Genomic DNA, 120,486 nt, shown 5'->3' with positions numbered 1-120,486 from the left:
CTCCTCCGTTGAATGAGCGCAGACTACAGTGGTTTACTGTGGTCCCATAGGGCATCAAGTCGAGTAACACGTTGTCCATTTATTGCCCGCTTGCAGTCATTGACGGAATATTCCACGCTCTGTCAGTGCAGGTGCGCCCCACTGGGAGGTCCGTGGAGCGGAATACCCAGAAGCAGCAGGTGCCGCGCAAAGACAAACACGGCGATGGAGACCAGAACCCTGAGCAACATTTGTTTTCTTACTTTGAAGAGCAAAGTCTACTCTTGCAGTCCCGGATGTCACACTTGAACGCGCGAGACGTGACTGCTTGGGGAGCCCTTCATGGCTGCTGCTGATGATTTCATTGACTTCACCCGCACCGCATGAGGCTATGGAACGCATGCGTGTTTAGTTTACGTTAAAGGTGCCGCGCTGCAATTGCAATAGCTTTCTCATGCCACTGCTGGCGCTCTGGAAGGTTCTACCCGAGATGTATTTAGGCCTACTCTTCCACCCCGGCTAGGCAACTGTGTTGGAAGTATAATTCTATAACGTAAAGCAGAGCTTCATTTGAGCCGGACTGAGCTCGGAAACATATTTACCACCCCCTTCCCACCCTCTCCCTCGCTGTCGGGGGTTGGGTCTGGCGGAATCGGCTTAGGTGGGTGGGGGCCTTAGAAATGATTCCTGGAGCGAATGGAAGCTCCGATGTTAAGTCACTGGCATTCTTGTTACAGGTCTGCAGATGGCGTTGGGCGTCGTCGGATCGTTTATAACCCGTGACGCCGATGTGAATTAACGTCGTCGTCTCTGGCATGCGAGCGGAAGTTTCCAAATCGGTGTCTTTCGCGGGAGCGCCGAGATTGGCTCTCGTTTGCCAATTGCAGGATTGCGATGTGGGGTTGGGGAGGCCCTCATCCAGCAGTGGGTTGATCACGGCTGAGTAATACATACGTACACTACACGAAGCGAGGCAATTTAGAGGACATCGTTATTGACTGTCAAGAGCAGGACGCGTCGTGGCTAGAAAACGATGCCAGTGAATCGAGACGAACGGATTGGCGGCCAAAGGTCTGCAAGGGCGTCCGCCACGGAGAGGGAGCGTACAAATGAGCTCGCACGGTGTGCGGGTGCTGGATGTTGTCGCTGCATCCAATACATGACCGTGAGAGATGATGGCGCCGACTTTGGCTGGGGAAGGAGGGGGCCCTTCAGCAGTGCGTGTGGACAGACCGTGGCTGATTGTGTATAAAAAACACGTGCACTTGCAGCACGTGGCCAGCACGTGGCGCAGCAGGCAGAGCGATTACGTCATTTGTTTGTGTGTGAGGGGAGGTGCCCCCCCCCGGCGCCACCCCGCCCCTCGTGCACCACGTGATTCATCGCCAACCCCCCCCCCCTAAATACCCCCACCACCTTCGATTTTCACTCCGCCCTCCTGTTTGAAATCTCTACCACGGATAGGCGTCGACACCTCACGGTGGACGCGCGCGATTGGCTGGACGCGCGGACGCCGACCAATGGGAGCGCGCCGCCGCTTAAGCGCTCTGGGGATTTCGATCACGGGGGGGGGTGAGAAAAAAACTGGAGCAGGGAGGAGATCGTTTCTTGGGATTCAAGCGACGAGTCCAGCAGCTCGCTCCGTCGCTCCAGGTCTGTCGACTCGTGTTGTCGAGAATGTTCCTGCTGTTGCTGCTGTTGTTGCTGCTGTTCTAATTGATTGACTATTAACCAGTCGCACGGCACGCAATTGATGTCTTCGTGCTTTGCACTCGCGATTTGAGACGCTGGCGGATTTCCTGCCCGCGTGAGTTCACGGCCGCGTTCTCCTATTCACCATCCTCCCCCGGGTCGCGAATTCTAGAAATGGTGGGGGCGCGGTGTCTGCCGCTCCCGTGGCCTCACTCGCACCGAGCGGCGGTGCCCAAGATCGTGAGGGTCTCTCATTCTTAAAGGCCTCCCCCCCGTCACTTGAGATCGTCTGGGATGTGAACGCGAGGGGGGGGCTTCTCACCTCCGCTGCCCGCGCGTGTGGCAGAGCACAGTTCACGACGTGATTATTTCTGCTGCGATGCTGGCCGATGCATCTGTCAGTCACGCGGTGCCTCAATGTCGTTACGATGATCACTCGGCGTGATCGCACCCATCATCATCAACAGCAGCAGCAGCGCCGGGCTGAATTCAAAATCAGACGCTGCTGCATCGATCACGGCTGCCTGTGATGCAGTGTTTGGCATCATCATGTGATGCTAATGGTATCATTGTCACGATCATAATAACCTCAGTATGGCATCCAGGTTCGCAGCAGTAGCAGCAGCTTCGTGGGCGCAGGGTTCAACTCTCGAGGCTGCTGCAGCTGTCGCGGTGTTCGGTTATGCAATTGTCGGGTTCTTTGCCAACGATAATTCACTATAACATCTTCATCAGCACTTTGTTGAAATCAAAACCTGCTACTGCTGCTACGATTTCCCGTGATGCAGTGTTGTCATGATCAACTTCATCCGTGTGACATGCGATCATGACTGACATGATTATCATAACTTTAGCATGATCAGTAGTGCTGGGTTGAATTTAAAATGCGTATTTCCTGCATCTCATTGATTCGCGAGATGCAAAGTTGAGAATCCTCATAACATCGTAATCATATAATGGCGTCATCATGCCATAATATACCAATCCTAAGCATACAACAATCATATAATCATGCGATCGTGACAATCATATCATGACAACAACACCTGTATTATGACACTCATAACGTCGCTGGATTGAAGCCAACATGTGCTTCTGCTGTCATTGTTGATGATGATTATCATGTAATCTTCATGGCCATGATCAATAATGGCTATATAGGCAGACTGGGCAGTATTGTTAATCGCTGTCATAGTCACGGTTTAATAAGGCATTGGAAACTCAAAGGGATTGATTCGAAACAAACGCCTGCAAACTTGTCACTCGCGACCGGCATGCATAACAGCGCCACGCATACGCGTGCTTTATTTCAAAATGAATTAATTAATGAGAATTGGCTTTATTTTTACAAGTGGTGTCAATTATTTCGAATCATTCCTCATCAGTGCATGAGCGTGCTCGCCTGTGCGTTGTCAGGGGTGAGCGGTGGTGAGCACATCTAATGTATGTTGTTTCGCACAGTTAATTGTAATTAGAGTCTATCCATTATTATTAGCTGTCGAATACATACTTACGGTCCTGTAAAATAGCACTGTCCTATCATAATAGTAGAGTATTGATATTCATATACACGGTGATATATGTTTAATGTGTTACTTTTAGCGTAATTTGTATTCTTAATTTGGTATGTATTCTTAAATATTGGAATAATATTGTATATACTGTTCAATGCCAGTTTAACCTAATGTTAAAACTGGCTGTTATGTAATAATTATCAGTGTATGCCCAGAAATGTGACACGCCTTGTCGACAACGACATTATGGTAACCACATTACTTTTAATTGTGCTGTGGCTGTTGTTGTAGCCTGCTCCTAATAGCTAATATTGGAATCTATTAAACACTCACAATAAACAGCGCTGTCTTTCACACCGTCTCTCCCACGCCCCTCGGCACAAACAAAGCTCGCGTTGTCAAAGTCAGCGCCAAAACTCAAGACCCAACATCGGCACTGCGGTGTTTGTTGATGTAGCCTCTTTGCTGACAGGCAAATTACCTTATTGATAAAAAGAACGCAGGCTTTAAATACATTAAACACTGTTCAATCCGATGTTGCGAAAGACTGCGTGGCTATTATGCACAACATGAAAGTTGCTTTTTTTTAATTCACCTCCAGATTTATGCTTCTGTTACGGGATGCGTGTTGCATCATCACCCGACCTGTCGTGTCTCTCCAGTGTTGCCGCTTGTTCCAAGTGGAGAGACCAAGTACTATGAAAGCACTTGCAAATGGCAACATCACCCCTCGCACTTTCCTGTCTTTTCGCCAGCCAGCCCAGGCCTCCCTCTCGGCATACTGGAGCTGGCTTCTCATTATTGCTGGAGACGTCGAATTGAATCCAGGCCCCGTTTTTCCCTTGTGGCGGCTGCGGCAAGAACGTCAATGCAAATTCTATCCAGTGCAACGGTGGTAAAGCTTGGTACCACAAACGCTGCTGCACTACTTTAGCCCGCATCCCCAGTTCAAATTCCGGCTGGTTCTGCAAATATTGTCCATCATCCACTCCAACAACTCCACCTTGCACTACCACACTAGCACCACTACCTCATCCATCGCAACCATCGTTTCAAGCACAACAAAACGTCCACAACAAAAACGACCTAAAAAATATTCAACTATAAACATCAACGGCATCAACAACACATCTCTTGAACTCAACACCTTCCTACAACAAAACTCAATTAATATAGCCGCCATCCAAAAAACTAAATTACAATCCACTTCTCGCACATGCAACTTTCTGTAAAGAGTTCATCCTTTTAGTTCCAGGTATCGCACTTGAACTTGAGGGATATCGACTGCTTGGGGATGCCTTCATCCAGTAGTGGATTGCTCATGCCTGATGATGATGATGACATCATTAACTTCACCCTCCGTACGAGGCTACGTCACACATGCATCTTTAGTGTACAGTAAAATACGACAAAGGTGCAGCCCTGCAATTGCTTGCTCACTCCGCTGCTGAGTGCAGGGCCTCCACTAGAGGGAGCGCTAGAGAGTATTTGGTCTACTCTTCCGCATTGATTGGACATGTTGGAAGAGGTTTATAGTCGTTATTTTTTTATAAGACAATTGTCAGGTCACACACGCTCACTCCACAATGCACTTGATGCCGCCGCCGCTATGCTCGCTATACGGCCGTGTTTATCAGTCTCTTGCCCTTCGGTGACATATCCACCATGGCCATATCCTTGAAGAGCGTCCTCGGAGATAGCAGTGTAGCCCAGTGGTTTCATTTGTTGGTGCGCGGGCGCTGCTGCTGCTGCTGGACTGAGCGAGGCACCCCACGTTTATTTACTGAGAAGCTGCCTCGATTGTGGCGACGGTCCCAGAGCCCCGTGGCCACGTGGAAATGTCGCTCACCGGCCGCTCGTTCAGCTTTAATGGAGCCACCTTCAGCAGTGCGTGTCTGTGTTTGTGGGTGCCACGGTGGCTAGGAGATGTTAACTACCTTGCCTTGTATACAGGAGGTCGGGGGGTTCCATCCCGACCCTGACACCTGTATATTTAGAGCTGTTCTCCCTGTGGTCGCATTAATTTTTCTCCGAGTCCTCCAATTTTTCCCGCCACATTTCGAAACATGCGTTTAGAGTATTTGGCTGCTATAAATTTCCACATGTTAAGCCAACTTCTGAAAAATCGCTTCACGGCTCAGTGGACCTAGTAAAATAAAAAAAATTGTAGTTTGGGGGAGCAGTGGCGCAGTGGTTAGCACACTGCGCTATTAACCCAGCAACCGAAGTTTGATTTGCCGCTCACAGCCAACATCGGTGACGAATAATCTGAACAGGTCCTGGGCCTCCCCTATGTCGACTTGGACATCAATTGATATTTGGTGTCATGCATCGATATCAGCGCTAGGGAGACAAAGGTGGCCGGGTTTGATGCTGGCCACTCTTGTGTGCCGTCCTAATCTTCATAGGTTCTCGCTAACAACGCTTGCCCCAACAGTCTGTCAAGGCTACATGGGGGAGCTTTGTCTGAGGGTGGTGGAGCCTTGTGTGAGCCATGTGTCAACACGCCCAGCCTCTCTACACCAGTTAGGGGGGCAAGTGCAGAATCGGTCCTGGCCGTCTCCCCATGTGTGCCACCCTGGCCAAAATAGATGCTTACTAACATGGCAGCATAGTAGCGAGCCTAACAAGGGCATCACCGTCTCAGGGTCATGTGTGTTTATGCGTAACCAGGCTGCGTGGTTATTGTTAAATCCTGCTATGGGTATAGCACGTGCAGGGTGATTACAATCCAAATGTACTGTAATCATGTCAAGTTGCTTCTTCATAAGGGTCCTCCATAGTTGGAATGTTTTGTTTTTTCCCATGTTAGTGAACGCTTTGCAACGTGGGCAATCCACTGCCCGATGAAGGCCTCCTCACTCCGTGTGGGTCACAGGGGCTGTTTGACCATTCTAGTCGTATGAGACTTCAGAACCCAGAATCATTTGAGATACGAGGGGGGTGGCAATGCTCCTTACAGCGGGGTTCTCACAACCGTGCGGGACTCGTGGGTTTGTGAGTTTAACAAATGTGCCTGATCCACTCACATTTCACTCTCGAGGGCTCGACTGCAGGCATGTACCACCATGCCCAGCCAGCTTGTGTAACATTCACTTGACTTGTATTTCAATAGATTTCTAAAAATGTCACCTAATTGGATGCATTGTACATGTGACATACGGTCACTCCTTGCTTAGTGGTGTTCACACAACGTATTTTTGCTATAATGTGGTTCTTCTATTAGGGAACCCGTCGCACAATGCGGAACATGCACCGTTACAGCGGTGTTTCTGAGCGGTCAACGTTTAACTACAGTACTTGTGAATATGGATCGGAAACATAGGAAGAAAAATGGAACACAAGCTCTAAAGTATACAACGAGGCATGTAGAGGCACGTGCTTGGATTTACATTTAGAGACAGAAGGAGGAACTCGTGGATTAGAGAACAAATTAGAGACATCATATAGACCTTTAAGAGATGTGAGTGGGCTTGGGCAGGACACGTCATGGCTAGAATGGACGATGGCCAGTGGTCGAGACTTAAGACAGAGGCAGCCAAGAGCAGGTGTAACACACCCAAGAGGACATCAGCTACGGAGATGGAGTAATTCAATTATCTCACGTGTAGGTGCTGGGTGGATTGTTATTGTGGTACTATGAGAGCTGGCAGTGGCTTAGTGAGGCCTTCATCCGGCAGTGGATAGATCATCACGAATGGTGCAGATAATGATGATGTGGTCGCCCAATTACTCTGACTTAAAATAGCTTGATGCTTCCTGTGTGATCACCAGTTCGGTCAAGAAACGGAGGGGAATGCCCGAGCGTGTGAGCGGCCTGTCCTGCTCCGCTAACGCACGGGGTCGGCCGTGTACCGTGTAGTTGTGCGAGCGGCCCATTGTGTGCCTCCGCACGTTTCCTGAGCTCCATCCAAATTCCCCACAGATGGCTTAGGTGCCGCGCATTGCGAGAGTGGTTGGAGCGGCGTTTGGCTGGAGCGTTTTAATAAAATTCACGAGGAGCACATCTCCGCATTGCAATCGTACCGCAGGGAGAGGTGGGATCCGGGAAGGCTGCGCAGCTGATTGGGATGTGGCACGTCAGGTGAGCGGAACGTACCCTTCCCCATGCGAAGGTCAAGGAGGTCATCGGGAGAGAGAGCCCCGTCGCTCGAATACCGGGCTGCCAGGCTGCTCCCCAGGGCATTGGGGGTGGGGGGCTGGGAGTTAAAACATTCCATTCTCTACATTCCCTGGCCGAGGAGGTAAGTGCTTTAACTTTCAAGTTACTTCATTAGCCTGATACTTTCAATCTATTTTGAAATAAACCAAAATTTGTACATTTCACTTGGCTCACTTTTGTTGGATGGTTGTTTAATTAGTCATTGACTATGATCAAGGCGCTTCGTGGCTTTCACCGCAAGTGGGAGGGCTCACTGTCGCGAGCGCCTGCTGTGGCCGTACTCCACGCGTAGTTTTAACGTTTTCACTGCGAACTTGAACCCCTCATCGCTTGATTTGAATAACTTCATCACAGTCAACTGCCACCCACGAGTGAGTGAACCATCGCAACCCTGAGTACGGGGCATGGCTTGACAGCCGGACCTCCAGTCTGCCTGTGCACCGCCGCCGCTGCCAATTTGGCATGAGGCACAGATTTTGGCAGGAACGTGGCAGTCCATCGAATGCAGTGGCTCTCTACCGTCTCCGAATGGCGGCACCTCATTCAAGATCTGCAAGACTCCCCCCCCACTAACTTCACGTTGTGCTTTCATGTGCTCTGTCGCCGCGACGTGGCGCTGACGCACCCCGCGCGCATTCGTTAATTTTTCCTGCACGGTGCAGGTCAGGAGCTGCCAATGTAACGCATTGTGCCCTCACTTCCCCCCCCCTGCCCTGTGTGCTGCTTGTCCCACAGAGCCGTGTTGAGTCGTGTGGAGGGCCAGCTAGCCGACCCCCCAGCAAGCGCCGTGCCGCCGTCAATGAGGAATTACAGACTCATCTTCTGCCACAACCTAAAGCAGCCGTAGCGAGGCCCCCGGGGAGGCGTCGCGCAACGCCACTCGTTACACGATGGGGGACAGCGGGCTCGGCCTCGAGCCCTGCCACGCGGTAACGCACGCACACACGCAGGCACGTGTGTATGTATGTACACACACATGCACATACACATGCACATACACACATGCACGTGTACAAGTGCACACGCGCAGACACGCGTGTATGTACACACACATGCACGTGTACACACGCTGACATGCGCGAATGTACACACGTGCATGTACATGCGCACACATGCGCAGACGTGCATATCTACACACATGCACATTTACATATACGTGCATGTACATACACGTGCACACACGCAGACGCGCGCTTATATACACACATGCATGCATATAAACACGCACAAAAAAAATCTCCCTATAGCCGTAACAAACTGTTGGGGCAAGTACTATTAGCGAGCACCTATGAAAGTCTGCATGGCACACGGGCGGCAATGTGGCTAGCCCCATGTCCGGCCGCCTTTGTCTCCGCAGTGGCGATTTTTACACATCGTTCCAGGTACTCATTTGATGCGGAGTCCACCTAGGGAAGGCCCAATACCGGTTCAAATAAGCGTCAATAGTGTTGGCCGTGAGTGACAATCAAACTCGGGTCGCCGGGTTTGTAGCGCAGCACACTAACCGCTACATTACCGCTACACGACACGCATACACGCACGCATATGTACATACTTCAAGGTCACTTCCAGCCACTGCCAGGCGCAATCACTGCCAAAGATTTTGCCGAGTATCTCCAGCGATTAACTCGCTCAAGGGACCCGCATGCGGCTCTCCGAGTTCCACGATCGTGCGTTTTCCTCTGCCCCTCTGTTCGTTGCTGAGCGACAATCGCAAGCGCACCAGGCGCCGCGTTCCATTGCGCGGGACATGGCCAAGGGCCTGACGGGCCGCAGGGCTGGTGTTTGCGTCGCGCCGGCTGCTGCTGCTCCTGTCACCGCTGCTGCCGCTGTGTTACGCGGAGGTACTCGGTTTAAAGGTCGTGGGTGAGCAGTTTAGCCCTTAACGCTGCAATAAATTGGCACGTTTTATTGCATGCTTATCCGCCCGAGCGTTGCGCAAGCACGTTTTGTCACCCTGTTTTTCTTCTCATACCCCCCAGTCGCTCATCAACACAGAAGAATAAAAAAATATTGTTTTATTCACCACGCTGCAACGGAGGTGGTTATTCTGGTGGGACTCTTGATTAAAGTCGGAAGAGCAGTGTCATGAAAACTAGATTCGAAGCTTTCGTGACTGCAGGAATTACTCTTTGGTTCTTTCGGTAAAGTCACGTAGAAAATCAAATCAAATAATAATTGAATACGACGTTTCGGTTGCAACACAAGCAGCCATTATCAGGTAAGAATGAATGATAAAACACAGACGCGGAAACAACATAGGCAGACACACATACAGAGACACACTGAGCGAGACACGCACCAAGACAAACAGAAAGACAACGAATCTGTGCTGAGGCCTTAAATAGAGAGAGGGGGGAGGGACCGGGGCAGAGAGAGGACTGGGGAGGCAGACAAACGAGGAGGACAAGGAGGGAGCAGTTAATCAACCAGGCTATGTGTTAACTGTGTGTTCACCGACCCTCTGTGTTGCATTGCATTACACTTCTTCATTTTCCTAAATTTGCTTTCTCAAACTTTCGATTTACTTGCTCTAAACCATTGTCTCTCCTCCGGCCACTGTGGTCCGGAATACCACACTGCTCCCTCCTTGTCCCCTTGTTTGCCTGCTGGTCCCCTCTCGTGTGTCCGCCTCCCCAGTCCTCTCTCTGCCCCGGCCCCTCCCCCCTCTCTCTATTTAAGGCCTCGGCACAGATTCGTTGTCATGAACTTTAGCCTTGGTAGTATGTGGCAATAATGGCATGAACTTTAACTGTAGAAATACCAATATTGATCGTTTTGTAATGGTAACGAGTTAATAAGTTTCAGTGTCCTCGTATATTATCATGCTCACAATATTGCATGCAATGATTTGTGTTCATCGACTGAATTTTCGTCTTTTTGAGGAAGCCGGTTATCGGGGCAATGGGGAAAGTGGCAGTCAGGCTGCAGTCAATGACTGTTCTATGATTGCTCTGTGTTATCTCACCCGACCTGAACCCACAGCCCATAACAGCGGCATTATTACAGACACACAAAGAAACACCCTTTGTAAATACCAGCAGCAAGAACTTCATGAGCAATTTAAATTAATCTGCTTTTCTGTGAATATGTGAAGGGCTCTTGCTCAGTGAATCAGATGAATGAGGCTTTAGTCACCGATCAGAGCCGCAGCACCCTGAATAGCTCTCCGCAACAGCACATTATTTAAATAGGGGTCATTAAACGTGACATATCCACGCCCCCCGGAGCGAGCAAAACGATATTCACGGCCACACAGGAGTGCAGGCAGAGGCTGCGAGATGAGGTGACCTTCACCCGGCCGCGGCATATAAAATGGCCTCGGACGATGAAGGCAGAAGGTCATTGGTATTCTGGGTGACACTGTAGGCTCTTGGGGGCCTAAGTGCGGCAAGTAGGCAGGCAGCGCGCTCCGGGTTTTTGCCGAGAGCCAGATGAGCTTTGGCACCGTCGGTGCAATTAGCCGTGGCGCTGATGAAATTCCTGCGCCGGGCCGCATGCGTACATGTGTGCGCGCCGCTGCTGCCGCTGGCACTGCCGCGCTAGCCGTGGTCTCCTTCGAGGCATCTGACCTACTTAGGGAGCAGGATCGCGTGCATCCCACGTTCGTCACAGTGGCACGTACGCAAGTGTGAGGGCTCTATGCCGGGTAGGAGATGTGCATTTTTTTTTACAAAAACTTTGAGGTGGCCGGATGGTTCGGAGGTCAGAGCGCTGAGCCGGCACCGCGGGGATCGTGGCTTTGAATCCAGGTTTCAGCCACTGCTTGTAATTAAACTGGTTCTTGAATTTATTTTCCTAAATGCCTGAGAGATTTGGGAAAAATTAAAATATAGTTTTGACTGTCATGCGATGAACATGGTGGCAGGGCAAGTGGGAAAGTGTTGCCCCCTACTGTGTGGATTAGAGGTCACTGAACTGATCTCAAAGGTAACTCTGTGATATCCGCTTCCATTGGCCGTTGTCTAATATGATGAATTGCACTGCTCTGCGAGAAATCGGAACAGATTTTTTTCATGACATGACGCCAATACAAGAATCGGGCGGGTAAAATATTTGTTTTATATAAATGAAGAATAAAACTCTGACTTGAGTGTGTGAAGATGGGGTACGTTGAACTTATTTTGCACCGTACATAGCCAACCGTGCTAATTGGAGGTGCGAAACGATGGGTAGTGCAGAGCAGGGTGGGGGGGTGTACCCACTGCCATGTGACCGCTTGGCTCGAGGACGTCAGGTGATGAGATGCGCGAGCGCTCATCGGAATGGGCGGACCAGGATGGGAAATAGAAACAGGATCCCCAGCCACCCGAGCCCAAGGGCCTCGCGTCCTCCCGAGTCAGAGGGGGTGACGGCTGTGAGGGGGGCCGGATTGGGTAAGGGGAAGTTTGGTGTTCAAATGTGAGTCGCAGAGAACTAGTGCTCCAAAGGATAATTCTGACTTCACCAATGCACTTAAAGGAGGGAGCGGTAGTGCAGCGGTAGTGCAGCCGTAGTGCACTGTGCTACGAACCCGACGACACGAGTTTCATTTCTGCTCACGGCCAACGCCAGTGACGATTATCTGAACTGGTCCTGGGTCTCCCCTAGGTCGACTCAGCCTCAAATAAGCACTTGGCGCACTGTGTAAACATCGCCACTGCGGAGATAACAGCGGTTAGGCGTGGTGCTGGCCACCCACCCCGCTCATAGGTGCTCGCTAACAGCACTTGCCACTAAAGTCTGGTAAGGCAATACGAGGGATCTTTGTGTGCGCCATTTCACGGAAGAGGGTTTATTGTTCCCCATCTATATGAATTAGAACTGCTGATACCATGTATACGTGGTATTACAACGATGATTTTATTTTTTTATTGACTGCAGTAATTAAGAAATGGAATATAGTTTAACCTTAGTACTCGCCTAATTAAAATCTGCTACTGCACAGTTTTCATTTATTTGTATCCGTGAAAGGAGAGCGAGAGAAACCTGGTTTAGTTAATGTGTGTGTTTCTGTGTAGGTGTCTGTTCTCTGCTATGCTCATGGGAGCGGTTGTGCGGTGGTTAGCGCACTGCGCTTCAAACCCGGTGAACCTAGTTTGATTCCCACTCACGTCCGATAACTTTTGGCAAAAATTTGAACTACCATTGGGCCTCCCCTAGGTCGACTCGGCCTTAAACGAGTGCCTATCCAGACTTCCAATGAGCACAGTTTGTTATGTATGATGCTAAAGAAGTCCAAAAACGTACATATGTATTATTGCCGTGTGTATACAATGGTTCCACAGTTAACGATATTAATTGGTTCCACGAAAACCATCGTTAATTGAAATTATTGTTAATCGAATATAGGAAATACTTTTTAAAGGCTTAATTTGTTCCAAGACGATCGTAAGTTGACCTTTTTCACCCTAAAAACATAGCATAAAAAGGGGCATAGATTGAGCATAACATAAAAATTCTTACCTTAGGCTAAGAAAATGTATGGCTTTTTTCACATTCATTTTAGGGGCCATTGTTATTGATCTTATTTGACTTTTAAGTAAAAATAACACTTAAATATTCAAGAGAGCTGTTTCCATAAGCACCGAACATGAAACATTCAAAAGCTAACAGCAAGTTACTCTCAAAACGCTCATAAAAGAGCGACACTGATTGGCTGAGGTCTGCTGAGTCCACTTAGGAGCGCTCCGATTGGCCAAAACCGGCGGCCGCGTGATATCGTAAACGTATTGTTAATCGAAAATGCATCGTTAGTAGAAACAATGGGGACCTTATGGGAGGCGGATCGTTAATTGAAATATCATTAAACGATGGTGTTTGCCACTCACAGTCTCTTAAGACTATACGGGGGATCTTTGTCTTTGTGCTCTGCTCAGAATTGCGTTCCCCCCTTGCTCGTTTTCCATTCGTCGTTGCCCATGGGGAACCACTTCACGCCGTTGCCCGCGTCATCACGAACCTCGGTGGAGCGTGCCTGCCGTGCGGCATTGTGCAGGCAGGGTTGGTGGCTCGCTCACAGATTGTGCCGCGATTGAGACTCACCTGCAGGGCTACGAGGACGTGCGGATGATGCAGTGCAACCAAGTGGGCTCCTGGCCCGTTGGCAGCAGTCGTTTTGTGTTAAATCTCCCCTCCTTGTGCATGGGATGCTCACTCATTTTATACCACATGAGCATGTGCATAATACATGTTTATATTTTTTAAGGGTTTGTCTATTGCTCATTATTGACTAATGGGTAGCTGTTCATGTGCCAATACCAGACTCTTCATTTGGAAAACAATTCGCTTCGTACCAGAGCCCCGTGGTGTATCGTACAGTCTCCAACTCATTCACTACATCTCTTTGGCCTCTCTATCCGTGTGCTAAGCAGAAGGGCCATTCCCTGAAAACTTGATCCCTTACGTAATGTTTGTTTATTTTCAAGCAGTGCTATTGACGAATGTGTTGAGTGTTTTGTAGTTCGTTCTTATGCGCCACTGCCAAAGAGGTATTGCAGGAAAAAGATATGTTAACAGAAGGAGTGGAGGACCCATGGCACTGCAGCGCAAAATCAGAGATAGCTAAACTAAAACTATTTTTTGTTATTTTGCCAGGTAAGGCCCACTGACCTGGCCATAAATGATAGTTCAACGTAGCGGCTTATCATGTGGAAATGTATGGCAGCCAAATACTCTAAACACATGTGGATTTAAAATGTGGAAGGAAAACCGGAGGACCCGGAAAAAAATCCTCGCGACCACAGGGAGAGAGACACACAAACTCCAAATAGACAGCAGGCGTCAGGGTCGGGATCGAATCCTTGACATCTTCTACTCCAGGCGATTGAATTAACATCTTGTACCGTAGCTGTCTATGTTCACTCTCCTCTCACGATCCTCCTGCAGTCGCAGAACTAAGAGTAATCTGCGTTTTATGTAAAAATAAAATGGCAAGGTATTTAAAAAAATATTTTCTCGGATTTAAAGAATATTGCGAGAGAATTACATTCATAGCAGTATAGCCACAACTTGGTTTTACATTTTTTTACTGTCTAGAATTGTAAAAAAATTGTTATAATGGGTTAATGGTGCTTTGTGTGGCAGATTTGCACCAAAAAGGCACCACATGTAAACAAAAAAATGTATTGACTTGGATTGAAAGTTGGAGCAATTTTAAATGAACCCTGTCTGTCTTCTGTATGCATTATTCCCACCTATTCTGTTTCGCTATCTGTTAAATGTATTCCAAACTTCTTCCGCCATATCAATTAAATGTTTATTTGATGAAAAAAAATGAATACCCTTTCCGGCAAGAATACAGAAGGTGTTAATATTTTCACCTATCACAAGGCATGAAGTCTGCATTGAAAACGCATGCTCGTAGTAAAACATGCAACCAAACATGCCTTGATAATATATGCATTTTCCTTGAAACTGATTGGCCTACACCAGCCTCCTTCATGGCCTTGTCTCAAAGAATTCCAAAAGGCAAACAGCACGACGACATTGCAAAGAGGTGTCCAGGTAGCTCAGCGGTAGAGCGAGCAGCTCGCAATTGCAAGGTCCGAGTTTGATTCAGCCAATCATCTCTCCAGGGTCGATAAAAATGAGTACCACTGTGGAAAAGTCAACAGTGGTTGTCTTATGGCTAGACGTGCCCCAGTCATAGGAATGTGGAATATCCATAACATCTCAGGGGTTGTAAATATGAGATGAGCATCGCCTCAGTGCTTATTTCAGCAAGGAAGTCACTTGATTACTACAGTTGTAGTATTGTTATGAAAGAGCATAACTGCCCCGAGGTCAAATGTTTGTCATTTGTAACCACGACAGGACATCAAGGTGGGGCTGTCTCGGTAGAATAGGTCAATTGTTTAGAAATCAAAACTTGTCTCAGATGACCCAATCCCAGGGCTAATTCCTTTCACTGTTTTGTTTTTAACGTTCCTGTGTGGCACAGTGCTTGTTTTCCTTTCCATACAATGCATCACTTACCCCTTTACATGTGTAGTGACTGTGAATGTCACTGTGTGGTGCCGGGCTTGCGAAGCCACGGCGGATAATATGTTGTCATTATGTGCGGCCCGGTTACTAGGCGTAGTACCAGCCCTAGCGGGGCTTGGGTGAGCGCTGGTTAGCATGGAAGCACCACATACAGTGTGCAGTGCGGGCTCCCGGTGAGGGAGCGAGAGAGAGTATCAGCCAGCCAGGGTTACGTTGGGGCATAATACGCTGGTTGACCTGCCGACACGTGACCGGATTATATTGGAGGGGGGCCGCTGGGCGGTCACGTGGTCTAAAGGAGCTCTCGGGAGCCTTCGGGAAAGAGCTCGAGAGATCTAGAAGGTGGGCGGGGCGAGGGGCGGATTTTATTGGAGGGGGGCCGCTGGGCGGTCACGTGGTCTAAAGGAGCTCTCGGGAGCCTTCGGGAAAGAGCTCGAGAGATCTAGAAGGTGGGCGGGGCGAGGGGCGGAGCCAGCCCAGGCCAATATCACGGGGGCCTCGTGAGGGGCTTGGGGTTCTTCGGGTTGTTGGTGAAGAAGATCCACGTCGGGTTGAAGAAGCCTCTAGCCACGCGGTCAGGACCGGGATAGCGGGACTGTGTCTAGTTCTGCCGTAGCGTGGTTAGATGGGCGTTCAACACCCAAGTGTAGGTTACGTTATGTTGTGTTGAGTTGATGTAATAAATAGTGTCGCTCCCAAGACAACGTCTGCGACTCAGTTGGACTCACTACACGTGTGCATGCACACACGCACGCATGCACGCGTACGTGTGCATATGCGCACCGCAGACACGATGGGTAAATTTTCCTCCTACGCTGATGCTGCTGAGAAACATGGTGTGATCAATGCATGTGAATTCTGTGAGGGTTTAGAGAAATGATTAAGGGTTTAGGATTGGGGTTCAAGGATAGGTTTATGGTTAAACGTTAGGGAGTTAGGATTCGGCAGTTAGGGTTAGGGAGGTAGAGTTACAGAGTGAGGGTTTAGCGTTAGGCCGGTATGGTTTAGGAAGTTAGGGTTTCGGGTTAGGAAGTTCAGGTAATATGGAGATAGAGTTAGCGTTTACTGTTGGGGTTTAGGGTGAGGGAGTAAGGGTTTAGTGTTAGGGTGTTGGGGTTTAAGGAGTTTAGGTTAAGGATCTAGGGTTTAGGGTTAGTGAGTTGGGGTTATGGAAGTTGTGTTTAGGATTTTGGGGTTGGGGTTATCGGTGGCAGTATCTGAGTCTGCTTCTCTTCTGCTGTATCTATGAGCACGGTAGTACCAGTCACAGTGAGTACGTGATATTGGTGTGGTGTGGTGGTTTTTGGCACCGAAAGCCCTGCGGCACTCACTGGCCGTGTTTAATGAGGGATAACCGCTCTTACTGGCGACGTTGGGGGGAGGGGGGACGTGGGTGGTGGTGGTGGTACCGGCCGTGAGTCCACTGGGGGCGTGTGTGCCCTCTCTGATGCCGCTAAAAAACAGTTTTTCAAGGCTGCACTTTGCCGCGACTTTGATAACGAAGCAAGCAGAGACCGCTTCCGCTTGGGGAGAAACGAGCTCCGTTGTCGTTTGTGGAAGGAGCTGCATCGTGGGGGTTGGTCAGCCTTTTGACGCATGGCCCGCAGCCTGTACATGACCTAGTTTCGTGATATCTCCTCTCCGAACATGTTCCCGTTCGTTTTGATTTCTCCACGATTGTGTGGCACATGCACGTTTTATCTCGTGAAAAAACATACCCCTGATTCGTATATATCTAAAATGTAAACAAGATACAAACTGTACAGCGAATGAGATGCACAATGTCATCATTGTACTTGCGATGAAGCATCTGAAATCAAACTAACGTAATTCATTTAACTTGAACTAAACTAGTACAGTCGGCACATGCCATGCCGCATCCTCTGACAGTGTGCCTTGCCGCGTGCCCTGCCGTGTACTCTGACTGTGTGCCCTGCCGTGTGCTCTGACCGTTTCTTAGACTGTTTGTGTTGTTTATATAAAAAAAAGTCGGTGGTTTCCCGCTCAAGTGAGCACTGAGGCCGTGGTGAAAATTTCACATTCCTATGGCAGGGCCGAGTCGTCCATTGGGCAACAACCGATGACCTACCAATACACAACACAGTGGTACTAATTTTATCGACCACAGAAGGATGATGGGTGTTTTTAGGTTTCCCTTGCTTTAGACAATACGTGCCATTTCACAAATTTGATGTTATATTCTCCGGGGACGTCACCTCGCGTGGCCGCTCCCATTCATGCATTTGTCGTTATCCCCCTGTCTGCGTGTGTGTGTATGTAAAATGGGGAGCGGTAGTGTAATCGTTAGCACGCTGCGCTACTAACCCGGCGACCTGAGTTCGATTCCCGCTCATGCCCAACACCAGTAACGATTATTTGCATCGGTCCTGGGCCTGCCCCAGGTAGACTCAGCCCCAAATGAGTACCTGGTGTGGTGTGTAAACATCGCCACTGGGGAGACAAAGGCATCTGGGCGTGGTGCTGGCCACCCACCCCCTCATATGCCATGCCAGCCTTCAAAGGTGCTTGTGAACAGCACTTGCCCCAAAAGTCAGTTAAGGCTATATGGGGGATCTTTGTCTTTGTGTAAAAAATCAGCCGAAAATTGTTTCAAGGTGCGTTAAAAAATGTACTGTACTTGAAAAATGTAAATATCTTTCGCGTTTCGGTTTGTCTTGCTGCAAGGGGCTATATGCAATGCTCTGCAGAAGGAGTAGCACCATGTGCAAAGGAAGTTCAACATACATGAGATGCAGACTCCTCGATCGCCGCTACCACGACCGTTCCCGTGAATTCAACTCCGTGGTCTCTTCACCCGTGTCGAGGGCTCTGCCTATTCGATTCGCTATTTCACCCACACTGGGCTCAACGACCAAATGGGGAATGAGAGAGTGACGTTCATGGCGTAACCGACCGCTGCCCAGCACACGCTTACACAGGCGGCTCGGACGCTGCACATTGAGCAGTTCCGATGCCGTTGCATGCATTATCAGACTCGGTACAATATGTATTCAAATGTTTCATACGAAAGAAAGACCACAGGTCACGAGACTTCACTTCTTCTTCCCTTGCTCTCTCCCTCTTTGACATAACCTCCCAAGCTCGTACAATAATAACCTTGCTCATTTCATGGAATGTGTTACTCATGTTAGCCGCTGAATGTTTCGAACCTTTGAGCCTGTGCTCAACCACTGTTAAAAAAGGACACTTATTTGGATGTCCAGGATATCCAGAAATCTTTAACCCTCACTATCTGCATCGAGCCAGTCCCCATAAAGAATTAGTTTTTACGCCTTAAGTAAATACTTGACGCAAGCGCTGCACAGCAGAGGGGCGCATAGCACGTGTTGTCCTCTGATATGCACGTTCCCATTGAAGCGCAGTAGGCATTGAAGACGGAGACAGAGGCGCCACTGGAACAGACAGCTGAGGCAGGGCTTTGCTCGGAGAGGGAGAAGTCGTGGGGTCGACCTGCTCATTGTCCTACGCGCTCCCTCTTCGTTTTTCTCTTGGCCTCATTCATTTCCTCTTTCTTTCACCCATTCCACCTATCCAGCCAAGAACGCTGAAATATGGGTGGCTGGATCTCCACAGGGGCCTGCGTTTTGTGGAATCAGTTCCAAAATATTAAATGAATTCTCACGTCCTTTGAAGTCGAGTGCATTTATAGTCACACACCACAAACAACTGGTGTCTTGCCGCATGGGTTTCTATTTGCGATGCAGTGAAGGCAGCACTGAGCTACTTAAGATCTGTAGAGCTGCTATAAAACCCCAAAGGGAAGTTTGTTACTTAACATAAGGAGACAGCAACACGGCTTATTAAAACGCATGTATAACAGTGTTCCCAAGTGTGCACAGTATTTCAACATTCCAGACACGTGGGCGAAGATGCATACCTTGTTTAGTACAGTGTGTGTGCATTATGAAGATTTTGTCTGGAGCATTGGTGGACGAGATTGTGGATGGAGGTTGTGTGGACTGGATGGTGCCGATGTAAGAGATCAACGCTGCTGTTGCTGCTGGAAATGCTTGGCTGCCATACATGCTTGGCTGGCCCTGTTATTGATTAACGCTGCACATATTGCAGTCGGTATTTGTATTCATCCCATTACTGCCAGCAATGAGTAGAAGAGTCGAGCAGAACATTGCTGTGACTGGTCCGCAGTCGAGGTGAGGCATGGAGCATGAGCCTGAGGGCGGGGGGACAGGAGGTGGGGAATTACTTCAGCAAACGCACCGTCAAAGGCACATGACCCAGTCATCCCTGTGCACTGGTCACGTGACTTCCCTCCCTCCTCTGCGACTTTCCCACCCCCTGTCCCTCCCCCATCCGCTGCTCCCCAGCCATCGCTCGGAGAGGGTGTCCCCTTTTCACCGTGGTGACGAGAATGCCAAACATTCGCGGCGGCAGTAGCAGCTTCCGCCTTCCGCTTCGCGCGTGCGTCCCACCACGCCGCTTGCCCTGTGCTGCTGCCAGCTGTCGTGTCGGCCAACCGCTTGAGCTCTCTCACTCTGCGCCCTCTCGCTGTGCGCTCGCTTGCTCACCCGCCTCTCTGCGGTGCACGCAGTGGTTTCGAGAAAGCGGCATCGAGTGTTCTTGCTGCGGCCGAGCATAGCCCGTGCGGCGCGAGGGGAGGCAGATGTGCGGCAGCTAGAGTGGCACGAGCCGTGATGTAGCTCCTCCGCTCCATGCGTACGGCAGCTTTGGGGCCCTCAGCTCCGCCATGGGTGTAGGAGCAGCCATGCGCCTTTGTGTGAGTAGAAGCGCATTCCTCATACCTCTTCACGTTCGCGTTGTGTGCTTAAAGTTTATTTTATTTGCCCAGCGCGGTCCTGCGGTGAACCATTCACTGCTCTGCCCTTGAGGCGCAGCGGTGCAGACGTTAGCGGCAGAGTTCCTCTGGTGGGCATTTTCGTCTTGGCACGACTACGGGCGAGCGGGCTGGAATGCCAGCGCCACACCCAGCCACTCTTTCCACTTTCGTTCGTTTCATCCCAACAGCGAGCGCCATGTGTTGCTTCTCTTAACGGCCAGGCCGCGGCTGAGATTCAGCCGGCACATGCTGTGTTGGCTCGCTCGCCCTAGGGTTTGTCCGGGCAAGAAGAGGTCCCTCCCCAGAGCTGAGACTGGAATTTGGGGTCACTGTCCTGGTGGCACGGGTGGCACTGGGCTGGCAGCACATTCCAAACAGCACAACACTTAGGGGAACGTGTTGGCAGGGCTGTGTAAACGCAGGCGCTGGAAACGCCGCCGCCACCCACGGCATCAACCAACGCTGATTTGTGGAAAAAAACAGAAGTCCAAGTGAATAATGTCCCTGTCAGCGGACGGGAAGAGGGAGAGAACTTTTTATGACGCGGTTCTTTACAACTACCCAAAATACATTTTCAGGAACTTTGTGAAACTGCAATGGTTTGTAAATGTAACGTATACCTCCACAGGTGTGATTTACTTTGAAGTCTTTTCTGTGCTCACGGGCACACATTTATCAACCCTTCTGAAGGAAAACAAAGGCCCGAGTGGATGAATAGGGAATTGAAAAATTTACTCAATTCACCGAATATAGCTTTTCTCGGGGGAATATAAATTTTTTTCTGCACGACATTTTCACATGAGCAAAAGAGGCGTAACATAAACAAGTTGAAATAAGCATCTGTCGTTTGTAAAAGTGCCTCCGCTTTTATTCCCTTTTAAGCGTGCGCTCGCTCCGTCTGCGGCTTGAGTAATGGAGAGGTGACTCGATGTTCACGCTTGCGTGAGGTTCTCTGACAAACCAGAAGGCCGCTCCTGGCAACGGAAGGTGCCATCCCGGCATACCTGTGTTCAGGCGGCACATGGGGTCTAAACTGAACGACGACACGCGGCCATCTGCCAGCTTTAGAGACTTGAGAAAAGGATTTGTACAACAGATCCGATGAAATCCCCTCTGCTTACATCAGTGTTAAAATCCTGATGTCTAATTACCATCTTAGCCCTAGGCCTGCTGTGTCTGCCTGTGTGTACACCACCCTGAGATGCGGTTGTACTGTACAAATGTGTGTTTGTAAGTCCATTTGATTTGGAAGTCATTCGCATTATAAATAGGTATGTGTTGTGCTCTGGGCAGAGTGGTGGTATAGTGGTGGTATAGTGGTTAGCGCACTCGCCGACATGAGTTTGATTCCTCGCCCACGCCTCACATCGGTGGGGAGTGGTATCTGAACCGCTCCTGGGCTCCCCTTCTCGAACCCTCACTAACCAGTGCGGTGAAGTATGGTTAAAAAAAACCCTCGTGACTGATATGGTGGAGCGAGGCCTTCATCCAGCAGTGGATTGCAAAGGGGAAGTCGTGCGGAGATTCACCTGCTTGGCGGTTTGATGAATTGTCATTTGTAATGAATTGGGGGGTCACGGTTTAAACAAGAATTAAATTATCGATTCTTGTTATTTTTTCCTCGGTCATTCTCTTTGCCCAGAGGCATATCCGCAAAGCATGTGGGTGTCATCGTCATAAACCGTGCGTCGATTCGATGCTTGTATCGCAGGCGTTCACCTCTATCACAATTGATGAATATCTTGCCTGCCCAATGTTTAACATTGTTAGCTCCAAGAATTAAAAGTACGTGAGGGGGTAGTAGGTTGGCAAAGTTTGGAAACTCCTGCTGCCTCTGTCTGGACAAAGCCGTATCCTGGAAACGTGTTGTACAAAAAAAAATGTAGCACTCTGCCCATTCAAGAAATAGAGGTCAGACAGTGTAAACCAAGTTGTGAATGAAGGAACAATAGAAATCTGCTGCTTTTACTTAAAACTGGATACTGTGGCAAAGCAGAGGGCCTTGTGATGTCTTCGGAGTTGAATATCGATGAATTTATATCCTTCCAAAGTCTAACGTCAAGCAGTTGATGTTATTGCTCGGTGACCTGACGGCGCTGTTGCATTCAATGAGGTCACGTTTATCAATATTTTTTTGCAGGTGCGGGAGCTAGTGCTCGCACACAGCGACGCTCCCAGGGCGATGAAAGTCTCTCGCTGCTATTAATGTCCCCTTGTTTTGGAGACGAATGCAATGCATCCGTGTGTTGCATCAATGCTAGGTTGATTGGTGTCGCCCTACACCGTGCACCCGGAGACCAGAGTTTGATTCCTGGCAAAGTGAATCCGGTCCTAGGCATCCGTCATGACCAACCCGCAATGACCAGCGTGGTGAAGTCTGGTGCAATCAACGCCCCCCCCCACCCCAACTAGAATGGGGAAGCCTTTATCCAGCAGTGGATTGACAAAGGCCTGTAGATTATCAAGTTATTCATGGAAATGTCAATAGATATTTCTGTAATTGTATATTTTAGTCATTTGCTTTGTTTGTTCAGGTGGCAGTGCTGGGCAGAATTCATTTCAAGGTGATGACGGTGCAGTAAAAGGCTCTGTGTGTGTTAGTGGAGCTTAAACCAGTAACTTTAAACTGACTCTGTCACCAGCCCTCTTAAAACACAGTGAGCCGGTGTCTACAGTTTGCTGAGCTTCCCAAGTCCAAGGGGCGCTGCGGCTGTGAGATGTTAACTGCCTTGCCTGGTATGTAGGAGGTCGTGGGTTCAATTCAAACTCTGATGCCTGTATATTTGGAGTTTGCATGTTCTCGCCATGGTCACGTGGATTTTTCTCTGGGTCCTCCGTTTGTCCCCTCCACATGTAGAATCAACATGCAGTTACAGTATTTGACTGCTCTAAATTTCCACGTGATAAGCCACCTCGTTGAGCTATCATTTGTGATAGCTTGGTCGCTTCTGAAAAAAAGCTATGCAGCTCATTGGGCCTTACCTGGTAAAATAAAAAATACAAATTTCGCTTTTATAGTTTCAGTAAAGAGGCCGGTGGTGCTCTTGGCATCAGTGTCGCGGAACATTTGGTGGCGTGTTCAAGACCGACTCGGAAAGTGTTGACGAAACGAAGGACGCGACGTTGGAAGTGTAGAGGTAGGAGGAAGCCGAGTTGTAGAACAGCACTGAGTTACCACCCTACGCTTGAAGACAGATTTCAAATGCGTCACATTGTTTGTCGTGAGTACCCATTACTTAAAAAAATCAGAGTAGGGACGTTGCAATCACCCTGCACATGGCGATGTTAATCTTAATGTGGTTGCCTTCATTCGAATTCATCTCTGTGATGAGACTAATCGTCTACCGAGAGTTCTCGCGCTCCTGCTCACTACTGTACGGTCCGATTTCTTTGTTCGAGTTCCTGTTTGTTGACAAAAGCTTTCTCGTTTGTTTTTCAGCCGAGAGAATATATCGCTTACGGTGTCAGTCTGGGGTTAATGTCGTTGGCTGCGATTCGAGCCGCGTTGCCCACCCGTTGAACTCTGTCAAACGTTCACACGGTTGTGATGCGCCGTGCCGTACCAACACAACAATTTTTCATCATCCCCTCCACAATTGCTACTCATACTCTTGATTACTTAATGATACCGTATCTGAACTGTGAACTCACGAGTTCATCAAATCCACGCCACGGATTGCCGCGTTCGCGCTTTTTACCCTTGACCACAGCTGCTTACAGGATTACAGATAAATTTGAATTGAATGCAATTACATTTTGAAAAATTTCGCTCGTGCCACTGACCGTAATCAAAACCTGTCGGGGGTTTGCAACAATAAACACTGCAGACATTGATGGGCTGCCGAGTGCTAATGCGCACGTGTGTCCGCTCAGAGACTGGTGCTCGTGTGACACTGTGCCCAAATATTAGCGCCAAAACAAAACGTGGTCGCGTGCTAAAAATAGAACAGTTCTACCCATTTCTGTTATCTCAGCACGGTTATCGTATTCCAAGGGGTCGGCAGCCAAAATAACAAGAATATCCATTTTTTGGGGATTCGGAAAAATAATATCAATGTTTCAGGAGCCGTAATGCACGTGAATACGAGACGGGGTGGCCTCAATAAATAACTGTCACAAAGCGGTGCTTACAGAGCCGCATGCGGATCCGGAATCGCAGGTTGCTGATCCCTGTCCTATTCCTACAATACTCCTACTGTGGCCAGGTGGCGAGATGTTAACTACCTCGTCTGGTTTACAGGATGTTACGTGTTCGATCCCGACCCTGTGACACCTGTATATTTGAGTTTGCATGTCTCTCTCTCCGTGCTCGTGTAGATTTTTCTCCGGGTCCCCTGTTTTTCCCTCCACATTTAGAATCGACATGGGTTTAAAGTATTTGGCTGCTATGAATTCCCACGTGATAAATCACTTTGTTGACCTATCATTTATGGCCAGGTTGCTTCTGAATAGGAGCTATATAGCTCAGTGGGCCTTGCCTGGTAAAATAAAAAAAATAAAAAAAATTTGTGTTAGGTGTTAGCAGTATCATGCGTTTGCTGGACTATATTTTGTTTCGTACGTTTGGAATTCCCATAATGTTCATTGTCTTCCTCATGGAAATTGTTGATTCAATGCAGTTTATGCCCAAAGGCCATGTCTCACAGCTATAAAAAAAAAACTCTCTCGTGACCTCGTCAAACATCTGTACACTTGTTAATTAATTCCGTTAATCGTTGCAGGCATTTCTTTAACTTCCGAACTATGCACTACAGTCACTGGCTCTTTACATCCACTCGAATAAGTAGCCGCTCATTCCTGCGTGAGAACAGTGATAGTGACCCTGGGGGCGCGTCATTAGAACACTCCACTTGTATTCTAGCGGACAACCTTTTGCCCTCAAAAGCAAAAACTTTCTGACCCTTGGGCTGAAACGTCAGCTGCTTGTTTACACGTGTGAGAGATTTATAAATACGCCCTTATCCAAAATGGAAGAACAGATAAATCTGTCGTCCACCAAAAAAAATTCCGCACTGTCCACAAAAAGAATTGGCTCGAGGTAAGCAACCGAATAAGCACAGAGGCGCGATGCTCGTAGTGTGATGCTACTGGGCTCGGAGAGCGTCACGGCTCGTGACGTCGCGTTGCTAGGTGTGGGCACACCGATCCCGCGTGCGCCTCCTCCAAGTTCCCGGTGCCATTCGCCGTGCGTGACTCTTACGGCTTCTGGATGGGAGACGGCATTATCCATGATACAACGCGAGCAGCTGTAGCGTACACCGTGTATAGTACACCTGTTTAGTACACCGTGGGCCGCACACAACGGGGCGGTTAGTTGAGGGCCTGCTGATAAATTAATTAAAATTAGAAATCTCACTCACGGGGGCTCTAAATGTAATGGCGTGCGTGGCGAGGCCGTGTTGTCATCAGTTGCGTCTCCACGCTGCGTAGAAACGTCGCACGCGCCCGGAGGTCCCACTTTAGCACCGCACAGTCCAATCGCGACTGCAACATTGCGTTGTGCATTATACGATTGGCATGGCATATTGCTTGATTTCAGTGGTGTTCTTTTTACAAGTTTGATCTTGTTTTATAATTTAAATAATTATAATATCAATTTTTTTATAATATTAAAACAATATAAATAACAAATTGCAACCTCCAAATGGGCTGATTTTGATCTTCATGGAAACAATGGCGTTTTCTTAAGAAAACACCGCTGCTCATTACGCCGTTTTTGGTGCTGTTTCTCTACTCCGGTCCTAACGACGTCCCTGCTCCCGTTAATGTGGCTCACGTACGTTTCAAAACACCGCCGCTCAGTACCCCTCCCTGAGTGGATTTTCATTTTTTTACATTAATCAGGCGTAGACAACAGCAGATGTCACGACCCCGTTACGCGCAGCTTTGCGAAATCGAACCCGTTGGTTGAGGGCGCCATGGGGTGGTGTGTGCGGAAGTGGAGAGGTGGAGTTCAGTTCAAGATCAGCCAAGAGTGCGAAAGCCCTGAAGACTATAGCACACACGGTAGAACGGAGCAGAATGGGGTTGTGCGTAGCCAACCGTGTTCATCGGAGGTGTGCAGGAAGGACAACAAACGAAACGCTAAATTCTGTTCTAAAGAAATCAGTTTTCAAGCTAGATTTAAAATGCATAGCTCCAGTGGCTTCCTAATATCGGGAGGAAGAGAATTCCAGACGCCACAGAAGCGCATCTGCAAGCATGCGATGCAGTGACTGTCTTTGTTCGATGGCTGGCCAAAAGCCTCTTCGAGGATGATCGGAGTTCGCGAGATGGTGTACGCTCCTTGACGAGATCGGCAAGGTATTGTGGTTCATTTGGTGACCTTGTCTCAAGACGCAGTGCAGAAACAATGGGCATATATATTTTTTAGAGGGAGGCGGTCGGTTATGAGGCAGAGGGAACACGGAAGTTTATGACTTGAACAGGCGCAGGGTGTCGACAGCATCTATGACTGGGGGAAGGGTGTTCACACCAGACTATGGGGGCAGCAGAGGAGAAAAGGGTGACTTCCCACTGAGCGAAGGTTGACTGGGTGCTTTAGTAGAGAAAGCCTCGGTTTCTGGAGTGGAGTGTGCATGGAGGGACTAGTGATGTGAGAAGAGGTAGGAAAGTGTATGTATGTTGAACTTCTTTCGCACCGTATGTAGCCAACCGTGCTAATCAGATATATCGATGGAAATAGAATGAGATAGGAGGGGAGGGGTAGAGTGTGTTGGTGGGCATAGTGAGATGAGAAGGGGGGAGTGGAGTGAGATGAGACTGGAGTGAGATAGTGGGGAGTGGTAGTGTGATGGTTAGCGACCAGAGTTTGATTTCCGCTCATGGCCAACACCAGTGACGATTATCTGAATCGGTCCTGGGCCTCCCCTAGGTCGACTCGGCCTGGTGCAATGTGTAAACATCACCACAAGGGATACAAAGACGGCCGGTGTGGTACTGGCCATCGCATTGTGTGCTGTGCCGGCCTACATAGATACTTACCCCAGCAGTATGTTAAGGCTATATGGGGAATGTTTGTTATTTTGCCGTTGAGATGAAAGGGGAGAGGTTTTTACAGGTTTTTACAGTTCAAGTTCATTAATGTTGACAATGTGAATCACTTTGAGACCTGTTAATTACTAATGCCAGCCTTGCATTCTTGAATTTATCATCTTGCCTGCAGCTGGTTACCCAGGAGAGCTGTAAGCTGAACCTTGAACCCCAAGGCAAGCACCCCCCCACCGACTTGACCACTCAGCCATCTCTGCTCTGAGTAAACAGATTCTGCAATCTATGACTCACTGCTGCACTTGTGTGGTGCTGTCTGCCTTGTCCTGCTTGTTCAAACAGACCTCCTGGTGGGTGACGGAGCACCGTCTGCCTCCAGCATCTGTACCTGCAAATATTGCGTTTAGCCACAATTAGTAACTAATTATTTATGACGCATACTAAACCAGGAAAACCCGACTGAGGCTCTATACTTTTCTTTTTGCACGCGGCTGTTTCCCAATTTGCGAGTTATTCTTTCAAACGTTACCTAATTTGGACAGCAACGCTGACACGCAATGGCCTACTCTCCTTCAAATTACGAGAAGGCATCTTTAACGTAAATCATGAGTGAAGCAGATGGCGCGTAGTCGTATTTTACTATTAATATCCTCGCAGTATTAACCAGGGCGCTCTGCTGCATTCCAACCACAAGCTTCTGCAATATTGGGCCAACGCACTACTGCTGGGCCACGTCAATGCAATGTATGCGAGGAGATTTGACGCCACACCAAGAGCCACTTCTCCCGTATATATTTGCGTGCATCATCACTCAACTCAAAACCAGAACGTAATTACACAGCAATGATCACAATTTCGTAGATACCAAACATGGCACCAACAATTCAGCTCACAAGCCTTCTAAACAACATCACCACACAGCAAGGCATCAATACAGCAACTTATTAAAAAACTTAAATTTGTTGGCCCTAAGCCCCGTCTCAGTTTGTAAGACTCAGGATATGTGAAGGATTAGTAGGGCTGGATATAGGCCCGACTCAGTTTGGGAGACACATGAACTGTGAATGGGTGAGTAGACAGGATAGGCACCATCGCAGTGTGTGAGATGCAGGGGCTGTGAAGGATGAGTAGACAGGATGGGGATGTTTCTTGATGCATCCCAAAAACGAACAGGAGGTCCAGTGGCCTTCCCAATGGTAATGTAGAGCTATAGATAGGTAAATAACCTTGACTTTCAAGTGGGTGATAGGCAATTGAGAACAGGGGTCCCTCACAAACAGGAGGGCTGGCCTATCAAGTGTATTCCTGTCGCATTCATGCTGCGGCCACACATGCATGGCTACGGCCACAACACCATCCCTTCACTGTTGTGCCATTCCAGCCTTCCTTCATAGGTGCTCGCGAACAGCGAACAGCACTTGTGACAATAGGACATGGGTTATTAATGGATGCTACCTTTCCTGTGCGTGGATGCGTCTTTATCTGTGTATTTGTGGGCATGTGGGGAATGCTAGTGTAGCGGTTAGCGCGCTGTGCTATAACCCGGCAGCCCGAGTTCAATTTCCGCTCACGGCCCGAGGTTGACTCAGCCTAAAATGAGTACCTGGTGCAGTGTGTAAACATCACTAGACAAAGGCGGCTGGGTGTGGTTCTGGCCACCCACCCCCTTGTGTGCCTTTGTCGGCCTTCAGAGGTACTCGCTAAGAGCACTTGACCCAACAGTTTGTTCAGGCTATACGGGGGATCTTTGTATTTACATGTAGGGAACGGTAGCGAAGGGGTTTGCGAGCTGCGCTACGAACCTTGCGACCTCACTTTGTTTTTCGGCCACAGTTAACATCAATCACGAATCATATGCTGGCCACAGCACCCTCTCGTAAGCCTTTATGATTTTTATTGGTACTCTCTAACAACACTTGCCTCCACAGTCTGTTAAAGGCTACATGGGGAAATATTTGTTTCTGTGGGTGTGTGGGGAGCAGTGTCACCATTGTTAGCACACTGTACTGTGTAAGGCTACATGGGGGATGTGTGCTTTTCTGTGAACTAAAATGCAGAAAATTGGCACTGGGGAGCACAGGTGGTGCGTCTACCAGTCATCCGAAGTCAACCCATAGCACCTGGGTCTGTCCCGTGACTTCCTACCAGCGAGCCTTCGATATGTCACATGGCCTCAAAGTGCACCTAGCTTGGCACCAACTTCGTGATGACATTCACCACCAATTAGTGGCGAATGGCTACGAGGGGAACCGTTGTCTTTCCATGAGTGTTTGGGGATCAGCGGCGCAGTGGTTAGCGCACACCTCTGTAAGGCCTACACCGGGGGGATCTGCGTGCGTCCGTGTCCGTGTGTTTCAGCAGGGCAAGTCCGGGGGACGGGTCCATGAGGAAGTGAAGCACATGTTCTCTCCACCGTCGCTGCCGCCGCCGGCATTTGGGTATGGCCACGGCGGCCTCCTGGAGCCCGGCGCCACGGCCCCGGAGCCCGGTGCGGCTGCGGGGGGGCGCACGTTCGGCGTGGAGCTGGCGACGCTGCTGGTTGGCGTGCCACCCGGCCGCACCGTGCCACTCGTGGTGGAGACCATGGTGCAGTTCCTGGAGGAGCACGGTAATTGGACCGCTCGCCCGGTCACTGGTCCTGCACCCCACTCGCTCGATGACCAGTGCTGCCTACCACTTGCCACCCACAGTGGTTCTGAGTTGTCTCCTTGTCGTCCCATGGGCTGTGAAATGATATAGAGGGACCACAGTTGGCAAGAAGCAGTAGTAAACTGGCACGTTTGTTCAAATGACAACTTTATTGATCAGCTGTGTCGGCTGGAGGAGGGTGCAATTACATACATTTTACTTACGTGATCCGACCCAAAAATGTATTATGGATCATCGTTGAGTTTCCTTGTTTTGTGTCCCATGTGCTGCTCTTTGGGTTTAATGAGAGGCCCGATGTGAATAAATGAAGGGACCTGCTGTGCGTGCCGAGGTGGAACCCTTCTGCACGGCGGGCACCCCGGGCCTCTTCCTGTGCGGCTCCTAGGCCGTGGATTTCACTTCCACGAGATATATACGCAGTCTGCGCCGAGCCTCTCGGCCTCCTATTCAAGTCTCATTTTAAGGCTCGTCTGTTCTCATAGTCTCTTCACTTGCTTCATACGTTTTAACTGTGGGGTGTTTGTTGTGCTTCGTGGAGTGTATTATCACTAGGCGTGCTCCGATTAGGTTTTTACTGGGTTTATTTATCTTCTTACATTTTGTTTGTGTTTTGAGCTCTGTACTGTGCCTTGTGACCGCAACCGGGTGACAGGTGCCTTTGAAGTGTAAATTATAATTTTAATTCTTATTGACTGTCAGGAGCTCCGTGATAATAGCACTCAATGGCCGTTTAATACGTCACCATCGTGCCGTATCGTCATTTCGTTGACCCGGGTCTCTCTTGTTCTCTAGAGTTCTGAACGTGGCATGCCTTCAAGGCACTTCAAAGTCTCTCGTCTCATTGGCAAAGCTTCACAACTTGTATTAGCCAGCACCGAGACGCAGCTTGGGGACGTCTTCTACACAATAGGAGCCTTTTTTTAAGACAACTGCAAGGTTGGGGGGATACTTGACGTTTTGATGAGAGTGTAAATATAGGTTCCTAACACAGTGCTGGGAGCAACTGCAGGGGACTCGAGTTTAAGAGCGAATGCGGTCGTGCGAAATTGGCCACTCTACAGCCTTCGTGGGATTGCCAGCGCATGATCGCACCCCTCTCTCTGCCTGGCCGCACATTACCCGGATGCGGAACAGCCCGTGGCGTGACGGGGTAAATTGGAGTTGTCCGATTTTAGGAAATAAAAGAAACTGAATTGTTTAAGACTGGTAGACAGGAATACTTCTAAGCAATTCTGGCAAATCGCCTGATTAAGCTGGTTATAATCACCAGTAAAACATTGTATTCAAAATTGTAAATGTTGTGGGTTTACTCTTCAACACACAGGTGTGCTGAAGTAGGAACTAATTAGCACGTTTTGTTTACGTAACAAACCTTACTAATTGGCTGTGTCGAGTGGTGGTGCATTAACGACACATTTATATTTTCGCGATCTAAACCAAATCAACCTTTATTATGAAAAGCGAAAATAACCTCACCAGCTTGACCGCTAATTTGTGGAAAATTACCTGGGCCTGAACCAGGAAATTCAAATCACCTGTCGACAAAAGGTCGGCATCTGCCAAACCGCTTCCGCCAAACCGCGCTTCCGTTGCGAGGCAGCCCATGTTTCCACGGATTTGAAAACTGTACATGGCTGGTTTTTCGCAGAGCCGTGATTTGTTTCTCCAGTAAACATTTCTGGACATTTTTATTAAAAGTTTATCGCGAGGAAAATCAGTGCCATTTAGTAAATGTTGCACGAACCGAAAACAGCCAGGCACTTTCCCTTGCAATGTGTCAATTGAACATTGTTTTGCAAACCATTTTTTATAATGAAAATGGAAGAACGTGAACCAGCCAAGGAGGGCACTGTCAATTTTTTGGAAAATTCCACTCACCGCGGGAGGCTCTGCACTCTGTGAGGCCTAACGTCCTCACGTTTATGTAACGTCGCCCGCCACGCGCTTTAATAAGCGCTTCGTTTGTGACTCCAGCGCAGTTTTGTTTTCATTGCAGCCCCTGTATTCAGTGGCTGGTTGGACCGTAATATAAGCCATCTATTGATGGCTACCACTGCACTATTGACTACGACTGCTGCTCCTGCTGATACAAATGTCGAGTATCGGAACTGTTGCTATTTCTTGGCATAGCAGTGGCATAGGATGCGGAGCACGCGGAGCCGTGAACCCGGCAACCCCGAGTTTTATTTTTGGTCACGGATAACACGAGTGGCGAGTGATATTTGAGATGTTCTGGCTCCCCGCCACTTGACCAACCCACATTAACCAGGTATGGTCAAACAACTCTCTTGACCAACGTGGCAATGGAATTATTCTCTCCAGCTGTGGGTTGACTAGGATCTGTGAATTATAATGGTGACACTGTCCACTTGCTTGGGCGCCACGGTGGCAAGATGTTTACTACCCCCCGCCTGGTATGCAGGAGATTGTGGTGTCGATCCCAACCCGGACACCTGTACATTTGGAGATTGCATGTTTTCCCTGTGGTCGTGTGGTTTTTTTCTCTGGGTCCTCTGATTTTTCCCTCCACATTTAGGAACATTTTAAAAATATTTGCTGCTATAAATTTCCACATAATAAGCCACTTTGTTGAGCTATCATTTGTATACAGGTCGCTTCTAAAAAAGAGCTATATAGCTCAGTGGGCCTTACCTGATGAAATAAAAATAGTATAAAATTTCACTTGTAAATACATTTTATATGAACATTACTAAAGTCATGCTGCTGATGACGCTGCTGCTGCTAGTGGTGATGATGCTGCTACGGTTGAAGCTACTGCCGCTGATGATATGACTGCTGATATTTTTGCTGCCGCTGCTACTGATGCTACCGCTGCTGCAGATAATCTTGCCGATGCTGCTGCTGCCGCCGGTGCTAATGACACTGCTGTGTCGCTGTCCGCACAGGCCTGGAGTCGGAAGGCCTCTTCCGGGTGAGTGGCAGCGTGCGTGCCGTGGAGCGGCTCAGGCAGGCCTGGGAGGCGGAGGTGATGAGTGACCGGGATGGCGGTGTCACCGGCGCCGACGGCGACGAAGGCGGTGATGCGGTGGAGGTGCCCGAGGCGTGGCGGGGCCAGGCGGACGTGTCGTCCGTAGCCGGGCTGCTCAAGCTGTTCCTCAGGGAGCTGCCTGATGGCGTTGTGCCGGCCAGCCTGCTGCCCAGCTTCCTACAGGCATACCGAGGTCGGTGTGTGTGTGCGCGTGAGCTGATACGTGGGGTGGGGAACGGTGGTGCAGTGGTTAGCGCGCTGTGCTAGAAATCGGGCGATCCGAGTTTTATTCCTGCTCGTGACTAAAATCGGTGACAAATTTATGAACTGGTCCTGAGCCTCCCATAAGAAGACTCAGCCTCAAATGAGTACCTGATGCACTGTGTAAACATCGGCACTCGGGAGACAAAGGCGGCCAGGCATGGTGTAAACCAAGCACCTCCTTCGTGTGCCGTGTTGGCTTTCATAGGTGCTCGCTAACAGCACTTGCACCAACAGTCTGTTAATGGCTGAACACAGGGGATTTTTCATATTTATTGTACACGATGAGACCACATCCATCCCCGCAGTAACACTCTGCTTATTCTCGCTTTGTTGTCATATTCCCCCAAATTTATCCCGATTGTTGCTATCGGCATCGCATTGCGAGACTAAGAATTAATTTGCAGCTCCCGCAGAGCAGTGCGACCCTTCGTGTTAGTGGGTGGCCCATAGAAGCGGATGTTTCAGAGCTACCAGACAGTAGAAGGTGGCACTTTCCCACCCGCTCTGCTCTATAAGAGTAATGTTTGTTGCATGACAGTCCAACTGATATTTTTAATTCTCGGAGCTGGTAAAGAACCAGTTTAACGTGTAACGGGTTTTTTTGTGTGTGGTCATTGGTGGTCGGACTGAGACCGTCAACTCCGCTTCTCATGGAGACTCCGGTTTAATCCTGTGCAACCGCCTGCATTTCAACCCAGGGTCACGGCAGTTCCGGTTTAGCGCTGTGATCTTTCTGAGCCACGGGGTCACCTCAATGTGCTGCTTTCTTAAGTTCTCTGCCCAAGGGTCAGGTCCATGTCTCCAGCACCCTTCTGTAATGCGAGCAAGGATTGAGGGGGGGCGGAGTCTGGGTCACGTGAGGAGAGGGAGGAGTTAGGGTCACGTGGGGGAGAGGATTTAGGGGGAGAACCTGAAGGGGTTCGGGGAGTTGAGACAAAGTGAAACGGGAGGAGGCCACGCTGGGCAGCACGGGGAGAGTGGCGCGATCGCCACGCATCGGGAGACGTCGGCACCGTCAGCCATCGGTGTCAGGACACAGAGGGCTAGCGGGCTGTGGAAGGCTAGCTGCAGAGCGGAGCAGTAGTGAAGCTGCAGAGCGGAGCAGCAGTGGGGCTGCAGGGTGGGGCAGCAGTGAGGCTACAGAACGGAGCAGCAGAGTGGCTGTGGAGTGATCGTCGGAGGAGACGCGGGCCTGAGCGAGGACGCCGTGTGAGTGAGATTCTACGAACCCAAATAAAGGACAACGGAGATCAACACTGAGAAAGAGTCCTTTATTACACTTCTTCCGTGCCATCGTATCCCATCGCAATTGAACGCACGGCGCCCTCCCTCTCTCACCGCTGCGTGCCACTTGCGCCCTGCAGACAGCGCCGGGGATGAAATGCGGCTCGCTGAGTCGCTGCGGCTGCTGCTGGCTCAGCTGCCGGGCGAGAACCATGCGCTGCTGCTCTACCTGTGCTCCTTCCTGGTGCGCGTGGCCCAGCACCAGGAGGTCAACCTCATGTCGCCACAAAACCTTGGCACCGTTTTCGGCCCCAACTTTTTCCGGTGAGCGCCGTTCTTTTTTTTCCCGCAGTGTATATGCGCGCTCGAGTGTCGTTGTGCACGGTCGGTGGAGTGCGTCAGTCTGTGTGTGTGCACGGGGAGCAGTCGTGTAGCGGTTAGCATGCTGCGCTACGAACATGGCGACCCGAGTTCGATTTCCGTTCACGGCTAACACCAGTGAACTGGTCCTGGGCCTCTGCTAGGTCAGCTTAGCCTCAAATGAGTACCTGATGCAGTGTGGAAACATCGCCACTGGGGAGACAAAGGTGGCCGGGCGTGGTCCTGGCCACCCACCCCCTCGTGTGTCGTGCCGATCTTCAGAGGTGCTACTCGCTAACAACACTTGCCCTAACAGTCTGTTCAGGCTATACGGGGGATCTTTGTCTTTGTGTGGAAAACTGGTTGCGTGGAGCTGGCCAAACCATACCCTCGTGTGCCATACCAGCCTTCATAGGTGCTGCTGCTCGGTAACAACACCTGCCCCAACAGATTGTGTAGGCTGCACAGAGGCTTTTTGACTTTGTTTTTCAATTAATTTGGTTTTACATTTTTTTTGTGCGCTCCCTTCCCCTCGCCAATGACCGCTCTTTCTCTCTCTGTCTCCCTGTGTCTCTGTGTCTGTGCACTTCACAGTGTCTCTCCTGGAATTGAGGGCATTGCGGAGCAGCAGGTGGTGAACCGAGTCACGGCGAGGTTCATCATCGACTTCCTCTCCATCTTCCAGGAAGACAGTCCTCGGCACGCACACGTCATCCTCGTGCAGGTAAGAGTGTGTGTGAGTTAAAGATGCTGTGGGGAGTGGTAGTGCAGCGGTTGGCGCGCTGCGCAATGAACTTGGCGACCCGAGTTTTATTCCCACTCACGGACAACACCAGTGACGATTATCTCAACCGGTCATGGGCCTCCCCTCGGTCGACTCGGCCTCAAATGAGTACCTGGTGTGGTGTGTAAACATCGCGGCGGGGGTGACAAAGTCAGCCCGGCGTATTTTTAACCATCCACCCCCTCGTGTGCCATGCTTGCCTTCATAGGTGCTCGCAAACAGCGCTTGCCCAAACAGTCTGTTAAGGCTTTACATCAGTATTAGGTGGGCCAGGCATGCCACTGGCACACCACCACCACACGTGCACATGCCATCCTTAATAGGCGCACACTAAGAGTCCCTGACCATCATTTTAAGCAATCCTACTAGAGGCTTGTCTGTACATGTTTTTGTTGTCGATTAAAACGAGTATTTCATAACTCGGTCGCTCGCGCTATCGTTCATCAATTTGTATTACGATCATCATGGGACCTCCTTTGCCAGTACCAAAATATGATAATAGGTTTTCCCCTTTTTATTTGCAACAAAACTGGTGTTACGATGTTAAAACACCAAACTTAAACCTTTTACAAGGAATCATGTCTGCATTAACCACAATGCTTGTGGTCAGAATGCAAACAAAAAACATACTCTAATAATATATGCATTGTCTTTGAAACTGATTGGTCCACACCAGAGACAGCTTTCTTTTGAGCCTCGTCTCAAACGGTGTTAGACAAGAGGACGCCAAAAGGCGTACAGCTTTACGCCTTAATGCAGACATTATTCCTTGTAAAAGGTATCAGTTTGGTGTTTTAACATCTTAACACCTATTTTGTTGCCAGAAAAAAGGGGAAAAACCTATTATTGTGTTACGATCATTCAGTATTTCATGTTGCCATTCATCTTTGGCTTCATCTGGCAGTGGTTATGCACATGGCCTCTATTCCAGCACTTTGAAGGCGAGGGTTGGTGGATCGCACAAATGTTGTGAAACTCCCTGCGGGCATCGAGGTGCCATCATACCCTGGCTCGCCAAGAGAAAGCAGTCCAGCAATAACGTAGACTTCACGCTTTCCGTCTGTATGGGGATAGAGTGTTTCCCCCTCGCACACACAGGTTTTCTCAGGGTTGTCTGGTTTCCTCCCACATGTAACACTCATTAATTGGCTGATAACATTTTAATATATAGAGGACCGTAGAGCTTAGGCAAATTTTAACGCCGGCTCATTGCGTGGCTGCTGACTTCCCGCTCGTCTGTGGTTCTTCCTCGTCCCTCCGAGTTGTTCTCTCACTATGCGAGAGCAAGCGAATACTGTGTAACGCGTTACAAGTTGAAATTCTAAACATACCACATTATTAATGTGTTAATCACACGCACGTGGATGTTTGTACAGTTTGGCTCGCATGGCAAAATTCCGTCCCACTTGGCGCTGAGTGCCGTGCTCTTGTTTCGCTCTCCCGTTCTGAGCGGTAACCCTTAGATTAAATCAACAGTCAAAAATACTCTCTTGGGTTATTTAGTTGTCAGCAAGATGGTTAAGATAATGTACAAACAAATATTTATTTTTTTACTCCGGTAAAAAAAGTAATGGGATTTCCATATTCACATGACGGGGGTGAGATAATGTATTTGATCACGAATGTTGGCCTCCCACTTAGTGGTTCTCATTTACGGACCTCTACAACCAGGATTTGAACACGCAACCTTCCCATTGTGAGCTGTGCCCTTCTACCACTGTCATCTGGCCAGAAAAAATGATTCATTTAAACAGCTCCTGTGGCCTCTCACGATCAAACATTCTATTTTGTTTCATCATGAGACCTCCTTTGCCAGTTCCAAAATATAAGAATAGGTTTTTCCCCTTTTTTCTGGCAGCAAAACTGAAACCTTTTACGAGGAATCTGCATTAACCACTATACTTGTGGTCAGAATGCAAAAAAAATCATACTCTGATAATATATGCATTGTCCTTGAAACTGAAAGTACGCCTGTTGGCGTCCTGTGGTCGAAGACCGTTTGAGACTAGGCTCAAAAGAAAGATGTCTCTGGTGTAGACCAATCAGTTTCAAGGACAATGCATATGTTATCAGAGTATGATTTGTTTTGCATTCTGACCACAAGTATTGTGGTTAATGCAGTAACATGATTCCTCGTAACAAGGTTTCAGTTTTGTTGACAGAAAAAAAAGGGAAAACCCTATTTTTGTATTCCACTCTGTTGCTGTGAGGTGTGTTTGTTCGTATGGCGGTCACTGACACGCTCCGGGTAAGGTAGCGATGGAGTTCATCGGAAGTACCAAAAATCTAGTTTTTGTATTCAGAGACGATTCTGTATTGGACATCTGCTCCGCACCATGCATAACAGTGGGCGCGTTTGTCCTGCTGCTGCCATCGCAGGAGCTGCAGGAGGCGGCCGCTTCAACCAGCGCCGAGGAAGCAGCAAACGACGGAACGCAGAACCCGCCGCCGGCCGGCCGGCTAAATGGAGAAGCGAGCTATGCCACAGTGGCGGCCACCACTCGCAAGAAGAAGGTGCGTCCTTGGGGGGGGCACGTGGGACTCGTGGCGAAGGGACGGCGTGTGGTGGCGGCGGTCAGAGCCACCCCCCCCCCCCCGCTATTCCTTCTTGCGTAAGAGGCTTAGGGCGTGAGCTGCCGCTCCCTCCTCCTGCGCTGACGGTCACTCGGGGCGATGCGCCTCGAGTATGGCACGAGCCTCGTTATCTGGGCCTCGTTAGCTAAGCCGCGCGGGGGATGCGGGTGTCACTGTACTAAAACTACTATTGCTATTTTTATTTCACCAGGTGAGGCCCACCGAGCTGTATAGCTCTTTTTCAGAAGTGACCTGGCAACAAATAATAGCTCAATGAAGTGGCTTATCGCATGGAAACTTATAGCAGCCAAATCTCTGAAATGCAAGTTGATTCTAAATGTGGAGGGAAAAACCAGAGCACCCGGAGAAAAGTCTATGCGACCACGGGGAGAACAAGCAAACTGCATATATATATAGAGGCGTCAGGGTCAGGATCGAACCCACGACCTCCTGTATATCAGGGGAGGTAGTTATCATCTCACCACCGTACGCGTGTGACCGCTCACGAATGCACACGAGATTTGTGAAACTCCCAGAAGCCTCTGCACTGCGTGGTGGCCAGGAGGTGTTAACACGGCACGTGGGTTATTTAATGCATCTTTGTGGAACTTGGAGTGTAATCCTCCCCTGTGTGTGGTGTGGGTTTTTCTCTGTGTACTCCGGTCTACTCCAACATGAGGCCAAACACCTTTGAATGAAATTGGCCAAACATCCCCATGCAGGATCCTTCTGAAAATCATCGTGAGAATCGGCCTACAGAAATAAATAAGTAACATTATTATTGTATAAGGCATATACTTTTCACTGTGTCCTTGAGAGTTTTAGTCTTTGAGAAGGAAAGTCTTAACATTCATCTCGCAACGTAATTTGACTTTTATTGTGAATTCAAATGTGCACAATAACATACCAATAGTTTCCTTTCAGAGCTCCCAGAGTGGGGAGAGCTTCACGTCTCAAAATAACTCTCAAAGATGTTGCCATTCAACTACAACGCCTCCTAAATATGACCTTCCTTACCCAACATTGAATGGCAATGCAGCATCCTGCATGTGGGCATTACTTTGCCAGGTTGGCACCGTCAAACTGTCTGCCCCGGAGAATCCGATATCATCTCACTTGCCTGCCTGGATTAGAATCGAGGATCTAAGCCGCACTAGCCAGGGGCTCCAGTGCAGCAGCCGCCCCCCCCCCCCCCCGTGCAAGCGTTGCATGGATTATGCCCGTGCAGTTTTTACTCTCCCCGCATTTCACCGCCGTTGGTCTCCCCGTCGCGTGTGTCCGTGTGTCCACGCGCACGCACACATGTGTGCGCGCAGAGGAACCGCGCGATCCGCGTAGCGGAGGAGGCCTCCTCGTCGAGCTCCGAGGCACGGCCCGAGAGTCCGGACGGAGCTCCGTGTCCCAGCTCCGCTCGCCGGGACCCCCCCCATGTCCCCGCCGCCAGCGTCGTCATCGTCACCGCCGCCGCTATCGTCGCCGCGCGCCTGCCCCACGGACCGCCGCTGGCCCCCGCCACCTGCGTTCGAGCCCCACGGTCATCACGACTCGGAGGGCGCGTCACCGGAGGAGGAGGAGGCGGTGAGGCACGGCGCAACAGAGCCACACTGCGCCCGAACCGTCGGGAAGGAGAGCGGGCGTGGCATGGCGCCATCACGCACGGCGGCGAATGGAGAGGACATGGATTCATCGCACAGCGACACGGAGCCCTTCAGCAGGTGGGCGCACTGTAGAGCGGCGGTCGGTGCGCTCGTGTCATCGTCTCGCCTCGCGGTGGCAGCCAGAGAGAGAGTGCCGCGTTCGCGCTGCAGTTTTGCATCACAGAGTAAATATTTTACAACGTCATTGCCAATTCGGTGAACACATTTAATCAAAATTTACCGTATGTTGTCTCCATAGCACTGGCACCACTGAGTTTCATTTGGAAAGTCAGTTGTTAAAATAGTCAAAACGTTAGTTTAACATTTCATATGTAATAGTATTGTTCATACACACGTGACCTACACTTCGGTTGAGGTACAAACCAACTCTGTCCCGATCCCTGGCACCCAGAAACTCATTATAACTCTTTATCAATTCATAATTCAACTATAACGTACGTTGACGTACTCTGACGTGTGTGTTGCAGCCTGCAAGAGGATGACCGACCGGACTCCCCGTGCTTCTGCAGGTGAGAGTTTGGCATGACCCCCACACGCGTGCCGCTGCTCACCACTACAAAAGTGCAAAGTCGTAATCTGTAGTACAGTCTGTTTTCCTATAACACGCTAGTTGCGTTCCTGAAGAACACCGTGGTAGGAAAAAATCGCATTATAATAAATAATCTACAATATAGGGTAAAGCACAGTCCACGATAACACGCGAGATGCATACTCAGGCTGAACAAAGACTGAGGAGCGTGGGTAGCATCTAAAAGCATCCAGCAGCATCCCGCCTTGTGTAATGCTACGCCGAGGCAGCCGTATGACCGCTTATTCCTACTTGCGCAACGTAGTTCCGTCACTCAATCGCGTTATATCCAATTCACATCCGTATTATAAAAGTGTTCCCTTAACACATTCATCGCGTTCGATCCAATTCGCGTTATGAAAACACGCGTTATAGGAGAACAGACTGTAGTACTATTATTGTTGTTACTGCGATTAGGATTATTCGTGGAGATGTTCTTCACCAGCTGGTGCCACACTGGACATCGCCATGCAGAATGGATATCATGTTACCGATCCACAGTGTTTGTGCCAGGAAGTTTAAACCCCTGCCCCTACTGGACCCTATCGGGGATGTCACAAACAAGGAAAGGGAACTTGTGCGCATTTTTGTTTAGACGCGTGGGGAACATTGGAGTACTGGTTAGCACGCTGCGCTACCAATCCAGCGGTCCGAGTCCGATTCCCAGCCACAGCATATACTGGAACCGGGTCGTGCGCTGCCTCCCATAGGTCGATTTAGCCTTAAATGAGTATTTGTTGCGGTGTGTAAACATCGGCATTTGGGAGACAAAGGGGGCCTGGCGTGGTGCTTACCAACACCAATCTCTTGTGTCTCTTACCAGACTTTACAGTTGTTGCTAACAACACTGCCCCCAACGATTCGACTGTTTGGGGGATCTTTTCTTTGTGTGTTTAGGTCAAACCAAATGAATAAATACATTGCGGATGTAATTAACTCTGTTGAAAAACTTGAAAGCAATGCTGCCTTGATTTTCCGGCCTACTTCATCATCCGGTTAAGGTCACACTTGTGTTTTTAATTGGGGAAAACAAGTGCGGGAAGTGTGTCAACGTAATGACGTGGTCCTGGCTGTTTCACCTTATTAAAAGTGACCTTTACGTACATATTGAGTACGTATAGGCGAACGCAAGGGATACTGGGGCAAAAAATATATCCAAATGAATCTGTATGTGCATGGGCAGAATGAGATAAGATACAAAAGAATATCACAGCAGCCTAAGCATGGTCTGGATTGGAGCCCCCTTTTGAAACGAGCTGTGGACTGCGGAGCGCACACTGAAGTTCTTAGATAAGAACAGTAAACTTCTGGATGAAGGCCTTCCCGGGGACATTTCGCTTATGACTATAATTCACCACGCCGAGACCAGTTTTTATTCATATATTCGCTTGCCACTGATGTCAACCGTGACTGGGAATGGAACTCGGGCTGCCGCTGTTGTTGTGCAGCGTGCTAACCACTACGCCACCGCGCCACCCCGGGTGCGGATTGCAAAACAAAGATGCTGTAGCGATCAGCGTTGTAACACCGTTCCTTCCTCAAACCTCATTTCCCTACATCTTGTAAATGTTTAATCTTGGGTTTTCCGGCACCACTATTCATGGTGTTTTTCATCTTGCGAAACAAGCATGTTCTTTGCTTACGTGTGTGCTTAATAGATTGTGCGTATGTTGCACTACTCTGCAAAGCGTAGTGCACTTTATCATCGGCCCCAGATTTAATCCGAACAAACTAAATGTGTTTAAGCATTCATCAATTGGCTGAAAGCATCTTAATATTAAGGAAACTGGAGAGCTTGGGCAGTTGTTGAGAGCCCCGGCTCACCCACCGCCTGGCTGCTGCCTTTCTGGTTTTCTGTGGTTCTTTGACAATTGTGAGCAATGAAGTTTGCATTAATGACGCTGCTGTATATATTTAAAAAAATTGGCAGCTCCTGCAAGTATTCTGCCGGTCCATCACCAATCTTGAAACAGCCGACAGAGCTCCTGAATTGTTGGCAGCAAAACTCCCCGCACAGCTTGCAGCTTGCCCAGACCAACGCCCAGATCTGTATCGTTTTTGGGGAACATTGGCAATGGATAGATTCGGTGTGTATATATAAAAAAAATACTTTTCTGCACATACTTGCGCAATTGCCACATTTGTGTGTGTGCATGGCCACGAGCACGCGCACCCCGCGTGCGTCCGTGTGCACGTACGTCCGCATGTTTCTGCACGTGCGCGTGTTCATTAGCACTGTTCAATTCCCCCGACAAGTTGGGACGCTCTGCCAGTGGACCAGCTCACTCACTCACCCGCAAGTTTAAAATGTTATCCACAAGCAATCGCTTTGAATCATGTTGCGCCCTCTGCTCACTCTGCCCGCTCTGCGCTCGCTCTGCACTCCTCTGCAGAGCGAGCCCCGTCGCACCCAACTGTGGATTGAGCGTAACTCTATTTTACACGCTTTTTATTAACTCGCTCTGTCTGTTGTTGTAGTCGTTGTTGTCATTTATTGTTGTCGTTATTGTATCCTCAAATCTTGTAACTCAATTTTAACCCACTTCCCAATGTGGTATCGACTGCAAACTTGGTATACTTATGTCATAGTGATGACAATACTATATTCTATCATAAAAAAACATATTTTTTAAACATTTTTCATATGTTATGTTTCAGCTTGGGTCTAATTGTCCACGGTCAACTGACGTTGGCTGTAATTGGCCACGGTCCCTTACGTTATGGCAAGCTTTGGGGCCACTTCCTGGAGTCGTGGAGTTTTGCCATTACTAGTACATTTCATATAAGCGTGTTTAAAATAAAGTTTTTTTACATATTACTTGTTTAAATAGTAGGCCTTTCCCCTCCCCCGCCTATTAACAAGCACCCCGGGGGCACGGCCCTTACCTGTGCCCCGCCCTGCTACGTCACGTGATTAATGTTTAACTGTATCGCCGCTGGAGCTCGCAGCCGATATCAATACTAAAATCTAAGCGTCTGGGAAATTCGCAGCCAGTGCCCTTGGACTGCATCTGTGTCTGCGTGGCTGCCCATCTGCTCGTCCACAAATTCATTTATATATTTTTTGCTTGTCCAAAATGACCCTCGCAGGGTTCGCCTTGTCGCTCTTAAGGATGCCGCCCGTGTTGGCCACGGACAATGACGTGCGGAGGAAACGAGTGCATTGTGTCCGTCAGCGATAAACAGTGCAATTGTTTTCGAGGAGAGGAGTTCGCGCTGGAGTGAAGTGGCAGAAAGCATTCCATGTTCGGCCACGTCAGCTTTTCGCTGTGGAAAGTTCACATCGGAATGTTGCTAATGCCGATTGCGTCGCAGGCACGTTGTTGCATGCAAGAAGCCTGCCACGGTTCGGCTGTAGCATCTCGCTGTACCCGCGAGCGGCTGAGCACTTCTGCTGTAAACAACGGCGCCATGGGCACTCGTGCCGCGCCGTGTTTTGGTCATGGCCGTACGCAGCGCTCGTTCAGCAGCGCGCAGTTTTTCATCTCGCGCCAGCCACGCGGCTGATCCGATAAGAGGCTTTGTTTGTTTTTATGCTGCTGATTATTTATCCTTTGCTGTATTACTCCCAGCGTCATTGCTATTATTTTTGTTATTGTAAAAAGTTTCCAGTACCGTAGCGGAGTGGGGGGTCGGGGGGGGCGCCGTGCACGTACGTGTAGGTTTTTGCGCACGCGAGAATTGGAATGCGGTGTTACTCGGAACATGGCACCGATTTACGAGCCTTGTGCGGCGGATTATGGGGTCGTGCTGTATATGCCGTCCCCGCCCCAGTTGCCACTGCCGCCACACAGGAGCCTTTGGTCTGCTGTCACTCTCGGACAACGGGCAGCGTAGTGGCGCGGTGCCGTGTGTTGCGCAGCGCCACCTGTTTGCTCTGTGTGACTTTTCTCTCTCTCTCTGTTCTCACCGCTCCTGTCGACGTGTTTGGCGTCCGGGTGCCTACAGCATCTCCAGTCCGGTGCACAGCTCTGCTGAGTGAGTAAAACCCTCCGCTTTGATTTCGCAATGATTCCGCTGCCAGTCCATTTAGAACGCGTGGAGAGTTGTGGCTTTTTCTCTCTGGGTGCGAGGAATAATGTGATTTGCGCGTCTCATTTTGTATTCGAAGAATTGAAGTGTAGCCATAATCCACACTGCGTTGTGTGTCCCATGCATTCCTGCCGGCAGGATTTTGTCGGCTTTAGCTTGGAAAAACGTTGCTCACAAGCAACGCTGCGACATTGCGGGCTTATAAATGCCAGGGCATTTTCAGTCATGCGGCGTGCGCATGTTTGGTGGTAGTAGTTGTAGAGAGCTCGCACTCAATGCACCCCTTGTCCTTTTGGACACTGCACGGAAAGCATTTGGCGTACCGTGGCGGGGCGCCAGGTCACAGCTGGCCCTGTAGGGGGCCCTGCCTCTCGTGTAACTTCCGCGCCCGTTCAGTGGCCGCGGTTATCAGAGCCATTTCACATCACAGAGCACCTTTCTTGGCTCGCCATGCCGCAAACATTAATGGCAATTGGTCAGCACTCGTTTTTTTATTGAGCCCTGTCAGTTACGCTGAGCGTCGCTGTGAAAGCCACGAACGACTGCCGGCACGGTAGGAGGCTTCGCCCGGGGCCTTCTCACGTCTCCCGTGGGGGGCTCGCCGCTCTGCCCCTAACCCCCCGGCCCCTAACCCCCCGGCCCTACTTGCGTGCCTCCCCCACCACGCGCAGAGCCCTGCTGGAGCAAACCATCGCCAGCACGGTGGAGCAGCACCTCTTCGACACAGACGCGGGCGACGAGGGCAGCGGCGGCCTTTGGGACGCTGTGACGACGACCGCAGCCCCGTCGAGACCACGCCGGCGCCAGCTGAGATCCCCGGGGCGGGCGCAGGCAGCTGACTTGTGAGTCCACGAGACCCCCCCCCCCCCACCATGAATGCCCCCGACTCACCTCCGTTGAAGCCACCTGCTTGCAGTGTTGGAGTAAGTTATTGTGGGAGCGAGGGCATTGCACTGCGCTAAATACCCAGCGTCCCAAGTTCGATTTCCAGCCATTGCCAACACCAGTGGTGATTATCTGCCCAGCCACCTTCGTCTCTGGAGTTCTGACGTCAGTCATACCATCACGCCAAGTGCCCAAGATTAGTTTAAAATGACCTAGGGGAGACCCAGCACAGGTTGAAGCATCAGTTCCCGCTTGTGAATGTTTATGTGGCCTGGAATTGATCTTTGGTGGCTGGGATCATAGCACAGCGTGCAAATCGCCAGACGCACATGCAAAATCTATCGTCATATTTTTACATTGGATTTTCCCCTCCTTTCGTTCGTCACTTATTGACTTGCTGTCCGATTCCCTCTACTCTCCTCATTGCACTGGGTAAAGTTAAACCCCTTTCCACCGTCTCACTCTTCCCATCCCTGCCCTCTGTGTGCGTGTGTGTCTCTGGGTACTTTGTCCATCCGTCCGTTTGTCGGTGCGTCCGCGTGACCCCTTCACCCCCCCTCCCCCCCGATACTCGCTCTCTCAAAACAACACAGCAGGGACGACACCAACAAGGTGAACATGCCCGCTTGCGAGGACTCCAACGCGGGCACCCAGACGGACGGAGCTGCCAAGTCGGACGTGCCAAAGAAGCAGCGCGGGGACGGCGGCGCCACGAGCGGGACGGGGCCTGGCACGCCGGATGACCAGGGGGGCCTAAGAGCCAAGCGACAGCGGTCCAACAGCAAACGGGGCGGCCAGCCAGCGCAAGAGGTCAGCCTTTTAAAAATACACTTTTGTTTTCCACTCCCAAATGCCAGCGGCTCGTGCTGCGAGGTGAATCTTAACGTGCGGTGAAACCGAATGCCGACCGTTGACATGCGTCACCGTAGCCTCCGGCGTTCCGCTGGTTTTATCACAGAGCCATTGCGTTCCCGTTTGGAGCGCCCGGTTTAGGCCGAGACGGTGTTCGGACAGCGGTGCACTGCTCTGTTGGGCGCCGTTGCCGTGGCTGATGAGACCACCAGTTGTGACGCTTTGTCTTGGGTTCACACGTGGCAGCTGGTGTAAAGGACAGGAAGTAGGTTTGGGGTGCTTCCAAGTTGGTGTGAACCAGAGTAGCGCCGGTATTATTGTGTAGATCATAAGAGAACATGAGATGCGAGCACTATTATTGGGTTCACTAGGACGGCCCATAATAAGCTTACGCTAGGTTTTAATGCATTCCAGATGAAACAGGGATGCTTTTTTATTAACAGGATTTATTGCTTTGTTTTTTAGTTCATTTGTAAAAGGGGCAGAGTTCACTAATGCCTGGCCCGTGGCTTTCAGGATTGCATTGTGACATAAAAGAACAAATAAATTACTGAAAATGCAGTTCTAAAACTAAAACACCTTAGGAGGTTGGCAGAGCTTGTTTGCAAACATCAACGCGTTGCGTGAGAACGCGTTGCGTTGGCCAGCACGACGGGCCCCGTGCGTTTGGATGGGCGCAATGCATCTGTGAACGCAGAGTTTTGAGAAATTAAGTCATTAGAGTCGCGTCCGTCATGAAGTTACGAAGGTGCACTTGACATTGACATTCCCGCATTTGTCACGCGCCTTGGTTCACTTGTGGCGCCCCCCGGGTCTAATTCCTTCCCCTCTGGGAGGCCGGACACCGCGGCGCGTTTGTGAAAATTAGTTTCCACGCGGGACTGGATCAAGGGCGCAGACTTTGTGCTCGCGTCGTATTGACCGCCGGGCACGTTAGCTATTTCAAGTGCGTGTGCATGCGCACATGCACGTGCTTGTTGGTAATAGCCATGGGTAGATTAATTATCGTGTGTTTATCGCACCGACTGCACTGGTGCTGATCCTGCCCAGAACCACACCGGCAATTGAGCCAGGGGATCACCGATCAGATTTGGATCGCCACCGCCGCGGCTGCTGCTGCTGCATCCGAGTGGTGACTTCCCAGTTGACCTGCCCATGACTTAGACTGCTTCCGTTAGTGCCGACTCTCTTGTTCGATCGCTTGTTTGCACGGCCGCTAACATCTTTGCACAGCTCATTCTGACACCACCGGTGACCCTGTCACCCGGTGTGTGTGCTAAGCAGGGTCGAGCCGAGATAACGCTTGGATCGGCGACCACCGTGATAAATTAGTTTGTATAGTCTGCTTGCGGTGCCACGTTGTGTGGGCAGCAGAACAAATCCACCGTTGTCATTCCCACGTCTGCGCTCCCACGCCTTGGACCCCCACGACCCGCATGGCATGTGGAGGCCCTCATCCAGCAGTAGCTCCACACGAGGGCTGTGCGTCTACTATCTGACACCGTAGCAGGGCCTGGTATTTACAAACGACGCCATGGGGCGTCACGCATTAACCCTGCAGCGAGCGGTGCCAGGGTCGCTGCGGCGTTGCTAACGTGGCGTCCTCCCTGCGCTACGCGACGCTGTCTCCAGGCGATGGAGAGCGCTGGCCCGGGAGGGTCATGCGGGACCGGTCGGACATCCGCCACGGATTCGGAGACCGACATGGAGGAGGGGAAGCCTGCGAGCCGCGCTCTCCTGCCACCGTAAGAGACGCCGTGGTGCCGGTCACCGCGACCCTAGCGATGATACCGCTTTGGCTCATGAGCCGCATTGGTAACACAAGCTGCGCCGCTAAGCCAACGGGAACTTGGTGATCGGTGAAGGACAGCGGGCTCGTAGCAACTCGGCGATTCCACTTCTGTTTTAAGCAGTTTTCTGCGTGTAAATAGCGATTAACTACGATTCGTGCAAATTATAATTCTACAGTCACGGGATTACAGCACAGGTCCCAGAACCTGATGGTCACCGCAATAACATACAAGCATCACTTAGGCTGTGTTCTGGTTTCTAACATTCCTGCGAAGTTGTCCAGAGGATCGTTGGCGCTCGCCTTGTAGACGGCATGCTTTGGCGATTCCCTGCTGACCACGCAGCTGCAGCAGCAGGCTTCCATCTATTCTTGCGCACTGAGTCAAGAGGAAGCTGGATTAATATTTGCCAACGCGTGTTTTTCTGCCCCGCTTGCTGGCGGGGGTGGTCGCGGTGTATTTGTATTCGTGCGTGACGTCGTCGCTTTGCTGTTGACGATTGCTAGGGAAGAGGAGGAAGAGAAGAAGAAGATGAACATGAGTCAAGGAGAGGAGCTCGCCGACATGGTGAACACGACGACGCTGTCCTCGGTCAGTATGGTGACAAACACCACAACAACACCGAGGGAGCGCGAGGGGGGGGGTGCGGGGGGACAGACCCTACGAGGGAAATAGCGCCCCTCGTGAGTGTCTGTTCGACGTTCCGTAACCACACGTACACACACCTGTGTACACACAACTACACGTAATGACAATTTTTTACACATTAATCGTTCAAGTCTTTTTTTACTTGTAGCTGAAAGTATTTTGCTCAACAACAATTACAACAACCGCCGTTCGACACCAAGTGGCGGTGACGTCACCACGGCGCCAGCTCTAGTTTTGCAGCAGAGGTCTCGCCCAAATCCGTCTGGCGGCATTACCTTTTCATCAGCTGCGTAGCGCTGTGTGGAAGCTACCTGGCTGTGTCGCTCCATATGAAGCGCCGTGTCTTCCCGGCCATAGTTATGCCCTCCTTTCTCTATTTTTCCCAACACACATACACGTGAAGTCATGTGGTACTCGCAAGATGCGGCGACACACGGTGCGTGTCCACACACGGGCGAGTGAGTAGGTCAGGATAGGCTTGGATATCTGGCTTCGGGGAAGGGTGAATGGACACGCAAGGGAATGGGCATCATGAAACATTTTGAGTAAAATTGTTTAATTTTGGTTAAGAAATAATGAACACAAATTAAACCAGTTTATTTGACACTACGATACAATCCTAATCATAATAAACACGGGCCGCCACAGATCGGTGACATCTCTTGTTGTTACTGTTAGTTGCCACGGTGACGAGATGTTAACTGCCTCGCCTGGTATACAGGAGGTTGTGGGTTCGACCCTGACGCCTGTATTTTTGGAGTTTGCGTGTTTTCCCCATGGTCGCGTGGATTTTACTCCGGGTTTTTCCCTCCACATTTAGAAACAACATGCGTTTAGAGCAGTGGTTCTTAACCTTTACTGCAGCCTTGCACCTCCTTTGGTTCTCAACTGTTAAACAATTTATAATGTTAATAAATACATAGGTTTGATGAATCAAAGTAGTTGTACTTACGTGACCATTCTTAATATAGAATTTCGATTATTTACATTCTAAATAAATCGGGCATGTCTTGCACCCCTATTTAGGGCATCTCGCACCCTCAGAGAGTGCGTGCACCTCCGGTTAAGAATCACTGGTTTAGAATATTTGACCACTATAAATTTCCACGTTATAAGCCAGTTCGTTGAGCTATCATTTGTGGCCAAGCCGCTTCTGATAAAAAGAGTAATAGCTGAGTGGTGCCTTACCTGGTAGTAGTTGCCACGGTTGCTGTCTGTTGTTCCTTGCTCGCTCGTCTAAGTACTCATTGGTGCTGCTCAGTTGCTCCGTTGCTCGCTTGCTCTGCACCCGTAGTACCCTCCTGCCAGTCCCACGAGTGCTGTTCCTTCACCCGGTGACCCACAGAGCCTCCCCCGGCCTTCGCTCAAACACACATATATATGGGTGTCAACACATATATATGTCAGACATCCATGAAGACGTGAGCGAAAGTGAAACGAGACTCCTCCCTTGCCTTCTTAGTGAGAGAGAGAACCTGGCTCAGGATCAGGAATTGCGACGGTGGGTTTTGTTTTGTTTTTTTATTTGTGGTGTCACACAGCTGACGGCCAGTCGCGCCCCGCCGCCCCGCAACCGCCGCAAGCCGAGCCGTGGCACGATGCAAAAACGTAGCCCTCTCCCGCCGCCGCCCCGCGGCACGGCTCCAGGGACCCCGGTGAGGCATCGGCCGCTCTTAACGCTGGCGGCAGGCGACCAACGGCGTTAGAGAAATCGTGCGCCGTTGCCGGAGAAGTAGAGAGGGGGGAGGGGCGTCCCGCGTCGCGACGGAAGTGTAGTCATCGGCGTGACAGATTTCGGCGTACACCCCAATCGGGGACCTGGGTGTTGGCTCGCAGATAAGCACTCATTAAGGGGAAATGTGGCCGTGTCTGCATTGCAGCTTAGGGTACTGTGTCGCATGCTTTCGGCAGGCAAGAGATTGAGATGTGTTTGTCATAAAGCAGATCTAGTGTTTTCCACATTGTAGTGGTTATAATGAGTCATACGTTTGTGGCCATTGATAAGCTGATTGTGCTGTTAGGCCTTAATAAAGTAACTTGCCGCTCAAATGACCACGGGCCGATTCTCATCTCCTCTTTACAGTCCTGACCCTCAGAATTCCACATTCGTATGACATGAACAAGTATGTCTACAGGACGAGCACTTTTTTCCTTCCCACAAAGTGTTACTTCATTGACCCCGGAGAGGTGAAGGGCTGAGTCGACCAAAAAGGCCAAAGTTAAATTCCAGGCCCTTTGGAATCTGGTTTTGAAATCTGTTCATTTATTCAGAGTCTAGAATTCATAAAAGGTTCAAGTGGAATTTCCCATCATTGTTACGTGTATCTGGCAGGCACATGGGGAGCAGTAGTGGAGCGGTTAACACGCTGCACTACGAACAAAGCGACCAGAGTTTGATTTCTGCTCACGGCCAACCCCAGTGACGATTATCTGAACCGGTTCTAGGCCTCTCCTGAGTCGACTCGGCCTCAAATGAGTACCTGGTACGGTTTGTAAAACATCACCACTGGGGAGGCAAAGGCAGCCGGGCGTGGTGCTGGTCACCCACTCCCTTGTGTGCTGTGCCGGCCTTCATAGGTCCTCGCTAACAGCACTTGCCCCAACAGTCTGTTAAGGCTTTTCCAGGGGATCTTTGTCTTTGTTTTGCACCGCAGCCTCCTACTGGCTGGAGTTGCATTGATTCCTGCCGCACATCCACTGCTTCCCCACCTCCGTGCATCAATGGTCTAACCGGACAAGCGACCGACGAGACGTGTTATGAAACTCCCTGTACTGCTATTGAGTCTCCTCGTTAATGTAGATCAACCGATGTAATTCTACATTGAGGCGGTTGCGCCAGATTATTGCGTCAGGAATAGCGGAGTGGGGAATCGTTGCGGCGATGCCTCCTTTGTGTTTGTGAATCGGCCATCGAGTCGTTATGTATTCCATGGTCTGTTTTGGGTGACCACAGTCGCATGCACCAAGTAACTGCATCTGCTGCTGTCATGGATTGTGCAGATGCAATTTAGGGGTTGTGGCCATAAGCTTTGTATAAAATCAAAGCGTCGATTCTTTCACGAGGTGTTTGTTTGTGACTTGTTGTGAACTCCCTTTGGCTTTCCAAGTATCACGAGGGTTGAAGTTGCTCTTGAAATAGCAGGAACATTATAAAAATAGGCTTCCTTTCAGGTTGATGTTTCTCTATCACACCTGGCAGAATTGTTGAGATTGCCGCTGTTTTTAGAGGAATGTTTTCTTTAGTACGCATCTCTGACGTTCTTGTGGCTCAACGCGCAACCTTAACTGTGCACCTCCCATTCTTGGGAGCTGTGCAGTTGGGGCAAAGCAGTTGCGTGAGCAGAGCGATCAAAACTCGCGCATCTCTGCATTGAGCTCCCCTGCTCAGCGATTGTCGCAGCCGGCGGTCGGAAACGTGTGGCAAAAGCGGCGTGTTGTGCCAGTGGCGTGTTGTACCAGCGGCGTGTTGCGCACAACTGCGTTGGAAGCAATCGGCTCTTTACTAGAAAGTTAAATGATGTTACAAGCAGCGCGTGTGCTCTGAGCGAGCTGTAAGTGAACGGCACCGGCCGTATTAACACAGCCAGGCGGCAGTAGTGGCTACGCACGTGGCCTGCGATCCAGCACTTTGGAGGCAGCGAGGGTTGGTGGGTCACCGTACAAGCGTTGTGAATCTCCCTTGCCGTGTGCGTCGAGGAGGTGCATGTATGCTGGCTCGCCAGGAGAAGGCGGTACGGCAAAATGCGGACGAATATCATCTGTCCCACCTGTTTGGGATAGAGATTTGCCCCCTCGTACACATGGGTTTTCTCCGGGTACTCTCTTCCTCCCACACGTATAAATCACTCAGTTTAAAATGTCTTAATATATACGCGCATCTCCGTGTGTCGCGGATTATGCCGCACCGTGTATTGCAGTTTCATAAATGCCGCCGCTCGATAAAAACTAAATCATTTTTATTATCAAGTCCATGAAAATGCTTCCTTTCGTTCACACTCAGGCATGGTGGGGTTGGGAACTGCTCTCGTTATGGATGGGTTTAAGCAATACAACGGCACCTACATCGGTGCTACAATGGTAAATGAATTGTGCAAGAATCCGTTTTAAAATGACAAAATAATTCATATTCAGGTGAGTAAGTGAGTAGGTAGGTGATGAAGCAGAAAATGGAACCAGTTTAATTTCCCCCAAAATAACAACAACGTTTTGCTTCCCGTCATTCAATGCAATGTCTTGACCGCCGATTTCCAGAAGCGTTTTGTTGAAGCAGGGAAACCCGTGGCTGGTTTTTGTTCACGGGGGGGGGGGGGGGCATCTCATCAGCAGGGCGCCGCCTCACCTAACACTGCCATTGGATTGTGCTGGCGATAGGGCCGGGGGCTCTCAACGATGGCCACGGTGGCCGCGTGGACAGCGGCCGGCGCGACCGGATGCTGGGTTCCACGTCTCACTGCCCCCCACAACCCCTTTCCGCACTCCTGGCGTAGTGGAAGGAGGAAAACAACAACGAGGTGGTGCCCATGGAGCAAGAGCTGTCATCGGCATCTCCCCAACGGGGCCTCGGGGGACCCTCGCAGACGGCCGTGGGCGGCACCGCGCGCAGGACCGACGTTCCGCTGCTGGACCTGGCCGGCATCGCGCCAGACACTGAGTGGGGAGGTACGTACGCCGGCGTGTTTTATTTGTGCGCTGGGCGCGGTGGGCGCACAAGGAACTCCCGACACACTGCTTAGCCCGCGGGCTTCGGCCCGCATGAGACAGTAAAGCTCACAAGCAGGCTGCTGAGCTGCTCGCGAGGGTTTTGATTGTGGTCCTCCTCGCATGTGCCCGTGTCTCCCACTGCTCACGTTCCCTCCCACACGCACACATCCCGACGTATTAAAAGCGTCACCTGTCTGTCCGTCCGTCTGTCACACACCTAGAGGCGCGTTCACCAATGACTAATGCTGATTGGCAGAATCATAATCTTTATTTAGACTGGAGGAATCCAATGAGCCATGAAGCTCTTTTTCACATGTCCAGTATGGGCTGGTTGGCAAGCATGGATAATGATCTCTGTACGATCTACGATGCGTTCAGGCACCAAACCCCACGTCTACATGCGTGTGCCTTCCCCCCTGTCGCCTTGTGCCGGCAGAGCCGGTGCGGTTGTTCCGGGATTGGCGTTCGGAGTCGAGCGAGCCGCACCTTTCCCCCCGGCCCGGCCGCCTCATCCGCCGCCTCCTGGCGGACGAAGCGGACCCGCTGCTGTCGCCACGCTGCTCCAGCTTCAGCCACTCGCAGCGCTACCACACGGACCCCGAGGCGCCGCCGTCGCCACCCAACTTGCCCAGCTTCATGAGGTGAGGGGTGGGGTGGGTCGCCAGGACATATGTAGTTCTGTATGTACGTTCAATTTCGCACCGTACTAAACACAAAAAGCAGTTAGAAAGAAATTAGTTTTCAGTTGCTTCCTAACATCGGAAAGAAGAGCGTTCTAGATGGCCGCAAAAGCGCAGATGGGACGTGTAAGGAATACTCTTTCCAGTTTATGTGGAGCGACAGATCTAGGGAGGCGATGGTAAAGCCCAGGGGTCACCTGCGGCTCTTGTGGGCAGGCATTTAATAAAAAAAATATTATTTACATTTTGAACACATTTTAACGTAAAGATAATTGATTAAATATGGCAAGGAATGGGTCACTATGAAATGTATTGGTGACAATATCGGAAGGGTGCGGCGTGTGCGCAGTGCAGGCGCCCAACCACACGCCACGGGACGGCAGGCTCCTGCCCCGGTGGCCTGCGGTGTGGGTCTTGGGAGTGACCCACCGAGCCATGGTCCGCTGAGAGATACGGTTCGCCAAGACATTGACAGACAAAGATTTGGGTAGATAAGAGCTCTGTAGACTAGATCAAAGAGATTTGTGAGATGAAAGGGAGGTAAACAAAAGGGAGGTGAGACCAGGCGACAAGGTGCAGGTTAGCGGTCACGTGTACGGACATTGTAACATCACGACGACACATGACGCGGTACGTGTCAGTGCTGGCCGTGACACGCCCAGTCCTGTCACACGGCGTGGCCTGGTGATACATGTGCCTACCTGGGCCGCAAAGAGTTCTCGGGTGACGAGGGGTGTGGCCTTTTCCTCCTCGGCAGGCCCAGGTCATCGTCGCTGGGCTCCCGCGAGGAGGAGCACGACAAGGAGGAGGTGACATCATCGCAGCTTTCGAAGCGAATCCAGAGCCTGAAGAAGAAGATCCGGCGCTTCGAGGAACGCTTTCAGGAGGAGCACCGCTACCGGGTGGGGCCCGCTCCTCTCCCCCCGCACCTCTCCCCGCGCCTCTTCCCGTACCTCTCCCCCCGCACCTCTCCCCCCGCACCTCTCCCCACGCCTCTCCCTGTGCTTCTCCCCGTGTCTCTCGCCACGCCACACAACTCTGCGATATAGGCAGGGCCGCCCAGAGGCTCCCCAGAGGTCCAGAGTAGAACACATCATGGGGCTTCTTTGCTCAATTCTGACAAATACCGGACCATTGCGAGGACCTGTTTTGTGTTAGGCCTCGGGCAAAGAACTACATTTCCCCCCGCCCCCTCCGAGCGGTCCTGGTGATGGGCGACAGAAACTGAGCTGGCACGGCTGACATCCTGGTTTCGACTCCTTGGTTCAGCCACCGGTAGTTAAACCGGGTTCTCAAATTAAGCGAGTGGCTGGTGTAAGCCCCGTCATCAATGGACTGCACGAATAAAACACCCGTCATTATGTTTGGGTTTTGAGTTAATTTGGCAAACGTTTAGATAATTAAAAAAGTTTAGTTTTCTTTAGAAATCTACACGGCCTTGTAAACTAATGCACGTGCAAGAGGCTGACGTGCCTCGCGAGGAGCCCTCGTTCAGTGAAGCAGGGAATGTTAGCGAGGGGCCCCTCCCGTTGTGATCGCGTTGTGCTGCGGGTTGTTTGGCGTGACGAACAACATGCGGCACAACCCATGCATGCAGCGGAGGGCTACGCAGCACAGCTATGAAACCTACACAGTGATATTCGCGAATACTAGAAGAGGTGGCGGTGATGATGATTGACAACACCCCCTTGGTCTTGTGTGTGATGCAGCCGAGTCACAGTGATAAAGTCACCAACCCGGAAGTTCTCAAGTGGATGAACGACCTTGCTCGCTCGCGCAAGCAGCTCAGAGGTGATGTCTCCACTCGCCGCGTCACCGCCTGCAGATTTATCCTTTGCTTAGAGTCAAGCTGAGTGCAAGTCATGCTTAGTATGAGTTACACTGTGTGTGAGTCATACCGGGTGAATCACTCTACCTTCGCCACACTCCTGTGACAAATGATGCTGCCACAGTGGTGGTGTAATGGTCGGCACAGCGGACTTGCAATACAGAGGTCGCCGGTTCAATTCCATCGATCGACAGGCCGCGTGCGGTGGGATAAAGTGTGGGAACTCCCACTTCTGGCCGGTGTGGAAGAGTTGGCCATAAACTTCCCTCTTAAAGAGAAGTTTATCTAGAGCTCCCTAATGCAGATGACTTTCTTACCAGCAGTGCTGTGAGCCAGCGGTTGCAGGGCTGTGCCTTGTTAATAGCAAGGGTGTGCCTGTCGTGCGTGTTTTGCGTGGGCCCCAGCTGGAATGCGAATGGGCGGTGTGTACTGTGGGGAGTGGAGTGTCAACACCGGCGAGGAGATGACAGAGGCTTTGGGATCGTGGTTTCTCCTGCAGTACTGCGCACACACACACACAGAGGTCACCGCAGTCAGCTTAGAATCCCAGATGTGAAGATTACACCTATTGCAGCAGTGAGATGAACAAGAGCGATCGCGTTCACCTCAGTTAACTCTCATGAGCACATTAAGTGCACAGACATGCATGGGGGATTTACATGTTTGGCTAGAATACGATGACTCATCGCTCAATACGATGAGTCATCGCTCATCGTATCGAGCAATAGAGACGAGGAAGTGGCTCGGGCAGCACGAGCCACAGGAAGGGACAATGGCCGGTTGTCGAGACTATTGGTGGAGCAAAAGATGCAAGGAGGCAACACGGATGCGGTTACACCCTCCCCCCGTGGAGATGGAGCTCGTTCGCAGGAGCTAGATTTGGATCCTTGCATCGCGAAACCGACTTGGGGATGACTTCGTCCAGCAGTGGATAGATCATGGCCGACGATGGTGACGGCTAACCAACGTAAACCTGCATGTGTTGCTTTGTAAACACAGAGCTCAGGCTAAAGCAGTCGCAGGAGGAGACGGTGAGTGGCAGGGATGCCCTAACGCGACAGCGCAGCAACACCCTTCCGCGGAGCTTCGGCTCCAGCCGGCCCTGCGAGCTGAGCCTCCTCCCGGAGTTCCCTACGGTGGAGCTGCCCTCGTCAGAGGTCCCCTCGACGGAGGCGCCCTCGGCAGAGGCGGACACGCGGGAGGGGACGGTGCGGGAGGACGGCTCCCCCGCCGGATCCCCCAAAGCCTCACGGCGAGGCACGGAGCAGCCCAAGCTTGCCCACAGGCCCACGGTGGAGAAGCCTAAGGCGGAGAGGCCCACGGTGGAGCAGACGATGGAGGCGATCGAGCTCCGTCTGAAGGAGAAGAGGCAGCAAGCGGCACGACCGGACAGTCCCAAGGTTAGCGGCTGGCCCCGAATACATGGCTTGCACTGCGACACAGAGTGCGTGTGTGTGTGTGTGTGCGTTACGCAGTGTGGGGGCTAGTGTTCGACTCTACCTGAGGCAGTGTGCAAAAATCTGCACTTGGGAGTCAAAGGCGGCCGGGCGTGGTGTTGGCCACCCACTCCCTCGTGTAACGTTCAGACCTTCATAGGTGCTAGCTAACAGTGCTTGCCCCAACGGTCTGTTGGAACCTATACGTTGGATCTTTATCTTTGGGGGCTAATGCTGATGGTGAGCGCCTATTAAGGCTGGCTTAAAAGGTGATGGAGTGGTGTGGCCATCGGTATGCATACCTGGCTGCCTTAGGGCATTTCCACTAATTAGTAAAAACCTCAGTCAAAATATCAAAATCATCCCAGCAATGCCTATTGGGGGGGGGGGGTCATACTGAAGGCCTTCATTCATCTGTATTTTCACAATATGTGGCTTTATCTATTGGACATGTTTGGCAGTATCAAAATTATGAAAAAAAATATTATGCTGGCAAAAGGTCCCATAGATCTGAGTGCTCACCGCGAGCTATTAATGCTTTGATATTTGCATCGCCATTGTACTGTTCACCTTTTGCCATTCTCTGGTCTAACACCGGTGAAACAAGGCTATAATAAAGTCTATCTCTAGTGTAGGCCAATTAGTTTCAAATATATTCTTGGAGTATGTTTGTTTCCATATTTTACCACAAGCGTGTGTGGTTAATGCAGACTTGATGTTTTGCAAAAGGTGTGTTATTGCCAGAAAGGATAAACCCTCTTCTTTTTTCATCATATCTGGCTTTATTACAGACACATTCAGAGCTTTGACGCACACATGATACTGCTTCTGCGATCACTATGCGAGCGCAGTGCACCCACTGCCACCGCAACCCCAGAGCAGATGCGCGCTGCGCAGCGGGCAGCCGTGCCCGTCGATCCAGCTGACGGCTCGCTCAGGCCCAGTGTGGCTCTCCCCCTTGGGGCCGGGAGGACGTTCCGTAGCGACACGCGCTTTGCGTGTTGCCTCTCGCAGGAGATGACGAGGGAGCAGATCGCAGCCGAGAAGGTGGCCATCCAGAAGAGCCTGCTGTACTTCGAGAGCATTCACGGCCGACCGGTAACTACCTCCTCCCGCCTTTTGTCCACACCCAGCTTGCTCGCCTCACGCCCGCCGGGTCCACGCAAAGGCAATGGGGCATTACGTTGGCGAGCTGTTATCTTCCTTGCCGGATATACAAGAAATTTCGATTTAAAGCTTTCGTGACTGCAGGGATTCATCTTCTTGGTTATTTCGGTAAAGTCACGTAGAAGGGAAAAAATAAAATAATAAAAATAAAACATAATAAAATCATTCTCACGGGGTATACAAGAAGTTGTGGGTTCTATCAGGATCCTGACGCCTGCTGTATATTTTGGAGTTTGCATGTCTCTCCTCGTGGTCGCATGTATTTTTCTCCGGGTCCTCTAGTTTTTCCCTCCACATATGAAAACATGCAATAAATGTCCACGTGATTAGCCACTTCATTGAGCTATAATTTGTGGCCAGGTCGCATCTGAAAAAGGGTTAAATAGCTCAATGGGCCTTACCTGGTTGATTAAAAAATACTAACATTTTCATCGTTCATAGTTTAATGAGACTCAAGCGGCGGTAAACCAAAGATGCGATTCAGAGGCGCTCCGCAATTTTCATTGCCAAGTTGATTGCAACCCCGTTGGAGTTTCTTCACCAGCAACTACCTTCGCGTTCATCCAGCAGAGGATGCTTATGCTGCTGTGAGTGGAATTGTTGATTTCCCCTCAGCGTCTTGGTGATGCGGTGGCGTTTAGATGCCACGTTCAGTAAAGCGGTGATGCGGCTCTCCACCTGTTCATAAACTCCTCTGCTGAGTGTGAATTGGTGTAGGCTTAATCCCCAAAGAAGGCAGGAGGCATTCCATCCCATCCCCCCATGTTGTTGCTTACTATTTGGAGAGCACAACTTGACTCAAACTTGCCTGGCCAGTCCACTTGCCCGCCCAATAAATTACCTTAAGATTATACCCACACACACGCATGATAGTCCATTGACAGAACCATTCCAATAATCACCTCAGGTGTGCTCGCAGGCCAGGCCATCGCGTGACCTTGCGGGTTTGTTATTTGGTGTGCTGTGGAGTAGCACGTATTTTGTCTGCCTGCCTCTGTGCGCGTGCGCCACTCCAGACGACGCGCCTGGAGAAGCACAAGGTGAAGCCACTGTACGACCGCTACCGCTCCGTCAAGACGCTGCTGGTGCGAGCGCGCGCCATCCCCATCATCGTAAGCGCTCCACCGCTCGCCCCCACCTCCTCGGTTTGCCGCGTTCTCTCCGCACCACGTCCCGGCCGGCTGTACCTATTGGCGGTGAACCTAACGAGCCAACAAACGAACGAACCGTGCGTCACAGGAGGAGGAGGAGGGCACGGATGAGGAGGACGACGGCAAGGCAGTTCGCGCGACGCGCCCGGCCCCGGCGCAGGAGCCGCCGGCGCCGGCGGCACCCACGGCGGTGGCTCCAGTGACGTCGGCGACGCCACCGCCGTTTGCGCCACGCCGCCTTCTGCCGGAGGACGAGGAGCAGGACACGGACGGCTTCGTTTCCCCGCTGGAGGAGAGCTGCGGCAGCAGCTGCAAGCTGGCGCGCGTGCGGCCCGACCCATCGCTCTCCACACTGCACGCCGCCTCGCGGTACGAGCCGCGCACACGCAGCAGGGGAACGCTCGTTTGCGTGCCGCATGTGGGGGGCGGTCGTGCTGCTGTATCTGTGCGCGTGTGGAGAGCGGTAGTGCAGGGGGTTAGCACGCTGCGCTACGAATCCGGCGACCAGAGTTCGATTTCCGCTCATGGTCAACACCGGTGACAATTATATGAACCGGTCGTGGGCCTCCTCTCGTTCGACTCAGCCTCAAATGAGTACCTGGCACAATGTATAAACACAGCCACTCTGTAGACAGGTTGCTGAGCATGATGCCGGCCACCCGCCCCCTCGTGTGCCGTGCCGGCCTTCATAGGCGCTCCTCGCTAACGGTCTGTTGAGGCTATATACGAGGGGGATCTTTGTATTTTTTGTGTGCGCAGGGAGGAGTTGATGGAGCACCTCCGCACCACGCGCTCGGACAAGCGCCGCCTGCGCAAGCTGCTGCGCGACTTTGAGGACTCGTTCTACCGGCACACCGGCCGGTACGGGCAGCAGGCCTCGCCGCAGGCCCCACTCAAGTCCAAGTATGTCCCTGCACGCGGCCGTGCTCGGGCAAATGCCCTCATCTGGTGGACATTCCACATTCCTATGTCGGGAGATCCTTTACGGTAAAGTAAAAGGAAGTATGTATGTATGTTGAACTTCTTTCGCACCGTACTTAGCCAAATCCACTAATCGAAGGTGCGAGGGAAGGACAACAAATGAAATACAAATAGCAGTTTTAAAGAAATGAGTTATCAATCTACATTATTTAAAAGTGCAAAGCTCCAGTGGCTTCATAATATCGGAAGGAGGAGTGTTCCAGGCGGCCGCAGAAACGCATCTGAAACCGCACGATGCAGTGACCATCATTGTTCGATGGCTATATCCAAAATCCGCTGCTGCGGGGATGGCCGGATGACAAGTTGCTTGCAGTGGACGCCAGATGCAATTTGTGGATACTGACAGTGCGTTGCTCATTACTACCGGAAACAGAGATGGTCTGGCTTGGATGGTGCCGGCCCCACCGTCTTTCGTGCATCATGCAGCCTTAATAGACGCTCGCTGACAGCACAGCAACCAAGGCTCTCGATCAAAGCCCCCAGTTTATGCTCCCTTTCCCCCTCGTGGGAGGTCACAGTTAGTGATAGAGATGCACCTCCACAAGCGATATGTTGGGAAATGTTTATTTTCCGTCCGATTGTTGGAGACGACGCGGGAATGCGTCCGTCGACAACGGGACGAATCGCCACACATCTCTGTCAGCCGCTTGAGGACGGCGTGAGCGGCGCAGGCGCGGCATTCACCGGGGTGGGTTGGAACTGAACGCTTGCGGTGCCGCGGTTCCCACGCTGCGTGCAGGAACGTGGCAAAGGAGGACCGCTCGACGCTCGCGGAGCAGTACACCGAGTACAAGCACGCCAAGGCGAAGCTGCGCCTGCTCGAGGCTCTCATCGGCAAGCAGGGCACGAGCGCTGTCACCGTCTAACCACGCTTCGGCCGTGACGAGGGCGGTCCCGCCAACTCGCCTGGCCGGCGACAACCACCTAGCAGCGGTGGCGGGAGCGGCAATGGCGCACTCCTCTCCAGGAGCCGTCGTGCGTCGAGTTGTGTTCTTACCATCGACCACGCAGTGTCTGTATGCGCGTGTGGGCGCGTATCCGAGTTCTACCCACCTCTCAGCCAACGACAGCAACACCACGCAAACAACGCATGCGCTCGAGTCAATCGTTACCATCTCCTCCTAACTTTCCCCTAACTGGTTACCACCAGAAAGAGCCGCTAATAAAATCCTCTGCGGTAGGCTCGGTCTTTTCGCCCGTCGTTCTCCGTCTTGTGCCTCCACACTCCCTCACTCTTGTGTACAATAGGGAGTGACTTTCATCACAGGTCGGGCTGACCGGCATTTTCTCCTGCCCGGTTCACATTCCTTTACGTTTTCCGGCCCTTCCTCTCCCTGCACCCCAAAACCCCTATCCCGTGTGAACCACGCACGGCGGGTGAGAGTTTTAACCGTCGAGAGAAAACGTTCATGGTCGACAATGCAAATTCATCCATCGGATCTCCACCCAGATTTTTGGGTGGATTTCTTGTTTTAAGAAAATACATAAATTATAAAAAAACAACACCAAGTGTTGAAGCCAAGTCACTTGACCTAATGAAGTTGCACGCCGTGACGCCACTGGTGAACACCAGTGGCAGGGCAGTGCATGACCCGCAGTCTGCTGCTGCTGCTGCTGCCACTAACACGAAGTGCGTCCTGGTAATTGCAGGGGGGAGAGGAGGCGGCGTCACGTGGGTCGCTCGGAGACGGAGCCCGCGTCGTGTTTGGTTTCCATGGCCGTGAAGCGTTTCACACGGCGTGGTGCGGCAGTCCCTTCCTCCTTCACTCGCTCTTCTCCCCAGAGTGTCCGCTGCTCCCCCCCCCCCCTGCAAACCCCATCCGTAGCTGAAACTTTACTTGTTATACAAGTTTTCTTTGGATTTCTTTAATCTCGTATTCTACAGCCGCGAGCCTCAGCGGAACTGGACGCCGTCAATCGGAATCCTCCCCGTTTTACAGAACACCCGCCCCACGGCCAACACCACGACCGCCACCACCGGTGCCGCCGCCCCATCACACCACCACCATCATCACCGCCACCATCGCCGTCATCAACACCGTCGCCGTCGTCGTCTCGTCCCGCTAGGGAGGGAGGCGCCGGCGATGCGTCCGGAGCGGTGCCGCCCGGCGCACTTGCCAAGCAGCATACGCTTTTACGTAGTCCGTCGTGCCCAGTTGGTGAGCACGCTTTGTATCGTGGGGCAGCGTCGTGGCCGTAAGCGGCCCGATCCTAACGCGTCGCTTTCTGTCGATGGACACGCGTGAAAACTGCTGGCGAATCATAGCAGTTACGAGTCGGTCACCGGCTTTTGAAGGAAAAGAAAGTGATTGTTATTGATTCCATGTTAAGATTAACTTAAGCTATCCTGAACATTGTGAAGAAACTGATTAAAACTATGATTATTAATGTTATGCTAAAATAGTTTTGACATGATTAACACTAGCTGGCAAACATTGCTTTCAACACACAGTAGAACTATAAATAAGAAATTAAATTTTTAGGGTGGTAGTTATTGTAAACGTTTTTTAAAAACGTTTGTTGGGCACTTTGACAATTCATTTATATCGACAAAAAGCGGAAACTTTTTTTTTCCCGTTGATGAAATGGAGCAAAATCGACTCAATACTGACTCGGCCTGCATCGGACCGTAACGAGATTAGAGCCTTGTCTGGCCTTGCGAGCGAAACTAAATTGATGGCGTTAGAGGCCATGATTTGGAGCTCGGGCTGAGCATTAGTGCCCGAGTAGAGCCCCTCCCCCCCCCCCCGCGTTTGTGCTGACCCCGCGTGTAGCCGTATCGCGTGTGTGCGTGTTAGCCGTGATTTGTGCCGTGTGTGCCCCTCGAGTGTCGCTGGCCGTCAGTGTTAGAGGAGCGCAGTGCGCCGCTGTCGGTGCGAACTCGGCGTCGGGGAGGCGGATGCTCGCGCAGTGGGTCCCCACCTCACCGCACGCCGCCCCCCCTCACCACCCAGAGCTGCGATGACGTGAGAGTAAAGTTCAACAAAATTGAGCCCCCACAGATTCTGTTCTGAACATGCGATCGTAACTAAAGCTGTTCCGAAACAAAAGCAGATGACTTGAGTTCGTTCTGCTAACCGGGCCATCAAGAGGTCAGCAGGTGCACCTTGGTGACAGAGAGTTAGATGGCCTTCCTTCTGCGAGACACGGATTTGTTTGTGTCTCTCGCGAGCTCAGTCTGCACTGGAACGAGCCTGGTCAGAACTATTTCCCGAGTTTGAACGCAGCTTCAGAGGGCTGTGCGGTGACCCCAGTAACTGGGGCGAACGCCTCTCCCGGCGTCTCTCTGCCCTGGGTCTAGACGCTTCGCGTACGGCTGTGGTCCCAACCATCCCCGTGGAAATGCGGGGGTAGCTCGTGAGTGTCGTGGAAACGCGGGTTAACCAGCACCACGTCCCTTCGACGTCACCTATTCGCCCCTTGCCTACGAGTTCACCTCCCATCGTGCGTCGATGGGATAATTTGGAAAAAAACAACACAAACCTGTCTAGACTTTGGCATGAAGCGACGTTCTATTTTTTTAAGCAAGGTGGCATCTCATCGACGCCCCCCCCACCCACGAGGTCACACCCCGTGCCCTCCAGTGTGCAGCGGCAGAAGTACCAGCAGCGTGGCCGTAGCGGTGGTGGTGTTGCGCAAGACGTCGCGGCGAGTGCGCGAGGCTCTTGCAGCGGCATCCGACCTCTGCTCTCGCTCTCCCGTCTCCCTCCACCCGTCCATCCCGAGCTCGCTCCCAGAACAACGCGGTTTCGATGGACGATGACGAGCGCTCAGGGGGGAGGCCGTGGTCGCGCGCGCGCTCGGACGGCCTGCGACCTCGAACCCCTCCTCCCCTCCGCCGCGCGCCGCGTGACGGCCCCAGCCGCGGACCTGGGTTCTCGGTAGCCGCCTCACCTGGCGAGGCGGTTTCGCCAAGCTCGACAATTTCACTATTTATTGAAACGGGAGTGTGGGTTTTGTGTGCACGTGCGCTACGCTCCGAACCCGGCCACCCGAGTTCGATTCCTGCTCTCGGCCACCACCAGTGACGATTATCTGAACCGGCCATGGGCCTCCCCTAGGGAGACAAAGGCGGCCGGGCGTGGTGCTGGCCACCCAATCCGCCATGTGCCGTGCCGGCCTTCAGAGGTGCTCGCTAACAGCACTTGCCCCGACAGTCTGTGTTGGCTATGGGGGGGGGGGATCTTTGTTTTCCTTCGTTAGCGAGAAAACGGTCACCGAGTGGAGCGCGTGCTGTTAGGGTTTTGCTCGCAAGGCAAATTCAACGCCGTGAACCGGTTAAGTCGAGCCGCGAGACAGCGGCACAGCGAGGGAGCCACGCCCGTACGCCCGGGACGCGTCTGCGCATTGGGCCAAACGCGGGCTGCCCGAGCCGACTGAAACCGGCGCGCTTGGCGTTGGCGCCGACGCTCGCTTTGCGCCGCACTGGAGGAGCGCCCCTCGCCCACCGCATGCAGCCACACGTGGCCTCCCTCGCGACTCCCCCCCCCTTAACATCCCCCATGGAGCCACCTCTCCCCCACCACGCACGGGGCTGATGCCCTCGGCTCAAACAGCCGAGCAACTTGTTGGTTCTCTTACCCGCTTGCGTAACGATGATAATAATACTACTCATCGTAACAGCAGGTGGGAGAGAAGATGCCGTCTCTGTCCATTGCTCGGCGCTGAGAATCCAGGTTCCTGCTGCTGCCGCTGGCGTCGTCTGCCGTGCGCGCCGCGCATGCCGTTTACGAGCTCTGCGGAGCTCTCGTCGTCCTGAATGTTTCCCCTCCCGAGTATTATTACTATCGTCATCATCATCGATCGCTTGTTGTTATTGTCATTGCTGTTCTATTTTTTCTAAAATATATATACAATGTGTTGATACTGACTTATTGTGACAAAGTTAAGGTTGTTTTCGTAATGTATTCTCTTTTTTTATTTTCCTTCCCCCAAAGAATAACGAATAAACCCCCACCCCGGTCACTGTTTGGCAATGAGTGTGAGCAGCTGATGATGTGTGGGCGCTGATGATGAGTGTGGTTGCTCGGTGCCATCCCCAGCGTGACTGCAGCTGACATGAGCCACGTTGGAGCATTGGTGCTCATCTCTTGTTTACAACATTTAAAGCCAGTGGTCGAAATTCCACGTTCCTATGTCCGTGAGAAGGGGGGGGGGGGAGTTGATCCATCAGACACCCACTGTTTATTTCCGTACAGTGGCACTCATTTTATCGACCCCGGAGGAAGGGATGATGGGCTGTGTCAATCCCCCGAACCAGGATTTGAACTCACGACCTCCCCAATAGCGAGGAGCCGCTCGCTGCCCCGCCGGGTCACCGACTCGGGCAGGTTGTGACCACGACTCGCACACCAAGTGTGGCTCCTGCACTTTTAACTCGTCTAGATTGAAAACTCATTTATTTATTACGTCTTTTAGTGTTTAGTTTGTTCTTCCCCTCGCACCTCCGATTAGGATGATTGGCTGCGTACGGTGAGAAAGAAGTTCAACATACAGCCAACAAATAGCATGTACACAGCCTGTACACAGCATGCACATAGCCTGTGTACAGCCAACACAGCCGAGTTTGTTCTTCCCCCGCACCTCCGATTAGCAAGGTTGACTACGTATGGTGCGAAAGAAGTTCTACATACATACCCGGGCATTGAACGGCCAGTGGAGAAATCGTGCGGCGATGGCTTTGTGGGTTGGATATTCACTTTTCTGGTTGAATACGGGCTGCTGGAAAACGGATAATTAAATTATTGGTGACTCCCAACTTTTTTTGGCAATATCCACTGCTGGATGAAAACCTCCCCCCACGCGCGCACACACGTTTATGAGTTGTGGTGGGGAAATCCAGAGGACACGCACGCACATTGCAACACGTACCCTTGTTGGTGAACAGGTGAACAGAACAGCTCTACTCCGTTTTGGGGTTTCCCAAACTCCAGTCCTCGCGACCAACCCACTACGCTCCGTCTCCGCGATTACCAATCCCCCTTCCATTCAAATTAACTCATTCCGCGCTGCACACGCCTGATGATTGTTAAAAGCGGTCACACGTGACGCGCTCAGCAATGAATGCTGTTTGCGTAACGTGGAACACTTGGACACACGCGCACGCAGATCCTGATTCAAATTGGGCTCTTCACGCGTACGTCGTCACGTGGGATCGTGTTTTAACGATCATTGGAGGAGTAAGTTAGTCAACGCGGAGAGATGTGAAAAAATATTCAAACTATTTTACTTTGCCAGGTAAGGCCCACTGAGCTGTGTAGCTCTCTTTTCAGAAGCGACCTGGCCACAAATGATAGCTCAAGGAAGTGGCTCATCACATGGAAAACCCGGAGGACCCAGAGAAAACTCCACGCGACCACATAGTTTGTATATGCTGCTTAGAGGCGTTGTATGGAGTAGCCACACGCAGATCGGTTATTACATCTGACCACAACATCACATGGACCAAACCCGGCCCATGGAGGCTCTAAAGCTCTACCAGTAAAGAACACGTGACTAGATACATAACGGCACGCCACAGCCATTGTGCAGTCACCGCTGGATGAGTGAAGTCGTTCAATTGTTTGACCATACTTGTCCACAATGCTTCGTGCAGGTTGGTGCAGCGGGGGATGGGGGGGTATGCAGGGGCGGTAGATATGTAATGCGAGCGTAAACGGCCTCGCGGATATGACGTAACAGGGGGGAGGAGTTGGGTCACGTGGGGGGAGAGGAGAGCGTTTAAGGGCAGGAACCGGAAGGGCTGGAGGAGAGTGGGAATAAAGACAGGAGGAGGCCACGCAGGGCAGGAGGTGGAAAGTGGCGTGATCGCCACAGGTCGGGACTCGGCACCGTTGGCCAGCGGTGTCTGGGCACGGAGGAGGCGGAGAGCCAGCAGCGGGGCTGCATAGAGAGCAGCCGTGGGGCTGCAGGTCGGGGACAGAGAGACTGAGGGAAGAGCCAGCAGCGGGGCTGCATAGTGAGCCAGCAGCAAGTCTGCAGGAGCGACGGCAGCAGTGGGGCTGCCGAGCGGGAGACGGAGGAGACTGAGCGAGACGCCGTGCGGGCAAAGTTGTACGAACCACAATAAAGGACAACGGAGACAGACCCAGTGAAAGAGTCCTTTATTACAGATATATAATTCGCCGCTGATGTTAGCCGTGTGGCTGGGAATCGCACTCCGGTGGCGGGCTTCAAGCTCAACGCACGCACCACCGACACTCGATTATGATGCGGAACAGCGAATATCGGCGTAACTCCACCACAATGTATCCAGGTCGAAACAAACGCGCGTGTTTATCCCATCAGCCTGGCGGTCCTGCACAGCGATGCCAATTGGCGGCAAGCGGTATTTGTTAAGTATTTGTTAAGTATTCGTTAAGCGAGCAAACTTGGGGGGGGGGGGGGGGGCGCGTGGGTCTGTCTGGCTGCCTATCTGCAGCGCGACATTCCAGTCGTTCGAGGGGTTACGTGGACCTCTGGGGGGTACGTGAGGTGATTTATAGATGCGTGAAATTATATCATGCATGGGAGTCATTGGTGAATAATCATGTAGGAAGCTGCCAATATAAAACAACTACGAAAAAATCTAAATCCACATGGTAACCTAGAAAGATAAATTAACTTTCTAAACTCGTCGATCGTGAACAATGCGGGTTTCCAAGAGTAACAAGCGAGCGAGAACAAATTACCTCACGCTTGCAGAGCGTCCGTTGGTTTTGTTTTATTCCCTTGTAGTTAGCCAGTTAGGAAACCTCACGATTTTTTTAAATTAAATATTGACATTCATATATGTATTTCTTAAAACCGTGTTGGGTCAGGCAGGGGGGTACTCGGTTGAAACAAAATTCAACAAGGGGGGTAACAGTAGCAATCAATAATTATTGAGAACCACTGGTGTAGTCCATCCTTGCGCGTGATGGCAGAAGCAAAACGCTGAGTAGCTAAATGCGAATGTTGATGTCTGCTGGCCAATACGAGACGCCTTCAGGAGAGAGTTCGTGTCGTTTCACTGTTCCTCTTCCATTGAAGGAGACTACAGTGGTTTACCGCATGGTACAGATGTAGTGACATAGCGCTGACTGTTGGACAGCAGCAGCAACTGCAGGTGGACACTTGGCACACACGCCGCTGAGTAAATACATGGTGTGTGTGCCGACAGGGCTTAGGAACTGGGGCAAGGGTCACAGTAGACCTTATCGGGAGGCCCCTGGAACCCTATTGTGGTTTGAGAAGGGAGGCGTGGCGAGGGCGGAGCCAAGCCGTGCCGAGGGGAATAAAAGCAGCGGAGAGCAAGAGCTCTGGGCTGCCGGTTCTGGGGTTGGACTCAACTCATCTCGTCGTCGCCCTCGTCGCTGCCGACTTCGCCCGATCATTGTGCGGCCGGGCAATAGTTGGCTGTCCCGGTCGACGCCGTCGGAGCAACGCGGACAGGGTCGTGTCTGGGACAGGTCGGCGGCAGCGGGGTCGTGTGTGTGAGAGAGAGGGGGCCCGAGTGGAGGCGTGAGCTCGGCAACAACAATTAAAGGGCAGATCAGTGCCTCCGTCGACCATCTCGCCTCCGGCTGACTGTGTGTGCGACGCGCTCCACCCGCACGCACAGACGACACTACGCATAGCTTGGATTATATGGCCATAGTTGCACTACCGTGGCTTTTGCATGTCACAAGGCCTCCGCGGGTCTCTCTGTGGCTCACTGTATCTCTATAGGTCTCTGTATCTCTGTGAATGTTTATGTGTGTCTTTGGATCTCTATAACTATGTCATATTATTGCGTATGGGAGCGGCAATATGTTCAGGAACTAGATTTCCAATGTCGAGGTCTGCTCGACACGACGACATGGCTTCAGGGCTTCAGGAGAGATAGTTCGTGTCGTTTTGCCGTTCCTCTTCCGTTGAGGGAGCGCAGACTACAGTGGCTCACCGTACGGTAAGCGCTCGCTTAACGCGTGTTCACACAACGCGTTTTCGCTATAACGCGGTTCTTCCATTGGGTAACATGGAACGCACTTGTTATATCGCAGAACGCGTCCGTTATAATGCAGAACGCACGCCTTATAATGCGGTTTATGAGCGGTCAATGACGAGCTACTTTTTTGAGTTGTGCAGCTGAGCAGTCGATAAATTCCACGGAATGATACAGTAAGCGCAGTGTACCCCCATCTCAGCCCTTTGTCTCGCCATGGGATGGCTGCAGACTGAATTTTTTTTTATACAAATGTGATTCCGTAATAGTAATTCCTCGCTTAAGGTGATCACTTAACAGGAACGCATCTACCGCGTTAAGCGAGGGATTACTGTTCAGCATGGTCCATGGGTTCGGGTTGCATGAACCACAATAGCGCGACGTCACCGCCACCTTGTGGGCACCTGGCAATGTTGCCAAGGGAGCGGAGAAACCAAGAACTCTTAAACATCGCCAACCCAAGCTTCGTGTTTATTAATATTTTGCAATATTTTTCTCCATGTTGCACGAAGCGTCTACTTTTCAAAGTTTGCAATCCTTGCACTTATTTGCGAACGTAGTTATTTTCGATAAACTGATAGAAATTCCATATTCCTATGGCAGGAGCTAGTTTTTGCCAAGGGTCAATCACTTTTTGGCTTTTTACCGCCTAACTTTTCTCCAACCCTAGGACGCACAGACGAAACACCTCACGTGGCGCGGATAGCCGATTGTTCATCTGATTCAGGGCCACGTTACATCGTGCGCACAGGTTCTCTATGCTAATTTTAATCAGCTGCTGTGTACGTCACGTAGAACGTGTTTAGCAATCATCAGGTACACGCGCAGCATGTAAGGACGTCATCGTTTGCGTTTTTTATCACTCAACAGGTGGTGTCCGCATCACGAGTCGAGAACCATTGGCGGAATCCTGACTCTAATACAGCAGTAGGTTATAGCTTTTTACCTTGAATTCCACCGATCCCGTGATTTCCACCGATCCCATGATTTCGATTGATCCAATAGCGCAGTGCGCTAACCACCACACCACCGCGCTGCAGTGGCGATTGCACGCCTATAGTCCAAGCACTGTGGAGATCGCGCACAAATGGCTGCGTGAATCTCCTTTTCCATTGGCGTCGATGAGGTGCCGTACCGTGGCTTGCAGGATAATAGGGTACAGCAAACTGTGAGCTAAAGATCGATGTTAATATCAACATCATCATCGCCAGGGGTGCCCACAGCAGCTGTGGGACACTCGTGTGAAATCCGTGCAGCTGAGCGCAGCTGCCCCCTCGCTTCGCGACCAATGTAGTAACTCTTGTGGGCTTACGCAGCCAACGTTAGGATTCACAGCTGATTTTTTTGGTCAGATCTCTTAAGAAGTAAACATGTCCGCGTCGTACTCCCTCCTCTCCCCGACGCGGCCAATTGGTCAGTTTATCACGTGGACGAAGACGCCAACGTATCGCTGCTTTGGCAGCGCCACCGGTAATGTTGTGGGAGAGCAATCCACACACATTTTAACGATTGGAAAGTCCGCCGTTTGGCTGGTAGTTACAACTAGCATCATCAGGCAGCTTCCAGAATTGTGGGTGTGGCCTCCAGTCTTGGGCCTTAATAGACTGGCGCGTTTGTCCACATGATAACCTTATTTTTTAAAATAAAACCAGACACAACTTGTACAACCATGGCGTTACGGGCCGGTTTTCTCTAAAAAACCTCAAGTGGCATAGTCACTTCATGGGCTCCACGTGCTTAGTTGGGAGGCTTCGTTCATCCTTGCGCGTGAATATAGCAGCAGCAGCAAAATGGCCAGGAGCTTGATTCTATTGTCGAGATCTGCTGCTCGCCACGACGAGAGGGCTTCAGGGGAGAGAGTTCGTGCACTGTAAAAAATAATTCCGTAAATTTACAGTAACGTTTCTGGCAAAAAGTTGCCAGTGAGTTTTACCGTAATTATACGGAAGATTAAATCCCAGTTTTTTACAGAAATATGTACATAAATTTACAGTAGTTACTGTATTTTCACATAATACCATCCGTGTTTTTTGACAGTAATTTCTCCGTAAAAACAGTTGTTTTCAGTAAAAAAAACCAATATATCCCATGACTAAAAAAATGGGATCTGTAAATTAACAGTAACTTTTCTGGCAGAAAGTTGCCAGTAAAATGTTCTATAATTTTATCGATTTTTTTTATTGTGTTATCTTACTGTAAATTTCTATATTTTTAAAGACACTCCATATTAAAAAATGTCTATTATAAACAACAAATCAAACCCAAATTAGATTTCGTTTAAATGGAAATATGCTTCACCCTATACACGGGCAGTTTGTCTGCTGCTCTCCACCATTACCTCTTCCTGGCAAGAAACTAAACAAAGAAAAAACTGCTTTTGTGGTGTGAAAGACTTTATTGTCTTTTCTTTTTAATTTGTAAATCTACATACATTGGCTTATGAAAATAGTCAGTACATGCATTTGAACATGTTTTAAAATATGGAATTGTGAAAGTATTATACCCTATTTTATAAAACGATCTTAAAAAATAAAACAATAAAAAACGTTTCTGCATTAGCCTTTAACAGATAAACTTTGTATATTAAGGAAATGTACAATCATCTGGAACAGACATGAGAAGAAGAAAAAAGCAAATAACTTCCAAGAGTTTTTACAGCTTCCAAGCTGCAGTACCAGCACCAGTATCAAACACTGCAGCAAGTACTGGAAGAAACTCGTTTAATTCTTGATATTTATTCTTGATAGTCATTTCAAAAGTTTGAAGAGTTTTCGTGTATCTGTTTTTGCATTCAGCAACTTGCTTTTAACACTTTTCAAATAAAAAGATAGGAGTCCCAACTCAAAAGGAATGAGGCAGTGTTTCCTTTGCATTAGTGGTTAAAAGTTCATCAGTGTATGGAGATTGTAATACACTGGGTAGAATAAACTTTTAGAGTACTTTTATATATTTGTCTTTTATCAGTTTACATTGTGTCTGTAATACAGTATGTGTATGTTTGTGTACAATATGGCTGCCATGCCATGTCAGATCTTCAGTTTAATTATATTTTTAACAGTTTGAAGATCTGACATGGTATGGCAGCCATATTGTACACAAACATACACCTACGGTATGATAAACACAATGTAAACTGAAAAATAAGAATGAAAATAATCTTAAATGCTGTTGAGATGTCTTCAAAAGTGTTTTCAGATACTTCAAAGCTTCCATGGGGTTTCAAAGTCTCTCAGATCCGAAAGGAGTCTCAGGATTCGGGGGTGTGTGTTGTAGCTTTTCTTTCCACGTTTCTGCTCCTTTTTTGATCCTCTTTCTGGATTAATTCCAACAAGGCATCTAGAATATAAAAGGATAAATTTTAGGAGAGAAAAGCAAAAAAGCTAAATCAGAAACAAGCTTATTTTCTGGTCAGTATTGAACCAAATAAACTAAGAACCAATCAACAACTTAATTAATAATGTTGGAACCTACTGCATATGTAAATGAGTATCTGTCTAGTCATTCAATACTTCATAGTTATCAGTATATCATATGTCAGTGTATGACAATTTAAAAAAAGAGCAACAATCTGTCAATAATTGCATGGGTCTATTCTGACAAGAGCTTCATCAAAAATACAAAACGTCAAGTATTAATTAGCCCTCTAAAACATCTAATTACAAACTGTTTGGTTCTTTCTGTCAAGTTACGGAGGTAGAAAAATAAAGCAAAAAAATATTATTTTTTGTTTAATTTTATTTAATTTTTCTATCTACGTGACTTGACCGAAAGAACCAAAGAGTATGGATTCCTGCAGTCACGAAAGCTTCAAATCTAGATCTAATTGCACGTGGAATAAGTTTGCAGGTACTCGCTATTACATTATTTCTGAACCTAAATAGACATATAGTAATAAAAAAACTAATTATAATTTGGATAAAACGTTTATAAAGGAAGTGTTCTGCATGATGGTATTTTTACTTCGTCTTATAACTTTAAATATTCATACAAAATGGCAAAATAGGTGCATCGTCCTCACAGCACATACTAATGATCAGAATTGCAGAATCCAGTCCTGTTATTGACAGCCGATGCAGAAATCACCCACCAAAAATAATGAATTGGGTTACACTAGCGTAGTAAGTTCGAGGAGACGAGGTCGGAGTTGAGGCACACTCTGTTTATTAACTCAGTGACAGGCACAATCATTGAAGGGGTATCGGCCCCTTCACCCGTACTATGGGGAACCCACCCTAGTACTAAGCCCTCTGTCCTGTTCCCCAGTCCTCCTCTAGTGGGCTACGGGAGGCTGACTGATCTGGCCCTGGCAAGCACAGGTCTCGGCACCAGCTAAGCCGGCCTTGCCCTGACAAGGGCAGAGGTCCTGGAGCTCTTGGTCCGCGCCGCTGGCTTACCCAGCTCGGCCCTGACAAGGGCAGCGAGACAGGGGAGTCCCAGGGCCTAATCTCCGAGTCTTCGATCTTCACTGGTTAGCTTCGTGTCGAACCGGCCTCGAGCTCTCTGGCTCCCCGCCTTTTATAGGGATCCCCTCAGAGGGCCGGGGGCGTGGGGGATAACGGATGCGGACGTCGGTGTGACCACCCGTGTGTGTGAGTGCAGACACCCCTGTGTTTCTCGTCCGCCGTTTCTCCCGTAATAACCCCTACATCACCCCCCCCCCTGTACAGCTCGCAGCCGTCCCGGCTGCAACAATCCCTCAACCCCCAAGAATAAAGATTAACCCAAGTCAACACGCGTGTGCCTCGTAACCGTAATAATAACAAGAACAAGTGTAACAACAACAACAACCGACGGTCCCCTATACGTACCCACTTCCCCAAAATGCAACATATATACCGAACGTGGTTCCCCATCCCCATGCACACAACAGGAAAAAAAACAGGTGACTGAGCCCACCAGCAGCGGAACGCGCGCGGAAAGCACTTTACAATAACCGGCACGTCCTGGCGCGTGTCCGTGCAGTGGGCCCGTCACAAAGGCCCGACCCGGTAGGGTCGGCGGCAGGTGGTGAATGTACAGGTGCGCGGCGCACCGGCATCCTGGACGAGCCAGCGTCGACCTCCTCTGAGGAGGCTGGTGGCAGAGAGGGCATCAGTCCTCGGACCCCTGAAGATGGAACAGTTAGCAGCGGATCAGAGGCAGACTGCGACCCCGCCCTCCCGGAGTCAGTGGACCCCCCACATGTTCGGCCATAGTCATGAGAGGAAGCATGTGGAGCAAAGAACGGCTTCAACCGTGAAGGGTGGACAAACCACCGACGTTTCCCCCATTTAATGCGTACACATTGCGGCCGCATAACCTGCACAATTTCCACGGGGCCCCTCCACGGCCTCAACAACTTAGACGAGGTGGCCAATGGCACCTGGGGGCAGTGCAGCCACGCTCTGTCACCCGGGTGCCATTCGTGCGTGTGTGACCGGCGCGATCGCAACTTTTCATTTTGCTTCTGGCGCGAGGCAGAGTTTTGCATGGCCGCCTCCCGTGCCTCAGCCAACCGGAGGACGTTAAACTTAACATGGTCCGCCAACTTAGATTTAGCGTGCGGCGCGGTACACGTCAGCTGAGTCGCGACAGGCGGGTCAACTTCGCGGCCATACATTAAAAAAAACGGTGAGAATCCGGTTGCCGCGTGAGGAGCCATTCTGTATGCTGCTAGGACTCCAGGGATCTGAAGGTCCCAGTCGGTTTGGGACTCAGATACCTGGTGGGATAGCATGGACGTAAGAGTCCTATGCAGGCGTTCTACCATCCCATCCGTTTGTGGGTGGTAAGGCGAAGTACGAATTTTCTTCGTACCCAGAAGCTCACACACCTCGTGTAAAAGGGCACTAGTGAAATTCTTTCCCTGATCGGTTAACAAACGTTCCGGAGCGCCCTTGTCAAGGACATAGCCGTGAACAAAAGCCTCTGCAACGGCCGCTGCTGACTGGTTGGCGAGGGGCCAAGCCATAGGCCATCGCGTGAAATACTCGACGCCAACCAGCAGGTACTTATTACCCCTCGGCGTGGAGGGAAACGGCCCCAAAATATCGAGGGCGACAAGCTCATTAACCCGGGTGACCAAAATAGACTGGAGCGGTGGGCAGGCTCCCCTCGCCGGCGGTTTCCGTTGAGCACACTGGGTACAAGATTGCAAGAGATCGTCCACATCCCTTGCCATGCCCGGCCAAAAGAAATTAAGCTGGAGCATGGCAAGGGTTTTGAGGGTGCCCAGGTGCAGGAGCCGCTCGTGAGCGGCCCATACAGCCCTACCCCTCAACGCAGAAGGCACCACCAGCCTGTGGCGGCGGATCGTACCGTCCCAATGCATGAGGAGGCCCTGGCACAACCCCTATGAGTCAACGCCCGACTTTCCCTGAGCGGATCCTTCCGCGTGACGCCGTAGCGCCAGGAGGGAAGCATCCTCCATTTGGAGGCGCCCCCACTCCGCACATGACAAGCCCAATGGGGAATCCTTCCCTCCCACCGCAATAGGGTCAACGTCCGAAGGGGCCTCAACGGCGGCCGCTAGGACTGGATTGTGGCCGTCGTTTGCCGATTTGCAACGCCCCGAGCCCAAGAAACAGGTGCAATCAGAAGCGACCGGCAGGCGTGACAGGGCATCGGCATTGGTGTGGCGAATCCCCTTACGGTAAGTTGTTTCGAAATCGAAATCCTGAATGATCTCCAGCCATCGGGACAACTGCCCCGATGGCTGGTGAATACGCAGGGCATACTGCAACGCCGCATGATCTGTACGGACGGTGAAACGCCGGCCGTACAGATATGGCCGGTACTGTTGGATAAAGAAAACAATAGCCAACAGTTCGCGGCGGGTGACGCAGTATCGCTGCTCGGCCGGAGACAATACTCTACTACCATAAGCCACAACGCGCTCCACGCCACCCACAATTTGTGACAGCACGCCTCCAATCCCGGTGTTGCTCGCGTCCGTGTCGAGCACGAAGGGTATAGAAAAATCGGGGTAGCTTAACGGCGGGGCCCCCACCAGGGCGTCCCGAAGAGAGTTAAAAGCGGCCTCCTCCTCCGGTCCCCAATGAAATTTGACCCCTTTGGCCGTTAAGGCATGTAATGGCTTAGCGATGGAAGCGAACTCCGCGACAAACCGGCGGTAATATGAAGCAAATCCGATGAAGCTTCTAACCTCCCCCACCGAGGTGGGAGTTGGCCAGGAGCTGACACAACGCGTTTTGGCGAGATCGGTTGAGATGCCTGACCGGCCGACGATGTGACCCAAATATTTTACAGATTCGCGCAGCAAATGGCACTTTTGTGGCTTGAATTTAAAATTAGCTGCGCGCATTTTGAGAAAGACGGCCCGAAGCCTATCAAGATGTTCCTCGAACGTCTTACTGAATACGATAACGTCGTCCAGGTAAATCAAACACACCTCCCATTGCAAGCCAGCGAGAACCAATTCCATCAGGCGCTGGAACGTCGCGGGAGCGGAGTGGAGCCCCATGGGTAACCGATTGAATTGGAAGAGGCCGTGCGGCGTTCTGAAAGCTGTTTTGGGCTTAGATTCGTCGTCCAAGGGAAGTTGCCAAAATCCTGAGAGTAAATCCAAAGTGGAGAAGAATCGCGATCCCGCGAGGGCATCCAGCGATTCGTCCATTCGAGGAAGCGGGTAAGCATCGGCCACCGAGATCTTATTTAACCGCCGGAAATCAACGCAGAACCTTAGGGACCCGTCGTGCTTTTTAACCAACACTATGGGTGCACCCCAAGGGCTGGTCGAGGGAGAAATGATGTCAGAAGTCAACATGTCATCTACAGCCGATTTGACATGATCCTTTTCGGCGGGACTTAACCGAAAAAGATTTTGTCGGATAGGAGCGTTGTCACCGGTGTCAATATAGTGGCGCAGCAAATTGGTACATCCGATATCGTATTTATGTTTACTAAAGACGTCGGAAAATTTCCGCAAAAGGGTGCCCAATTTAGCACGTTGTGAGTCGGACAGGTCAGGTGACTCAGCACACAGCGCCTCGAGCCAACCCTCGTCAATGTCTGAGGGCAGCCGCGACTGAGAATCGGTGGCCACCTGGCCAATGATCGGCATCTCCGCAGGTACCGGAACTGCATGTGCGAACACGGTTCCCTGCGAAACCACCGCCGTCCGTGTTCCGACATTTAGGACCGCGATAAACGGGTCCGCATCCCCTTTAACAATAGTCTGGGCCGTCACCAAATCTGGCCCATTCACCCCGGCCCTAGACGGGCCCAGCATAATGCCCTGGCCTGAGACCCCTTTAGCAAATGGTCGACGCAACCACAGGGGCACCAGCATCTGTGCCCCCGGGGGTACGCGCACCGTTCGAGCAACGAGCGCCTGTACCGTTACACAGGCAGTATGCAAGGCAGGGGTGGAAGGCAGGAACGTTATACGTCGGCCCGATGGAAGCTCGATGCATCGCTGGTCAATCAAAATTTTGATGGGCAATTTGGCCAAAAAGTCCGTCCCCAACAGGCACGGAATTGCCAGCGAGGAGGAGACGAACACTGGGCCAGATAGTTTAATGTCCCCGATAGAAATTTGCGCTCGAATTTGGCCGATAATACCTAACGAGCCCCCGTTCGCAGCGTAAAACGGTATGTCGACAGGGAGCAATGGGCGACTCTGAACGGGCAGGATATTATAAATCAAATCCGAAATGATAGTCGCCGAAGCTCCCGTATCGACCAGTACCCGTACCTCCACCCCGTCAATATGCCCCGTGACAACGGACGACCCCGCCGACGCAGCTACAACCCGGTGAGCCAACTCGGACCATTGGCCCGGTTGGAGCACCCTCCCCGACAAGCCGCGACCCGACGCACCAGCACCCAAACCCCGAGACTCGTGTGTCGGACCATGTGAGAGGGAAGTGGGTGTGCGTGCAGGCCGAACATGTGGGGTGCCACGACTTGCCCGAGGATGTTGCGAAGGCTTGTGAAGAAGACCGTCCGCAGTCCCAGGTCTCGCTCCGCGCTGTCGAGGAGCCCGGCATCCCGACGCCACGTGGCCCCGGAGGCCACAATTGTAGCACGCGACGAGCGCTCCCGAAGACTTGGGCTGCTCTCGGTGGCTCGGTACGTCCCGAGCCGGTCGCTCGCCAGATCGCCATCCCGCAGAACGGTCGGCAGCGAAGGCTCCCTCAGATTCGGAAGTGGTCGCCGCCACAGTGTGTCTCGCAGCTGTCTTGTTAGCCTTCCTCAGCTGGGAAATGAGATTGGCATGAATGTGCCTTGCAGCCCGCAATGACGACATGTCCACATCATCCTGTGCTAGGATGACGAAGTCCAAGTCATCGGCCAGCAGCAAAATTTTCTCGGCCACCATCGCATCGATCCCCTCTTCGTCCATACGCAGGAAGGCCTCCTTCGCCAATGACAGCAGGGCCGTGCGATACGCAAGTGGTGACTCCTTGTCGCCCTTCTGTCGCTCGTAGAAGAGCTGGCGACAATCGGAAGGCGGCCCATAAACCGTGGCCAGCAGCTGCAGCGCCGACTGAAGCGTGGAGCGTGCCGACTTGGGTGCAGCGGTGAGGGTACCCAGGGCGTCGCCATCCAGCATCGCCGGGAGAGCACACAGCGCCTCGTTGTCTGTCCACCCAGCCATTTCTTGGTGGGCGAGGAACCGGCGCTGGAACCCACCCCAATCACCGCCGCTTGCTACGAACACCTGCAGGGCCGGCAGGCGTTGTTGAAATGTCGGCTCCGTCCCCGATCCTCTCGCAGCACTCGTACCGTGTCCATGGACAATATGAGCAATGGCGGCCCCTACTGGAGGTCGCGCCGTCACTGACGCGCTGGTTTCAGCTTGGTCGGTGCTGGCGTCCGCTGGTGGTGACGTGGCAACCCCTGATAGGCAGCCACTGCGACCCGCCCCCGCCGATGACGTGGCGCCCGCTGGTTGGGCCCCGCCACCCGCGTGACGAGCTGGGGCCCCTCCCTCGGCCCCTACTGTCCCCGTGGCGGGAATTTCAAGCCTCCTGCCCATCGCAAAGGCGGGAGTTTCTGGCGGGCGTTGTGCATCTTCCTGCCACGTCGCTCCTCCCGGCCCCAGGCGAGTTATCTGCTCCAGCATGGCGGCCGCTGCATATAGGAGCTCCACCAGCCGCGAGTGGGCTAACGCCAACTCGTCAGCCGACGTCCCGAGCCTCTCCAACGATCCCGCAGGTGTTGGAGCCGGCAGCGGTTGTGCAGGTACGTCGGCGGCGACGTCTTGCACCGCCTCTCCCTCGTTGTCATCCTCTCCTGGGTGTTGGGCACGAGCCGTCCGTCTCGTATCCATGCTTGGACCACTTCTGACGCCAGATGTAGTAAGTTCGAGGAGACGAGGTCGGAGTTGAGGCACACTCTGTTTATTAACTCAGTGACAGGCACAATCGTTGAAGGGGTATCGGCCCCTTCACCCGTACTATGGGGAACCCACCCTAGTACTAAGCCCTCTGTCCTGTTCCCCAGTCCTCCTCTAGTGGGCTACGGGAGGCTGACTGATCTGGCCCTGGCAAGCACAGGTCTCGGCACCAGCTAAGCCGGCCTTGCCCTGACAAGGGCAGAGGTCCGGGAGCTCTTGGTCCGCGCCGCTGGCTTACCCAGCTCGGCCCTGACAAGGGCAGCGAAACAGGGGAGTCCCAGGGCCTAATCTCCGAGTCTTCGATCTTCACTGGTCAGCTTCGTGTCGAACTGGCCTCGAGCTCTCTGGCTCCCCGCCTTTTATAGGGATCCCCTCAGAGGGCCGGGGGCGTGGGGGATAACGGATGCGGACGTCGGTGTGACCACCCGTGTGTGTGAGTGCAGACACCCCTGTGTTTCTCGTCCGCCGTTTCTCCCGTAATAACCCCTACACTAGCATACCACAAGCCCCACAAAATCCATACATTATTTCAAAGTATGTGGAGTAGTCTAAATCTTACCTTTGAATGAATTCCAGTGCAAGGGTTGCAGTATGTGGATACTGAATATTTAATACATAATAAGTAGCAAAGAAAAAGCTCAAGGCAGTCAGTGGAGAATGAAGGTGGTCATTCACGATGATCTGATCTACAGCAACCATGAAGTGACCTGCAGTCAGCACCGTTTCGCCTGAAAAATACAATTACAAAGCAAAAGTCATAAAATTACAGTAATTTAACTAAACATTTCCTGAAGTAAAAAAGATGTTCCTCTTAATTTTTTGAAATTGTGAAAATGTAAATGTTCATTTGTAGTTAAATACATACTTAAATACAATTTGCATTGGAGCAAAACACTTAGGAGGGCTGTCACAGACATTAACACTAGTTCTATTTACTTACCTAAATCATTGGTGGTCTAAGATTAGTGCTAATCAGGTTTTATGAAAGAGGAGGTAAATGTTCTATAAATTGACTTACCAAGGGCAACAATGCATAGAGTGGATGGAAGGTCTCCCTTCACTATGGAACTGGCGGTTTCAGTTTTCTTTAAGAAAAAAAAATACAAAAAATGTACATGATTGTAGCTGATTCAAATGCATATTGTAGAGGTCTATCATATTCTGGCCGATCAGGCCATGAAGCAAAATTAAATCAGTGGTATTTCCCTTGAGTTGTTAGTCAATTTGCCTTGACTCTGTTTTCAATATAGTAGAGTCCAAGACTGGGCACTAAATCAATTTACATAATTTAAACAAATAACTTCTATAATTTAGAACAGGCAATTGTATTTTATAACTTGACACATTATTCAATGAGTTCGTAAATGCAAAATATATAATTCACCTCTTTAAGAACGACCAGTTCTGTAGGGTTGTCACCTAAGTAGGTAGCCAAAAGAAGCAGCAGGCCCAGTGATTGTTGTGATTCAGTGTTGCTGTTGTCATCATTTTCAGTGCTCAGATGATCTGGAGGGGCTGCTTTTGCTTGTTGGATGAATTTTGTGATCGTTGGTCCTTTTTGGGAAAGCTCCTCTGCCAATTTAGTTTGAATTGGAATCCCAATCAGAGTTTCAAAATGCTCATAGAGGTGGGATGCCTCAAATAAATAAGGCCATGTTTCTTTTAAAGCAGAAACACATTTCGCTTGTGTATTAATTGATAGACGTTGACTGTAGTAAGTCTCACGCATTAGCTGCTTCACGCTGGTATCAGAGAGATGCTTTTCACAAAATGCAGTCTGCAACTCTGTTTGCTTCTCTAGCTGACTCTGCTCTGTTTCATTAGCAGGTAAAACTCCAGGCTGCCACTGGACACAGCCATAACTGTCACATAACTTATTTTTTTTCCATCCACTTCCACTTTCTTTTTGAGTTGGACTCCTTTCTGTTAATGGTCTTTTGCAATTTTCAACTCTGTTTTCCAATTATAGCATTAAAGAGTCATAGCCAGATCCGACTGTATTGTCTCCACTCACATCGCGAAATGAAGCTGGATACTTAAGTACAATTTCCTTTGCTACTTCCCTCAGATATGTTCTGCCAGGCCTGTTCTGCACAGCTAGCAGTTCATTCACAACTATTCTCACCATTTTTTTTCTAAGCAGTGGAGTTGGCCTTTTTTGATCAGTTAAAGCTTGGATCAGAGCAGGTGGCATTTTGTGCCACGGTATTTGAAATTCGTCCCCAACACAGGTTCCTGATGTTTCCATCTCATGTGATCTGCATAATCCAGCTCTGCAAGGAGATTCAACAGCAGCTGATGGTCCTGAAGTTAAAACAAGCAAAAATAAAGTCAAAATAAACATTCATTTTAGAAATCATAAGGGGTTCTGCCTCATATTTATAAAACACCCACATACACCAAATATATATTCTAGAAGGCTTTTCCGTTTCAGACCGCCTTGCCTATGCAAATTTCTGCGGGAACCGCTGCATACCTATACAACACACATCACATTCAACAAATGTTTATACCCAAGAAGTTAATAGTGTCAATATGAGAAATCATAACCATTTCATTCGAAAACAGAGCAAATTATTTAAGTAAATCTGAAAAAATTGTAAAGGCTACTTTTTATCATTGCAATACTTTAAAAAAGCATACCTGCTATGAATGCTTGAAGCAGCTTTCGACCTTGAATTGGTCTCAGAATTCCCTCCAGGTCTTCTATTTTTATCAGGGTTAAATCGTCTTTACACTCTACCCCAATCTCATGCAGCCTTTGTAGTAGGCTTTCAGTTGTCTTCACAGAGGGATGGCAGTGCCACCTTCAGCAGCTCTTTCACTCTTTACATCGTTTACAGGTTTGTGCTTGAATGGTAAAAGCAGTTTCCCCCCTCTGTGATAAAATGTAAGAGGCATGTAGTCATGAATCATAGAAGAGCTTTTACAAATTACTTTACTCCGGCTAAGGTGTTCTACTTCATACACACCAAGATCAGGTACAATGTTAGCCATCTTTTCTTGGAGAACAATAAAGGATTTAAAAACAAAGTTTTTCACTATAAATCCTTTATTTGCGTGGCGGCTAGAGTCCTCTCGTCCTCTGGCTTGAGATGGCTGCCACCTATGGGTCAGATGATTGCCTGCCACCATTAAGCAATTGATAATTAATCTAATTTTTTTTTTCCTAAAAAGTGTCAAGTTATGGAAAAAAAATTCACGAAAATAAATTGTCACGCACAACGAGTCTGTGTGCAAAATGTCAGCTCGATTGGATCACGGGAAGTGGGTTAAAAAACGACCGAAAGATTTGCACGGTCGTAAGCGCGCAAGCAAGCAAGCAAGTGAACTTAATATAAAGGATTTAAAAAGCACCTCGTTTTCATTTTTTCCTATGATGCATGCTATCTGCCCCAGCCTTAAGTATCCCACATCATAATCAAGTACAACAAGCAAACCATTTGCATATGAAGTGCCTTGTACTGTAATCTTATCAGTAACTACTGCATTCTCTGAAGACAACATGTAGTCCTCCACTGTATCCCTCACAGACTTCTCGTGCATCTCTGTATAGAACTTTGTGGAGTCTGTAATCTGCACAGGGGATGAAAAAAAACTCCCACTACTCTGATAAGCCTGCAGCAGTTGGTGTCTATCAGCTAGTGACTTGGTAATGTTTTTTAAAGTTTTTAGATGCACGAATGCATCTCTTAAAGTAGCTATGCTTACTTTCAAACCTCATAGTCCAAGTTTGAATTAGTGGACCATATTTCAGAGTCAGGTCTGCATAATGCAGAAGATAATGGTGTTTTGGCCTTAGCTTTTTGTTTGGGAATAGCACAAATCTGTGTTCTATGTACTCTTCCACAATGACCTTCATGTATGCAACCTGTGATTCTGCTATTTTTGGAGCACAAATGAATTCAACTATTTCCCTGAGAAGCAATAACAATTGCCATACCTCATCCTTAGCCTCTGAGATTTTGTCCCAAAGTAAAATAGGCATGAACCTGAGCAGCCACCAGTTTTCAGCTGCATGACCCCCGAGCTTATCTCCTTTACTCTGCACCACATTAGGTTTGTTGGCACTCTCCCCAGGGAATAACTTTATTCTGCTGTTCAGCAATGCATATGTGAACCACTTTCTGTGAGTAACCAAAGAATGTAAGCAAAGTGACAAGTCATAATCAACCACACCCTCAAACAAGTCATGAGCAAGACATGGAGGCAGCCCTGGCTGACAGACATGGAAATATGTCAATCTATTAAATATGCTGTCAGATTTTATACCCAGGTGCAATGTTTCCTCAGGGTGGTTTTCTAAATACTGAACAGACCCAGTGTAACTATCAGGCATCCTCTCGGCTGCAGAAGCAAGAGGGTTTGTAACAAAGTCAGGCTTAGCAATCAGACAATATCTACAGAAGTGTGTGGAACAGCTGAAGTTTTCAGTAAACCCTCCAATGTAATGGGATCCAAAATTATCCCCTAGAATGCATGCTAAAGTCCCTTTAAATGTTTCATTTCCTACATATATGCCACTCAATTCTATGTCATGCAAATCATCAACCATTCGATTAAAAACATCAGAACCAAAATATTTACAGTCCTTTTCCAGACACAACAATGCAAGTTGTTGTATATGATTTACAGTTGCACGGTGTTGCGGATACAAATTTCCCAGGGTGTAATACACTGCAAGGACGTTGTGCTTTTGCTTTGCAGATCCGAGTGGATTAACCACTTCAAATGCATCTTGAAACAATACACTTTTGAGTGTCTGAGGATCAGAAGCAAACAATTCATTGAACTTAACAGCATGTCCATTACTTATATCTTGCAATATACCTAGCTTGGAAGGGAGTGGATTTGAAATCTGACTCATGGTGTGTGTCTTTAAGCAGTACCTGTAAGCTTTCTTTTAAAGGAACATAATGGAAGTGCCTGTGCTGACCTTTGTCATTCCTACCCAAATAAATCTGTAGCGGCTCCATACAATTGAATTTTGTTTTATAGAATTGAACTCTCTTATGATGGGAACTAAAAACTCCATGATTAAGTGCCGCTTGTACAGGGATTTGTTCAGATACGGTTTTCCCCACATTTTCTATAATTTGGTCAGTTACACCAGCATCATGGAGACATTCTGTTAATATGTTAATTGTGCACTCCTGTTGTATTTCCTGGAGAGCTCTCATTTCACTAACCATGTGTGTGATCGTTGAAGCTGGAACAAGATGTGTTGCCTGTAAACTTAAGTAAAACTGAGCTAAACTGTCAGTGTATGTCTCTTGAAATGACTCACCATTGCTATGTTCTTCCTCTCCTACCTCAGCTAGGTTATCAGTTTCTGCGGGATGTTCTATATGTAAATATGGCTGTTGTTTATGTAGATGAGGCTGTTCTACAACATCACTCAGATAAGCTGAAGAAATATTTGTTACGCCCCAACCCTTGTGATATCTATATATATGGGAAGTAAATGATGACTTAAATGTAAATTTCCTGCCACATCCCTCGAATGGACAAATAACCTCTAGGCCCTCCTGCAGATGATAATTCATGTGACCTACAAGCTCGTTAAAGGTTCCACATTCTTTACCGCAACAATCCCAGGAACATTTCAGAGCCACAGATATATTGCGTCGTGTATTTGAACAAGCTTCTGCTCTCAAGTTATGGTGAACTCTTGTAACATGACTATTAAAGGAATTAAAAGTTGAAAACCTTTTACCACAAGTTGGAAATCCACAAGAAAACTGTGCATAATGAACATTTCTATGCTGCCTGCAGTGTCTTATATAAGCAGTGACTGAGGCATTCTAAAGTCACATATTGAGCACCTGAACATTGTGTGTGCAATGGCTAATCTTTAATGGTTTAGAAAAGAAGTCTAAATAAGCCAGCATCATAGTATACACTGCTGCACCTCCACAGCAGTGGTTCTCAACCCTGGTCCTGGCAGCCACAGTCTAGCATGTGTTCTAGGTCTCCCAAAATGACCAACACCTTCTGAACCGAGAAGAGAAATGCAAATGGTCCAATTAACACAATAATTAGTTAAATTAGGTAGTTAAGCCCTCCAGGAACAGCACTTTGCAACCCGTTAAAATCACACTTTATTAAACTGTAGGCTACTTAATTGCGTTTTGTTGAGATCCTGGCCTTTCTCCCAATTGTTTTTTTTTATAAATAAAAACATCAAATAATTCAGTCCTGTCGATGATAATTTAAGTATATGTGTTTTATCTGCCTTTACATTTCACCAGAGAGAGAGAGTCTTACCAGCAAAAACCGAGGAATAGAAAGATGGCTGCGTGTTGAAAATGGATTTGCTCTCAATCTCTTTCCCGCCTTCTCCTCGAGCTATCCCACAATGCACTACTATACTCCGTAATTTCACGGATATTCCGTTGAAATTTTCATTACAGTAATTTTTCCGTGAGCGAATACAGTATTTTCTCATGTAAAATTACGGATATTTTTTACAGTGTGTAGTTTGGCTGTTCCTCCTCCATTGAGGGAGCGCGGACTAAAATGGTATACAATGTGGGCCCATGGCTGGGGGTGCATGGCCACACATATCTTTAATGTGTCTATGTATGTCTATGTATGTCTATGGGTCTCTCTGTATCTCTGTGCATCTCTATAAGTCTTTCTATATCTGCGTGGGTCTATTTGGGTCTCTATGAGTCTCGATGGCTTTACCATATGGCCCATAGTTTGGGTTGCGTGTCTACACAGTCGCGCCACTGCGACTTGTATTTCAATTTGTGAGGGAGATGTGTCGCATCGGCCGGGTGATGGTGTCATGACGATGTTATGACGACGTTGATGGCTTCACGACCGGTCTCCCCGAGGAGGAGAAATGTGAAAGCGAGTAGGAGGTGTGCGATTATCGTTATTTGCGTCTTGAATGAGGAGGGGATTATTCTGGACGTTCGCGTTATTCTACAGGGTGGTCCAGATGTATCGTTAGGGGCTGTCCATAAATGACGTCACGCGATTTTGGACGATTTTTGACCCCCCCCCCCCCTTCGTCACACGGCGTCACAAAAAGTCAAACCCCCCTCAAATATGACGTCACAAAGCTCTGCCCCCCAAAAAAATGAAACATGCTTCAAATCGCTTAAAACTATTGTCATTGTAGTGCGTATTTAATGTGGCGCTGCACTCTGATGTTGTAGGAGAAAACATTTGTTAAAAAGTCTATTTAATGAAGTAGAACGTGTTGTCTATATTTATTTTAAGTTGCGCATTTTGATGTGACGTCAAATTTCTCAACCCCCCTCGTCACACATCGTCATAAATGTCTAACCCCCCCCCCCTTACGACCCCTTACCCCAAATTAATTGATCCGTAACATTTGCTTTTACTTTGCATATTCATTTGTGTTTTAAATAAACCTTACTTAAAAAAAACAATATGATGTTTTAGATAATTAAATTGTGGGGGTCACAAGACAGCTGGACCACCCTGTACTGCACTCTGTTCGCCTCTGACGGCGAGTGACCCCGTTTTGTTCATAATTAAAGGTTCCTTGGGTTGTCAACCCGCCACCACCCCGACACAGCCAATTAGTAAAGTTTGTCACGTAAAAAAAACGTGCCGATTAGTGACTACTTCGGTCCACCGGTGTGTTGGAGAGTAAATCCACATTTACAATTTGAGGACGACGTTTCGCTGGCAATTACAACTAGCATCATGAGGCGATTTTACCAGAATTGTCGGTTTAGCTCAGTGGTTCTCAACCTCTGTTGGCTGAATAATACATGAACAATGAACATCAAAATTTTTACCAAATGTCAATTTTGTGAGGTATCCCTAACCGGCTAAGTAACTGCAAGCAACAATACTAAATGTAACGGACGCTCTGCAAGCGAGAGGTAATTTGGTCTCGCTCGCTGGTTACCCTTGGAAACCCGAATTGTTCACGATCAACGAGTTTTGAAAGGTATTTCATATCGTTCTAGGCTACCGTATGGATTAAAATGTGATCGTAGTTATTTTATATGGACAGACTTCATACAACGTGATCATTCACCAATGACTCTCGTGCACGCGATACATTCCACGCGTTTATAAATCACCTCACGTGACCCCCCTGGGACATTGCCACGTGGCGCCAGGGGTCCGCGTCACCCCCGGGTTGAGACCCACTGCTGCTGCCGCTGCCACTGCCGCTGGTTCTAACTCAACTTGTCTCCTGCCACTCGGCCCTGAGGGGATGCGACTGGCACCGTGTGTCTCTGGCACCTCCCCTCCAGCAGGAGTCCCCAGAGTTCTAAGTTAATTTCGTTTGTTCGACCGGCCGACAGTTGGAGAGACCAGGACAGAATACCGGAGTCTTATTCGTAAGAGCAGGGGCGGTTTCTTCATTAGGGCGATTGGGCGACGCACCACCAATGTCATTCAACCACAGAGTTGTTACTGTGCCTCTGGATATAGTCCAATCAGCGTCATGTCACGTTCTGTGGAGTACCGCCTCTTTTTGGGCGATTTCACTCCGGCTGAGAATCGCCCAGAGTGTTCCCATAGACTTACATTCAAAGATGTTTTTTTTCGAACGGCGGGCGCTGCAATGCATTCTCTATGGCTTCCGGGAGGGCTCGCACTAACGTGCTTACGTCATCATACGTAAGCACGTTTCATCCAACAATATTATTTGTCGCCACCTAGTGGAATCTTTAATAAAAGAAACTGAGTGGATTATATTAATAGTGAGTATAGAAACAAACAAGATGTATTGTAAGAGTCACTTTATTTTTCATTAATATTAAAGAAGTGAAGTTGCCTTTACATGCTTAAGCTGTTAATTTATCCATTGCATGGGTGGACCTTATCCTTATCAATTATCCAGACATTTGCCCCCCCTGAGAGATTTTGCAGGAGCCGCCACTGCGTAAGAGTGACTGAGCTGCGTCACCCGAATGACAAACGATGGACAACAATGAAGCAAATAGAAAATGCAAACAAATACGATTCTAAACGCGTTGCGTAGCCCCTGGTGGCTGTGCACGTGACCTGCAATGCAGCCCAGTGGAGGCAGCAGCGAGGGTTGGTGGTTCACGCACAGATGTTGTGTGGAACTCCCCTTCCAGTGAGCGTCGAGGAGGAGGCATACCCTGGTTCTCGCCAGGAGAAGGCGGTACAGCAAGTCGACTAACCGCCATCTGTTTCCATCTGTACGGGGATTGCGTGTTGCTCCCTCGCGCGCATGGTTGGTTTTCGCCGGGTGCTCCGGTTTCCTCACTGACGCATGGCGTGAGGATGAGTGAGGCGTTGATTTGTCAATGGACTGATAAATAAAATTTGTAATACAATTATTGCATGCATGTCATTCAAATGCGAATCGTTGTAGGGCCTTTGAAAATATCTTAAAAGAAAAACCCAATGCAGGACCCTCCAAAAAAAGAGGCCTGTGACTCAGTGAGGCTCTGCTGGATAGATAGATAATGTACTATTATCATAGGCAGTGGAGAACCCGCCGGTCTACAACGGGCAATAAGAGCTGGCATATCCATACTCTCCTCTGTCCATAATCTCCTCAACCCCCCCCTAAACTCGCAGCATGGACGGTAATCAGATTTTTTTTTACGTGATAATAAAATGGCAATGCAAAAGTCTCGTTCTTTCGTTCGTTTTTCAGTCCGCTTGTCCTGATGAGGGTCGCGGTGTCAGCAGCGTGTTGAGTAATGGCGGTCCACTCCTCCCTTTCAGCACTACACACTACACTATACACTACTATATACGACTACACTACTATACACTACACTATACACTACTAAATACGACTACACTACTATACACTACACTATACACTACTATACACTACTATACACCACAGTGTAGTGTATAGTAGTGTATAGTGTAGTGTATAGTAGTGTATACTATACACTACTGTGTAGTGTATAGTAGTGTATAGTGTAGTGTATAGTAGTGTATAGTGTAGTGACTTCACTATACACTACTATACACTACTACACTACTATACACTACACTATACACTACGGCAGCGTGTTGAGTAGTGGCGGTCCACACCTCCCTTTCCCTGGCGACAAACTCCAGCACTACATTACTCTACACGACTACACTACTATACATTACACTATACACTACACTACTATACACTAGACTATACACTGCTATACACGACACTATACACTACACTACTATACACGACTACACTACTATACATTACACTACTACACTACTATACACTACTACACTACTGTACACTACGTTATGGGGCCGTCCATTAATGACGTCACGCGATTTTGGACGATTTTTGTCATTGTAGTGCGTATTTAATGTGACGCTGCACTCTGATGTTGTAGGAGAAAACATTTATTAAAAAGTATATTTAATTAAGTAGAACGTGTTGTCTATATTTATTTAAAGTTGCGCATTTTTACGCGACGTCACATTTCTCAAACCCCCCCCCCCCCCCTCGTCACACATCGTCACAAATGTCTGACCCCCCCCCCCTAGGTGCGTGACGTCATTTATGGACTGCCCATTTACACTACTACATATACACTACACTATACACTACTATACACTACACTATACACGACTACACTATACACTACTATACACTACACTATACACGACTACACTATACACTACTATACACTACACTATACACTACGCTATACACTACTATAAACTACACGATACACTACACCACTATTCACTACTATACACTACACTACAATACACTATACACTACTACACTATATACTACACTATGTACTCCTATACACTACACTCCTATACACTACACTACAATACACTATACACTACTACACTATATACTACACTATGCACTACTATACACTACACTCCTATACACTACACTATACACTATGCTATACACTATGCTATACACTACTATACACTACACTACTAGCAGAAGTACCCGGCGTTGCCCGGGTTTTAAAAATATTTCAAAACTACTCTTAATAATGTAACTGCAGTGCGTACTGACTGTGGTGGTACCTGCTATGATTACAGCAGTACATGCTGACTCTATAGCAGTATTTATGGACTGTATAGCACAAAGTACTCACCTGTCAGAGTGGCGTGGTGAGGCCTAGTCCCGTGCAGAGCCTCCGGCCTCGCCTAGATTACCCAGCCGGCTGAGGCTGGGTACTGGGGCCGTTACCCCCCCCCCCCCCCCCCGCGCTACAATAATACTGTCTAATCGCTATAATTGTATTATCTACCGACCCTATAATAGTAATTGCACACATTGGGGTGGGGGGGGAGTGAAGAGGACGTGAAACTTTGATGAATTTACCTCAGAGTCGCGTGTTAATGCGTGCGCATATTTTTAACGGGAATTAAAAATGGCGTCCACCCCGCAGCGAATGCGTCGCTACCCGTTGCCGGGAGCAACCGCCGTGGTAAACCAAACGGACCAATCGTGTCTCGCAAATCCCTCACATTTCGTCCAATGAAACTGCGTATGGTCCGGCGACACACAGACAGATAGACACACACACAGACAGACAGACAGATTTGCGATTTTATATATATAGATACACTACTATACACCACACTATACACTACTACACTATATACTACACTATGCACTCCTATACACTACACTATACACGACTATAGAGAGACTCGAACGCTTCCTGGGGATTTTTCTGCAGGTCTACCGGTTTTTCCCTCCACATTTATAATCAACACGCGTTTAGATAATTTGGCTGCTATAAAGTTCCACGTGGTAATGAGCCGCTTCGTTGAGATATCATCTGTGGCCAGGTCGCTTCTGAAAAAGAGCTACATAGCTCAGTGGGCCTTACCCGGCAAAATAAAAAAAATGTTTATGGTTTAGTTTAGTGTCTACAATCGGATAATATTTACATGACCTAAATATGCACCATTATGTTAGCATTATGTAGCACCATTGTGTATCATCACGTCTAATCGCTCCCGAGTACATGTGTATGTCTGTGACTCGGGTCAGTCGTAGTGCCCGAGTCAATGTCGAGTTGGCATCTGAGAGAATGAATCCCTCGGCTCGCTGGTAAAGTGTGCAGTAGCTGGCACGTGAATGAGTAGCCTCCGCTGCAGCGAGACGTATACTTGCTGTGGTGTGCCCATCGCCGGAAAATTTGACTCGCACCTGTGTAGACTCACACCTGGACTGTCTCACACCTGCACTGTCTTACACCTGGGCCGTCTCACACCTGTGTAGACTCACACCTGCATTGTCTCACACCTGGGTAGACTCATACCTGGACTGTCTCACATCTGCATCGTTTCACACCTGGGTAGACTGACACCCGCGCGATTTCCCCATGGGTAAACACCCACCGGTAAACACTGACTCCTCGAACATGTCACACAATGTTACACACGAATAAAGACTCACACCTGGATGGGAGGAGGGAGGGGAGGGAGAGAAGGGGGAGAGGAGAGGGAGGGGAGGAAGGGGTGAGATGGAGAAGAGAGAGGAGGGAGAGGAGGGCAGGGGGGGAGGGAGGGGAGGGCAGGGGGGGAGGGAGGGGAGGGCAGGGGGGAGGGAGGGGAGGGCAGGGGGGGAGGGGGGAGGGGAGGGCAGGGGGGAGGGAGGGGAGGGCAGGGGGGAGAGAGGGGAGGGCAGGGGGGAGGGGGGATGGGGGAGCCTTTCTCGGCACTCGGGGCGTGGTGCTCGCCGCCGCGCAGGCAAAAGGAATGCGGCGCTTCCAACCCCGCTCTGAGAACCCCGAGCGCGGCAGCCTCCTCCTGCTGCTGCTGCTTCGTGCTCACGGACTCCCCACAACTGCCGGGTGCAGTGCTCGTGGGGGTAATTACGCGGCAGACATCGATGGCGAGAGACATCTGAACCGGTTCCTCCACAAGGTCCGCACTGACCAGCGTGGTGCATCAGTGTGGTCAAGCAACTCCCATAATCGACAAAGCGTGGGGAGGCCTTCATCCAGCAGTGGATTGACCAAGGCTGTACGTTGTAAATGCACGTTATGGCTTATGCGAATTAGGGATAGCAATGTCCCGGTAAATGTGGAACGTTGTGTCAACGTCGTGTCAACGTTGGGCCAACGTAGGGCCAACGTTGGTCCAACGTTTACAATCAATCTTTGTGGAAATCATTTCACGTTTGTGGAAATCATTCCCGACTCGTGGACTGTGATGTGCGTTACGACTCACGGTATTGTGATTTGTTCCCTCATCATGAAGCTAAATATATTGCTGAATGATAAATAAGCCTTTATCCTTTCTGGAATAAATACAGGTGTTAAGATGTTCAAACACCACACCTATTACAAGGCGTGATAATCTCGTCTGCGTTGGGGTAAAAAAATGAAAATAAATATACTTTTATTGTGTACGCACCGTCCCTGAGATTGACTGGCCTGCACCAGAGGCAGACTTTCATGACTCACCAGTGCTGCAGACCATAAACCCAAAAGGCGAACAGTACAAGGGCAATGCAAACACCAAAGCGTTCACAATAGTTCGGGTTAACCACTTGTATGTATGGGACCCTTTTGCCAGTAGCAAGATATTGAATTATAAAAAAAAAACTGTCTTGATGCCTTGTCATTGGTGTCTGTCGGTGTTTGAATCTATTAACACCTCCTGTGTTTACGCCAGAATAGGTTAAGGATGTTTTTTTATCATTCATTATCTTAGTACTGGCAAGAGGGTTCCGTAGATAAATATATTCCTGATATAGGTCCTGAAACGATTCGCATTTGAATGACATCCACGTAATAATTTGATTCCAATTTTTATTTATCAGTCCATCGACGAATGAAGGCCTCATCATCACGCCGTGCCTGTCTGCTTGACCATACTTGACCACGCTGTTCAGTTGGTGAAGGGAGTGGCCCTGAACCCCCCCCCCCCCCCAAATATCGCTTGCCACTGACGTGAGCCGTGGCCGCAAAATTGACCTCGCTCCGCTCAGGTTGGTTTTCGATCTATCGATGTAATTCGCACGTGTCTGTTCGTCGCGCTCTGTATCGCTCGCACGCTACGTCCACGGAACATGGAACTAAAACTAGTTTAACACGTAGCAGGATTTCGCAACCAACATTATTCATAATAGAGGTGTTTTGGGTTAGATCGCGTAAGTATGAATGTGTTGAAACCCTCCACCACCCGACACAGCCAATTAGTAAGGAATTTGTCACGTAAACAAAATGCCAAATAGTTACAACTTCAGCCCACCGGTGTGTTGGAGAGTAAATCCACAACATTTACAATTTGAGTTGTACGACGTTTCGCTGGTAATTACATCAACCAGCATCATCGGGCGATTTGGCAAAATATTCGGCACATTTATACTTACGCGATCTAACCAAAAAACCTCTATTGTAAACTAAAACTAATTCTTATTCTACCAGGTAAGGGCCCACTGAGCTATATCATTGTTGTAGAAGCGAGCTGGCCGCAAATATTTGCTCAACTAAGTGGCTTATCACGTGAAAATTTATAGCAGCCAAATACTCTAAGCGCATGTTTCTAAATGTGGAGGGAAAAGCAGGAGAAAAAATCGTGGGGACTACGGGGAGAACACGCAAACGCCATAGAACGCACAACCTCCTGTATACCAGGCGATGTAGTTAACATCTCGCCATCGCGATGCCGCTGGAGGACACGTGAAGGAAAACAAGAATGTTCCTGTTGCCGAGGACATTCCCGACAAATTGTCGGCTTCCTGAATTTTCCAACACTCTGACCCCAATATATTTCGACGAAGCACCTCGGAACACGTGACAGACCGTCAACTGCAAACAAATGACGACGTCATTGGAACGTGCCTCGCACTTCACTGCTCAGGGCGCACGCAATGAATGTCCGGTGGGGTTCAGAGCGGCTCGGGACCGCGAGTGCCACTGGGAAGCGGCGAGCACGGCGCTTCCCAAACCCCGAGTCCTTTGCGTTCGCCAATTTCCTCCTCCCCATTCAAATTAACTCGTCCACGTTGCACACGCCCGACGTACGTTAAATGCGTCCAGCGTGTGCACGTGACCCACGTGTTCCGTGTTGTACACGTGTTACACGTGTGTGCAGACGTGTAGTGCGTGTGCAGCAGTGAATGCTGTCTGCGTCACGTGAGTTAGTGAGTACGAATCTCTCTGGGGAACACGTGGATGATGCCCTCGAAAAGTCGGGAATCATTTTAATCAGGAATTGAGTTGGACGATGGATCGGGAGAGGATCTCATCTGACGTGGCCACCCCGAAGCCCAGGCCTGACGACAAAAACAAACATTCCCTTTGGGGAATCATGAAGTAAAATACCTCACACCTAAGATGCCCAGAAGTGCTGTGGCAGTCCGCAGCCATCCACTTGGAGGCATCTGTACAGAAGGACTTGGGCACGAATCCAGCTGCGTGATGAAGATGGAGGGAAACACACGGAGCTGTTCGAATAGAGGAAACATTTGACACCAAAGCACTCACATTTCACTCAAGTTATATCCCACACAATTACTCGGGCAGTGCGAGTGGAGAATTATATGTAAATATTTTTCCCTGTACATATTCAGATATCCATCGTTCTTGTATAAATATGTCTTTACAAGCAGTAACTGAAGGAATGCCAGATTACTTCATAAACTTCTGGCATTTTTTTTAAACGTTTAATTCCAAAAATAGCCATTACTCTTTACACGCGTGCAGACGCACACACGCCCACACGCGTGCTAAGTCAGGGGGCTCACCACGGGGGGACGGGTGGGGGCTCCGTGACGACGCGGGGCTCCCAGCCCAATGCACGACTCCACGCAGACGCGAGCCGAGTTGGAGGCGCAGCGATGCGGTGACTTATCACCACCACCAGCACCGTCACCAGTACCACCACCCACTACCATCATCACCACCAGCACCGTCACCAGCACCACCATCATCACCACCACCAGCACCGTCACCACCACCATCACCACCACCACCATCACCACCAGCACCGTCACCACCACCATCACCACCACCACCATCACCGTCACCACCACCACCATCACCACCACCATCACCACCACCATCACCACCAGCACCGTCACCACCACCATCACCATCACCACCACCATCACCACCACCATCATCACCACCACCACCAGCACCGTCACCACCACCATCACCACCACCACCAGCACCGTCACCACCACCACCATCATCACCACCCCCATCATCACCACCACCAGCACCGTCACCACCACCATCACCACCACCACCATCACCACCAGCACCGTCACCACCACCACCATCATCACCACCCCCATCATCACCACCACCACCACCGTCACCACCACCGTCACCACCAGCCACACGTGCGACCCCCACGTCGCGTGTGTGCAACCGCGACGCGGGCCCCCCTCCGCCCCCTGCCCCCTCTGACTCCGCGATTCACTGGGAGCGACGCGGCGCGTGGTCGAGGATCCAGCTCGTGAGGCGATGCGGAGTGGCGGCGTGGGAGCGAATCGGGGGGGGGGGGTTGAGTGACCTCTGTGCGATTGGGAGCGACTCGAGCGTGGCAATGGGAAGTGACAGCGATCGCAATCCAAAGTGACGGGCGGATCCACACGAGTGTGGAATGTTCCACTCACACTCGTGTCGGCGGCTGCGTCTTGACATCGTCACTGCTAGCCGTGCTCTATCTGCCGCTGAATAAAAGCCTTGCCGTATCTTTGATCGCCATCTGTCACGGGCTATCTTGCTCCTTTAGCAGAGCCGATCTCGTTGCTCCATCTCCTCAAGAGAATGTCAAGTCGGGCCCATCCCATCACCGTTAGTAGTAGGAAGGACCATCAGCCGCCGTCCCCCTCTAGCGCCGGTCCATCCCAATCTCGCCGACCTTCTCTCCCCAGTCAAGACGGTCACAGTGGGAACTCTCTGTTAATAATTCCGTTCAGCTTCCGTTGCGAGGCTTTCGCTCAGACCTCGGCAGTTCTTACGAAGACTTCGTCCCACACTGAGCCCAGCAGCTGCAGCGGCGGCAGCGTCACGAGTCCCCAGCTCTTCGGGATGGGCCATCGGCCTCACTTCGCTGGGGACCGAGCCTTGAATTCCCACCTTAAATGAATTAATAAACCCCACCACTGCATTCACCCCCAGCACCAATGACCCCGTATCCCCAGCGCGACCCCCATAGTCCCATCCCCGTCAGTTTTCTGTCACGGAGAGTGGGGGAGTGGAGTTGTTTTCGCTGAAGTGTCAGATGTCAGGGGGCCCCCGTGTCTTGAAGAGGGATGGGGTATTGCCAAGTCTCTGGGATGTTTCTTGCGGCCCAGAGTACACTTTTAATGTATTTTTAATACGTAGAATAAAATCAGCCTACTCGGGAGAGTCCATTCACCGATTGACGTCTTCCATAACAAACAAACAAAATCAATCGTGAATCATGGCACTGAGTGGTGCGGAATAGCGCACTGAGTTGAGTTGCCACAGCAATCACGAGCGTCAGTGTGGAGGAAGTAACAGGATCGATGAGCAGGCACGAGGCCTCCTCTTCCCCGGATCTGTCCCTCCATATAAAATATAAACTTAGATATGTTTACATAAATTCCTGCAGTCACGAAAGCTTTAAGTCAAGATTTATATATTTTAGTTTACACATCCCATCAGCCAGGCGGCCTTCTGGAAGTGCAGTATTGCTTCAACACAAAGCAGGACACTGGTTACAGTTTGCGTCTTGCAGATGGGAGGGATGTCTTTGAAACGAAATAAATAGCGGCAATAATGGATTAGGAGATTAGAAAGCGAGATTCACCTCTGCGCCACCACACACGACTGCACCCCCCCCCACCCCCCGCACTGAGGGGGCGGTTTTGGGGCCGCACGAAGCCGTGTTCGCCCCGTGACCCGAGGCTCGGCGAGCCCAAAACAGGGCCCCCCCTTAGTTACCGAACGCCACAACACGGCCACGCCGCGTCAACACCGGTCGCCGCCTCGCCCCGCGGCTGCTCTATCAACTGCTGGACGGAACGCCCAAGAACCCCGTGTCGGCGACACGCACGGCGCTGCTTTCACTTGAGCGATAGCAGCGGACTCGGTATTTTAATCAGACGGGAGAACGGTGAACGCATTAACCACTTATAGCTTTTAACAGAACCTTTGGGGCAAGTGCACTTATAAAAGTCAGCACAGTACACAAATGGCTGGGTGGCCAGCACTACGCCCGGCTGCCTTTGTCTCCCCAATTGCGATGTTTACACACCACAGCAGGTACTTATTTGAGGCTGAGTTGACCTAGGGGAGGCGCAGGGCCGTTTCACATATTCGCCGGCTTCGTAGTATAGTGCGCCAAGCACTGCGCCACCGCTCTCCACAGAGGCACGCGCACACAGAGCACGCACAAACAAGTCACCCTAATCGTTGCCAGAATGCTGCATAATTGTTAATCGGTGATGTTGTACCCTTGAGATGGCAGGGAGTGGTGGCGTAGTGGTTATCGCATTGCGCAATGAACCGAGTTCAATTCCCGTAACGTCAGCGGCACGGTCGTGACAGCTGAAGCGGTCTCCAAGCCAGATTCACCGGCGCAGCACGGGGAGGCCTTCATCCAGCAGTGGATTACCAAAGGCCTGAAACTCCGTGTGCGGTAGATGTTGTGAGTGGGGGATGCCGCTGCTGTGCAATGGCTCTTGCGCTTCACTGGAATTGCGATCCGCAGTCGTCCTCACTCGTTCTCCCGGCGCGGCAGTTGCAACAATTGTGAACGTTTCGTAAACCCCCTCTCACCTCCGCCTCTGTCGGGGTAGTCGGTCGGCAGGTCGCGTGCGGCGGTGGGGGAAAGTGTGGCCACTCCAACCCTCCCCTTACAATAACTCTGGCCAGCGTGGAAGAGGAGACAGAATACCCGCGAGAGAGAGAAGTGAGCGAGAGGAGCAGATATGAGCTACAGGGGGAACATAGACATAGAGTAGGGAGAGAGGGGGTAGAGAGAGAGGGGGGGGGTAGAGAGAGGGGGGGTAGAGAGAGAGAGGGAAAGGGTAAGAAGGAGGAGAGCAGAGCGTGAAGTTTTTTGTGAAATCTTTCATTTAAAAGGGGGGGCACATAAAGCAAAGCATTGAAAAAAAAACTAAATTGTGAACGAAGCAAAGTGCCGACTACACCGAGCATCTTCTTGTTTCTTCTGATCGTAAAACGAAGAGAGAGGATGAGCTTTCTCTAGAGAGAGAGAGCAGCTTTCTCTCGAGCAAGGGATTGCAACCTGCGGCTCAGGAGTCGCATGCGGCTCTTTGGGTGACTCCTTGCGGGCAGCCGTGTTGTTTTAAGGCTGAATTTACTTTGTTCGGCTACACTATGGGAACCTCATTTGCCAGTAAAAATATGATAATTGGTTTTTTACCCTTCTATCTGGCAACAAAAACTGACACCTTTTTACAAGGAGTCATGTTTGCATAGACCGCAATACCTGCAGTCATAATACAAACAAAAAACATAACTCTGATAAAGGTGTGGACCAATCAACTTCAAGGACAGTGCACATTATCAGAGTTATGTTTTTTGTTTGTATTATGACTGCAGGTATTGCGGTCTATGCAAACATGACTCCTTGTAAAAAGGTGTCAGTTTTTGTTGCCAGATAGAAGGGTAAAAAAACAATTATCTTTGTTCGGCTATTTACAGCCCAAAAGTGTAGTGCAGGCGGTCCCCGCGTTTACGACGTTACAACGCGTCACTGGAACCCTCGTCGTGAATCGGACCCTACTTCCCCATAGACGTGAAGTACCGGTAAGTACGCTGGACACCCAGGTTGAGGCACACGTATCTTTATTACAAGTTGTCGGTACAGGACAGCACTAGAGGGGGTAGCGGCCCCCTCACCCGGATAACTGGGGATACACCCTAGCTAATCCTGACCTAACCCCAAGTACTCCACTAACGGGCTAGGGGAGGCTAACTGGCCCGACACTGGTGAGTCGGGCTACGGTCTCCGGAGTCCCAGGGTACTGACCCTGGTTCACGGAACCACGCCTCTGGCTCGATCCTCCGCAGCCCTTACAAGGGCGGCGTCGAGGGGAGTCCAGGGCTTCTAACTGGCAGATCTTCCTTCTTCCTCCTTCGTTCCCAGACTCAGCCACGAGCTCTCTCTGTCCTCCCCCTTTATACCCCCCGTCAGGATCACAACCCCCCAGGCTGCCTGATGCGGACGTCGCTGCGGGCACCCCCCCCGTGTACTCCCGGAGCTCCGCCCACTGTGTTTATTCCCCGTTGGATCCCATGCACCTACAGCCCTCCCGTAACAACCCTACATCACTCCCCCCATTACAGCTCGCAGCCGTCCCGGCTGCAACAATTCCAATAAAGGAACATTTACCCCTCAACCCCGTGTGTGCCTCATTTTTTTCAACAAAATGCAAATTGAACAACAACAACAAGAACAACAAGAAGAACAAGCACACCCCCGAAGGGAATGTCCGACGCACCCCCCCCGTATAAATACGAAATCCGTAAAAGCGCGTATATACAACTAGCCAGGAACTCCCCCAGCACACACAGCACACCCACGACACACAACGCACCCACAACACACACACCCCGCCCACACACACAACACAACACACACAATGTGGCAGGAGCGCACCACCGACGCAGCATACAGTAACCATGACACGTGAAATAAAAAAAAATTCTTATTTTTGTATATTATAAGAGTCTGCGCATCTTAGCTCGCGTCCTTGCCGCAGGCCCGTCACACGGGGCAACCCCGGACGGCGGACCATCCGGTGGCGGCTGTCCCTTTCGAGATGAGGTCGCGATTGAAGTGGCGCGACCGTCGGCATCACCCGTGTGGGTTGTAGGGCATGAGCCCGTCATTCCCGGTGCACCTGTGGGTGGGACAGCCGGCAACACATCAGGCGAGAGCAGCGACGGACCCTCCGAGTCGGTCGACCCCCCACATGCTTGGCCCCGCGCGTGTGGAGTGGGCCCTCGCACCGCAACAAACGGTTTTAGCCTAGAGGGGTGTACAAACCACCGGCGCCTGCCCCATTTGATTCGAACGCACTGAGGCCTCAAAACCTCGACAACCTCGATGGGGCCCCGCCACGGGCGCACAAGTTTAGAGGAGGTCGCGAGTGGTACCTGGGGACAGTGCAGCCATGCCCTGTCCCCCGGCTTCCACTGCAGCACGTGCGCGCGAGCCAGCCTGAGGCGCTCGTTCGCCTTTTGACGCCTGTCAGAATTTAGCCTCGCAGCATCCCGCGCCTCAGTCAGTTTGTCAAGGTTAAATTTAACGTGTTCATCCAATTTAATTTTACCCAGCGGCGCGGGGATCTGCAGCTGTGCCGGAACAGGTGGGTCGGGTTCGCGGCCATACATAAGAAAGAATGGTGAAAATCCCGTCGCAGCATGGGGAGCCAATCTGTATGCCGCTAGAACCCCTTGAATTTGTAAGTCCCAATCAGTCTGTGAGTCCGAGACTTGCTGCGACAACATAGACGAGATGGTGCGATGCAGACGCTCGACCATCCCGTCCGTTTGCGGGTGATAAGGAGAGGTTCGAATTTTTTTCGTTCCTAGGAGATCACAGACTTGTTTTAGGAGTTTCCCGGAAAAATTTCTACCCTGGTCGGTCAGCAACCGCTCCGGAGCACCTTTGTCCATGACATAACCCTGGACAAAGGCGTCGACGATGGCTGCTGCCGACTGATTTGGCAGGGGCCAGGCCATAGGCCAGCGCGTAAAATATTCGACCCCAGTAAGCAAATATCTGTTACCCCTGGGGGTGGCGGGGAATGGCCCCAGAATGTCCAGTGCGACCAGTTCATTTACTCGGGAGACCTGGATGGACTGCAAGGGCGGGTTCGACTCCCGTGCCGGTGGTTTGCGCTGCGCACACCGAGGGCATGCTGCCAACAGATCAGTGACATCCCTTGTCATGCCTGGCCAAAAAAAATTCAGCTGGAGCAAGGCGAGAGTTTTCTGGATCCCCAGGTGGAGGAGGCGCTCATGCGCAGCCCACACCACCTTACCCCGTAATCCCGAAGGGACCACCAGCCGGTGACGGTGGGATTTGCTGTCCCAATGCATGAGCAACCCTGCGTGCATGCCCCAAGCGTCGGCCTCACCCGTCCCCCGCCCCCTCTCCCCGGCGCGACGACGCAACGCGAGGAGGGAGGTATCCTCCATTTGGAGGCGCCCCCATTCATTAACGGGCAACCCAAGCAGGGAATCTTTCCCCTGTTCCGCGATATCATTGGTGACCAATGTTTCGTCATTGGCGGCGGCCGCCAGGACCGGAACCATCATGTCCCCTGCCGGCTTGCAACGCCCAGACCCCAGGAGGCATGCGCATTCGGAGGCGGTTGGCATCCGTGACAGAGCGTCAGCGTTGGTGTGGCGAACGCCCTTACGGTAGGTGGTTTCGAAATCGAAATCCTGGAGGACCTCCAACCATCGGGACAATTGTCCCGATGGCTGTTGAACCTTCAGGGCGTACTGCAGTGCCGCATGATCTGTGCGGACGGTGAAATGCCGACCGTACAGATATGGGCGATACTGTTGGATGAAATAGACAATTGCCAACAGTTCCCTACGGGTGACACAATATCTTTGCTCCGCTGGAGACAACACCCGACTGCCGTACGCAACCACCCGTTCCACGCCGTCAACCACCTGGGAAAGCACACCTCCAATACCCGTGTTGCTCGCGTCGGTGTCGAGCAAAAACGGCCTAGAAAAATCTGGGTAAATCAGGGGAGGAGCCTTTACCAGGGCGTCCCGAAGGGAGCAGAAAGCAGCTTCCTCCTCCTGACCCCAGTGGAACCGAACCCCTTTAGATGTTAACGCGTGTAGGGGTTTGGCAATCGTTGCAAAATTAGCGACGAAGCGTCGGTAATATGATGCGAAGCCAATAAAACTCCTGACCTCTCCCACCGAGGTGGGAGTCGGCCAGGAGCTGACACACTGCGTTTTGGCGGGATCGGTAGCAATACCCGAGCGCCCTACGATGTGCCCCAAATAACGCACCGACTCGCGTAACAAATGGCATTTCTGGGGCTTAAATTTCAAATTAGCAGCCCGCATCTTTAGGAAAACCGCCCGCAACCTCTGGAGATGTTCATCAAAAGTTTTACCAAAGACAATAACGTCATCCAAATAAATCAGGCACGATTCCCATTGCAATCCAGCCAAAACCAATTCCATCAATCGCTGGAAAGTTGCCGGCGCTGAGTGTAAGCCCATCGGCAACCGGTTGAATTGGAACAGGCCGTGCGGTGTACGGAAAGCAGTTTTAGGCTTAGAATCATCGTCCAGAGGAAGCTGCCAGAATCCCGAAAGTAAATCTAGTGTGGAGAAGAATCGCGCTCCCGCCAAGGCGTCCAGCGATTCGTCCATCCGTGGGAGCGGGTATGCGTCGGCAACCGAAATTTTATTAAGGCGCCGAAAATCCACGCAAAACCGCAACGAGCCGTCCTGCTTTTTAACCAGGACGATCGGTGCTCCCCAAGGGCTGGTGGAGGGAGAAATGATGTCGGCGGCTAACATGTCATCAACAGCCGATTTGACATGGTCCTTTTCGGCGGGACTTAACCGAAACGGATTTTGGCGAATTGGCGCGCTGTCACCCGTGTCAATATGGTGACGCAGCAGGTGAGTGCAACCCAAATCATATTTATCCCGACTGAAAACGTCGGAAAATTCCCTCAGTAGCGTTCTAAGCTGTTGGCGCTCTGAATTTGTCAGGTCCGTCGATCCCGCACAAAGCGCGTCGAGCCACCCTTCATCGCTGTCCGAATGTGGGAGCATTCGGGAAGCAGTGCCAACATGGTTCGCGACAGGTTCCTCGCAGGGTACCGGCGTCGCGTGAGCGAGCACCGTCCCTTGAGGAACCACCACTGTCTGCGACCCCACTTCTGACACCAGATGAAGTACCGGTAAGTACGCTGGACACCCAGGTTGAGGCACACGTATCTTTATTACAAGTTGTCGGTACAGGACAGCACTAGAGGGGGTAGCGGCCCCCTCACCCGGATAACTGGGGATACACCCTAGCTAATCCTGACCTAACCCCAAGTCCTCCACTAACGGGCTAGGGGAGGCTAACTGGCCCGACACTGGTGAGTCGGGCTACGGTCTCCGGAGTCCCAGGGTACTGACCCTGGTTCACGGAACCACGCCTCTGGCTCGATCCTCCGCAGCCCTTACAAGGGCGGCGTCGAGGGGAGTCCAGGGCTTCTAACTAGCAGATCTTCCTTCTTCCTCCTTCGTTCCCAGACTCAGCCACGAGCTCTCTCTGTCCTCCCCCTTTATACCCCCCGTCAGGATCACAACCCCCCAGGCTGCCTGATGCGGACGTCGCTGCGGGCACCCCCCCCGTGTACTCCCGGAGCTCCGCCCACTGTGTTTATTCCCCGTTGGATCCCATGCACCTACAGCCCTCCCGTAACAACCCTACAGACGCAATGTTCTGGTGACAACAACGTGTACAGTTACACTCTAGAATATACTCGGGGGGGCGGGGCGGAGAAACTAAACAAACGCAGTTTATTCCATCACATATTTAGTTTGATTAAGTCAGAATGTGTTTGTCATCTGCCGTGTACCTTCGATGTCTGTGTACCGTGTACAAGTCGCTCTCTCTCTCTGGTAGGCAACCACCTACCCCTGCTCTCGAGCTGCCTCCGGCTTGGCGAGCACTTGCAATGGCTGCGCCTTTACCTTTAGTTGAGACGCGACTGGAGCCTCGAGATGCCACGAACTGCCAAGCGTCGTCGTCTGCCCTCTGCTTGACCCGCACGGGGCAGCAACTCGGCCCACGACTCTCGGGAGACAACAGTCGTGGTCCTACTGAGATATGCTCTGTCCCCCCCGCCACCCCCAATAGCAAATGTGGAGTTTCCACGTTTTGCTCAGATCTGTCGGGAGATGAGCAACCAATAGACTCGATTCCTATTTGAGAGCATGAATCGCGCTGGTTGTTTCCCCGTGCGCCTAATCGAAACACATCCACTCGAATGTTTAGTTTCGCATAAATTATATTAGCGCTGTCCTCCTCCGTGCAAATTGCCTCTCTCACAATCGCCGATGGAGGAACCACAGACACGAACGGTAAGGGTGCCAGGCGGTGAAACGGCGCTACCGGCACTCGCTCTGCGGTTCTCTACATATTAATATGCTTTCAGCCAATTCGTGCAGTGTCTGTGTGTGGGAGGAAAGCGGAGCACCCGGAGGAAACCAACGCGTGCGAGGGGGCAACGCTCTATCGCCGTAGGCACAGGTGACAGTAGTCCACACTTTGCTGGATTGCATTCTTCATTTTGTAAACACGTCAGCTCTTTTCATACATACACAGACAAACGCATTTTGTTAAAACTGATTTTTGTGTGCGTTTAATTTTGTTTGCAGTTCCTTCCTCCCCTGCCCCTCCGATAAACACGGTTGGCTCCGTACGGTGCGAAACAAGTTAAACTTGCAGTACATTCTGCTGGGGAGCCAGAGTACGGCAGCACCTCACTGCCCACTGGAAGGGAGTTTCACAGCCCCATCCGTGTGAGATCCACCAACCCTGGCTGTTTACCCGCACAGTGCTGGGTTACAGAGGCAGCCACGTGCAGCCGGAGCAGCAGCGTGTTGGCGCGCTCAGCCAACCGGCTGCTGATGTGTGAGGGCCGTGCGTGCGGGGAGGCGATGACGATGATTTAGGGTCTCGGTGCCAGGGAGCTCAGCTCCAACCTGGAGAAGGGGAAATGACTTCAGTTCTTGTTTTTGTTATTTATAAGAAATCGTGAGAAACGCCAGTCGTTCATCGGGTGAGTCGGTCACGGATCCTGAGTCATTCCGCGAGGAACACGCAGGCAGCTCTGGTACTGATTAAGGGTGGCGGTGACGCACTGATTAATATTCATTCTTAAGGTCGTGACACACGCGTTAAGTTGCGTGTTTGTGCGCCTGGCGACTATTACCCAGGGCCACCCGTAGGTCGGCCTTAGCCTTAAATGAGTACCAGCACTGGGGAGACAAAGACGGCCGGGCGTGGTGTTGACCCACACCATGCCCCGTCCTCGCGCGCCGTGCCTATTTCAGACTCGGTGGTCACGTGGGAGAGAGAGGGGCTCTGTCGGTGACCGCTGCAGCTGCGTGCGTGGGGCCAGGGGAGAGCGTGGGGGTCTCGCCGCCTTTGTCTTCCCCCTACCCTCTTCCCCCTCCCCCGCCCCCCGGAAATGAGCCACGAGACGGCTCCAGCTCGGCTCTCTTCTAGGGCTCGTGAAACGATTTCTGCTTCACATTCCCAGCAACAACCCCATGGACAACAACAACAACCGCCATTCGCCACTAAGTGGCGGTGACGTCACCACGACGCTTGTGCCAGGCCATGTGCACCTTGAGGCCACATGAAGTGTCGAACGCCCGCTGGCAGGAGGTAACGGGGCAAACCCAGGTGCCACGGGTCGACTAACTGAGATGACCGAGATGACTGACTGATGCACCGCCTGTGCCCCCTACTGTGCCAACTTGCTGTGCTTTAGCCACCCGGCGCTCCGCTCGTTGTTGTGAGCGTCGCTCCTCCGCCCTCCGTTGTTGTTGGAGGGCAACTGCCTCCAACTGCACAGTAGCATCCTTCACGAGCCTCCTCCACAGAGGCCGATCTTGACACCGCTGGTACCAGTCATCGGCAAGTCCACTCAGCTCCACGTCCTCCTGTACCACATCACTCCTTCTCTAGACCGTGCCGCGCCCGTTTAGCCCCCTTGATCCGGCCGAACAAAGGCCGTTTAGGCATGCGGTGGCTGGACATGCGGGCTACATGACCCAGCCAACGCAGCCTTGCCTGCCGGAGGAGCTCACCAATGGGATCTTTCCCAGATCTTTCAAGGATTTGTGAGCTCCTGACACAAACCAGCCGGGTTAAACCCAGGATGGATCGTAGGCAGACCAGCCTAAATGTTTCTAACCGGCGAAGATGCTCCATTAGGGGGGTCCACGTTTCGCAAGCGTAGAGAAGGGAGGGAATGACTGTGGCCGAGAAGACCTGAAGCTTCGTGCGGAGCGACAGACCAGGTAGCTTCCACACAGCGTTATGCAACCGATGACAAGATATTGCCGCTCGACTGATTTGGAGTGAGACCTCTGCTGTTAAACTGGAGCCGGCCATAAGCACACTGTCAAGGTATGGGAAACTCTCCACTCTCTCCACAACTGCCTCTTCACCGATTGGGAGTTGTGTGGGTGGAGTGTCCGATGATACAAAATACCCAGGCAGGTGCTTAGTTTTTGAGGGGGTTGATGGTAAGGCCCCACCTCTTAGTGGCACGCTCCAGTCTCAGCAGCAGCGTCTCCAACTCCTCCTCTGAATGAGCAGTCTTTTACCAAATCATCGGCATACATAACGTGTTTGACCAATAGGGAGCCATCCCTTGATCGCACCCGGGCATCGATCAGCCTCCCATTATATATGTACCAAATGGAAATTCCCCCGGTACAGCTATTGAAGGCTTCACGAACTACGTGGTCAAAATAGATCTTACATAATTTCGGAGCCAGAGGACATCCCTGTCGCGCCCAAGGTGTACAGGGAATGGCTCTGACTCCCGGCCACGTAGTTTTACCCGGGCCCGCTCACCATCATGAAGGTCCTTAATGATCGTGAGCAGAGGGTCAGGGACTCCGAAAGCACGAAGAACAACGCAGAGCCCAGGCCTACTGATGGTATCATAGGCCTTGGCCAGGTCAATAAAGCAGAGATGTAGGTCGTTGGAATTCCCTACACCTCTGCTGTAGCAGACCGACAGAAAATGGCATCTGTGCAGAACTGCCCTTTCCTGAAACCGCATTGGGGCTCCGCATACCTCTCCTCAGCGTGCCTAGCAAGGCGATGTTGAGTAATCCTTGCCAGGACCTTTCCCAGCACACTGAGGAGTGAGATGCCCCTGTAGTTGTTACAGTCTGTGCGGTCCCCCTTTTTAAAGAGGGGGACCACCAGGGCATCCTTGCAATCCTGCGGAACCCGTCCAGTGGTCCAGACTGTTGTTATGACGTCATATAGGGCAGTCTGTGCACAATCGCCACCCTCCCTCAGCATTTCGCTTGGGAGATCATCTCTGCCCGGTGACTTTCCTGGTCTCAGACTCCGGATCGCCTTCAATACTTCCTCAACAGATGGCACCTCAGCCAGCCACTCACAAGGGGTGACTTCTTCCAATATTTGAGGCACCGCAGCCTCAGCAGGCTCATCCCCACTTTGTGCCATGATGTTTTTTTCTGGCTGAGGGATTTCCCCTCCCCCAGGACCTCACAGAAATGCTCAGCAAATCTGCAAACCTGTTCCTGAGGTGTTCGTGACTGCAAGGATTCATACCGTTAGGTTTTTTCGGTAAAGTCACGTAGGTGACTTTACCGAAAAAACCTAATAGTACTGTTCCTGAGGGTCGGAGATTGGATCACCACCGCCTCCACCTGCACCGCCACCATCACCACCAACAACAACAACGCATCTAAAGTAGCGCCATTGCTGCCTCCACCACCCCCCTGTAGCCTTCACAGACTGGTGGGGCAAGTGCTGCTAGAGATTTATCTATCAGGGGCACTCAGATGTTGGCCGTGAGCGGGACTCGAACTCGGCTCGCCGGGTTTGGAGCGCAGTGCGCTAACCACTGCGCCATCGCTCCCCATTGCAACATTTCCATTACGATAAGCAACATCAATATCACCACCACCAAAAAAATCACTACCACCACCACATCCTTAACAAAGACAATGTTGCCCCATATAGCCTTTACAGACTTGTGGGGACAAGTGCTGTTAACGAGCACCTATGAAGGCTGGCACGGGGTTGGTGGCCAGAATCACACCCGGCCGCCTTTGTCTCGCCAGCGCTGATGTTTACACAGCGCATCAAAAACACCACTACCAAAACTACCTCCACAATCTTCTCCTATCGTCGCCCCCATGACCACCACCTCCACGTGTGTATTAGTGCCTGTATGTAAACGAGTGTGCATGTGGGTGTCTGTGTGTGGGGAGCGGTGGCGCAGTGGTTAGCACTACACTGAGCTACGATACCCGGTGGCCCGTGTTCGATTCGCGCTCACGGTCAAAATCAGTGACGATTATCTGAACTGGTCCTGGGCCTCCCCTAGGTCGACTCTGCCTCAAATTGGTACCTGGTAAGATGTGTAAACTGTTTAACTCGGGAGAAAAATCCGGTCGGGCGCGGGTCTGGCTACCCACCCGCTCGTGTGCCGTACGGGCCTTCATAGGTGATGCTCGCTCACAGCACTTGCCCCAGCAGTCTGTTAAAGGCTATCCAGGTGTTCTTGGTCTTTGCCGTGTAACTATGCGCACATTTACCCGACACGCAATCTGCTACTAAAGCCGCGCGGCTCTTTGAATCATCTTATGAAAGCGAACACAGGAACACACAGGTTGTGGTTGTGGTGACCGTGGGAGTGGGTGGGGGCGGTGGGTCTATGGGTGGCACTGCCCCACGCATACAGGCCCCGTGTTTGTGTGCCCACAATAGACAGCGACACCAACCCCCGCCTCTCGACCGTGGCCGCGATGATCCCCGCCGTCAGGGTTGCGGCGGTTAAGAAGCCCGCCACCGCCTACAATGGGCGACCCACATTTGACGTTCCGCTTTTTTTTTTCAGACCGCAAGGGAGGAATACGAGTGCTGTTGTTAGCGAGCTCTGTTATTAGCGAGCGCCTATTGAGGCCGCGGCGGCTCACAATGATGTGAATGGCGTGGCCCAGGACCACGCCCGGCCGCCTTTGTGACTTGAAAGTTGATGATCCGTATTTGTTTTTTGTGGGGTTAGGCCGCCGTGATAGTCGTGTTATCGTCGTGTTATGCCAACAATTCTTGTAATTTGCCCTTCACCACCCGACCGGATCGTCTAGTTTACAAATCTGTTATTATTGTTTACACGTAGCAAATGTATTGATCACTCACCACCCCACAGAGGGCCACTCACCGCCCCATAGGGGCCACTCACCACCCCACAGAGGCCACTCGCCGCCCCACAGGGGGCCACTCACCACCCCACAGGGGCCACTCACCGCCCCACAGGGGCCACTCACCACCCCACAGAGGGCCACTCACCACCCCACAGGGGCCACTCACCACCCCACAGAGGGCCACTCACCACCCCACAGAGGCCACTCACCGCCCCACAGGGGCCACTCACCGCCCCACGGAGGGCCACTCACCGCCCCACAGAGGCCACTCACCACCCCACAGGGGCCACTCACCACCCCACAGAGGCCACTCACCACCCCACAGAGGCCACTCGCCGCCCCACAGGGGGCCACTCACCACCCCACAGAGGGCCACTCACCACCCCACAGAGGCCACTCACCGCCCCACAGAGGGCCACTCACCGCCCCACAGAGGGCCACTCACCACCCCACAGAGGCCACTCACCGCCCCACAGAGGGCCACTCACCACCCCACAGAGGCCACTCACCGCCCCACAGGGGCCACTCACCACCCCACAGAGGCCACTCAGCACCCCACAGGGGCCACTCACCACCCCACAGAGGCCACTCACCACCGCACAGGGGCCACTCACCACCCCACAGGGGCCACTCACCACCCCACAGAGGCCACTCACCACCCCACAGAGGCCACTCACCGCCCCACAGAGGCCACTCACCGCCCCACAGGGGCCACTCACCGCCCACAGAGGGCCACTCACCACCCCACAGAGGCCACTCACCGCCCCACAGAGGGCCACTCACCACCCCACAGAGGCCACTCACCGCCCCACAGAGGGCCACTCACCACCCCACAAAGGCCACTCACCGCCCCACAGAGGGCCACTCACCACCCCACAGAGGCCACTCGCCGCCCCACAGGGGGCCACTCACCACCCCACAGAGGCCACTCACCGCCCCACAGAGGCCACTCACCGCCCCACAGAGCGCCACTCACCACCCCACAGGGGCCACTCACCGCCCCACAGGGGCCACTCACCGCCCCACAGAGGGCCACTCACCACCCCACAGAGGCCACTCACCGCCCCACAGAGGGCCACTCACCACCCCACAGAGGCCACTCACCGCCCCACAGGGGCCACTCACCACCCCACAGAGGCCACTCAGCACCCCACAGGGGCCACTCACCACCCCACAGAGGCCACTCACCACCGCACAGGGGCCACTCACCACCCCATAGGGGCCACTCACCGCCCCACAGAGGCCACTCACCACCCCACAGAGGCCACTCACCGCCCCACAGAGGCCACTCACCGCCCCACAGGGGCCACTCACCGCCCACAGAGGGCCACTCACCACCCCACAGAGGCCACTCACCGCCCCACAGAGGGCCACTCACCACCCCACAGAGGCCACTCACCGCCCCACAGGGGCCACTCACCGCCGCACAGAGGGCCACTCACCACCCCACAAAGGCCACTCACCGCCCCACAGAGGGCCACTCACCACCCCACAGAGGCCACTCGCCGCCCCACAGGGGGCCACTCACCACCCCACAGAGGCCACTCACCGCCCCACAGAGGCCACTCACCGCCCCACAGAGCGCCACTCACCACCCCACAGGGGCCACTCACCGCCCCACGGAGGGCCACTCACCGCCCCACAGGGGCCACTCACCGCCCCACAGAGGGCCACTCACCATCCCACAGAGGCCACTCACCGCCCCACAGGGGCCACTCACCACCCCACAGGGGCCACTCCCCACCCCACAGAGGCCACTCACCACCCCACAGAGGCCACTCACCACCCCACAGAGGCCACTCACCACCCCACAGAGGCCACTCACCACCCCACAGAGGCCACTCACCACCCCACAGAGGCCACTCACCACCCCACAGAGGCCACTCACCACCCCACAGAGGCCACTCACCACCCCACAGGGGCCACTCACCACCCCACAGGGGCCACTCACCACCCCACAGAGGCCACTCACCACCCCACAGGGGCCACTCACCATCCCACAGGGGCCACTCACCGCCCCACAGGGGCCACTCACCGCCCCACAGAGGCCACTCACCATCCCACAGGGGCCACTCACCACCCCACAGAGGCCACTCACCACCCCACAGAGGCCACTCACCGCCCACAGGGGCCACTCACCGCCCCACAGAGGCCACTCACCATCCCACAGGGGCCACTCACCGCCCCACAGAGGGCCACTCACCACCCCACAGAGGCCACTCACCACCCCACAGAGGCCACGCACCGCCCCACAGGGGCCACTCACCACCCCACAGGGGCCACTCACCGCCCCACAGGGGCCACTCACCACCCCACAGAGGCCACTCACCACCCCACAGAGGCCACTCACCGCCCCACAGGGGCCACTCACCACCCCACAGGGGCCACTCACCGCCCCACAGAGGCCACTCACCACCCCACAGAGGCCACTCACCACCCCACAGAGGCCACTCACCACCCCACAGGGGCCACTCACCACCCCACAGGGGCCACTCACCGCCCCACAGAGGCCACTCACCGCCCCACAGAGGCCACTCACCACCCCACAGAGGCCACTCACCACCCCACAGAGGCCACTCACCACCCCACAGGGGCAACTCACCGCCCCACAGAGGGCCACTCACCACCCCAAAGAGGCCACTCACCGCCCCACAGAGGCCACTCACCACCCCACAGAGGCCACTCACCACCCCACAGAGGCCACTCACCACCCCACAGAGGCCACTCACCACCCCACAGAGGCCACTCACCACCCCACAGAGGCCACTCACCACCCCACAGAGGCCACTCACCGCTCCACAGGGGCCACTCACCGCTCCACAGAGGGCCACTCACCACCCCACAGAGGCCACTCACCGCTCCACAGAGGGCCACTCACCACCCCACAGGGGCCACTCACCGCTCCACAGGGGCCACTCACCACCCCACAGGGGCCACTCACGACCCCACAGGGGCCACTCACCACCCCACAGGGGCCACTCACCACCCCACAGGGGCCACTCACCGCCCCACAGGGGCCACTCACCGCTCCACAGAGGGCCACTCACCACCCCACAGAGGCCACTCACCGCTCCACAGAGGGCCACTCACCGCTCCGCAGGGGCCACTCACCGCTCCACAGGGGCCACTCACCGCTCCACAGAGGGCCACTCACCGCTTCACAGAGGGCCACTCACCGCTCCACAGAGGGCCACTCACCGCTCCACAGGGGCCACTCACCGCTCCACAGAGGGCTTTCATTCCTTGCGCCAAGGGCCCAACCGCCTGCCCTTTGCGGTCCCAGTGGAAAGTTCGTCACCACCACAAAGCCCTGGCGGTAACAATTAAATCCACAAGAACAAAAAACATTTCCACAATGGAAAGAAGAATCGAGGTGCAGTAAAAGGCAGGGAGACCTTTGTAGCTGTACCGCGCAGAGCTCGAGGCAGAGCTCGCTCGCGATTGAAGCGATGAGCTATGCGAACCGCACCTGGGCAGCGGCCAGTCAATAATAGATTCACGAGACAAAGATCCTCCGGAGAGTCTTAACAGACTGTGCTGGGGAAAGTTGCTGTTGGCGAGAAGCAGCCATGAAGGCCGGCAGGGGCGCACGAGGCGGTGGGTGGCCAGCATCACGCACGAACCGCCTTTGTCTTTAAATATATTCACTCTCGCGCGCACACGCGCAGGTACCGAGCGAGCTACTGCTTCAGCAACCAGCCTGCCACCGCCTTCTATCGCCTTGAGGATCGTCATCGTAATCTTAATCGTCCCGCGTGTTCCCTCTGGAAAGCCCCACTGAGTCTCAAGACTCTTTTTCAGGAGGCTTCTGCCCAGCAGCGCAACGAGTGTGGGAGCAGGCAGAATCAGGAGGTGCATTGCACCCCCCCCCCCACGGTGGACAAAGCGAAAAGTCGGGGCACCCTTGACAACCACCATGAGATTTGTTTTCAACAACAGTGTAAAAAGAACAAAAGCGTATGTAACGACGTGATTAGGCAAGATGAGCCGTGATATATAATAACCTGGGTGTGACCGTGCGAGACAAATCAAATATTGGGGCCCCACCTTACCGATTGCCTTCAGCTGATAGTGTCGTCACTACTCCACTGGTTTTGCCAAGTTGTTGCAGTAGCATTCATTCTTGATAGTATTTATGTATGTTGCACTTTTTTCGCACCGTACGTAGCCAATCGTGCTAATTTTCTAATAATCAATCTGCAGGTGTTGTTTGAGCCATTGGGGTGTTTGGCGAATGCGTGCGTGTGTGCGTTGCTAGCTATGGGAGATAACCAGAGAACCCGGAGGGAGCCCATGTCTAACAGGAGAACATGCAAGCGTCACGCAGAGAGGCGCCTAGGTTGGGAATCGCACCCAGCGCTTCTTGACATCAGGCGAGAGTTGTTACCACTGCGCCACCCTGCCACCCTACATTCCACGGAAGCGATATTACAGTCATTACTCGGTGCACGAATGCTGAGGAATATCCACAAGTATTTGGCACGGGACGTGAAGCAATTTAAACTAAAGTATTTTACTAAAACAGTTTTATTATTTTACCAGGTGAGGCCCACTGAGCTATATATTGACCTGGCCGCACACGATAGCTCAAGGAAGTGGCTTATCGTGTGGAAATGTAGAGCAGCCACATACTCGAAAAGCGTGTTTCTAAATGTGGAGGACCCGGAGAAAAATCCACGCGACCACGGGTAAGAGAGAAACACACACAAACTCAAAATATACAGGTGACAGGGTTGGGATCGATCCCACGACCTCCTGTACACCAGGCGAGCCAGTGCAGGATTAAGCTCGTGCGGGGCCTGTAGAATGTTATTAAGAGGCCCTAAATAAAAACACACGCGAAAATATTAATACACAAACCTTTTTATACTTGCATAGTAAATTGTATTTTTTCATTTGCTATACAGCCAAATAATACGACAAATCGCTAACCATAAACACCCAATCGTTCATAAAAGTTGAATACCAGTATAGTACTATAGTAATAGAGCAAGTGCAGAATCACTGAACCGGAATTGATAGCTTGAAAGCTTTTAGCGTGGGCCCTTGAAAGTGTAGGGCCCGTAGCTATTCCATATGTAGTTGCTACTCCATATGTAGCAGGGACGTGCGGTCAGGGGAGGCAGAAACTCACCTGCCATACTCCAATGAAAATAGCTGTTATGAAAAGTAAAAAAAAAGAATAATCAAATGAGATAAATATTAAGATTTTCCCACTGATCTGTGTTATAAATGTAATTTCTGTATGATTCCAATCATTGTTATAGTCAAAATCGTCAAACTTGCGGAGCTCCGCTGCATATACAGGAAGAGACGAGAGGTGAGGCAGCGATGAGCTCAGCCTCCCCTGATTGCGCAACCCCTCAGTAACTGGATGGAGCGCGGGCAATAAGCGCGTGCCTGTTACTATTTCAGTATGTCACCAATGTGATGTTTGTAGACCCCTTCATTTCATGTCCTCGCCTTCCATACTCCAGGTAACTTATTTCACGTATGTGTATAAAGATATTTTCGATTTAAAGCTTTTGTGACTGCAGGGATTCATCTTCTTGGTTCTTTCGGTAAAGTCACGTAGAAGGGAAGTAACAAAATAAGAAAAATAAAACATAATAAAATAATTCTTACGACGTTTCGGCCACAACGCAAGCAGCCATCCTCAGGTGAAGACCATAAATAATTCGTGAGAATTATTTTATTATGTTTTATTTTTATTATTGTATTACTTCCCTTCTACGTGACTTTATACATCTTCTTGGTTCTTTCGGTAAAGTCACGTAGAAGGGAAGTAACAAAATAATAAAAATAGAACAAAATAAAATCATTCTTACGACGTTTCGGCCACAACGCAAGCAGCCATCCTCAGGTGAAGACCATAAATAATTCGTGAGAATTATTGTATTGTTTTATTTTTATTATTGTATTATTTCCCTTCTACGTGACTTTATACATCTTCTTGGTTCTTTCGGTAAAGTCACGTAGAAGGGAAGTAACAAAATAATAAAAATAAAACATAATAAAATAATTCTCACGACGTTTCGGCCACAACGCAAGCAGCCGTCCCCAGGTGAAAACCAGGTCTGTCGAGGCGACAGCGTCTGAATGAAACAGCACCATACTTGGAGCATATATTTAAGCTGGGTTGGACGGGGGGGGGAAAGGGCGCCTTGACAAAATAATTTGCATATCGAGAGGAATTCAGCATATTTATGGGAAATGCGGGTATGTGATTAGTACTACTTATGCCCGTGCATTATGCAGGATTAGCAGCATCAAAGGGAGGGGATATGGGAAATGCAGGTATGTGATTAGTACTACTTATGCCCGCCCGTGCATTATGCAGGATTAGCAGCATCAAAGGGAGGGGATATGGGAAATGCAGGTATGTGATTAGTACTACTTATGCCCGTGCATTATGCAGGATTAGCAGCATCAAAGGGAGGGGGTAGGGGTAGCATTAATAAAGGGAAGGAGTGATAATAGTATGTAGCTGCAGTAACTAAAACCACCACATAAACAACTAAAGTATAAACTACATAGTATCATCAGTATACTAAATATACTCTACAATAAGCTGAATTACTAACAGTAAGTAATACATTACAATTCTACGTCGTAAAAAATATTATATGCTTCCATCTAAACTTTATTCTCTTACATCACACGAGTCTACACCGTACTATATACTGCCATAGACAAACCCAACATTAAATTATATACTGTATTGCTATAAACCTTATACATTGTAATATTACACTATGTATTATTCTACCCACCCTAATGTATATCACACTGCTGTATATTCACTATACAATTACGATACTATAAATTAATTTGTACATTGTATTAAGCATATAAATTTTATACTATTTGTTATTATACACTGTACCATTGACCGTCGTGTGAAAGATACTAAGAGGAAGCACCGAAATATGTCAATGGGAGAGTAGTGAAAGGAAACTTGCAGCGGAGCAAAGAATCCATTCCCTGCGGAGAATACAATGCCAGTGAGTGGAACGCGGTCTGAAAGTCACCGTAAACGTGAACACAATAAGTTAAGATCCGAAATGGTTTATTACATCCTTCCAATGATTGCTAAGCCAGAATCCATCTTCTCGGTTGAAATTGTCTCTGTGTTTGTATATGTGGATCGCCTCATGAACGAATCTCTCATGGTAGCCAGATGGCTTGCAGAGAACCTGTCTTGGAGAAGTCAATATCATGTGAGCACACTGAATTGTAACAGTGATCTGCCACGGCTGAGGTTTTTGTCCTACCGTGTGTCAAGTCTGCTTTATGTTCACGGATGCGGTCCGAGACATGTCGTTTGGTTTCTCCAATGTAACTGCTACCACAGAGGCAACTTAATTTGTATGTATAAATATATTTAGGCTCGCTGGTCTCGTCATGAAACTGCAACAAAAAAGCACCAGAGGAGGCAGCTATCACATCTGCCTCACTGAGGGGGGCGTGTCTAACACTCCCCCTCATACTCTTTGGTTCTTTTGGTAAAGTCACATAGGTAGACAAATAATAGATCACGACATTTCGATCGCAACACAAGTTATCGTCATCAGGTGGGACAACCACAGCAGTGAGGACACGCCCCCTCTGTGAGGCCACGCCCCCTCTGTGAGGCCACGCCCCCTCCGTGAGGCCACGCTTCCCTCAGTGTGTGAATCTGGCTCTGACACGAGCCCAGTACCTCCCCAGCCATTGACCTCACTGCACATCACTGATATGTATATATACTACATGTGTAGTATATATGTAGTAGTTACTACATATGTAGTAGTACTACATATGTAGTTACTTGTGCTACTGGAAGAATCCGGCACTGCAGACGAGCCATTCAGTCCGTACGAGGCCCTCTGAGTCTTCAAACTAAACAGGAAGCATTACATCCAACACCGTGACGTCGACTCATTACATCCAACACCGTGACGTCAGAGTATTACATCTAACACCGTGACGTCAGAGTATTACATCTAACACCGTGACATCAGAGCATTACATCTAACATTGTGACGTTAGAGCATTACATCGAACACCGTGACGTCGAAGTATTAAATCTAACACCGTGACGTCAGAGCATTACATCTAACACCGTGACGTCAGAGCATTACATCGAACACCGTGGCGTCGAAGTAATACATTTAACACCGTGACGTCAGAGCATTACATCTAACACCGTGACGTCAGAGCATTACATCTAACACCGTGACGTCAGAGCATTACATCTAACACCGTGACGTCGTAGTATTACATCTAACACCGTGACGTCGAAGTATTACATCTAACACCGTGACGTCAGAGCATTACATCTAACACGTGCCTGGGTAACAACACAGCGTTCAGTCACCTTCACTTGGTTCGCCATTGGTAGCTGCTCCATTATCACCTTGTCTTCAATTACATTTACAAACACTCGTTAACATATATAAATACAACTCAACTAAAAGTTAATCTAAATATCTCAGCTCCTTTCACAAGAGCTTCTGAGTGCGTTTGTAGACTGAGTGATGTACCAGCGTCGCTTGAAGATCGTAATTGTCTGGGTGCAGGGTGAGTCGGTTTGTGATGGAAATCTGTGACCCCTACTCACATTTTCTTTTCAGTGGCAAAGTGGATCTTCATCATCATCGCCATCATCATCACCATGTCCCATTGCAGCAATTGCGTGCATAACCGAGCTATGTTATTTTATGCAAATATCTCTTACGCACCATCTGCCTGTTTAAAATAACAAAAGTTATTCTTGATGTTCAGAATCGGTGTTTATTATCCCCCAGTGTGCTCACATCAGCTCTTTTTGTTTATGATTTGCATCCACGGCCTCTCTGTAGGAGCTGCGTGTTCCTTTCTTGTTTGGGTAGCCGACTGGCCATGGCGATACAAGTAGCTTAGAGGAGTAGCATCAACAGAGACGGTCCCTGCATCGTGCGTGCATTCAGATGCGCTTCTGCGGCCGTCTGAAACGCTCTTCCTAACGAATCGGAGCGACCGCCCCGGGCCCCACGCTTTGGGAGGGCCCCGCTCTTCGACGTCACGGTTTCAGATGTAGTTTTAAGGCGTCGATGGGCCCCACACAGTGAGATTTGCCCCGGGCCCTGCACCCCCTCCCCCATGGACGGCCCTGTGTGCAGGTGCCGTGGCTCTGAATGTGAGCAGCCTGATGTCACCAGCAAACGATGTCTGTAGGGGATCGAAACGAAGAACCCACAGAGCGAGTGAAGATATCACCCTCTCTCTCTCTCTCTCGCTCTCTCCTGGCGATGTTGGGAGATGGGGTTTTGAACACGAAGTGGAAGCGCAGAGAGGGGGAATTGTTCCGCACTCCACCTCGAGGCATCCAGACCCTCGTCAAAATCACGATGGCCAACATTTGGGCTCACGACTCATGGACTAAGTGAGGCCAACCGTGCTAATCGGAGGAAGGACAACAAACGAAACACAAAAAGCAGTTGTAAAGAAATTAGTTTTCAATCTACATGATGATTTAAAAGTGTATAGCTCCAGTGGCTTCCTAATATCGGAAGGAAGAGCGTTCCAGACGGCCGCAGAAGCACAGATGATCGGTCGTGTAAGGAATACTCTGAAAGGGGACGTCCATAAATGACGTCACGCGATTTTGAACGATTTTTGACCCCCCCCCCTCGTCACACGGCGTCACAAAAAGTCAGACCCCCCCTCAAATATGACGTCACAAACCTCTGCCCCCCCCCCCCCCTAAAAAATAAAACATGCTTCAAATCGCTGTAAACTATTGTCATTGTAGTGCGCATTTAATGTGGCGCTGCACTCTGATGTTATCGGCGAAAACATTTATTAAAAAGTATATTTAATTAAGTAGAACGTATTGTCTATATTTAAAGTTGCGCATTTTGATGTGACGTCACATTTCTAAAACCTCCCCCTCGTCACATCGTCACAAATGTCTGACCCCCCCCCCCCCCCTAGGTGAGTGACGTCATTTATGGACGTCCCCATAGTTTATGCAGTGGTTCTAAATCCGGGGTACGCGGACACCTGGGAGTACGTGGCAATGTCCCAGGGGGTCACGTGAGGCGATTTATAAACACGTGAAATTATATCGTGCGTGAGAGTCATCGATGAATAATCGTGTTGTATGAAAATGCCAATATAAATTAACTACGATAACATTAAAATCCATACGGTAGCCTAGAACGATATAAAACTAACCTCGTTGATCGTGAACAATGCGGGTTTCCAAGGGTAACCAGCGAGCGAGAACAAATTACCTCACGCTTGCAGTTACTAACTAGCTAGTTAGGGATGCCTCACAAAATGGACAATTTGTTTAAAACATTGACGTTCATGGTGTGGGTGTGTAGTCAGAACCGTGCTCTGTGTGGAGAGGCAGATATCGGGGAGGCGATGGTGCTGGCGTCTCTCGATCCGTGTCGTCGTCTCTGCGGCGTCTTCCCCCCACCTCCGACTCCTGCCGGGGCTTCAGCGGGAGATTGATGGCGACGTGACGAGCGAGGCTGGGTTCGCCCCGGGGGTGGTGCACGAACAGCAGCAGACTCGGGCAGTTCTCGTTGCAGTGGTGGCGCGGATGGTGATGGTGGTGGAGGTTGTTTTGTCTGAATCTGTCTCGAGACCTGTCGGCGAGCATTCTAACACTTCACGTGTCCTCAAAGTGCACCTGGCCTGGCACAGGCACCGTGCTGACGTCACCGTCACTTTGTGGTGAATGGCGGGTTTTGTGGTTTGTGTAGACGTGTGTCTGTGTGTGTCTGTGTGTGAGTTGGAGACGCTGCTGCTGAAACTGGAGCGTGCCACTAAGAGATGGGGCCTTACCATCAGCCCCACCAAAACTAAGCACCTGCCTGGGTATTTTGTACCATCGGACACTCCACCCACACAACTCCCAATCGGTGATGGGGCAGTTGTGGAGAGAGTGGAGAGTTTCCCATACCTGGGCAGTGTGCTCATGACCGGCTCCGGCTTAACAGCAGAGGTCTCACTCCGAATCAGTCGAGCGGCATTAT

General features: G+C 50.9%; 1 protein-coding gene across 1 annotated transcript; it reads left to right on the top strand.

Annotated features, from left to right (window-relative positions):
- The first annotated feature begins 1,540 nt into the window (after window positions 1-1,540).
- Window positions 1,541-65,309, top strand: LOC144946547 (protein FAM13A-like). Its single transcript, XM_078875546.1, is given in 26 exon segments — window positions 1,541-1,632; window positions 8,083-8,276; window positions 29,477-29,726; window positions 32,674-32,949; window positions 34,385-34,568; window positions 35,199-35,328; window positions 37,768-37,902; window positions 39,279-39,383; window positions 39,385-39,677; window positions 40,088-40,129; window positions 44,137-44,166; window positions 44,892-45,062; window positions 45,699-45,915; window positions 47,590-47,702; window positions 48,254-48,338; window positions 49,937-50,050; window positions 52,883-53,054; window positions 53,533-53,737; window positions 54,534-54,678; window positions 55,486-55,567; window positions 56,604-57,004; window positions 58,055-58,138; window positions 59,224-59,319; window positions 59,447-59,727; window positions 60,118-60,219; window positions 61,079-65,309. Coding segments are annotated over 25 exon segments (3,879 nt in total). The 5' UTR covers window positions 1,541-1,632; window positions 8,083-8,237; the 3' UTR covers window positions 61,206-65,309.
- The last annotated feature ends 55,177 nt before the right edge of the window (window positions 65,310-120,486 follow it).

This window comes from Lampetra fluviatilis, chromosome 41 (assembly GCF_964198595.1).
Source record: "Lampetra fluviatilis chromosome 41, kcLamFluv1.1, whole genome shotgun sequence".
Classification (NCBI taxonomy): Eukaryota; Metazoa; Chordata; class Hyperoartia; order Petromyzontiformes; family Petromyzontidae; genus Lampetra; species Lampetra fluviatilis.
This window is presented reverse-complemented; position numbering and strand designations above follow the sequence as displayed.